This window comes from Phyllobates terribilis, unplaced genomic scaffold (assembly GCF_046119375.1).
Source record: "Phyllobates terribilis strain yellow unplaced genomic scaffold, ASM4611937v1 Scaffold_2__4_contigs__length_985480577, whole genome shotgun sequence".
NCBI lineage: Eukaryota > Metazoa > Chordata > Amphibia > Anura > Dendrobatidae > Phyllobates > Phyllobates terribilis.
Genome location: NW_027362762.1, coordinates 324439396 through 324569642, shown reverse-complemented (window position 1 = coordinate 324569642; position 130247 = coordinate 324439396). Strand labels below are relative to the sequence as shown.

At 44.0% G+C, this 130247-nt stretch overlaps 1 protein-coding gene across 2 annotated transcripts; it reads right to left on the bottom strand.

Moving 5' to 3' along the window:
* Positions 1-56676: 56676 nt before the first annotated feature.
* TFDP1 (transcription factor Dp-1) lies at positions 56677-129944 on the bottom strand. 2 transcript variants are annotated; one of them, XM_073664424.1, is made up of 12 exons: positions 129582-129944; positions 122291-122354; positions 110543-110609; positions 89915-90012; positions 80820-80941; positions 80032-80197; positions 78813-78959; positions 78031-78099; positions 71053-71204; positions 67740-67906; positions 63886-63967; positions 56677-57485 (listed from the first exon to the last, which is right to left on the bottom strand). In XM_073664424.1, exons 2-12 carry the CDS (start codon positions 122300-122302, stop codon positions 57344-57346), a joined length of 1224 nt encoding a protein of 407 aa, XP_073520525.1. In that variant the 5' UTR covers positions 122303-122354; positions 129582-129944; the 3' UTR covers positions 56677-57343. The 2 variants fall into 2 exon arrangements, with proteins under 2 accessions (XP_073520525.1, XP_073520524.1); XM_073664423.1 differs by having other exon boundaries at positions 129411-129943.
* Between the last annotated feature and the right edge of the window lie 303 nt (positions 129945-130247).

Genomic DNA, 130247 nt, shown 5'->3' with positions numbered 1-130247 from the left:
AACTCCAAGGTAGTGCCATGGAGGCCGATGAGACCCCCACATGAAAATCTATTTATGTTGAAATTCAGGGAGTTTGTCATATACCGCAACCAGATGTACACACAATATTGTGTTGTCTGGCTGTGGTACATATTCAACATTCTCACTATTTGGACTGGTAATGATGCCTTCCGACATGATTTCCTCGACTATACCAGTGCAGAACATCACACATAGAGCTTTACTGTGGTTTATTATTAAAAGGAACTTAGTTTCCTGGATACTTTAGTCTACGACAAGGAGGGCCTGCTGGTGACTGAACTTTTCTCTAAGCCAACAATTCACGATATACCCAAGAGTCAATTACAACGTATTAAGAGAAATGTTACAGATCCATGTATCAAAAATATGCATAGAAGCATTGACATGTCTGCCCCTGCATAGAAGGGACATCTGTACCAAATTTGCTAACCGTGATTTACTTCCAGGAGGTACTGAACTCGTCTCTGAAGTAGGTTATACAAAAAGGGACACAGTAAGGATATAGCTAATATTGCTAGAAAACATTGGCATATAATTAGGGATGCATATTAAGATATTGAAATTTGTAAGGAGTCACCTCTCAAGTAATATCGCCAACATAGATCAATTAAAGAAACATTGGATAGAGCTAACTAACTTGGGTAGAAAAAAATCATGCAGAGGTTCCTGACCAAAACTTAAATATGGCACTTCCTGTTGTAATTTCCATACAGAAGAAAATGTAGGATCAAGGGATATTTTACTTGTAATTCAGATTATGTTGTGCACTTGATAACCTGTCCATGTGGACTCCATCAAGATACGTGCCAACTATAATAATAATAATAAGCTTTATTTTTTTATACTTATCAGGAATAGTAGCGTTTTCGCTGCATTCTATTAAAACGCATGTGTTTAGTTAATATGCGGATTTACCGCATCTAATGACTGTATATCTGGGAAAATACGCAGCGAAGCCTAATGGCTCCGCTGCAGAAATTTACGGCTCGTAAAACCGCACCGCAGGTGTGTTTACGCTGCGTTAAAAAGAACTGCTGTTGCAAATTAGAATGCAGCATTTTAGACGCAGCGTATTTTCGTCCAAAAAGCTACTATTCCTGATCATGGGCACATACCCTTATGTGGGTGAAAAGACTCAAGAAATGAAAGCCCTCATAGGGCCACTTAAATCCACACTAGTATCTGGACTAAACATTTTGTGCTCAATCCATTATCTTTTAATTCAATCAACACATATATTTAATACCATAGGACAAATATTGACAACTAGGGGTTAATGTCTATTGGATTACCATTATAATGTTTTGCAATGATTTATCATGTAGTTTATGAGTGTGGTACTGAATGATCACATGACCAAGCTAGATGTATGAGGATTAGTGTCGAGCATTCTGATACTGAAATATCAGGTATCGGCCGATATTCGCGGTATCGGAATTCCGATACTTAATTCTGATACTTTTAGGATATCGGATACCGGAATCGGAAGTTCCCATAATGCAATGAGCCAGTTTCATTTTATTCAGCCAATGAGGATCCTAAGAAGTGTGGGCACATCCTGTTAGGCATGTAGGCATGTTAACTAATGGCATGGCTGTGATTGGCTGCTGAAATGATGTCATGATGCACTATAAAAGCCGCCGCCGCCATTTTGAGCTCACTCTGCTGTGAATTCAGTTAGGGATAGGACGCTGCTGTTCTGAGGGACAGTTTTAGCTACCTATTTGCTCTATTCTGCTTTACCCAAGCAACTTTATAAATCGCTGTGCCTTGCAGTGCTAGTGCACAGTTCTCTGTGCTGTTCACCGCTGTCTGCAAGGTTTCTGTGTGTGAGTGAAGCTCACGCTGTAGTGTGTGCTTCAGCCAAGTCTGGTTGTAGTGCGCTCAGCGTGCGTCACTGCCTCATACATTGTCCTTTTTTGCTAATTGATAATTTTTCCTGATTTCTCCTATTAGTGTGGTGGTTCCATCCGTATCCAGCTACATTGGTTCCAAACACACTATATAGGAGTAGATAGAGGAGCCTTTCTGCAGCCTTGTGCCCTACAGCCCCAGCCAGATTAGTATTAGCCTATTTTTTGCAGCCTCATCTATTGCATTGTAGGTTACCTTCCTGCATTGTAATAGCTACAAAAAATCATACTATCGGTATTACATCTTTGGGCACATCCAGTGTCTTTTTGTGACAAAAAAAACCCCTAAATAAAGTCCACCAAACACTCCACTTTACAGTTGTGTAGGCCACATTAGCTCATATTAAAGTCTAGTCCACACTTTATAAAATTAGAGTTTCTTATACCTGTTAGAAGCTGTTCAGGAATAAGCACACTAAGCCCTTAGTACTTTTCTGCCTATCGTTATCAGTCTACCAAGATGAAGAAGGCAGGGAGTAAGGCATGTGGTCGTGGAGTTTCTGCAGGGAGAGGACGTGAGGATTCTGTGCCTGCAGGGAGAGGACGTGGGGATTCTGTGCCTGCTGCAGGCACCAGTGACTCAGCATCCCCCAGTTTTACCAGAGAACAGTCCTTTATGCGCAGCTTTGTAGGAGCTAGCAGTAACCCCACTGCTGCAGGAGGACCAAATTGAAGCCGTTGTCGGATGGATGGCAGCTAACGCATCGACTTCAATTAGTTCCAGAACCTCTCAGGTCCTGAGCACTGAAGAGCACCCATCTGTCTCTTCACCACCTGCCAAATTGCCCAGGCAGTCAGAGAGCCCTGGACAGGAGCCATCTCTACTTCTGTTCTCTGAATCTCTTGGCTTGGAAAGAGGGGGCCAGCCAAGCAGAATTTGAGAATTTGAAGAAGAGGTAGTATGCAGTGATGCGCAACCGTTTTGTCTCTCTGAATCTGAAGAGGCGGGTGGGCCAGTGCCTATGGTCAGCAGCACACCTCAGTACACATCTGATGATGAGACTCAGGTGCCACTTTCTGGTGCGTACTGTGCTGTCGAGACCACCCAGGAGAAGCAGTTGTTTGAAGAGGGTGGTGTAGATGATGAGGTCCTTGACCCATCATGGCGTGAGGGACAGGAAGGTGGTGGGAGCAGCTCTGAGGAAGAGATTCCCCGAACGGCCCAAAAAGGAGTGAGAGGGAGGGGGCAGACTTGGTTGCCTGTAGCCTCCACTTCGGCACCCATTAGGAGCATGGCTCTTCCAAAATCCAAAGTGGGCGCTCCCAAGACTTGCAGTGCCTGGTCCTTTTATGACACAGTTGCAGATGACATTTGCTTTGTCAATCAGAAGGTGAAAAGAGGGAAAAGTGTCAGCAACCTCAATACCATAAATATGTGGAAACATGTGCGGACCAAGCACGTGGTGGAGTTACAAAAACACACTGAAGACCTAGGCCAACCTACAGCGCCACCTACCACCTCTTCAGCTCGTGTTGTAGCCTCTTCCTCCAGATCACACACAGCGGGTTCGGCTTCTTCACAGGATCGCCATGGAAGAACCTCTGGCACTGTTGTACAGAGACACAGTGTAATTCCACCCACAGCACCATGTTCCCTGTCATCCTCACACTCCCAGGCCAGTCTACAGCCATCGTTAGCACAGGCATGGGAGAAAAGGCGCCCATACTCGGCAAACCACCCCCGAGCACAGGCTCTGAATGCTGGCATTGCAAAACTACTGGCCCTTGAAATGCTATCATTCAGGCTGGTGGAGACTGACACCTTCCGTAACTTTATGGCATTGGCAGTCCGACAATACAACGTGCCCAGCCACTTTTATTTCAGCAGGCAAGCCGTCCCTGCCCTGCAACAGCATGTGGAGGGAAAAATTAAACATGCGCTACAAAACGCCGTCAGTAGCAAGGTCCACCTGACCACCGATGCGTGGACCAGTAAGCATGGACAGGAACGATACCTTTCCCTCACTGCCCATTGGGTAAATATTGTGGAGCCGGGTACAGTTCTTGAGAGTGGCGCTGTACATGTTCTGCCAACTCCAAGGATTGCAGGAATCCAGTCTGTACACATTGACTCCTCCTCATACTCCAGTTCCTCTGAATCAGCGCTGCAGGAGCCGTCACAGTCTACCTCCACATCGACCCGTGAACGGTTACCTGTTATGATGACCGATATGAGCACAGCCGTGGCCAAACGCCAACAGGCCGTATTAAAATTAATTTCTTTGGGGAATCTAAGCCACACAGAGCAGGAGCTCTGGAATGCCATCAAGCCACAGAGCGACGTGTGGCTTGTGCCAGCGAATCTCCAGCCAGGCATGGTAGTGTGTGACAATGGCAGAAATCTGGTGGCAGCTCTGGGCCTAGGCAACCTCACTCACATCCCATGTCTGGCACATGTGCTCAACTTGGTCGTGCAGAGTTTTTTGAGGGACTATCCGGATCTTGATGCACTGCTCCACAATGTCCGCATAGAGTGTGCTCACTTGCGGCGTTCCAGCAATGCAAGATTGCGCATTGCAGCTCTGCAGCGCCGATTACGTGTTCCGGAACATCGCATCATATGTGACCTACCCACCAGGTGGAATTCAACGTTACATATGTTGGAGAGGTTGTGTGAGCAGCAGGCAGCAGTAAGGAGTACCAGCTGCAGCAGGCGCAAACAAGTCACAGTGCTCACCGTTCACACTTCACCACCACTGAGTGGGCCTCTATAAAGGACATTTGCCACGTTTTGCGTGCCTTCGATTATTCCACGCGGATGGCGAGTGCAGATGATGCACTAGTCAGCATGACTATCCCCCTTATCTGCCTGCTTGAAAAAACACTGCAAGCACTAAGGTAGGAGGTTTTGGAAGAGGTGGAGGATGAGGAGTCACAAATGCCATCTGCTTCTGTACAGTTTGCGCAATGTGACTCCTCACAAAGGTCTAGGCAGGGGACACTTTGTGAGGAGGATGAGGAGGAGTCAATGGAGGAGGAAGACATCTGTCCAGAGGAGGGAGGTACACAATGCTCTAGTAGTCAGTATCTAGAGCGAGGGTGGGGTGATGCAGAGCAGGCAGAGATCACGCCTCAAGCAGGGGACAGCGTTTCTTGGCCAGTTGGCAGTCTGCAGCACATGGTTGATTTCATGCTGCAGTGCCTGAGAAACGACCGCCGCATCGCCCACATTCTCAACACGGCTGATTATTGGGTGTCCACCCTCCTAGATCCTCGCTACCGTGACAACTTACAATGCCTCATAACACCGTTGAACCGGGAGCGTAAAATGCGGGAGTACCAAGACGCACTGGTGCATTCCATCATGTTCTCCATTCCAACCGAGAGCAGTGCTGCTAGTGCTTTACAAAGCAGCTCAGTGCATCGAGGCAGTGGAGGAAGCTCTGCACAAAGAGGGAGCAGAAGCAGCGCCTCAGCACAAGGCAAGACCAGTATGGCCCAAATGAGGCAAAGTTTTGTGTCCCCGCCGCCACAAATGTCTACACCATCACAGAGGGCTCCAGTCAGCAGGAGGCAACGTTTCCGTCAGGTGATGACAGACTACATGTCTTGCCCTCTCAGTGTACTCCCAGACGGCTCTTCCCCCTTCAAGTTTTGGGTCTCTAAGCTGGATACATGGCCAGAGCTTAGCTAGCATGCATTGGAGGTGCTGGCTTGCCCTGCTGCTAGTGTATTATTGGAACGCGTCTTTAGTGCCGCAGGTGGTGTACTAACAGACCGTCGCATGCGCCTATCCTCCGATAACGTTGACCGGCTTACTTTTCTGAAAATGAACAAGGCCTGGATCTCGCATGAATTTGCCAGTCCTCTTCCAGAATAAATAATTGGTTGGCAACAGTATCCAGGTCTCCTGTTGTGTTCATGTTTCTACCACCTGAACTGTAATCCCTGAGCTCCAACACCCCCAGTTGCTGCTCAGAAGTGACGTCTGCATAGTCAACGCTTGCTGCCGTGTTATTGGGGTTCAGTAACGTCAGCTGATCCCCTGCTGTGTGTCCGGAAAATTCTCCTGCTCTGTCCACATTCTCACTACTACAGATTTTAAAGTTGCTCCAATTAGACCTCTGGCTCCTCTGTTTTCAGTATTTACCCTGGGCTCCAACACTGCTAGTTGCTGCTCAGAAGTGCCGTCTGCACAGTCAACACTTGCTGCCGTGTTATTGGGGTTCAGTAATGTCAGCTGTTCCCCAGCTGTGTGTACAGCAATTTCTCATGCTCTGTCCACATCCACTCTACTACTAATTTAAAACTTGCTCCAATTACACCTCTGGCTCCTCTGTTTTCAGTATTTACCCTGGGCTCCAACACCGCCAGTTGCCGCTCAGAAGTGCTGTCTGCACAGTCAACACTTGCTGCCGTGTTATTGGGGTTCAGTAACGTCAGCTGATCCCCAGCTGTGTGTCCGGCAAATTCTCCTGCTCTGTCCACATTCTCACTACTACAGATTTAAAACTTGCTCCAATTACACCTCTGGCTCCTCTCTGTTTTCAGTATTATCCCTGAGCTCCAACACCGCCAGTTGCCGCTCAGAAGTGCCGTCTGCACAGTCAACACTTGCTGCCGTATTATTGGGGTTCAGTAACGTCAGCTGATCCCCAGCTGTGTGTTCGGCAAATTCTCCTGCTCTGTCCACATTCTCACTACTACTACAGATTTAAAACTTGCTCCAATTACACCTCTGGCCCCTCTCTGTTTTCAGTATTATCCCTGAGCTCCAACACCGCCAGTTGCCGCTCAGAAGTGCCGTCTGCACAGTCAACACTTGCTACCGTGTTATTGGGGTTCAGTAACGTCAGCTGATCCCCAGCTGTTTGTCCGGCAAATTCTCCTGCTCTGTCCACATTCTCACTACTACTACAGATTTAAAACTTGCTCCAATTACACCTCTGGCTCCTCTCTGTTTTCAGTATTATCCCTGAGCTCCAACACCGCCAGTTGCTGCTCAAAAGTGCCATCTGCACAGTCAACACTTGCTGGCGTGTTATTGGGGTTCAGTAATGTCAGCTGATCCCCAGCTGTGTGTCCGGCAAATTCTCCTGCTCTGTCCACATTCTCACTACTACAGATTTAAAACTTGCTCCAATTACACCTCTGGCTCCTCTCTGTTTTCAGTATTATCCCTGAGCTCCAACACCGCCAGTTGCCGCTCAGAAGTGCCGTCTGCACAGTCAACACTTGCTGCCGTATTATTGGGGTTCAGTAACGTCAGCTGATCCCCAGCTGTGTGTTCGGCAAATTCTCCTGCTCTGTCCACATTCTCACTACTACTACAGATTTAAAACTTGCTCCAATTACACCTCTGGCCCCTCTCTGTTTTCAGTATTATCCCTGAGCTCCAACACCGCCAGTTGCCGCTCAGAAGTGCCGTCTGCACAGTCAACACTTGCTGCTGTGTTATTGGGGTTCAGTAACGTCAGCTGATCCCCAGCTGTGTGTCCGGCAAATTCTCCTGCTCTGTCCACATTCTCACTACTACTACAGATTTAAAACTTTCTCCAATTACACCTCTGGCTCCTCTCTGTTTTCAGTATTATCCCTGAGCTCCAACACCCCCTGTTGCCGCTCAGAAGTGCCGCCTGCACAGTCAACACTTGCTACCGTGTTATTGGGGTTCAGTAACGTCAGCTGATCCCCAGCTGTTTGTCCGGCAAATTCTCCTGCTCTGTCCACATTCTCACTACTACTACAGATTTAAAACTTGCTCCAATTACACCTCTGGCTCCTCTCTGTTTTCAGTATTATCCCTGAGCTCCAACACCGCCAGTTGCTGCTCAGAAGTGCCGTCTGCACAGTCAACACTTGCTGGCGTGTTATTGGGGTTCAGTAACGTCAGCTGATCCCCAGCTGTGTGTCCGGCAAATTCTCCTGCTCTGTCCACATTCTCACTACTACTACAGATTTAAAACTTGCTCCATTTACACCTCTGGCTCCTCTCTGTTTTCAGTATTATCCCGGAGCTCCAACACCGCCAGTTGCTGCTCAGAAATGCCGTCTGCACAGTCAACACTTGCTGCCGTGTTATTGGGGTTCAGTAACGTCAGCTGTGTCCGGCAAATTCTCCTGCTCTGTCCACATCCACTGTACTACAGATTTAAAACTTGCTCAAATTACACCTCTGGCTCCTCTCTGTTTTCAGTATTATCCCTGAGCTCCAACACCCACAGTTGCCGCTCAGAAGTGCCGCCTGCACAGTCAACACTTGCTACCGTGTTATTGGGGTTCAGTAACGTCAGCTGATCCCCAGCTGTGTGTCCGGCAAATTCTCCTGCTCTGTCCACATTCTCACTACTACTACACATTTAAAACTTGCTCCAATTACACCTCTGGCTCCTCTCTGTTTTCAGTATTATCCCTGAGCTCCAACACCGCCAGTTGCTGCTCAGAAGTGCCGTTTGCACAGTCAACACTTGCTGCCGTGTTATTGGGGTTCAGTAACGTCAGCTGATCCCCAGCTGTGTGTCCGGCAAATTCTCCTGCTCTGTCCACATTCTCACTACTACTACAGATTTAAAACTTGCTCCATTTACACCTCTGGCTCCTCTCTGTTTTCAGTATTATCCCTGAGCTCCAACACCGCCAGTTGCTGCTCAGAAATGCCGTCTGCACAGTCAACACTTGCTGCCGTGTTATTGGGGTTCAGTAACGTCAGCTGTGTCCGGCAAATTCTCCTGCTCTGTCCACATCCACTGTACTACAGATTTAAAACTTGCTCCACTTACACCTCTGGCTCCACTCTTTTTTCAGTATTTACCCAGGGTTACAGCCCCGCCAGCTGTTTCCCAGCAGTGTCTTTGGCACGTGTACTCCCTCCTGCCCAGCCTGGTTCCAGCACGCCAGCTGTTTCCGGGTAGTGTCAACGTCACTTTGCCTCCAATAAGTTGTCCTGTCGTGTTGCGGTCGGGTTAGCCGACTCTATGATTCCTGCAGCTTAGGTGACTCCTATGTGGGCTGCGGGAGCTGGCAATGAAGGCTGGTTCCATAGTGCCAATAGAACAAGCACCCCCTGTAGGACTGTGGGTTTCGGTAACTCAGGCCGGCTCGCGGCCTTGCAACTTTTTTTTTCATGGGTACCTTCTGATACCCATCCGAGTTCCAGTACCATCAGCTGGTTCTCGGCAGTGCCTTTGGCTTAGGTGCCTCCTTCTCGGTATCCAAGTTCCACCAACGTCTGCTGGTACTTGGTAGCGCTTTCTGGCACAGGTACCTCCTTCTTCGTAACCGAGTTCCAGTACCGTCAGCTGGTCCTCGGTAGTTCCATTGGCTCTTGTACCTTCTGCTACCCATCCGGGTTCCAGTACCGTCAGCTGATTCTCGGTAGTTTCATTGGCTCTAGTGCCTTCTGCTACCCATCCGGGTTCCAGTACCGTCAGCTGGTTCTCGGTAGTTCCATTTGCTCTTGTACCTTCTGCTACCCATCCGGGTTCCAGTACCGTCAGCTGGTTCTCGGCAGTGCCTTTGGCTTAGGTGCCTCCTTCTCGGTATCCAAGTTCCACCAACGTCTGCTGGTCCTTGGTAGTGCTTTCTGGCACAGGTACCTCCTGCTTAGTAACTGAGTTCCAGTACCGTCAGCTGGTCCTCGGTAGTTCCAGTGGCTCTTGTACATTCTGCTACCCATCCGGGTTCCAGTACCGTCAGCTGGTTCCCGGCAGTTCCTCAGCCTTCTTGTACCTTCTGCTACATTTCCAAGTTCAAACTTTTTGAAATGGTTCTTGGTAATCACTCTGGATCTCCCTGATGATGACCCTGAAGACAAGGACCCTGAAGACCACCCCGAAGAAGATGAGGACCCCGAAGATGATGACCCCGAAGACGAGGACCCTGAAGACCACCCCGAAGAAGATGAGGACCCCGAAGACGAGGACCCTGAAGACCACCCCGAAGAAGACGAGGACCCCGAAGATGACGACCCTGAAGACAACGACCCTGAAGACCACCCCGAAGAAGACGAGGACCCCGAAGATGACGACCCTGAAGACAAGGACCCTGATGACCACCCCGAAGAAGACTAGGACCACGAAGATGACGACCCTGAAGACCACCCCGAAGAAGACCAAGAAGATGACCCTGAAGAAGATGACCAAGAGGACAAAGAACAAGAAGACAACCACCAAGATACAGAAGAACAAGAGACAGAAAACCAAGAAGCAGAAGAACAAGAAGCTGCAGAACAAAAAGCGGAAGAACATTAAGCATAAGACTAAAAATCAGAGCAAAAGATCTTATCTAAATTATAAGCAGAAGAAGACTAAGCAGTGTATGGGGGTGAGTCCGTTCCTCCTCGTGGTGCCCCTGGAAAAGACCTGCTGCTGCAGGCCAAACTGAACGCGGACAAATCCTGTTGTAAATCTTTTGTGACAGGCAGAACGAAAGGTGTAATCTTCAAACTTTTATAGATAACAACTACAGGAATGCCTGTCACAAATAAGAATATGATGAAGAAGAAGAATATGAAGAAGATGAAGAAGTAGAATATGAAGAAGAATAGTTGAATAAGAAGAATATGAAGAATGTGAAAAAAAAAAGAATAATATGAAGAAGGTGAAGATGAAGAAGGTGAAGAAGAAGTTGATGAAAAAGATGCTGATGCTGAGGATGATGAAGGAGAAAGTGTGGGAGAAGTAAAAAAGAAGGTGAAGAGCATGGAAGTAGTGAAACATAAATATCAGACAAAATATAAAAAAGCTTAACATAGTCAATATTTTTGTAACTCAGAACGTCTTAAAAAAAAAATTAATTCCTGCTATTCCATTTGATTGGGCTAAACCTCTATGCCTTTATTGTCTCCCCCACCTTCCCCAATACATTCTACATTATTCTTAGTTGTTTTCCTTCATGTAGAATTAACCTACAAGGAAAGAAAGGGTTTATTTTCATTCCGATATTTGTGTCCCATTGACTTGCATTGGTTTCCGGTATCGGAATCGGCGATATCCGATATTTTTTGGGTATCGGTCCGATCCAATCCGATCCGATATTTCTTGATATCGGAAGGTATCGCTCAACACTAATGAGGATATATCTGCAGTTGAGCAATTATAATTGCTCTAGGTTGTGGATTTTATTATGTTTGGGTGTGATCATCTGATTGGTGATGGAATAGCCCCTGTGGATGTCCATCGGCATTGATTGAGCTGTTTTGATTGCTTTAGTCTGTGCGTGACATTGAAAACTGAAACTAGCTAAACAACAAGTAGAAAAATGAATAGCAGCACTCACCCAGTCCTTAGGCTAAAAAGTCCTTTATTTCATAATATTGCAAACACCCGTAAGAGCGTTTGTAATTCGTAAAACGGCCGTCGTCCTCCCGCATGTCTCCCCTGCACCTCAGATAGACTGCTGCACCTGATTGTCCAGAATATTAATAAAGGAAATAAAGGACTTTTTAGCCAAAGGACTTGGTGAGTGCTGCTATTCATTTTTCTACTTGTTGCATAGATGCCATACTTTAGCCTTTGCACCACCATTATTGTCTGTTACCACTGCTGGCGTTCAGCAATATAAATATCACACAGTGATTTTTAAATTCTCCTGTTGGATTGAAACTAGCTAAATCATTCTAAGCTCTATGTAGAAACTGGAGGTCAATTTTCCCTGTATGACTCATCAGTCACTGCAATAGTCCATGGCAGGGGGGATGGGCGGAGCAGTTGGGTCAGAAGTTGGAGAGGAATGATTTCTGCAGGGACAGGAAACTTCCTGTTTCTACATAGCGCACAGAAAAGAGAATAATGAGTTGGGTAGAAAGATAAAATGAGCAATTGTAAGTACACAGTGCAATATAATATGATGATTGCAATATATTAAGAGGATAAAAACTTTGATGGGAGGAGGAGTGCTTCTTTAGAAGGTATTTGAAAGGGCTATTTCTTTACTCAAAAGGTAAACTTGAGCATTTTTTATGAATACAATATCAAGAAAGAAAAATAGCAGTGTTCATATCTCCACCATATTAAATTAAGACCTATACACAAGACATAAGAACCGTAGTATCATAAAATATAACATTTATTGGTAGGATAAGATAACATCACATAAAATGTTTATGAAGGGAAAAGTGACACAAAAAGAGAGGGAGGCCAGGCTAGGGGGTATGAAGGTAAGCAAATTACAGGTGTGCCACAAAAATGCTGTCACATAATAAATAATAATCACCACTCGATTTGCAAATATAGAAATAGTAAGGTATATAAAGAAAGAGTATAAAGTGCTTTGTACAAAGTAAACTACTCCATACTACCTTAGATGTGAATCAATATATGGGTTAAAGTGCTATGGACATGACAACAGATGAAACAGTAGCATGCAATGTAAAATAGTAATGAATATTACTGACCCCCTGAGAGCTGGCCGGATCCAACGCGGGTTTCGCCACTGGCTTTGACGAGGTATAATGTTGGAATGTGGAGGTAAAGTATTTAAAAAGGATTAGGCCAATCAGAAACGTTCATAATGGGCAGTCAATTTGGAACATCTGTGAGTGTGCACATTTGCATGGAGCCATGCTGCAGTGAGCCGATCGTAACCTCCTCGGATGAGCCGCGTCTCCATGGAGCGCAGCACCTCCGTGGAAGGCGGCGTCGGCGTGCATGTCATGGTGGACCGCATATAGCGGAAGTGATGTAACAAACATATCCAGGGAGGAGAGATCAGTGTGCGTTCCACTGTGGAACGCAGAGGAAATAAAGCGTGTCCAGGGAAGGAGAAGTTAATGTGTGTTCCACTGTGGAACGCATGGAGAAAACCATGGGCAAAGATGTGAGTGCTACATGAGAAGAGAACCGCCGATCGTTGCCTCCTTGCCCGAGGAGGTAAAGATCGGCTCACTGCAGCATGGCGCCATGCAAATGTGCACACTCACAGATGTTCCAAATTGACTGCCCATTATGGACGTTTCTGATTGGCCTAATCCTTTTTAAATACTTCACCTCCACATTCCAACATTATATCCTCATCAAAGCCAGTGGCGAAACGCGCGTAGGATCCGGCCAGCATTCAGAGGGTCAGTAATATTCATCACTATTTTACATTGCATGCTACTGTTTCATCTGTTGTCATGTATGCCACACATCATCTACTATGTAATTATTTATTCTGACTATTTTTTGGGGTTGATAGAGACATCACTGCTGATGTCCATAGCACTTTAACCCATGTATTGATTCACATCTAAGGTAGTATGGAGTAGTGCACTAAGCACTTTATACTCTTTCTTTATGTACCTTACTATTTATATATTTGCAAATCGAGTGGTGATTATTATTTATGTGACAGCATTTTTGTGGCACACCTGTAATTTGCTTACCTTCATACCCCCTAGCCTGGCCTCCCTTTCTTTTTGTGTCACTTTTCCCTTTATAAACATTTTATGTGATTTTATCTTACCCTACCAATAAATGTTATATTTTATGATACTATGGTTCTTATGTCTTGTGTATAGGTCTTAATTGAGCATTTTTTATGTTTTAGGCCCTATAATTCTGAGCAGATCAACTGGGGGTTAGATTAGGAGACTGAATCACAGCTCCTGCCTGAGAGGTGGCATAGAGTGGAGCAGTGATGCAGTAGAAAGGCATAGGCAATCAAATCCATACTCCACTGTGTGTGCCCTCAGGTCTCCTCGGCTGCTCAAATCTTGGTGATCTCTACTCAGAATTAAAGAGCCTAAAACATATCCCAAAAGTTTACTTAACTTTTTAATACTATTCGCAACTCTGAGTTCTTATCAAAAGTTTAGATAGCAAACAGCTCCATTCACTGTGTAGCGGCCGCTGCAGAAAACTGCAGATTCGTTTGAATGGGAGCTATTCTGAAGTAGCTGGCAGTAATCAATATGCGCTAAACAGAGCTATGCTGTTCAGCTGTATTCAATGTTCACATCGGGTCACCAGAGTTATCAATGGAGGTGTCGGACACTCACCAATCTAAAGGATAGGTCATCAATACTTATTGTTCAAACAATCCCTTAAAACACTCGTACTTGAACACTGTCTAATGTGTGCAGACATGGGGAAAAGTTAGTCACTTTATTTAATCTTTTCCAAATATTATTAGATATGACTTGCACAATGCAAAGGTCTAAAGAGTAATCATTGCTTTTTTATTTTAATATATAAAATACTACATGTGAAAATAAAAACTTTGCAATGTACCTCATTAGAGAAATTAGCTTCTTTCTCCTCCTGGACTGATCATTCAATCTCAAAATATCTCAATTCACAGGTAAAAGAGTGAATGCAGGTTTTCCCATTAATGTTATAGGTGATGGTAGTTGGTGCTCACAAAGTTCTATGGAGAATTGCAACGGTTTCAATAGAACTTGCAGCAGAATGTCTGCGACTGCCTCTAGCTCCTCCTTCCCTTCTATAGAACTCTATAAGCACCAACTGTCACCTCCTATCTCGGTAATGGGAACGTCTGTCTTCACTGAATACAGAATTCCGAATGAAAGATGAATCAATTAGGTGAAAGAAGCAGATTTTTCTGATAAGAAAATTACAAAGTTGCTTATCTGCATATGTGCTATTGATTTCCAAGGAGGGGGATTTAAAATGATGGTTACTCTTGAAGAAAAGATCCTGCAGATTCTTATGTGGTTAGCCTCTGTCATATCACATTTGAATGTTTCACATCTTTACCAGGTATGGGCAAGTATACTTTTTTTTTTTTCACTAATTGACCAAGCACTTTTCCGGCTGAAGACTGCGCAGTGTTAAGCTTCATTCACATGTCCGTGTTGCACATACTGTACATGTTCGATCCGTTTTTTTCACAGATACAACGTACTCATTACAATCTATGGTGCTATTCAGAAGTCCATTTTTATTCATGGATCGTGTGACCTTTCAAAACTAACGGAGACATGTCTGATATTCGCCAGTATCACGGACGAATAGTGCCAACACAAGTCAATAGGTCCATTATAGAATACATAAAGCACACAGATGGCATCAGTCTACCATCCGTGTGCTGTTCGTATTTAACATTGCAAAGTATAGGAGAAGCTTTGTAATTCATTTCTTTATCCGTGAAAAACACTGATGACCACACTGATGGTAAAAACATGGATGACGTATGGATAACACTGATTTTTCATGTACGTGTTTAAACATATGTGTGAATGAGTCCTAAGGCTAGTGTCACACCTCCATGTTTCACGTGATGTATGGCCACGCTTCGGGTCTTGTGAGTCAAACTTGACAATTTCATATATGCTTAAAAAATATATGTGTGAAACCGACCTTAGCCACAGATGTGACGAGAGCCATATTAATTAACTGATATTCTTTTTGTCAGTCTCTTATTTTTTCTCCTTATTACTAGTTATTTCCTAGAAGGGTCTGTGTCTGACTGACAGAAAAGACATCCTATGAAACCTAGATTATTTAGCAGGGCCTCACCTGGTCTATCAGTAGGCTGCAATCCTAGTAAATCAGTAATCGGATCTTACATGACACACAGAGCGCAGTAATCCTATTACTATGTTTAGAGAACCTGCTCCTTACATGGGGCAAGGTTGATGCATTTGTAGCTGTGTAGGAAAAAATACACACCACAATCCATTTCACGTAATCTGTAGCTGACAACTCAGAATAAGACAGAACTGAACATTTCCAATTGTTGGCATACAATGTAATCTCGTCCTTTTGTTGCTTTGTGTCGAAGGCATACATTAGTCAGAACATTAAAACTGCCCAATACTTTGCAGCTTCAGCTCGCACCAACAAGTCAATTCTAGCCTGTCAAGACATGAAATCCACAAGACATCCGAACCTGTCCTGAGGTATCCAGCCCTAAGATGTTATCAGCAGTTCCTTTAAAGGTAACCTGACAGCTAAAACATGCTACTTGATGCACGAACAGCATGTACCAGGCACTGGCTTTGGGATTTAAGCCATATATGTTTCACTCTGAAACGCATACTTAAAAAGCCAGTTGGGGACCAGCCTGCATGGGTGACTAGTGAATAGGCTGGTCCCTGGCAGCTTTGCACCACAAGCTGCCAATGGCTGACAGGTCTGTCCCTATACACGTACCCTGGAATAGATCAGTCACTCAATGATAACGGGAGGGGAGAAGCCGCCGGGGACCAGCCTTCATGACTAGTCACTAGTGATGAGCGCAGGTGCTCGTTACTCGGGTATGCACCGAGTAACGCGGGTAATCGAGTGAGATGTTCACCTCCCGCAGCCACATGTTTCGTGGCTGTTCGACAGCCACAAAACAAGCAGAGATTGCCGTGTATATCCGGTACATACTCGAGCACCCTAGGCAAACTCTAGTAAGAAGCACTTGCACTCATCACTACTAGTCACCCATGCAGTTTAGTCTCCGGCTGGCATTTAAAGTATTTGTCTGAAAAGCAGCAAATTGTTTCAAACATATATTGCTGAAATCATACAGCCAGTGTCTGATACATGCTGGCTGATCCACATGTATCAGCTGTCAGTTCCCTTGAAATTCTGCAGATTGTGAGATAGAAAAAAAAAGTCAGGCGCTTTTATCACATGTTACAAAGAAGTGATTAAGATATGCAGATCAATAACTTAATCTCTGTCATGTTCTTAAAAATATTGATGACATTTTTTTACATTTTGGCAGGACACATTATGCTTCTAAAAGAGGCCAGTGCCTTTAGAAAAGGACGTTTTGGCTATCTAAAGAGTAACCGTCATTTTAATTCTTATTTCATAAATCAATCATACACGTGAAAATAAATCTGTAATATATATCAGAGAAATCTGTTCTCTTTACAGGACTGATCATTTTCAAAATTCTCAATTCCCAGGTAAAATCTGTATTCAGAGAAGACAGATTGTTATAGAGACTGAGTCAGCATTTTGGGCAATGTCTAGGAGGTACAGGAGGCTTTGGAAGGACATACAATTGAAGTGGCAGCCAACAGACACTGCTTTAGTAGTACACAAATGAAGTACGTAAAAGGGGAGAAGGGGGGGGCACCTGCTTGCTACTATTGCATAGGCACAAGATGGTGTATCTTGTGTGACTTCTGTTAGGGAGAGCTCTGGCACATTGATGACGGGCGGTGATAAAAAATGACTTATAAAAATGACTTTTATGATGACTTATATAAATCTTGGTGGCTTAGGGTCACACTGTTTCTATCTAAATAAACTGTAACCTATCTGCCTTCGACAACTTGGTCAAACTAAAGCAGGGTTCCCCAACTCCAGTCCTCGAGGCCCACCAACAGGCCATGTTTTCAGGATTTCCTTAGTATTACACATGTGATAATTCCATCACAAGTGCAATACTAAGGAAATCCTAAAACAATGGCCTGTTGGTGGGCCTCGAGGACTGGAGTTGGGGAACAATTAGCTAAAGCACCCATAATGGCTGCAAGAGCTACAGGAGGCGGTGGCAATGAAGGAAAATAAGAAGACACCTGACCTTGACCTGTTCCAACAAAGCCAGAAGAGCAAAATACCTGATACTGGTCAGGAATGGAGACTGAAATTTGTATTCTTGTTTTTGAGCATTCATTATTGTAATTATTCTTCAAACACTTTTTAAGGCTTTCTGCTCCTTAATGAAGACCTGTTACCAGGTCAGAAGTGACCAGTTTTTGCTCTTATTCTATTCCTTCTGCTTCACTGAGAATTCCATTTTGTTTTGTTTTTAAATCCACCATTGGCTACATTCCCGTAATGAGCTATTGTATTGTATTGTATTGTGCTATAAGTTTTTGATGTTGCAGATTTTTTGCATCATTTCCGCACCTGTTAAGAAAAATTACTTGCATTTTTTTGAATACATGAAGCGTAAAAAGCTCACCAAAAACTCATTGTGGGAACATAGCCATACGGTTCCAGAGATAGTCTTTAGGCCACGTGCACACATTCAGTATTTTACATCAGTATCTGTAAGCCAAGTGGGTCATAAATACAGAATTGGTGACGTGTTTCTATTATACTTTTCCTCTGATTGTTCCACTCCTGGTTTTGGCTTACAAATACTGATGAAAAATACTGATCAAATACTGAGCGTGTGAACGTGGCCTTACTAAGAGAGTTGTGCTCACAGGGTAATAATGCAAAACAGGCTCCAGGGAATCCTGCCAGACACACCCCCTTGGTAAAGATCATACAAATTAGCAGAAAATAAAAAGGACCATATCTCTGTCCGGAATCGTATGGCTGATTTTAAAAAAAATAGAATACTTGGGAGCAGCAGGAATAAAATGAGAGCAAAAATTGACAATCCCTGACAGACGCATTTAACATGCGACGGCAGGGGGGCGTGTCATTCCACCTGCCCATCGGCAGCAGTGACGTGATCATGGGGCGCCAAAGGGTTGTCATGACAGCCAGGGGTAGACCCCCCCGCCGGTCATTACGATCCTCCTGTGACAGCCAGCGTTTATAGGAGATCGTGATTTTCTCTATACATTCCAGTGCTGATGCAATGCTATGAGTAGCACAAGTGATCAGACGAGCGCAGCTTCATGTCCCCTAGTGGGACTAACAAGTACAGTAAAAAGTGAAAACAAAAGTTTTTAAAAAGAAACGGCGTAATGAGAAAAAAAATTGAGAAGACAGTATTCCATTCTTTGGCGATCAAAACATCGTATCTATCCCAAAATGGTATAAATAAAAATGTCAGCTCAGGATGCAAAACATAAGCCCTCACACAGCCCCAGATCTTGAAAAATAAAAACGTTATGGGTCACGGAAAATGACGACAAGGTTTCTGGGTTTTTATATTATATATTTTATAATTTCAGAATTGTTTTTTTCACCAGTTATAACAAAAAAAACAAAAAAAACTGTGCATGTTTGGTATCAGCATACTTGTACTGACCTGGAAAATTATATAGCCTGGTTAGTTTTACCATATAGTGGACATGGTAAAAACAAAACCCAAAAAACAAATTGTGAAATTGCAATTTTGTTGAGTGCATCACATGATAAAATTAATTGTGTCATTCAAAAGTACAACTTGTCCCACAATAAAACAAGCCCTCATACGGATATATTAACAAGAAAAAATAAAAATAAGAAGTTGTGGTTTTTTGAAGAAGGGGAGGAAAAAAAAAGAAAACAAAAATGGAAAATGGCCACGATGTGAAGGGGATAAGGTGGGTCTGGCTGCAGAAGTCACAATACAAACTGCATACATTATCACACGGATCATCGAAGTCTGATGGGACTGATATATTGGCTTTTATAAATCATGTCATGATAACTGTACAATTTAAAATTTTTTTTTTGAAAGTTTGAAACCAGGAAGAGCATGAAAGAACTCATCATGACTCAAAGTGTATTCAATCACTGCTCACCTAACCTGACAGCTGCAGCTTGTACTGAGCAGTGCGAGATTTCAACAACAGCAGGGAGGAAGGATTTTAAGGAGCTGTTAACTAGGTGTGGTGGAGTCATGAACACTTTGGCTACAAGTAGAGAATTTTTTTTTTTGACACATTCAAAAATTACATGTTTTTGAACAGAAACCACTGCAGGAAATGCACCATTTTTTAGAGCGTATTTAGTGGAGTTTTTCTTTTACTGAAGCGATTTTGCAGCATTTGAACCTCAAAGTGTTTAGTTTCCAGTAATTTCCATCAAGATCCACTTCAAAGAAGTTACAGTGGCTTGGGAAACTATTCACCCCCCTTGGCTTTTTACCTATTTTGTTACATTACAACCTGTGTTTAAATATTTTTGTAAACCGATTTGTATGTGATATATCAGCACTAATAGTCTAAGTTGGTGAAGTGAGAAAAATATAGGCATAAATTAAATTTATTGGATCAAATAACTAAAAATTGGCATGTGCATATTTATTCACCCCTTTTGCGATGAAACCCCTAAAAATTTTGGGTTTAGCAATTACCTTCATGAGTCAGGTGCTTAGTGAAAGGAAGTCCACTTGTGTGCAATCTGTCAGTATATACACAAGTCTTCTGAAATGCCACAGAGGCTGCAACACCATTAAGCAAGAGGCACCACTAGCCAAACAACACCAGGAAGACCAAGGAGATCTGCAAACAAGACAGGGACAAAGTTGTTGAGAAATACAAGCCATATATATATCCCAATCTCTGATGATCCCCCGGGCACTATCAAATCCATTATCATCAAATGGAAAGAACATGGTACCACAACAAACATGCCAAGAGAGGGCCGCCCACCAAAACTCTCAGCCCGGCAAGGAGAAAATTAATCAGAGAGGCAGCACAGGGACCAAAGGTAACCCTGAAGGAGCGGCAGAGTTCCCAAGCAGAGACTGGAATATCTGTCCATACGACCATAAGCTGTACACTCTGTAGAGGTGGCCTTTATGGGCAGAAAAAAGTCTTAACTTACACACAAAAATTGTAAGGCTCCTTTTGAGTTTGCCAAAAGACATGTGGGAGACTCCCCAAATGTATGGAGTAAGGTGCTGTGGTCAGAGGAGACCTAAATTGAACTTTTTGGCCACCAAGATAAACGCTGTGTCTGGTGCCAAACCAACACAGCCCAAGAAAACCATCAGGGGTAGGGAAAATGGTCCGAGTCGAGGGGAAGATGGATTGTGCGAAATACAGGGATATTCTTGAGCAAAGCCTGTTTCAGTCTGTCAGTGATTTGAGACTGAGACGGAGGTTCATCTTCCAACAAGATAATGACCCAAAACATACAGCTAAAGCAATACTCCAGTGGTTTAAGGGGAAACATGTACCGTTTTTTCGGACTATAAGATGCACCACAAATTTTGGGGTAGAAAATAGGAAAAAAAATATTTTTTATAAGATGGGGGTCCGTCTTCTAGTCTGAATAGGTATTTTACCTGGGGGTTGGTGGAGCGAGGGTCCCAGGAGGCAGAGTCCTTCAGGAAGCTGGCGGAAGTGGAGGAATGCTGCAGACCATGGGTGCGATAAGGCGGTGCCCCAGCAGCGGGAAGTTGCGGTGGTGGTGGAGCAGGATCGCAGGGCCCTCTGTTCCCTCCCTCAGGAACCTGGCGGCTGCAGCAGAAGAGGTGAGATGCTGGGGGCTGGGGCCGGCGTCAGGCTGAGAGCGACATGCGCTGCTGTTCAGTGGCGGCGGCCATCTTCCTGAAGCTGTGATCTACAGAAAAATGGCTGCCCGAGTTCCCAGGCGGCGCATGCGCCGACTCGGGCGCCAATTTTCTTAGGTATATACGAAGTTTTGTTCTGACCATTAAAACACAATTCTGCTGTTCTGACTTTGTCATTACAGCACTTACTGCTCAGGTTAACTTTATATTTTGATAAATCTGACTTTTACGGATGTTGAGACATCGTGTGTATCCTTTTATTTTTATTGGGAGTAAAGGGGTTTGTGATTCAAACTTAAATTTTTTCAGATTTTTAAAAACATTTTTTTTTCACTTTTCACTATAATTGTTAGTTCCCTTAGGGGACTTGGACCTGCAATCATCTGTGCTTTATAAAGCAATACAACTGTATTGCTGTGTATAGGAGAAAAAAATGAATATGTCTCCTATGAACCCTATCTCGAACCTGGCATTCACAGGAATCCAGTCATGACCGACACGGCCGTCATCAGACCCCGGGGATGTCATGACAACCTTTTAGAGCCCACTGGGCCACGGGCTGTTAAATGGACTGTATCAGCACAGGGTGACAGTTCAAACCAAGTACAGGTGTGTGGTGCACAGACTCGCTTTATTGCCACTATGAGATTGATAGCGACATATAATATCTTAACAGCGGCGGCCAGAGTTCCACTCTACACACGACTTTTAAAGGCAGTTGATGGCTGAATAACATAACCATCATTTGCTGACAAAGATGTGGGCTTTGTTCCTGAGCCTACATAAAGGTCAGGGAGCCGACATATGACGTAATGGTACAAAATATTGAAGTATTATCCCCTTGCGACATATGATGTAACAGAGGGCTTGTGTCACACAAGGTGTAGGAAAGACTTAGTGCAACACAATGAGAAGAGGGAAAGGGAGCCCAGACTCTAGGGAAAGGGGAGAATGGAGACCTCCTAGTTCAGTGATGGCGAACCTTTTACGGAGCGAATGCCCAAACTGCAATCCAAAACCAACTTATTTATCGCCAAGTGCCAACACGGCAAATTAACCTGACTACTGAGGTTTTAAAAAAAACAGCTCATACAGAGAGCAGACAAGGGTAGCATAGAGCAGCCATAGGAAGGAGCAGGTGAATGAGACTGCAGAAATAAAGTGCTTACCCCCATCTTGGTATATGCCCCAATCAATGTATATATGCTGCCTCCCCCCCACACCAATACATGTATATATGGCTGCCCTCCCCCCATTCCATGTATACATTATATATACTGTCCCACCATCCTGCTGGCACTGCTGTTGATTATATATATATATATATATATATATATATATATATATATATACATATACATATATACAGTACAGACCAAAAGTTTGGACACACCTTCTCATTTAAAGATTTTTCTATATTTTCATTACTTTGAAAATTGTACATTCACACTGAAGGCATCAAAACTATGAATTAACACATGTGGAATTATATACTTACCAAAAAAGTGTGAAACAACTGAAAATGTGTCTTATATTCTAGGTTCTTCAAAGTAGCCACCTTTTGCTTTGATGACTGTTTTGCACATTCTTAGCATTCTCTTGATGAGCTTCAAGAGGTAGTCACCAGAAATGGTTTTCACTTCACAGGTGTGCCCTGTCAGGTTTAATAAGTGTGATTTCTTGCCTTATAAATGGGGTTGGGACCATCAGTTGTGTTGTGCAGAAGTCAGGTGGATACACAGCTGATAGTCCTACTGAATAGACTGTTAGAATTTGTATTATGGCAACAAAAAAGCAGCTAAGTAAAGAAAAACAAGTGGCCATCATTACTTTAAGAAATGAAGGTCAGTCAGTGCGAAAAATTGGGAAAACTTTGAAAGTGTCCCCAAGTGCAGTTGCAAAAACCATCAAGCGCTACAAAGAAACTGGCTCACATGAGGACCGCCTCAGGAAAGGAAGACCAAGAGTCACCTCTGCTTCTGAGGATAAGTTTATCCGAGTCACCAGCCTCAGAAATCGCAGGTTAACAGCAGCTCAGATTAGAGACCAGGTCAATGCCACACAGAGTTCTAGCAGCAGACACATCTCTTCAACAACTGTTAAGAGGAGACTTTGTGCAGCAGGCCTTCATGATAAAATAGCTGCTAGGAAACCACTGCTAAGGACAGGCAACAAGCAGAAGAGACTTGTTTGGGCTAAAGAACACAAGGAATGGACATTAAACCAGTGGAAATCTCTGCTTTGGTCTGATGAGTCCAAATTTGAGATCTTTGGTTCCAACCACCGTGTCTTTGTGCGACGCAGAAAAGGTGAACGGATGGACTCTACATGCCTGGTTCCCACCGTGAAGCATGGAGGAGGAGGTGTGATGGTGTGGGGGTGCTTTGCTGGTGACACTGTTGGGGATTTATTCAAAATTGAAGGCATACTGAACCAGCATGGCTACCATAGCATCTTGCAGCGGCATGCTATTCCATCCGGTTTGCGTTTAGTTGGACCATCATTTAATTTTCAACAGGACAATGACCCCAAACACACCTCCAGGCTGTGCAAGGGCTATTTGACCAAGAAGGAGAGTGATGGGGTGCTACACCAGATGACCTGGCCTCCACAGTCACCAGACCTGAACCCAATCGAGATGGTTTGGGGTGAGCTGGAAAGCAAAGTGAAGGCAAAAGGGCCAACAAGTGATAAGCATCTCTGGGAACTCCTTCAAGATTGTTGGAAGACCATTTCCAGTGACTACCTCTTGAAGCTCATCAAGAGAATGCCAAGAGTGTGCAATGCAGTCATCAAAGCAAAAGGTGGCTACTTTGAAGAACCTAGAATATAAGACATATTTTCAGTTGTTTCTCACTTTTTTGTTAAGTATATAATTCCACGTGTTAATTCATAGTTTTGATGCCTTCAGTGTGAATGTACAATTTTCATAGTCATGAAAATACAGAAAAATCTTTAAATGAGGTGTGTCCAAACTTTTGGTCTGTACTGTATATATATATATACACTGTGTTCCAAATTATTATGCAAATAATATTTTCTCAGATTTTCCCAAATTACCTATATGAATTGCAGTCATTGTAGTTTTCCAGTCAAATAACTATTAAAGTACAATTGAAAGGTTTTTGTACAAACTGCCTATGATAACAGTATATTTTTAAAAAAATAAAAATCTCAAACTGCACTCAAAATGCATGTTCCAAATTATTATGCACAGCAGAGTTTTCAACCTTTTCATTTTAATAAAGAACAAAAAAATTGTCATTTTTGAAATTATAAGCATTAGCAGGTTATTACAAACTGAAATCAAACAGTTTTCAACTCAAAACTTTATTCTAGGTGATGTTACATTTGCACATAGGCCCGCTTGTTCGAAAGGAGCTTCTGAACTCTCTCGTCCATTGAATTTGTCAGGTTTTGGATGGTTTCTGCTTCAATTGTTTTGCATGAGGACAGAATACCCTCCCAGAGCTGTTGCTTAGATGTGAACTGTGATCTTGCTGCGGAATACACGGTTCTTCTTCTTGAACCATTGAAGGAAGTGCTGTTTGAGAAACTCAACATACATTATGGAGTTCATCTTTACCCCTTCAGGGATCCTAAAAGGGCCGACTATCTCTCTCCCCATGATTCCAGCCGAAAACATTACTCCACCTCTTCCTTGTTAGCGCCGTAGCCGTGTTTGCATGGGGTGTCCATCAACCAGCCATCCTCCACTCCATCCATCTGGACCACCGAGATCATTTCATGCATGATAATGCACCGTCTCATGCAGCACATAACACATCTGCATCTCTGGCTGCTATGGGCATAAAAGGGGACAAACTTATGGTGTGGCACCCATGCTCCCCTGACCTCAACCCCATTGAGAACCTCTGGAGCATCATCAAAAGGAGTGTCTATGATGGCGGGAGGCAGTTCACATATAAGCAACAGCTCTGGGAGGGTATTCTGTCATCATGCAAAACAATTAATGCAGAAACCATCCAAAACCTGACAAATTCAATGGACGAGAGAGTTCAGAAGCTCCTTTCGAACAAGGGGTCCTATGTGCAAATGTAACATCACCTAGAATAAAGTTTTGAGTTGAAAACTGTTTGATTTCAGTTTGTAATAACCTGCTAATGCTTATAATTTCAAAAATGACCATTTTTTTTGTTCTTTATTAAAATGAAAAGGTTGAAAACTCTGCTGTGCATAATAATTTGGAACATGCATTTTAAGTGCAGTTTGAGTTTTTTATTTTTTTTAAAATATACTGTTATCATAGGCAGTTTGTACAAAAACCTTTCAATTGTACTCTAATAGTTATTTGACTGGAAAATTACAATGACTGCAATTCATATAGGTAATTTGGGAAAATCTGAGAAAATATTATTTGCATAATAATTTGGAACACAGTGTATACACTGCTCAAAAAAATAAAGGGAACACTTAAACAACAGAATATAACTCCAAGTGAATCAAACTTCTGTGAAATCAAACTGTCCACTTAGGAAGCAACACTGATTGACAATCAATTTCACATGCTGTTGTGCAAATGGGATAGACAATAGATGGAAATTATTGGCAATTATCAAGACACCCTCAATAAAGGAGTGGTTCTGTAGGTGGGGACTACAGACCACATCTCAATACCAATGCTTTCTGCCTGATGTTTTGGTCACTTTTGAATGTTGGTTGTGCTTTCACACTCGTGGTAGCATGAGACGGACTCTACAACCCACAGAAGTTGCTCAGGTAGTGCAGCTCATCCAGGATGGCACATCAATGCTAGCTGTGGCAAGAAGGTATGCTGTGTCTGTCAGCGTAGTGTCCAGAGGCTGGATGCGCTACCAGGAGACAGGCCAGTACATCAGGAGACGTGGAGGGGGCCGTAGGAGGGCAAAAACCAAGCAGCAGGACCGCTACCTCTGCCTTTGTGCAAGGAGGAACAGGAGGAGCAATGCCAGAGCCCTGCAAAATGACCTCCAGCAGGCCACAAATGTGCATGTGTCTGCACAAACGGTTAGAAACTGACTCCATGAGGGTGGTATGAGGGCCCGACGTCCACAGATGGGGGTTGTGCTCACAGCCCAACACCGTGCAGGACGCTTGGCATTTGCCACAGAACACCAGGATTGGCAAAGTCGCCACTGGCGCCCTGTGCTCTTCACAGATGAAAGCAGGTTCACACTGAGCACATGTGACAGACGTGACAGAGTCTGGAGACGCCGTGGAGAGCGATCTGCTGCCTGCAACATCCTTTGCCGGTTTGGCAGTGGATCAGTAATTGTGTGGGGTGGCATTTCTTTGGAGGGCCACACAGCTCTCCATGTGCTCGCCAGATGTAGCCTGACTGCCATTAGGTACCGAGATGAGATCCTCAGACCCCTTGTGAGACCATATGCTGGTGCGTTTGGCCCTGGGTTCCTCTTAATGCAGGACAATGCCAGACCTCATGTGGCTGGAGTGTGTCAGCAGTTCCTGCAAGATGAAGGCATTGAAGCTATGGACTGGCCCGCCCGTTCCCCAGACCTGAATCCGATTGAGCACATCTGGGACATCATGTCTCGTTCCATCCACCAACGTCACATGTCACCACAGACTGTCCAGGAGTTGGCGGATGCTTTAGTACAGGTCTGGGAGGAGATCCCACAGAAGACCATCCGCAACCTCATCAGGAGCATGCCCAGGCGTTGTAGGGAGGTCATACAGGCACGTGTAGGCCACACACAATACTGAGCCTCATTTTGACTTGTTTTAAGAACATTACATCAAAGTTGGATCAGCCTGTAGTGTGTTTTTCCACTTTAATTTTGGGGGTGAGTCCAAATCCAGGCCTCCATTGGTTAATAAATTTGATTTCCATTGATGATTTTTGTGTGATTTTGTTGTCAGTACATTCAACTTTGTACAGAACAAAGTATTCAATGAGAATATTTCATTCAGATCTAGGATGTGTTATTTGAGTGTTCCCCTTATTTTTTTGAGAGATATATCTATCTATATATCTATCTGTATATCTATATCTATATATCTATATCTCAAAAAAACACTCCTACTCACCTTCCTTCCTCTCCCATGCCGCGGCCTCTCCAGTAACCGGCAGCTGACTCTAGCATCCTAGCGACAGGACGCATGACGTCACTACCATGCGCCCAGTCGCATGTACGCTGATGGCAGCTGCTGGCCTCTGACTGCCCAGAAGCGTGTATGGCAGTGCACGGGCTTGGCAACTCGTGCGCTGCAATACACTTCAGCTAGATGTGTGTCAGAGAACGCACATCTAGCTGAAGTGGGGACTGACATCGGCGGGCTCAGAGTCCTCACCTGTCGGGCCAGTCCAGGAGTGCTAGTACGGAGGCGATGACGCACGTGCCCTTAGGGAGGGGTCTGCGTGCACCCTCTGGCGCACGTGCCATAGGTTCGCCAGCACTGTCCTAGGTAGATCTAATCTCACCCTGTCTCCACTGACGTCCCTATATTGGTTCTTCACAAATCGCGGCACGCGTACCTCGCCCTGTCTTTCCCTGATGTTGAGCCCTGACTAGGGAAGGGAGGAGATGAGAGCTAGTCGATCCCCACTGACCACTGCAGACAACAAGGGGGGACAAACAAGGGAAAAATTGCTTAGCTTTAGCCTCCAGACAAATGCGCACACGTCCTCTAGCATGAGAGGTAGAAGTACTGCTCTTGCTAAAGCCTTCATAAGGGATAATGTGAATATCACCGGCACCTCCCTCTGGCACACAGCAGGTATTTATACACCCAGGTCAGGGTGTTAATTAGCCAGAGGAAGGTAGCCGCTGGGTCCTAGAGAGACAGCTTCAAGAAGATGTCTGTAATGCCAAACGAAGCGATCTCCTGCAACCAAATGTAGAGCGACTGTCACTTCTGACACACCCGTAATAGTACCCTCCCATCTACGAGTGGTCTCCGGCCACTCAGGACCAGGTTTCTCAAGATAAGAGGTGTGGAATGAATGAACGAACGAACCTGGGAGCGTTCACCTCTGATGCTGAAACCTACATCCTCTCCTCTGGGCCATAGCCCTTCCAGTGCACCAAGTATTGTAGGTAACAACGTTGGAGACGAGAATATAAAATCCTCGAAATCTGGAACTCCAGATTACTATCAGAAATTACTGGGGGCGGTGGTAGAGGTGATGGCTCAAGAGGTTCCACATACTTCTTGAGTAAGGACTTCTGGAACACGTTGTGAACCTTAAGGGCCTGAGGAAGTTCAAGAGGAAACGCTACTGGGTTAATGACGGCGGTTATTTTATAGGGACCAATAAACCTAGGTCCCAGCTTCCAAGAAGGAACTTTCAATCATATATTCCTGGTAGACAACCACACAGTCATTCACATTCAGGTCCGGACCTGGCAAGCGTTTTTTGTCAGCCATACGTTTATACCTGTCTCTTATGATCTTTAAATTACCCAGAACACCCCACCATACCGAGGATAGCGACCAAGCAAACCGTTCCTCCTCAGGAACTCCCGAAGCTCCTCCCCCACTAAAGGTACCAAATTGTGGTTGGTAACCATATGAACCGAAGAATGGTGACCTGCCAGTGGATTCTTGTCCATGATTATTAATGGCAAATTTTGCCAGCGGTATGAGATGCCCAATCCTCCTGATTTTCACAGAAAATACACCTGAGGTAGATCTCCAAATTCTGGTTGACACGCTCGGTCTGTCCATTCGACTGAGGGTGGAAGGCAATGAAAAAGGACAGCTGCACCCCCAGCCAAGAACAGAATGGCTTCCAGAACTTGGAAACAAACTGGGTCCCCCGATCTGACACCACATTGGAGGGAACCCCGTGAAGCTTCACGATCTCATTTATGAACACCTGAGCAAGTGTCTTGGCATTTGGAAGTGCAGGTAATGCGACGAAGTGAACCATTTTACTGAACCTATCTACTACCATCAAAACCAACGTTTTGCCTGCAGAAACCGGTAGGTCAGTAATAAAATCCATGGACAAGTGTGTCTGACGCGCCCCCTGAGCCTGTGTTGTGCAGGGAATACCCGGAGCCGGATCTCTTGTGGGATGCTGGGGGTTGTAGTCTCCGTGTGGCGGCGACCCGGTCCGTGCCCAGGGCGGTCAAACCAGTGGCAGTCTATTGGTATTGTAATTGTCCCACTACGCCACCCGTGGTTTGCGGTCAGTGGGGACCGCCGCTGCACTGCAGACCGCTGAGGCTGATGTTATATGCGCAGCCAGGAATGGGATGACTCCCCACGGTAGAAGTATTGCCTCAGGGCAGCTAGAGTGAATGTTGGGAGTGATGGTGTGAGCGTACCAGTCCTAATGGTGCTGGTGCGGCGATGAAACACAGAGACTTGTAATTGCATTGCAGTTTCCAATGCTTTACTCACAGTTGTTATTCTGGTCACTTGTGCACATGAGGGACAGCCTGAGCCGTGCTGAATTCACCAGGCAAGGGACTCGACCAACTCCCAGGCAATTCCAGAGCGTGGCACAGGGCTCCTTTCCTTTCCTTTCTCTGGCCGTCCCCACCAGTGACCCACCTTTGTCCAGCTCCCTCGGGCCTTCTCTTGGCGAAACCTATCTCCGGTTTCCCTGACCCTATGCGGTATGCTTTCCTGGTGGATGTAGTGAGGAGTCGCACCAAGATGTGGTAACAACCTCCGGTCTTTGGCTGAGGAATCTGTTGCCTCCACTAATTTGGGTTCCGGTACCCTGCTCTGCCAACCCTTCACCCTGTATCTCCTGGGCATATGGGGTTCCTTCTTTACTCGCGTCTCTGGGCCTTTCTCTGTGTTCCTTGCTTCCTTTCTCCTCTGTTCCAGTTCCTTTCTTACTTTCCTTTCCGCTCCTTCTCCTCTCTCTCTTTCTGCTGTTTCTGGCCTCCACTCCAGGCCTGCCTCTGGAGCTGGGCCCAGACTGAGCCACAGCTCCCTGTCAGCCCTCTCTGGCTGAACTCCTCTCTGAACTGGCTTGGACTGAACTCTGTCCTAAGATCGTGCCCACCTTATATACCTCCCTTATGTGTGAGCCCAGGTGACTAGCAACCAATGGGCTCCTACCTATGCCCAGAGACCCACCCCTATCTGCTCCTACACCACTGGGTGTACTTTCCCCTCCCCACTCCAGCCAGGGACAGATACTGTCGTGCCTGCACTTCTGTCTAGTGGGAGCACCGTTGACCTGTCCCTCGGAAATGGGGTGTGTGTGGTGCATGCAGCTTAATGAGCCCTAGTCCACACTCCATCCTTACCCGGGAGTGGAATACCACACCTCAGGTTCGAGGTGCAATACCCCTGTAGCAGCTGAGCGCTCGGGGTGCTACATTCCCCCCTGGTAAATCACAGCACGTCCTCGGGCTGGAAAAGAATAAAACAATTTAAAACATACAAATTTTTAGAATGCATTCGCATATAAGACATTAACTTTTCACCCATCCCTTTATGGGAGGTTTTCTTCTCTTTTTAACGTTACTGGTATAAAACATTTTACTAATGCCACCGGAACTCTTTTATAAAATACTATATAAAACTTTGGCATTATTATTTTAGCAGCATATTAAACTTTTCAATTTAAGACATTTTCAAGTAAAACATTTTCAAACAGATTCTTGAGCTCTGGCCGCTGTGCAACTTGCGACCAGGTGTTCACTTTCTCTTAAAGGTGCAATAGTCCATTTAATCTTGCGGTAGACGTTGCGGTTTTTGTATTAAACCAGTAGGGGGCGCTTTAAGAAGCGCAACTATTTACAAGGGGTTGGCAGCTCTCAGTCCTCGGCCAGTGGGGATAGGGGAATGGCTGCTCACAGTCCTCAGCCTGGTAAGGGATTAGGGGCAATTTTTAAACAGTCAACAGTTCACTATTTGTCCCAACGGGGACCACACTTTCACAAATGGCAACAGTTCTATTTTACCGTTTACTGGTAACTAGTGTTGAGCCACCCCCGTAGTGTTCGAGTTCGGTTCGGTTCGTCGAACACCCGTGTGTTCGCCGAACTGTTCGTCGAACTGTTCGTCGAACACCTTCGAACACCGTTAAAACCAATGGCAGGCAAACAAAAACACATAGAAACACATAGAAAACACCTTCAAAGGTGTCCAAAAGCTGACAAACTGCTCAGAAGACAGAACTAACACATGGAAAAGTGACAAGTACATATAGTCATGCGAAAAGAAAAGAGGTGGAGGAGTAAAAGGAGGGGGAGACACAGATATAGGCATGTCATGCCCTTCTAAAATCCAAAAAGTGAGAAGCCGACACGTTCAGTCCGCTCCTGCCCGTGCCACCTCCGCGTCGCCGGGTTTGTGCCAGAGCCGCGGTGAACCCTGACGGCCAGCCCCCCTCTCCCAATACTGGTGCCTGTCCGCTGGTGGGTCGAGCGAGCCCCCCTGTGGTGGAGGCAGCTCTAAGCTTTTTAATTTAAATTGTCTCTCTAATTTGAATGAATACACTTTAAATCCATTTACAAGGATCTATTGGAGGGCAAGTCTCATGCCAGCAGCCGCGTAATTCCAGCTCCAGTAGCGTCCACTAAAGCTGCTGCAGTTAAAAAGCTTTTATAAGGATCGAGCTCGGCTGTCCACCGCAAGGCATCCTACTGCCAGTCCCAGCCCCTATGCCTTGGGGTGCCTACTGATGCTCTTCACTGAGTATCCCATGGTCCCGAAGCATTTCCTTTGAAAAAATTAAGTGTCCAAACCACAGTTGGTGTAGCTTGCTTAACAGCCGGGATAATCCGCTGACTAGCAGACACTGCTACTAGGCACAAAGTATTTCCTGGGCTAGATGCAGTTAAAAATTTGTAATTAGATACTCTCGTTGGATGCTGAGAAAGCATTCCATAGAGTCTCCTGGCACGCCATATATGATTCTCTTGAAAAGCTTGGGGTAGGGGTCTAGGGGACCCTTTTATAGCCAAAATCACGGCCCTGTATCGCAATACGTCACCTAGGCTGAAGATAAATGGAACTGTAGCACCCTGAGGGCTCAGTTGCTACAGAGGTATTGCACCTCACCCAGAGGTGTGATATCTCACTCTCAGGTAAGGATGTAGTGTGGATCAGGACCCGACACCTGCATGCATTACACCACATTGCCGTGGGGCAGGGCGACCAATATGCCCCTGAGATGGGCACGCCAGTCCCTGTCCCTGGCTGGAGTGGGGGGAGGGAACACTGAGGAAGGGGAACCCTGTGGTGCAGGAGCAGGGAGGAAGCAGTTCCTGGGTGCATTGAGAAGGGAGTATAAAAGGTGGGCACCATCTTAGTTCAGTGCAGAGAAGTCTGAGCAGAAGTGGCAGGGAGCAGGGGCTCTGCATGAGCTCTGCTCCGGAGGCGGGCCTAGTAACAGAGGCCCAGGCCTGGAAGAGGGAGAAGGAAGGAAGAGGAGCGGAGAAGGCTCCAGGAACGAGGAACGAAGGGATCCCAGGGGTGCGGACGGGCGAGTCGCCGCCGCACGCCCGAATCCACCTGCGTGGAGGGGTCAGGCCAAAGGGGGAGACCGGTCCCCGAAACTAGTGGAGGCAGGAAACGACCCTCAGCTAGAAACAGGAGGCTGTGACATTTTATGTGGCGCAGCCCCTCGCTACACCCGCTAGGAAGGCACCACATAGGGTCAGGGAAACTGGCGCCAAGTTTACCAAGAGGAGGCCCGAGGCAGCCGGACAGAAGGGTTGGTAAGAAAGGCCAGACAAAGGACACACAAAGGGGGTCCTGTGAAGCGCTCCAAAGTTATCTGGGAGTTGTCTGAGCCCCTCACCTGGTGAGCACAGTACGACGTGGGCAGCCGTTACCTGCAGACGTGGTCTGGATAATAAGAACTGTGAGTAAAGGCCCTGGACTGCATCACTGACTCCGTGTCGTTACTGCTGCTGCCCTGCACCATCACCCCCATCCTCCGCATACACTGCCCTGAGGCTATACTCCTCCCGTGGGGAGTTATGCTACGCTCTGCTGCACCCACAACACCAGCCTCAGCGGTCTGCCCTGGAGCGGCGGTTCACTCTGACCGCAATCCACGGGTGGCGTAGTCGGACATTTAAACATCAAAACCACATAAATAGTTCCGCCACTGGTTTGACCGCCCTGAGCCACGGAACCGGGTCGCCGCCACGGAGACTACAACCACCAGCATCCACCAAAAAGGGTCCGGCTCCGGGTGTCCCAAGGCCCAGGGGGCGCGTCAGAACATTTTCATCACCTTTCACAATCACCAATGGGACAAGGCAGGGATGTTCTCTGTCCCCTCTCTTATACATCCTAGTGACGGAGCACCTGCTCTCATCAATTCGCCATAACCCCAATATTAGGTGGATTGAGGTGGGAGGCACCGAGTACAAGTGCTATCTATTTGCTGATGATGTCCTAGTATATATCACTCAATCACATATATCCATCCATGCTGTTATGGCTGAAATAGATCACTTTGTTACATGGTCAAATTTTAAAATCAATGCAGCGAAGTCTGAGGCCCTCGATGTCTCCCTCCCCAAATCCATATAGGATTCCATCCAGTCCAACTTTCCCTTTGCCTGGCCCTCACAGGGTATCAAATACTTAGGAATTCCTATTCATAGAGACCTCTCCCATCTATGTTATCTTAATTTTGGGCCCTTTATTGAACAACTCCATACAGACCACGGTTGGCAAGTTAGAACTGTAAGATTCACTACGTGAACCACTGGTGTTTTGTGGAAAAGCACATGTACACTGTGTTCCAAATTATTATGCAAAAAGTGTTTAGGAGTGATAAGGGAAGAATTTGTTTGTTTGTCAGTTAAACTCATTGATAGTGATGTGTGTCAGGGCTCTTTATATCACTGTAAGCAATTGCAGACACCTGTGCTAATTAGTTTGGCAGGTGTGTCCAATGAAAGGCAAGACTACTTAAGAAGGCTGTCTCACATTATTAAGCAGCCTACATTTTCTGCCAAAATGGGAAAGAAAAAGGATGTGTCGGCTGCTGAGAAGCAACAAATTGTGGAGTGTTTAGGTCAAGGCATGACTACAATCAACATTGTGCGATGATCAGGATGAAGTGTCTTGGCAATCAAGAAGTATGTAGCTGATTCACAGTACACACGTGTGCGTGCTGATAAGGGCAAATTGAGGACTCTTTCCTACAGGCAATTACGTCAGGTTGAAAGAGCAGCGGCAAAAAAGCCTTGTCATAGCAGCAGACAAGTTTTTGAAGCTGCTGGTGCCTCCAACGTCCCCCGAACAACAAGATGCAGGGTCCTTCAGAGGTTTGCAGCTGTGCATACGCCATCCTGTCGACCTCCTCTATCCACTTCACACAAGCAGAAACGGCTCCAGTGGGCCAAACATTACATGAAGACTGATTTCAAAACTGTTTTGTTCACGGATGAGTGCCGTGCAGCGCTCGATGGTCCAGATGGATGGAGTGGAGGATGGCTGGTTGATGGACACCCCACGCAAACACGGCTACAGCGCCAACAAGGAGGAGGTGGAGTAATGTTTTGGGCTGGAATCATGGGGAGAGAGATTGTCGGCCCCTTTAGGATCCCTGAAGGCGCTAAAGATGAACTCCATAATGTATGTGGATTTTCTCAAACAGCACTTCCTGCCATGGTTCAAGAAGAAGAACCGTGTATTTCACAGCAAGATCATTTTTTTGCATGATAATGCACCATCTCATGCTGCACATAAAACATCTGCATCTCTGGCTGATATGGGCATAAAAGGGGACAAACTTATGGTGTGACCCCCATGCTCCCCTGACCTCTACCCCATTCAGAACCTTTGGAGCATCATTAAAAGGAGTTTCTATGATGGCGGGAGGCAGTTCACATCTAAGCAACAGCTCTGGGAGGGTATTCTGTCCTCATGCAAAACAATTGAAGCAGAAACCATCCAAAACCTGACAAATTCAATGGACGAGAGAGTTCAGAAGCTCCTTTCGAACAAGGGGTCCTATGTGAAAATGTAACATCACCTAGAATAAAGTTTTGAGTTGAAAACTGTTTGATTTCAGTTTCTAACAACCTGCTAATGCTTATAATTTCAAAAATGACCATTTTTTTGGTCTTTATTAAAATGAAAAGGTTGATCGAAAAGTTTGGGGGATCTAAGAGTGTGGCAACCCAGTAGTCATGATTACTTCGAATACTGACAATATGAGGGTCATGCTGCAGGTAGTGCAGCAAGAAGGCACTTATGTGTCTTGCGCATCTCGGAGCCCCAAAATTATTTTCCGGGCTAGATGCAGCTAAAAATTATTATTAATTTTAAATCTGGTGAAGCTTTAGTATAGATGGCCTAATAGGATCAGTGCTGCACACTGCTACAAAGCCCAAATTATTTTCCAGTCAAGATACAGATAAACATGATTAGTAATTTTAAATCTGGTGGAGCTTATTATAGATGGCCTAATAGAATCAGTGCTGCACACTGCTACAAAGCCCAAATTATTTTCCAGCCAAGATACAGATAAACATGATTAGTAATTTGAAAGCTTAAAACGGTTGGTAGGGTGATTTTAACCAATCATCAAGCTTTTACTCTCCCCAGGATGACACAGGGGTAGAAAAGTTGTTTCGGATCCATGATTTGTTCATCTTTATGAACGTGAGTCTGTCTACATTATCAGTGGAGAGCCGCGTGCGCTTATCTGTCAGCACACCACCAGCAGCGCTGAACACACGTTCAGACAGAACGCTGGCTGCGGGGCATGACAAGATCTCCAAGGCGTAAGTGGCTAGCTCCGGCCATTTATCCAGATTGGAAGCCCAAAAAGAGCATGGGTCCAGTGACACAGTCATGGCTTCAATGTTTACTTGGAGATACTCCTGTACCATCGTCTCTAGGCGTTGACTATGTGTCAGACTTCTTGTCTCCTGTGGCCTTGCAAAGGATGGGCTAAAAAAGTGGTGAAATGATTCCGCAAAATTGATGTTACCAGCAGATACTGTGGTTCTGTTACGGTTTGAGTGCTGAACACTTGACGGTCCCACGGTTGGCAAGTTGGAACTGTGAGATTCACTACGTGCACCACTGGTATTTTGTGGAAAAGCACATGTAAGATTCTGCAACAGTCTCTGCTGATACTCCTGCATGCGTGCATCCCTTTCTATGGCAGGAATAATTTCTGCAAATTTACTTTTGTACCGGGGATCTAACAGTGTGGCAACCCAGTAGTCAGGATTATTTCTAATTCTCACAATTCGAGGGTCATGTTGCAGGTAGTGCAGCAAGAAGGCACTCATGTGTGTTGCGCATCCAGGAGCACCAAGTCCCTGTTGTGTTGGTGGCGAGGTAACAATCATGCTTCCTTCCTCTGTCCTCTCCCCCCAACCTCGCACAACAGAAATGTGATCAAGGTCTCCCTCATCTGATGAGTCTTCCATCAGTTCGTCCTCCACTTCTTCTTGGGCTCCTGCACCTTCCTCACTAGTTTGGCTGCTACCATGCGCCCTGGTAAAACCATCTCCCCCACCCTCACATGCCTGCGGCCTTGGTGCTGCCGACCGTCTGGACCTTGCAGATGTTAGCCCTTCCGCATACAACTCCTCCTCCTCTACTTTCTCCACCTCCTCTTGTGCCACCACCTGACTCCGAATTCTGTTTAACATGTGCTCCAGCATGTAAATCACCGGAATAGTCATGCTGATAATGGCATCGTCAGCACTAAACATCTTCGTCGCCATTTCAAAACTGTGCAGAAGGGTGCATAGGTCCCTGATCTGAGACCACTCCTCCAGCGTGATTTGCCCCACCTCTGGATCTCGTTGGCCCAGGCTATACGTCAGAACGTATTGCACCAGGGCTTGTCGGTGCTGCCACAGTCGCTGCAACATGTGCAGAGTTGAATTTCACCGAGTAGGCACATCGCATTTTAGCCGGTGAAGAGGCAGGCCCAACGACTTCTGTAGAGATGTAAGTCGCTGAGCTGCGGGATGCGAACGGCGGAAGTGAGCACACAGCGACCGTGCCCTCTGCAGAAGGCCATCTAGTCTGGGATAGTGGGCTAAAAATTGCTGGACAACCAGGTTCAACACGTGAGCCATACAAGGCACGTGTGTGACATTGCCCCGGCGAAGGGCCGCACCCAGGTTTGCAGCATTGTCGCACACGGCCTTCCCTGGTTTCAGGTCCAGTGGAGACAACCATTCATGAAATTGGTTCTCCAGAGCTGACCACAACTCGTCAGCTGTGTGACTCACATTTCCCAGACATTTCAATGTAAAAACCGCCTGATGACGTTGAGCCCTACTGCCAGCATAGTAAGGAGGTGTGCAGGATCCCTTCTGAGCAGTTAGAAAGCTTGTGGCATGACCAGACAGGCTTTGGGTGCAGGTGGAAGACCGAGAGGAGGTTGAGGAGGCAGAAGCAGTGGAGGAACTTTGACATAAAGAGGATTGACGCACAACTCGTGGGGACGGCAAGACTTGGACAGCAGCCCCTTGTCCTGCTGTCACCATAGTTACCCAGTGCCCAGTCAGCGACATGTAACGCCCCTGTCCATGCCTACTCGTCCAAGTGTCTGTGGTGAAATGCACCCTGTCACACACAGAGTTTCTCAAAGAAGCGGTGATGTTGTGTGCGACATGCTGGTGGAGCGCAGGCACACCTTTCTTTGAGAAGTAGTGCCGACTGGGCATCTGGTACTGGGGCACTGCGACGGACATAAGGTCTCGAAAATCCTCTGTGTCCACCAGGCGGAAAGGCAGCATTTCTGTAGCCAAGAGCTTGCAGATGGTGAAATTCAACCTCTTAGCTTTCTCATGGCTAGGAGGAAATGGTCTTTTACTTGTCCACATCTGAGGGACCGAGGGCTGGCTATTGTGCTTAGACGGGGTTGATAAGGGTGTCCCTGGCAAACTGCCAGTCTGTGAGGAAGATGCAGGCGGACATGTTAGGTTGCCTTGATCCAAAGGTGGTGCTATCGATGTCGGACAGCGCTCAACACCAGCTGGTGTTACCACCTCCAAAGAAAATGATGACCTGCCAATCACGCTGGCTGTTGCGGGTAAAGAGGTGGCAGGTCTGCGCCCCAAAACAGGTGTGACTGCTGTCCCCCCAGTCACAGAGGATGAAGAGGCCGCGGATGCACAAGATATGGCAGACGGTGGTTGGCCCGGCCGGCTAGGCCGCATTGTAGCACACTGAGCTTCCCACTGCAACTTATGCTTCATGTCCATGTGCCGGTTCATGCATGAAGTACTCAAACTATGTATTTTTTGGCCTCTACTTAGCTTTTGCTGACAAATGTTACAGATAATACGAGTTGGGTCATCTTTATCGATCTGAAAAAATGCCCAGGCTATGCAAGGCTTAGCACCCATGCGACCTGAAGAGCCACCACGACTTGTGGTGAGAGGCAGAGTTGTGTTTGAGGATGCAGTTGTTGACGTGCTTCCAGTACTACGTCTCTGTCCAGGAAGGCGCAACCTGACCTCGTCGTCACTAGCATCTTCCTCCACCTCCTCTGCTGACCTCATCTCTTGGCTGACTGTGGGTTGACAGTAAGTGGGATCTCCAACCTCATCATCATCACCCTGTGCGTTATCACACCCGTCGTCCTCAGAGCCAACCTGTTCCTGCCCTGACAAAAAACTAAAGTTGTCGCTCCAACCAGGTATTTGAGTCTTATCATCGTCTTCCTCATTGTCTCCACCAACAGGAGTTACAGTTTGGGAATGAGGGTCTACATTATGGTCAGAACCTTCTGCGTCTGGTCCTGGATCCAACTCATAAAGATTCTGGGCATCAGTGCAGATCATTTCCTCGTCTGGATTCACAGAAGCGCTGGAGTCGACCTCTGATTCCCAGGCTATAGTATGAGTAAACAGCTCTGCAGACTCAACCATCTGTTCTACCTCATACTCAGACGGGCAGCTGGAGATTTGGGAGCTGTGAGGAAGCAAGTGCGATTGGTGTGACACCTTTGAGGACTGGAGTAATTGTGATGTTGAAGTTGATGTGGAGGAGAGCCCACTTAAAGGAGCACTTGATATCCGTTGAAGCACCTGCTGTTTTTGTGCCTTATCTGGAATTTGTAGCGATTGGCGTGGCCGTAAGAAAGGGATCTTATCACATTGTCCGCTAAAAGAAGTAGACATTTTAGTTTGGCTGGAAGATGGTCTTTCTTCTGCAGATGTTACTGTTGCTTTAACACCTACCCCACGGACACAACCTTTTTTCCCCTTCCCAACACGCCTATTCCCCTTTCCACCAGCAGCAGGCCTTTTTCCACTCATTTTGGTGGTTAACTAATTCACAACTCTGGAGTTGTTTGCACAAAAAAACAATGGATGGGAACCGAGCAGAGCTGAGTGGCCAAACTGTGGTATTAGGCCAAAACTATTGGCTGGGTTAGATGCAGAAAAAAATTATATTCAATTTGCAACCTGATGGAGGTCAGGATAGATGGACTAAAAGAACAAGTCCCACACACAGCTAGAAGCCCAAATATTTTTTCAGAGGTAGATGCAGAAATTTTTTTTATTCAGTTTGCAACCTGATGGAGGTCTGTATAGATGGATTAATAGAACAAGTCCCACACACAGCTACAAGCCCAATATTTTTTCAGAGGTAGATGCAGAAAAAAAATATATTCAGTTTGCAACCTGATGGAGGTCTGTATAGATGGACTAATAGAGAAAGTCCCACACACTGCTAGAAGGCCAAATATTTTTTCAGAGCTAGATGCAGACAAAAAATTATTTTGAATTTGCAACCTGATGGAGGTCAGTATAGATGGACTAATAGAACAAGTCCCACACACTGCTAGAAGGCCAAATATTTTTTCAGAGCTAGATGCAGAAAAAAAATATATTCAGTTTGCAACCTGATGGAGGTCTGTATAGATGGATTAATAGAACAAGTCCCACACACAGCTAGAAGCCCAAATATTTTTTCAGAGGTAGATGCAGATAAAAATTATTTTTAATTTGCAACGCACATCTAGCTGAAGTGGGGACGGACATCGGCGGGCTCAGAGTCCTCACCTGTCGGGCCAGTCCAGGAGTGCTAGTACGGAGGCGATGACGCACGTGCCCTTAGGGAGGGGTCTGCGTGCACCCTCTGGCGCACGTGCCATAGGTTCGCCAGCACTGTCCTAGGTAGATCTAATCTCACCCTGTCTCCACTGACGTCCCTATATTGGTTCTTCACAAATCGCGGCACGCGTACCTCGCCCTGTCTTTCCCTGATGTTGAGCCCTGACTAGGGAAGGGAGGAGATGAGAGCTAGTCGATCCCCACTGACCACTGCAGACAACAAGGGGGGACAAACAAGGGAAAAATTGCTTAGCTTTAGCCTCCAGACAAATGCGCACACGTCCTCTAGCATGAGGTAGAAGTACTGCTCTTGCTAAAGCCTTCATAAGGGATAATGTGAATATCACCGGCACCTCCCTCTGGCACACAGCAGGTATTTATACACCCAGGTCAGGGTGTTAATTAGCCAGAGGAAGGTAGCCGCTGGGTCCTAGAGAGACAGCTTCAAGAAGATGTCTGTAATGCCAAACGAAGCGATCTCCAGCAACCAAATGTAGAGCGACTGTCACTTCTGACACACCCGTAATAGTACCCTCCCATCTACGAGTGGTCTCCGGCCACTCAGGACCAGGTTTCTCAAGATAAGAGGTGTGGAATGAATGAACGAACGAACCTGGGAGCGTTCACCTCTGATGCTGAAACCTACATCCTCTCCTCTGGGCCATAGCCCTTCCAGTGCACCAAGTATTGTAGGTAACAACGTTGGAGACGAGAATATAAAATCCTCGAAATCTGGAACTCCAGATTACTATCAGAAATTACTGGGGGCGGTGGTAGAGGTGATGGCTCAAGAGGTTCCACATACTTCTTGAGTAAGGACTTCTGGAACACGTTGTGAACCTTAAGGGCCTGAGGAAGTTCAAGAGGAAACGCTACTGGGTTAATGACGGCGGTTATTTTATAGGGACCAATAAACCTAGGTCCCAGCTTCCAAGAAGGAACTTTCAATCATATATTCCTGGTAGACAACCACACAGTCATTCACATTCAGGTCCGGACCTGGCAAGCGTTTTTTGTCAGCCATACGTTTATACCTGTCTCTTATGATCTTTAAATTACCCAGAACACCCCACCATACCGAGGATAGCGACCAAGCAAACCGTTCCTCCTCAGGAACTCCCGAAGCTCCTCCCCCACTAAAGGTACCAAATTGTGGTTGGTAACCATATGAACCGAAGAATGGTGACCTGCCAGTGGATTCTTGTCCATGATTATTAATGGCAAATTTTGCCAGCGGTATGAGATGCCCAATCCTCCTGATTTTCACAGAAAATACACCTGAGGTAGATCTCCAAATTCTGGTTGACACGCTCGGTCTGTCCATTCGACTGAGGGTGGAAGGCAATGAAAAAGGACAGCTGCACCCCCAGCCAAGAACAGAATGGCTTCCAGAACTTGGAAACAAACTGGGTCCCCCGATCTGACACCACATTGGAGGGAACCCCGTGAAGCTTCACGATCTCATTTATGAACACCTGAGCAAGTGTCTTGGCATTTGGAAGTGCAGGTAATGCGACGAAGTGAACCATTTTACTGAACCTATCTACTACCATCAAAACCAACGTTTTGCCTGCAGAAACCGGTAGGTCAGTAATAAAATCCATGGACAAGTGTGTCTGACGCGCCCCCTGAGCCTGTGTTGTGCAGGGAATACCCGGAGCCGGATCTCTTGTGGGATGCTGGGGGTTGTAGTCTCCGTGTGGCGGCGACCCGGTCCGTGCCCAGGGCGGTCAAACCAGTGGCAGTCTATTGGTATTGTAATTGTCCCACTACGCCACCCGTGGATTGCGGTCAGTGGGGACCGCCGCTGCACTGCAGACCGCTGAGGCTGATGTTATATGCGCAGCCAGGAATGGGATGACTCCCCACGGTAGAAGTATTGCCTCAGGGCAGCTAGAGTGAATGTTGGGAGTGATGGTGTGAGCGTACCAGTCCTAATGGTGCTGGTGCGGCGATGAAACACAGAGACTTGTAATTGCATTGCAGTTTCCAATGCTTTACTCACAGTTGTTATTCTGGTCACTTGTGCACATGAGGGACAGCCTGAGCCGTGCTGAATTCACCAGGCAAGGGACTCGACCAACTCCCAGGCAATTCCAGAGCGTGGCACAGGGCTCCTTTCCTTTCCTTTCTCTGGCCGTCCCCACCAGTGACCCACCTTTGTCCAGCTCCCTCGGGCCTTCTCTTGGCGAAACCTATCTCCGGTTTCCCTGACCCTATGCGGTATGCTTTCCTGGTGGATGTAGTGAGGGGTCGCACCAAGATGTGGTAACAACCTCCGGTCTTTGGCTGAGGAATCTGTTGCCTCCACTAATTTGGGTTCCGGTACCCTGCTCTGCCAACCCTTCACCCTGTATCTCCTGGGCATATGGGGTTCCTTCTTTACTCGCGTCTCTGGGCCTTTCTCTGTGTTCCTTGCTTCCTTTCTCCTCTGTTCCAGTTCCTTTCTTACTTTCCTTTCCGCTCCTTCTCCTCTCTCTCTTTCTGCTGTTTCTGGCCTCCACTCCAGGCCTGCCTCTGGAGCTGGGCCCAGACTGAGCCACAGCTCCCTGTCAGCCCTCTCTGGCTGAACTCCTCTCTGAACTGGCTTGGACTGAACTCTGTCCTAAGATCGTGCCCACCTTATATACCTCCCTTATGTGTGAGCCCAGGTGACTAGCAACCAATGGGCTCCTACCTATGCCCAGAGACCCACCCCTATCTGCTCCTACACCACTGGGTGTACTTTCCCCTCCCCACTCCAGCCAGGGACAGATACTGTCGTGCCTGCACTTCTGTCTAGTGGGAGCACCGTTGACCTGTCCCTCGGAAATGGGGTGTGTGTGGTGCATGCAGCTTAATGAGCCCTAGTCCACACTCCATCCTTACCCGGGAGTGGAATACCACACCTCAGGTTCGAGGTGCAATACCCCTGTAGCAGCTGAGCGCTCGGGGTGCTACATTCCCCCCTGGTAAATCACAGCACGTCCTCGGGCTGGAAAAGAATAAAACAATTTAAAACATACAAATTTTTAGAATGCATTCGCATATAAGACATTAACTTTTCACCCATCCCTTTATGGGAGGTTTTCTTCTCTTTTTAACGTTACTGGTATAAAACATTTTACTAATGCCACCGGAACTCTTTTATAAAATACTATATAAAACTTTGGCATTATTATTTTAGCAGCATATTAAACTTTTCAATTTAAGACATTTTCAAGTAAAACATTTTCAAACAGATTCTTGAGCTCTGGCCGCTGTGCAACTTGCGACCAGGTGTTCACTTTCTCTTAAAGGTGCAATAGTCCATTTAATCTTGCGGTAGACGTTGCGGTTTTTGTATAAAACCAGTAGGGGGCGCTTTAAGAAGCGCAACTATTTACAAGGGGTTGGCAGCTCTCAGTCCTCGGCCAGTGGGGATAGGGGAATGGCTGCTCACAGTCCTCAGCCTGGTAAGGGATTAGGGGCAATTTTTAAACAGTCAACAGTTCACTATTTGTCCCAACGGGGACCACACTTTCACAAATGGCAACAGTTCCATTTTACCGTTTACTGGTAACTAGTGTTGAGCCACCCCCGTAGTGTTCGAGTTCGGTTCGGTTCGTCGAACACCCGTGTGTTCGCCGAACTGTTCGTCGAACACCTTCGAACACCGTTAAAACCAATGGCAGGCAAACAAAAACACATAGAAACACATAGAAAACACCTTCAAAGGTGTCCAAAAGCTGACAAACTGCTCAGAAGACAGAACTAACACATGGAAAAGTGACAAGTACATATAGTCATGCGAAAAGAAAAGAGGTGGAGGAGTAAAAGGAGGGGGAGACACAGATATAGGCATGTCATGCCCTTCTAAAATCCAAAAAGTGAGAAGCCGACACGTTCAGTCCGCTCCTGCCCGTGCCACCTCCGCGTCGCCGGGTTTGTGCCAGAGCCGCGGTGAACCCTGACGGCCAGCCCCCCTCTCCCAATACTGGTGCCTGTCCGCTGGTGGGTCGAGCGAGCCCCCCTGTGGTGGAGGCAGCTCTAAGCTTTTTAATTTAAATTGTCTCTCTAATTTGAATGAATACACTTTAAATCCATTTACAAGGATCTATTGGAGGGCAAGTCTCATGCCAGCAGCCGCGTAATTCCAGCTCCAGTAGCGTCCACTAAAGCTGCTGCAGTTAAAAAGCTTTTATAAGGATCGAGCTCGGCTGTCCACCGCAAGGCATCCTACTGCCAGTCCCAGCCCCTATGCCTTGGGGTGCCTCCTGATGCTCTTCACTGAGTATCCCGTGGTCCCGAAGCATTTCCTTTGAAAAAATTAAGTGTCCAAACTACAGTTGGTGTAGCTTGCTTAACAGCCGGGATAATCCGCTGACTAGCAGACACTGCTACTAGGCACAAAGTATTTCCTGGGCTAGATGCAGTTAAAAATTTGTAATTAGATACTCTCGTTGGATGCTGAGAAAGCATTCCATAGAGTCTCCTGGCACGCCATATATGATTCTCTTGAAAAGCTTGGGGTAGGGGTCTAGGGGACCCTTTTATAGCCAAAATCACGGCCCTGTATTGCAATACGTCACCTAGGCTGAAGATAAATGGAACTGTAGCACCCTGAGGGCTCAGTTGCTACAGAGGTATTGCACCTCACCCAGAGGTGTGATATCTCACTCTCAGGTAAGGATGTAGTGTGGATCAGGACCCGACACCTGCATGCATTACACCACATTGCCGTGGGGCAGGGCGACCAATATGCCCCTGAGATGGGCACGCCAGTCCCTGTCCCTGGCTGGAGTGGGGGGAGGGAACACTGAGGAAGGGGAACCCTGTAGTGCAGGAGCAGGGAGGAAGCAGTTCCTGGGTGCATTGAGAAGGGAGTATAAAAGGTGGGCACCATCTTAGTTCAGTGCAGAGAAGTCTGAGCAGAAGTGGCAGGGAGCAGGGGCTCTGCATGAGCTCTGCTCCGGAGGCGGGCCTAGTAACAGAGGCCCAGGCCTGGAAGAGGGAGAAGGAAGGAAGAGGAGCGGAGAAGGCTCCAGGAACGAGGAACGAAGGGATCCCAGGGGTGCGGACGGGCGAGTCGCCGCCGCACGCCCGAATCCACCTGCGTGGAGGGGTCAGGCCAAAGGGGGAGACCGGTCCCCGAAACTAGTGGAGGCAGGAAACGACCCTCAGCTAGAAACAGGAGGCTGTGACATTTTATGTGGCGCAGCCCCTCGCTACACCCGCTAGGAAGGCACCACATAGGGTCAGGGAAACTGGCGCCAAGTTTACCAAGAGGAGGCCCGAGGCAGCCGGACAGAAGGGTTGGTAAGAAAGGCCAGACAAAGGACACACAAAGGGGGTCCTGTGAAGCGCTCCAAAGTTATCTGGGAGTTGTCTGAGCCCCTCACCTGGTGAGCACAGTACGACGTGGGCAGCCGTTACCTGCAGACGTGGTCTGGATAATAAGAACTGTGAGTAAAGGCCCTGGACTGCATCACTGACTCCGTGTCGTTACTGCTGCTGCCCTGCACCATCACCCCCATCCTCCGCATACACTGCCCTGAGGCTATACTCCTCCCGTGGGGAGTTATGCTACGCTCTGCTGCACCCACAACACCAGCCTCAGCGGTCTGCCCTGGAGCGGCGGTTCACTCTGACCACAATCCACGGGTGGCGTAGTCGGACATTTAAACATCAAAACCACATAAATAGTTCCGCCACTGGTTTGACCGCCCTGAGCCACGGAACCGGGTCGCCGCCACGGAGACTACAACCACCAGCATCCACCAAAAAGGGTCCGGCTCCGGGTGTCCCAAGGCCCAGGGGGCACGTCAGAACATTTTCATCACCTTTCACAATCACCAATGGGACAAGGCAGGGATGTTCTCTGTCCCCTCTCTTATACATCCTAGTGACGGAGCACCTGCTCTCATCAATTCGCCATAACCCCAATATTAGGTGGATTGAGGTGGGAGGCACCGAGTACAAGTGCTCTCTATTTGCTGATGATGTCCTAGTATATATCACTCAATCACATATATCCATCCATGCTGTTATGGCTGAAATAGATCACTTTGTTACATGGTCAAATTTTAAAATCAATGCAGCGAAGTCTGAGGCCCTCGATGTCTCCCTCCCCAAATCCATATAGGATTCCATCCAGTCCAACTTTCCCTTTGCCTGGCCCTCACAGGGTATCAAATACTTACATCTATTTTATCTTAATTTTGGGCCCTTTATTGAACAACTCCATACAGACCACGGTTGGCAAGTTAGAACTGTAAGATTCACTACGTGAACCACTGGTGTTTTGTGGAAAAGCACATGTACACTGTGTTCCAAATTATTATGCAAAAAGTGTTTAGGAGTGATAAGGGAAGAATTTGTTTGTTTGTCAGTTAAACTCATTGATGGTGATGTGTGTCAGGGCTCTTTATATCACTGTAAGCAATTGCAGACACCTGTGCTAATTAGTTTGGCAGGTGTGTCCAATGAAAGGCAAGACTACTTAAGAAGGCTGTCTCACATTATTAAGCAGCCTACATTTTCTGCCAAAATGGGAAAGAAAAAGGATGTGTCGGCTGCTGAGAAGCAACAAATTGTGGAGTGTTTAGGTCAAGGCATGACTACAATCAACATTGTGCGATGATCAGGATGAAGTGTCTTGGCAATCAAGAAGTATGTAGCTGATTCACAGTACACACGTGTGCGTGCTGATAAGGGCAAATTGAGGACTCTTTCCTACAGGCAATTACGTCAGGTTGAAAGAGCAGCGGCAAAAAAGCCTTGTCATAGCAGCAGACAAGTTTTTGAAGCTGCTGGTGCCTCCAACGTCCCCCGAACAACAAGATGCAGGGTCCTTCAGAGGTTTGCAGCTGTGCATACGCCATCCTGTCGACCTCCTCTATCCACTTCACACAAGCAGAAACGGCTCCAGTGGGCCAAACATTACCTGAAGACTGATTTCAAAACTGTTTTGTTCACGGATGAGTGCCGTGCAGCGCTCGATGGTCCAGATGGATGGAGTGGAGGATGGCTGGTTGATGGACACCCCACGCAAACACGGCTACAGCGCCAACAAGGAGGAGGTGGAGTAATTTTTTGGGCTGGAATCATGGGGAGAGAGATTGTCGGCCCCTTTAGGATCCCTGAAGGCGCTAAAGATGAACTCCATAATGTATGTGGATTTTCTCAAACAGCACTTCCTGCCATGGTTCAAGAAGAAGAACCGTGTATTTCACAGCAAGATCATTTTTTTGCATGATAATGCACCATCTCATGCTGCACATAAAACATCTGCATCTCTGGCTGATATGGGCATAAAAGGGGACAAACTTATGGTGTGACCCCCATGCTCCCCTGACCTCTACCCCATTCAGAACCTTTGGAGCATCATTAAAAGGAGTTTCTATGATGGCGGGAGGCAGTTCACATCTAAGCAACAGCTCTGGGAGGGTATTCTGTCCTCATGCAAAACAATTGAAGCAGAAACCATCCAAAACCTGACAAATTCAATGGACGAGAGAGTTCAGAAGCTCCTTTCGAACAAGGGGTCCTATGTGAAAATGTAACATCACCTAGAATAAAGTTTTGAGTTGAAAACTGTTTGATTTCAGTTTCTAACAACCTGCTAATGCTTATAATTTCAAAAATGACCATTTTTTTGGTCTTTATTAAAATGAAAAGGTTGATCGAAAAGTTTGGGGGATCTAAGAGTGTGGCAACCCAGTAGTCATGATTACTTCGAATACTGACAATATGAGGGTCATGCTGCAGGTAGTGCAGCAAGAAGGCACTTATGTGTCTTGCGCATCTCGGAGCCCCAAAATTATTTTCCGGGCTAGATGCAGCTAAAAATTATTTTTAATTTTAAATCTGGTGAAGCTTTAGTATAGATGGCCTAATAGGATCAGTGCTGCACACTGCTACAAAGCCCAAATTATTTTCCAGTCAAGATACAGATAAACATGATTAGTAATTTGAAAGCTTAAAACGGTTGGTAGGGTGATTTTAACCAATCATCAAGCTTTTACTCTCCCCAGGATGACACAGGGGTAGAAAAGTCGTTTCGGATCCATGATTTGTTCATCTTTATGAACGTGAGTCTGTCTACATTATCAGTGGAGAGCCGCGTGCGCTTATCTGTCAGCACACCACCAGCAGCGCTGAACACACGTTCAGACAGAACGCTGGCTGCGGGGCATGACAAGATCTCCAAGGCGTAAGTGGCTAGCTCCGGCCATTTATCCAGATTGGAAGCCCAAAAAGAGCAAGGGTCCAGTGACACAGTCGTGGCTTCAATGTTTACTTGGAGATACTCCTGTACCATCGTCTCTAGGCGTTGACTATGTGTCAGACTTCTTGTCTCCTGTGGCCTTGCAAAGGATGGGCTAAAAAAGTGGTGAAATGATTCCGCAAAATTGATGTTACCAGCAGATACTGTGGTTCTGTTACGGTTTGAGTGCTGAACACTTGACGGTCCCACGGTTGGCAAGTTGGAACTGTGAGATTCACTACGTGCACCACTGGTATTTTGTGGAAAAGCACATGTAAGATTCTGCAACAGTCTCTGCTGATACTCCTGCATGCGTGCATCCCTTTCTATGGCAGGAATAATTTCTGCAAATTTACTTTTGTACCGGGGATCTAACAGTGTGGCAACCCAGTAGTCAGGATTATTTCTAATTCTCACAATTCGAGGGTCATGTTGCAGGTAGTGCAGCAAGAAGGCACTCATGTGTGTTGCGCATCCAGGAGCACCAAGTCCCTGTTGTGTTGGTGGCGAGGTAACAATCATGCTTCCTTCCTCTGTCCTCTCCCCCCAACCTCGCACAACAGAAATGTGATCAAGGTCTCCCTCATCTGATGAGTCTTCCATCAGTTCGTCCTCCACTTCTTCCTGGGCTCCTGCACCTTCCTCACTAGTTTGGCTGCTACCATGCGCCCTGGTAAAACCATCTCCCCCACCCTCACATGCCTGCGGCCTTGGTGCTGCCGACCGTCTGGACCTTGCAGATGTTAGCCCTTCCGCATACAACTCCTCCTCCTCTACTTTCTCCACCTCCTCTTGTGCCACCACCTGACTCCGAATTCTGTTTAACATGTGCTCCAGCATGTAAATCACCGGAATAGTCATGCTGATAATGGCATCGTCAGCACTAAACATCTTCGTCGCCATTTCAAAACTGTGCAGAAGGGTGCATAGGTCCCTGATCTGAGACCACTCCTCCAGCGTGATTTGCCCCACCTCTGGATCTCGTTGGCCCAGGCTATACGTCAGAACGTATTGCACCAGGGCTTGTTGGTGCTGCCACAGTCGCTGCAACATGTGCAGAGTTGAATTTCACCGGGTAGGCACATCGCATTTTAGCCGGTGAAGAGGCAGGCCCAACGACTTCTGTAGAGATGTAAGTCGCTGAGCTGCGGGATGCGAACGGCGGAAGTGAGCACACAGCGACCGTGCCCTCTGCAGAAGGCCATCTAGTCTGGGATAGTGGGCTAAAAATTGCTGGACAACCAGGTTCAACACGTGAGCCATACAAGGCACGTGTGTGACATTGCCCCGGCGAAGGGCCGCACCCAGGTTTGCAGCATTGTCGCACACGGCCTTCCCTGGTTTCAGGTCCAGTGGAGACAACCATTCATGAAATTGGTTCTCCAGAGCTGACCACAACTCGTCAGCTGTGTGACTCACATTTCCCAGACATTTCAATGTAAAAACCGCCTGATGACGTTGAGCCCTACTGCCAGCATAGTAAGGAGGTGTGCAGGATCCCTTCTGAGCAGTTAGAAAGCTTGTGGCATGACCAGACAGGCTTTGGGTGCAGGTGGAAGACCGAGAGGAGGTTGAGGAGGCAGAAGCAGTGGAGGAACTTTGACATAAAGAGGATTGACGCACAACTCGTGGGGACGGCAAGACTTGGACAGCAGCCCCTTGTCCTGCTGTCACCATAGTTACCCAGTGCCCAGTCAGAGACATGTAACGCCCCTGTCCATGCCTACTCGTCCAAGTGTCTGTGGTGAAATGCACCCTGTCACACACAGAGTTTCTCAAAGAAGCGGTGATGTTGTGTGCGACATGCTGGTGGAGCGCAGGCACACCTTTCTTTGAGAAGTAGTGCCGACTGGGCATCTGGTACTGGGGCACTGCGACGGACATAAGGTCTCGAAAATCCTCTGTGTCCACCAGGCGGAAAGGCAGCATTTCTGTAGCCAAGAGCTTGCAGATGGTGAAATTCAACCTCTTAGCTTTCTCATGGCTAGGAGGAAATGGTCTTTTACTTGTCCACATCTGAGGGACCGAGGGCTGGCTATTGTGCTTAGACGGGGTTGATAAGGGTGTCCCTGGCAAACTGCCAGTCTGTGAGGAAGATGCAGGCGGACATGTTAGGTTGCCTTGATCCAAAGGTGGTGCTATCGATGTCGGACAGCGCTCAACACCAGCTGGTGTTACCACCTCCAAAGAAAATGATGACCTGCCAATCACGCTGGCTGTTGCGGGTAAAGAGGTAGCAGGTCTGCGCCCCAAAACAGGTGTGACTGCTGTCCCCCCAGTCACAGAGGATGAAGAGGCCGCGGATGCACAAGATATGGCAGACGGTGGTTGGCCCGGCCGGCTAGGCCGCATTGTAGCACACTGAGCTTCCCACTGCAACTTATGCTTCATGTCCATGTGCCGGTTCATGCATGAAGTACTCAAACTATGTATTTTTTGGCCTCTACTTAGCTTTTGCTGACAAATGTTACAGATAACACGAGTTGGGTCATCTTTATCGATCTGAAAAAATGCCCAGGCTATGCAAGGCTTAGCACCCATGCGACCTGAAGAGCCACCACGACTTGTGGTGAGAGGCAGAGTTGTGTTTGAGGATGCAGTTGTTGACGTGCTTCCAGTACTACGTCTCTGTCCAGGAAGGCGCAACCTGACCTCGTCGTCACTAGCATCTTCCTCCACCTCCTCTGCTGACCTCATCTCTTGGCTGACTGTGGGTTGACAGTAAGTGGGATCTCCAACCTCATCATCATCACCCTGTGCGTTATCACACCCGTCGTCCTCAGAGCCAACCTGTTCCTGCCCTGACAAAAAACTAAAGTTGTCGCTCCAACCAGGTATTTGAGTCTTATCATCGTCTTCCTCATTGTCTCCACCAACAGGAGTTACAGTTTGGGAATGAGGGTCTACATTATGGTCAGAACCTTCTGCGTCTGGTCCTGGATCCAACTCATAAAGATTCTGGGCATCAGTGCAGATCATTTCCTCGTCTGGATTCACAGAAGCGCTGGAGTCGACCTCTGATTCCCAGGCTATAGTATGAGTAAACAGCTCTGCAGACTCAACCATCTGTTCTACCTCATACTCAGACGGGCAGCTGGAGATTTGGGAGCTGTGAGGAAGCAAGTGCGATTGGTGTGACACCTTTGAGGACTGGAGTAATTGTGATGTTGAAGTTGATGTGGAGGAGAGCCCACTTAAAGGAGCACTTGATATCCGTTGAAGCACCTGCTGTTTTTGTGCCTCATCTGGAATTTGTAGCGATTGGCGTGGCCGTAAGAAAGGGATCTTATCACATTGTCCGCTAAAAGAAGTAGACATTTTAGTTTGGCTGGAAGATGGTCTTTCTTCCGCAGATGTTACTGTTGCTTTAACACCTACCCCACGGACACAACCTTTTTTCCCCTTCCCAACACGCCTATTCCCCTTTCCACCAGCAGCAGGCCTTTTTCCACTCATTTTGGTGGTTAACTAATTCACAACTCTGGAGTTGTTTGCACAAAAAAACAATGGATGGGAACCGAGCAGAGCTGAGTGGCCAAACTGTGGTATTAGGCCAAAACTATTGGCTGGGTTAGATGCAGAAAAAAATTATATTCAATTTGCAACCTGATGGAGTTCAGGATAGATGGACTAATAGAACAAGTCCCACACACAGCTAGAAGCCCAAATATTTTTTCAGAGGTACTGTAGATGCAGATAAAAATTATTTTTAATTTGCAACCTGATGGAGGTCAGTATAGATGGACTAATAGACCAAGTCCCACACACCGCTAGAAGCCCAAATATTTTTTCAGAGCTAGATGCAGAAAAAAATTATATTCAATTTGCAACCTGCTGGAGGTCAGTATAGAAGGACTAATAGAACAAGTCCCACACACTGCTAGAAGCCCAAATATTTTTTCAGAGCTAAATGAAGAAAAAAATTATTTTTAATTTGCAACCTGATGGAGGTCAGTATAGATGGACTAATAGACCAAGTCCCACACACTGCTAGAAGCCCAAATATTTTTTCAGAGCTAGATGCAGAAAAAAATTATTTTTAATTTGCAACCTGATGGAGGTCAGTATAGATCGACTAATAGACCAAGTCCCACACACCGCTAGAAGCCCAAATATTTTTTCAGAGCTAGATGCAGAAAAAAATTATTTTTAATTTGCAACCTGATGGAGGTCAGTATAGATGGACTAATAGACCAAGTCCCACACACTGCTAGAAGCCCAAATATTTTTTCAGAGCTAGATGCAGAAAAAAATTATTTTTAATTTGCAACCTGATGGAGGTCAGTATAGATGGACTAATAGACCAAGTCCCACACACCGCTAGAAGCCCAACTATTTTTTCAGAGCTAGATGCAGAAAAAAATTATATTCAGTTTGCAACCTGATGGAGGTCAGTATAGATGGACTAATAGAATGATGCTATGCCCAAAAGATTTTACTTCACTAGGTGCAGTAAAAAAATTGGTATTCTATACACAGGTGTTATATCTTGCAACACAGATGGGCTACTCCACTGACTAACACACTCTGCAATAGGCCAAAAAGGATTAGCTTTGCTAGATTCAGCCAAATGCTGTGAAAAAAAACTTGCACAGCACTGGCACAGACCTGCCTGGCAAAAACTGATAGGAACTCATGTAACCTAGTCCTGAAAAGGACTCCAATTACAATTAGTCTTTACTCCCACAATCTATCTATTTAAGAGCACAGACCTGCCTGATAAAAGTCGTAGGAAATGCTGTAACCTAGTCCTTAAAAGGACTGCAATCACAACTATTCCCTACTCCCAAGCTATCTGTATATTTGTGCGAAAATTGGCTTGAAATTAACAAGGTATAGCGCACACAGCAACGGCGGTGCCGTCTAACAAGCAGCTGCAGCAGTGAGAAAATGGTGGTGACGGGGAAAATGGCTTGGTCTTATAGGGCAAGGACATGTGACATACACTGCCAATGACACATGCCCTTGCTTGTGTGAAAAAAAGCACTTCGCTCCGTGTGTGCGCTGCTGATAGGCTGACAGATTGCACCTCCCCACTGCAAATGCGGGAAAGAGAAAAAAAAATGGAGATCTTCATTGTTCCTGCAGAGATCCATCCCCTGCCCCTCCCCCCACCCCGCTGTACACTCAAACTGCGTATTAACATTAATTTTCATCATTACTGAGAAAAAATCCAGTTATGATTTTGGTGCACGAACAGTTATCGAACATAACCTCGAACAGCCAAATTTTTCTCAAATTGTTCGTGTTCGCCGAACGGCTCGAACACCGCCCAAAACAGCTCGAATTTGAGATTGGCGAACAGTTCGAGTAGAACAACGCTCATCTCTAATTATTTCACAATGAACCGACCCCACCCTCAGTTTTACATTATGTACAATCTGAGTAAATGCTTTCTGTGCAAGTGGCGCTGAGTCGATGGCGAAGATGGAAATAGGCTTCGCTAAAGTACAGCAAGCAAGACCACAAACTCAGCATCAACCATGCAGACTCCAGCTCCACTGTCAACAAGCACAGAATTTTTTTTTTGTTTTGCTCTCTAGCACCACCTCTGCTGCCAAGACAAACCGGGAACTTCAGGTTGGCAACAAATGCACCCCTTGTTTATCTAACTCCAGACTACCAAGAGTTAATAGAGTCTCCTTTTGTTTAGGAATTGAAGGACAGGTCCCAACAAAATGTCCCTTTTTTCCCCACAAAAAAAAAAAACCATATGACTATTTTTTTCTTGCAAATCTCTGGGGAGATGTATGATGCAGAGACACACCCTAACTGCATAGGTTCCTCCACCTCCCCCAGTACTGGTTCACCCCCAGACCACTCCCCGGGCAGAGGTACACAACCCCGACAAGAAGGCCCCGGAGGTCTAACCAGTCTATCCCGAAGGCATCTATGAAGACGTATGGCCAACGACATGGCAGCCTCCAAGGACTGAGAGGTTTCATATACTGCCAAAGCATCTTTCAACCTTTCAGTAAGCCCCTCACAAAATTGACTTCTAAAGGCTGAGTGATTCCATTTGGAATCCGTTGCCCATCTACAGAATTCCGAACTGTACGTCTCCACTGATCTATTCCCCTGCTGAAGGCGACGTATGGCTAAGCAGTAATGTACAGCCACATATGGGGCATTTCTACTTTCCGCAGAAATTGTGGGACAAATTTGGTGCCATTTTTACCCATTTCCCAGTGTGAAAATGTAAAATCTGGAGCTAAAAATGTAATTATTTCTTCACTGCCCAATGGTATAAAATTCTGTGTTACACCTATGGTGTCAATATGATCACTGCACCCCTAGATGAATTCATTGAGAGGTGTAGTTTGTAAAATTGGGTCACTTATAGGTGGTTAGGCTCATCTGACACCTCAGGGGCTCTGCCAATGTGACATGGCACCCTCAAACCAGTCCGGCAAAATCTGAACTCCAATATGGCGCTTCTTCCCTTCGGAGCTTTGCACTATGCCTCAAAAGTAGTTTTCGACCACATATGGGGGGGTATCGACGTACTCAGCAGATATTGCATAACACATATTGGGGTCCATTTTCTCCTTTTACCCTTGTGAAAATGTAATTTTGGGCTAAAAAAATATTCTTGCAGGAAAAAATAGATTTTTTTTATTTTTACAGCTAAATGTTATAAACTTCTGTGAAGTACCTGGGGTCAAAGTGCTAACCACACATCTAGAGAAGTTCCCTGAGGGGTCTAGTTTCCAGAATGGTGACACTTGTGGGGTTTTTTTCCCCCATTTTTTAGGCATGCCAGGGGCTCTCCAAAGAGACATGGCGTCTAATTATTCCAGCAAATTTTACATTCAAAAAGTCAAATGGCGCTCCTTCACTTCCAAGCCCTGCTGTGCACCTAAACAGTAGTTTTCCTCCAAATATTTGGTATCTGCATACTCCGGAGAAATTGCCAAATAAAATTTTATGGTGAAGTTTTTCCTGTTACCCTAATGAAAATGCAAAATTTGGGGTTTTAAAAAGAAAAAAAAAAATCGTGGAAAAATGTAATTTCTTTATTTTTACGGCTCAGTTATAAACTTCTGTTTAGCACCTGGGATGTCAAAGTGCTAACCACACATCTAGATCTAGATATGTTCGCAGAGAGGTCTAGTTTCCAAAATGGAGTCACTTGTATGGGAGTTTCCACTGTATAGGCACATTAGTAGCCCTCCAAAGGCAACATGGCGTCCATTAATTATGCCAGCAATTTTTACATTCAAAAAGTCAAATGGCGCTTGTTCCCTTCAGAGCCCTGCCGTGCGCCCAAACAGTGGTTTTCCCCAACATATTGGGTATCGGTGTGCTCAGGAAAAGTTTCACAACAAATTTTAGGGTCCATTTTCTCCTGTTACCCTTATGAAAGTAGAAAAAAATGGGTCTAAAGTAAAGTTTGAGTGAAAAAAAAGTTTTATTTTTTTCCTTCCACATGCCATTAATTCCTGTGAAGCACCTGAAGGGTTAATAAACTTCTTGAATGTGATTTTCAGTACCTTGAGGGTGCAGTTTTTAGAATGGTGTCACTGTTGGGTATTTTCTGTCATATAGGCCCCTCAAAGTCACTTCAAATGTGGTGTTCCCTAAAAAAAAAAAGTTTGTAAATTTTGTTGTAAGCCCTTATAACTTGCTAACAAAAAAAATTATGTTACCAAAAATTGTGATGTAAAGTAGACATGTGAGAAATGATATTTATTAACTATTTTGTGTGACATGACTGATTTAAGGGCATAAAGATTAAAAGTTTGAAAAGTGCTAAATTTTCACAATTTACGCCAAATTTCTGATTTTTCACAAATAAAAGCAAGTCATATCAAATAAGTTTTACCACCATCATGAAGAATATGTCACGACAAAAAAATTCAGAATCTGTGGGATCCGTTGAAGCGTTCCAGAGTAATTACCTCAAAGTGACACTGGTCAGAATTCAAAAAAATTGGCCTTGTTAGGAAGGTGAAAACAGGCTTCAGAGTGAAGGGGTTAAGAATAACCAGACTGCAGATTTTTACACTTAAGGCATCAGTATGACAGCGCCATTATGCCCATACCTTTAGCTTAACATGAATAATCCTGATGACAGGTTCTCTAAGTTGCAAACATGTTTTTAGCAAATTTCTTTGAAATTAAAAAGCAACTTTTAATGCCCATGCACTTTTTTTTATTAATAAAACTAACAGTGCCAAGTTAAACAAATCATTTATAAGTCTCTGTATAGTTAATAAAATTACATAAGTATTTATGTTCCAATAAAAAGATTCAGCAGGCAGCTGAAAGCATTTGTGCAGTTAACCATTTCATGAATTTATCTGAAACTACTACAGCTTGCCTTGGAATTCATCATATAAAATATGAACTGCTAAACACGATTCACAAATCCAGAAGAGCAAGGGGGAGAAAAAAAAAAAAAAGCTTAAAACACTAATTTTAACATAATAGATTACAATGCATGTTTAGGAAACCAATACAAAACATTCGCTTCAGAACACATTAAAATGATAATTAGGTAATATATATATATATATATATCTATAAAAAAAAAAATCAAAAAAGTTTACCTGGAAGAATTCAGGCAAATTATACTATAAGCAATATTTATAATTATATACTGTATATAGCAAGCTTCAGGACATTTCACACAGCTGCACCAGCATTGCAGAAGAATCCTTTGCCAGAAAATGTATGTCGTTGTCCTCCAAAACATATACAATAGAAAGCATAAAAATGGCTATAGTTCAAATTATGTGAATTTCATCTGCAAATTGAAAAAAAATAAGTCTCTTTGGAAGTTGCATGATTTCACAAAACCATACTTTACCCCACATTATTGAACTGAATAAATGCCAAATCTGAACATTGTGTTTCATTTCTTTACACATATGCAGGACATTTTATTCTGTATTTAAAGGGACAATACATCAGTAATGAAAATTATGTAATATTAAGGGGCAAAAAGAAAAAAAAACATTTAGAATAAAAATAAATGTATCCAAACAGTCACTGCACAAAAATGGAAATAGGAAAAATTACCTAGGTTAGAAAAACCTTTGCTTTGTTACAATAAATTCCTTTTGCAATTTTTTTTCTCAGCAGTGATGTTAAACAAGAGGAAAAGAAACACACAACAAAGTTCTTGTAGCTTTTTTTTTTCTCTTTTCTAATGAATACATTTCACATCAGTCATCATCATCATTCTCAAAGTCATCATCGTCTTCATCTTCCTCCTCTCCAACATAAGAGACCGGTGTCTCCACCCTGGAGCTGCTGTACTGTGACCCATTGGAACTGGTTGCAAGCATCCCATCTGTGGTCAAGTCGCTGCAAAACAAAGTATCGTATGCAAACAAATATTATTAACAACATGATGTGTTAAAGGGAATCTGTCAGAAGGACCAACCCTTCCAAGCCATCTATATAGTCACGTAGGTCTTAAAAAGTTGAATAAAATGATACCTTGATATCTGCGATCCGATATCTTATTCCAGGAAAATCCACATTTTTCTTATTTATATGTAAATTAGCTGTTAAGATCTATGGGCGGGACATAGATCTCCCTGAGAATCTGCCTCCAGAGCTTATTTTTAATAAAATGGGGGCGTTACCAGTGAGATGCATGCAGATCAAGAGAGCAAACTGTCATTAAATGTCTCACACTGGTAAGCTCTAGAGGCAAATTTTCAGGGCGATCAATGTCTGGCACATATATGTAAATGAGCTTTTAAGATCTAAGAAAAATGTGTATTTCTCTGGAATAAAACATCAGATTGCAGATATTTATTACATTTTTGGTTACCTACATGCCCATGTAGACTGCTAAGGAGGGTTGATCCTATGGACAGATGCCCTTTAAAATATGCTTCTACATCATAAAATTATCCTGTGGAACTGAAGTTTTCTGAGATTTTAGGGGAGATTAAGATAGTTTTATATGCCAGTCTTGGGTTGAATTCACATGACTGTGGGTCATGGTTCGTGCACACACACAGTGATTTCAGGATGACCTGTCAGTCCCCCATCCCTAACTAATCAACCTCAGGTATATATGACACTGTTGAGTTTAAGTCAGGAAATCTGTGGGTAGGGTCCAGAAATCATTGTCCACACACAGTCTGAGAAACACACATGAGAATACAGCCCGTGATGATGAAAATGGTACCAGATCTCCCAGTATATATTCTGATTTATTAAAAAATATACCATTTGTGCTGAGGTAAGCAGAGGCTGCTCACACTGCTTTCTAGCCTCACTATCTGATCTAATACTGGAGATACCAGGTGTGCTGAGGTAAGCAGAGGCTGCTCACACCAGGGCTGTGGAGTCTGAGTGGAGTACGACTCAATTTCCATGACTCAGACTCCCTCATACATGGCTCATGTTTAAGTGATAAATTTACTGTAGCACAGATTCATCTCAGCTAAAAGTCTAGACCCTTAGATCAGGAATAGGACAGACATTTATAGTTCATTTCATAACTTTCCCAAATTCCTATAAAAAAATATTCCCCACAAACTGCATTGAACTACTGTAACCAATTTATTATATATTTCAGGAGTTGGAGTCGGTCCATTTTATACCGACTCAACCAAAATGGACACAGACTCCACAGCCCTGGCTCACACTGCTGTCCACCCTGTCTATCTGATCTCATGCTGGAGATACCAGGATGCTGAAGTAAGTAGAGACTGCTCACTCTCCTGTGTACCATGTCTATCTGAACTCATGCTGGAGATACCAGGGATACTGAAGTAAGAAGAGGCTGCTCACACTGCTGTCCACCCTGTCTATCTGATCTCATGCTGGAGATACCAGGATGCTGAAGTAAGTAGAGACTGCTCACTCTCCTGTGTACCATGTCTATCTGAACTCATGCTGGAGATACCAGGGATGCTGAAGTAAGAAGAGGCTGCTCACACTGCTGTCTAGCCTCTCTATCTGGTCTAATACTGGAGATACCAGGGAGTGCCGAGGTAAGAAGAGGCCAATAACACGGCTGTCCAGCCTATCTGATCTAATACTGGAGATATCAGTGGCGACGAGGCAAAAAGAGGCAAATAACACTGCTGTCCACCAGTCTATGATCTAATAATGGAGATACCAGGGGTGTCAAGATAAGAAAAGGCTGCCGTCTACCTCATCTAAAACTGTAGATACCAGGAGTGTGGAGGTAAGAAATGGCTGTTCACACTGCATTCCACCCTGCCTGTCTGAATGCAGAGAAGCTGCTGTGACCAGGAGATAACCTATACCATGAATGTCATCACCAGGTCACAGCAGTCACTCAACACTCAGAAAGACACAGTGGACCTCAGTGTGAGCAGCCTCATTTTACCTCAGCACCCCTGACATCTCCAGTATTAGAGCAGTAAGGACAGAATGTACAGCAGTGTGTGCACCATCTTCTCAATACTTGGAGATACCAGATATTCTGAAGTAAGGAAAGTGGAGTCATGGAGACAATCGGTGTCCATTTTGTACCGATATAAGACCAATAAATCAAAGGCCCCCCTATGTACCAGACATAAATCCTACATAATAAAAATAGGAGTATACAGCCAAATAAAGGTAAAATATAACAAATTTTAATGAGCGTCCTCTTTGCTCTCCTGGCCACGCCATGGATCACATAGTAGTGGGTTGGCAGAAGTGACGCCTGACCGTGGACTTCCGGTTGGCGGGGGATGGTTATGCGGGCGTCACCGCTTTGAATCTACTTAAAGGGCATAAATAGTCACAGACACCACTCAAACGCTACCCCTCTGAGGCAGCTACAAACAAATGCGCGTTAGGGGCACTCTGTGGATCACTTGTCCTGACCTTGGATAACCATAAATAATTTGATGGATATCTATGTACTTGAACCAGCACATATACTGTTTTATTAGGTATTTCCTATTTATGTGTATGGCAGGGTTTCTTTTGGTTTAAATCCTATGACAGGATGACAAGCATCTGTTATTTGTATTGGTGATGGTGTGACATTCGGGCACTATAATACAGTGGAACTATTCAGTATTTATATGATACATATTTTTCTGATGCCCTGTTGTGTATACCCGCTGTCTCTATGACATATCCATAGTCACCCGCTGCAATAAGTATATAGTGCATGTGATTCTCCAGATGTGTGTACTTACCTGATGCTAAACTCGTGATACCAGTACATATGCCCCCTAGGTCAGGTCTATATTCTTGGTACAACCTTTGTTGTTTTTTATATATCATTATTTCTGCTCAATAAAATGTGTTATATTTTACCTTTATTTGGCTGTATACTTTTATTTTTCTATGTAGGATTGGTGTCCATTTTGGTGGAGTCGGTTTAAAATGGACTGACTCCTAAAATATATAATAAATTGGGTACAGTAGTACAATGCAGGATGTGGTGCAAATATTTTCATAAGAATTTGGGAAAGTTGTGAAATGTCCTATAAATGTCTGTTCTGTTCCTGATCTTGGCTTTTAGTGGAGATGAATCTGTGCTGCACTTTATGTACACGCTCAGTAGTGAGGCCGTGCTGTGGAGTCGGAAGTCAGGGAAATTGAGGAGTCAGAGGTTTGGCTTACTGACTCCACAGCCCTGCAAATATTAGATCAGAAAATCATGGTAAACAGCAGTGGAAAAGTAGTATGAGCAACCTCTTTTTACACATGAAGGGAGGGAGCAGCTTCTTTGTGCACATGCTCACAGGTACCTGTCCTGGTACTATCAAAATTCTAGTATAATTATGGCTAGTGTAACAAAGCATAGGACATTTTAATTCAAATCAAAATGACTATAAATTGCTAATTAAAAAGGTAGTTAAAATTACATTTCGTTTAGTTGTTCATTTTTAACTTTTAAATTCCGGGAGAACCTACAAAATAAATTTGATAGGACAATGTTGGCCAAAAACTGGATCTCCAATGACTGCCCTGTACAACAACTTTCCATGGTTGCATTCAGTTTTGCTGAATAAAAGGGTATTCTTGTGTTATTATATTGCTTCAGTTAGACAGCATAAAAATAAGCAAGTTGGCAACTGACTTACATTTTCTATCTGCTGTCAATAAGAGCTTTTATCTTACACAGTGTACAGTGGTTTCAGTGAGCCTGGTCAAGTATGTTCAGTAGTTACATTCTAGGAAAGGAGTATTCCCAACTCCAAGCTCCTATCCAATATGTAATAAGTGTAACTACACTGTGTTCCAAATTAAAATGCAAAAAGTGTTTCGGAGTGATAAGGTAAGAATTTTTTTGTTTGTCAGTTAAACTCATTGATGGTGATGTGTGTCAGGGCTCTTTATATCACTGTAAGCAACTGCAGACACCTGTGCTAATTAGTTTGGCAGGTGTGTCCAATGAAAGGCAAGACTACTTAAGAAGGCTGTCCCACATTAATAAGCAGCCTACATTTTATGCCAAAATGGGAAAGAAAAAGGATGTATCAGCTGCTGAGAAGCAACAAATTGTGGAGTGTTTAGGTCAAGGCCTGACTACAATCAACATTGCCAAGACACTTCATCCTGATCATCGCACAATCAAGAAGTATGTAGCCGATTCACAGTACACACGTGTGCGTGCTGATAAGGGAAAATTTAGGACTCTTTCCTACAGGCAATTGCGTCAGGTTAAAAGAGCAGCGGCAAAAAAGCCTCGTCATAGCAGCAGACAAGTTTTTGAAGCTGCTGGTGCCTCCAACATCCCCCGAACAAGATGCAGAGTCCTTCAGTGGTTTGCAGCTGTGCGTAAGCCATCCTGTTGACCTCCTCTATCCACTGTACACAAGCAGAAATGGCTCCAGTGGGCCAAACAATACATGAAGACTAACTTCAAAACTGTTTTGTTCACCGATGAGTGCCGTGCAACGCTCGATGGTCCAGATGGATGGAGTGGAGGATGGCTGGTTGATGGACACCCCATGCAAACACGGCTACGGCGCCAACAAGGAGGAGGTGGAGTAATGTTTTGGGCTGGAATCATGGGGAGAGAGATTGTGGGCCCCTTTAGGATCCCTGAAGGGGTAAAGATGAACTCCATAATGTATGTTGAGTTTCTCAAACAGCACTTCCTTCAATGGTTCAAGAAGAAGAACCGTGTATTCCGCAGCAAGATCATTTTCATGCATGATAATGCACCGTCTCATGCAGCACATAACACATCTGCATCTCTGGCTGCTATGGGCATAAAAGGGGACAAACTTATGGTGTGGCCCCCATGCTCTCCTGACCTCAACCCCATTGAGAACCTCTGGAGCATCATAAAAAGGAGTGTCTATGATGGCGGGAGGCAGTTCACATCTAAGCAACAGCTCTGGGAGGGTATTCTGTCCTCATGCGAAACAATTGCAGCAGAAACCATCCTCAACCTGACAAATTCAATGAAGAGAGAGTGTTCAGAAGCTCCTTTCGAACAAGCGGTCCTATGTGCAAATGTAACATCACCTAGAATAAAGTTTTGAGTTGAAAACTGTTTGATTTCAGTTTGTAATAACCTGCTAATGCTTATAATTTCAAAAATGACCATTTTTGTGTTCTTTATTAAAATGAAAAGGTTGAAAACTCTGCTGTGCATAATAATTTGGAACATGCATTTTGAGTGCAGTTTGAGTGTTTTATTTTTTTAAAAATATATTGTTATCATAGGCAGTTTGTACAAAAACCTTTCAATTGTACTCTAATAGTTATTTGACTGGAAAATTACAATGACTGCAATTCATATAGGTAATTTGGGAATATCTGAGAAAATATTACTTGCATAATAATTTGGAACACCGTGTATATTAGCAAATGCCTCCAACTAGAAATGTAGTATAGTTCTTCTGATTTGCATGTGCAGGGCATTGCAGTAGCTTATGTATGCATGGTTACGACCACTCATATTGACAGTTAGTTGATAGTGGTCTTAACCATGGATACCAAAGCTACTGCAACACCCCTACATGGGGTAAGCGACATAGCCTTTAAGAAGAACTATACTACATTTGTAATTGGAGGTATTTGCTATTATTACTACACATTGGGATAGGATCTTGGAGATAGTAATACCCCTTTAACTCCTAACATAGAAACCAACATTGATTTCTATGAAGCAGCTAGATGCTCACCTATTCTTTCAGCTCCTGACATGAGCAGTTTCTAGAGCAGTTCTTATAATCATGGCTCTAACTTTCCTGAGCCATTTGCTTGTTCAAATGCAAGGTTATCTCTAAATACAAATATTGTATTGTAGCATGTATACTCTCGTTTCCTTCCCTGCCCAGGAGATGTGGTATTATCAAACCATGTTCCTGCACAGTCAGACACATTTATAAGATCTCAGCACAGAAACTTTAAAAAAAAAAAAAAAAAAAAACACATCCAATCGTGAAACGTATTATTCAAAGATCTATTGATTAAATAGTTGATTAAAATTAACTTTATTCATGGGAAAACCCCTTTAAGTCCATACAATGGAGTAACATTTTCTGCTGTGGAGTTCCGCAATATCTTCATTTACTGCACTGTGAAAATAAATTTTCCCACGAACAGGAACATGATGGGGATATAAATTAGCTGGATCACTAAGATATCATGAAGGAGGTGGTGCAAAGTTTTTACAAAGTTACCCACCTTGCAATTTAGATCATCAAAAGGAGGACAAGCACAAAGAACCAGCCACTACCATAATTTGTGGACATGACTAGATCAAGAATGTCCATTGGCCATAAGGGAAGCATTTCTGTAAATTTAAGCTTTTTACCTGGCAGAAAACCTTCGACCATTTGACACTGAACCCGAAGTAGACGACACATACACACTACTGATGGATCCCTGAGCCATTTCTAAAAAAATAAAGGGAGGAAAAACAATCTTGGAAATTATATACTGAATTACCACACACTTTCAACTGCTTAATAAGTAATACAATTTTGCAATCAGTCTACTTGACCATTTATAGTTAAGCTATGTTGCCTGGAAGAAGGTGATTTTTATGTAACTGTGCCAAATGCTGCTATTCTGTTGGAATAAAAATCATGGGAGAATAAGCAAATACATGTGGATTAACCAGTAATACCGTGGTCTGCCTTCCTTCCTTGAGCTTTAAAAAGATAAATTGCGAGTGACCCCCAAAAAATAAACTACATTTTTACAAGTGAATGTTTTAGTCATGTGTGAGTTCTTGTTAAAATGGGTGCATGATTTTGCAGCTGTCTTCTCAATCATTTAAAGAAGCACTCCCATTAACTTTTTTTCCCTTAAACCTGTATATGTAGTGTAGTGTCATTGCGTTAATATATTCACCTATCGCCATCTTCTCCAGTATACAATGCCGCTTCAGTCCTTCTTGGTGACGTCACCAATTTTTAGACTCTCCGGGTCACGCTGTGCTCTGTGTGACCCCTGAAGTGGTTTTTACAAAGTAAGTCTATGGAGCCTCCGGACAATGCTCCATAGGCTTACACTGCTAAAAAAAAAAAAAAGAAAAAAAAGAAGACTACTTCTGGCTCACACAGTGAGATCCAGAGTCTGAATTCTCATCACGTGACTAAGAAGAGGAAAGGAACAGCGCTGGATACCAGAGGAGACGGCTAAGTAGGTAAGTATATTAACACGCTGACACTACAGTACATAGACATATATACAGGTTTAATGGGGGAAAAAGTTAATGGGGTGCCTTTTTACAACACCCCTGAATAATGATTACACAGATAGGGGCTTCTTTTCACTGCACAATCTGCAGCATTAAAAGGGAATCAGTAAGCAGGATCAACCCTTCTAAGCCATACACCATGGATAAAAAAAGAAAAAAAGTCTACACATTAGTTAAAATGTCAGGTTTGTGTCATGTAAAAAAAAAGAAAAAAATTACTATGAGGAATCCTTTCAGAACTTTTTCCACCTTTGTGCCCATATTCTGTAAAACTGAATTAAGCAAACTGAAGTCTTTTTCGAGTGGAAAAGAAAAACAAAGCACTAAAATAATGCGGTTGTACAAGTATGAACACCCTCTCATAATTGCATATGTGGTTGTGTTCAGAATTAGCCACTCACATTTAAACTCATGTTAAATAGTCAGTATACAGCTGTCATCATTTACAGCGATTCTGACAGTTGAAAAAAAAAATTACATTTTGAAATTTGATCCAACGTTTTGTCTTATTACAGAAATATGTACGTTTTTATTAATATTTAAAATTAGCTGTTCAGGACTATGGGCCGGAAACTGATGTTTCACGTTTGAGACATACACTGCTCAAAAAAATAAAGGGAACACTTAAACAACAGAATATAACTCCAAGTAAATCAAACTTCTGTGAAATCAAACTGTCCACTTAGGAAGCAGCACTGATTGACAATCAATTTCACATGCTGTTGTGCAAATTGAATAGACCATAGATGGAAATTATTGGCAATTATCAAGACACCCTCAATAAAGGAGTGGTTCTGCAGGTGAGGACCACAGACCACATCTCAGTACCAATGCTTTCTGGCTGATGTTTTGGTCACTTTTGAATTATGGTTGTGCTTTCACACTCGTGGTAGCATGAGACGGACTCTACAACCCACAGAAGTTGCTCAGGTAGTGCAGCTCATCCAGGATTGCACATCAATGCGAGCTGTGGCAAGAAGGTTTCCTGTGTCTGTCAACGTAGTGTTCAGAGGCTGGAGGCGCTACCAGGAGACAGGCCAGTACACCAGGAGACGTGGAGGGGGCCGTAGGAGGGCAACAACCCAGCAGCAGGGCCGCTACCTCCGCCTTTGTGCAAAGTCAACAGGAGGAGCACTGCCAGAGCCCTGCAAAATAACCTCCAGCAGGCCACAAATGTGCAGGTGTCTGCACAAACGGTTAGAAACCGACTCCATGAGGGTGGTATGAGGGCCCGACCTCCGCAGATAGGGGTTGTGCTCACAGCCCAACACCGTGCAGGACGTTTGGCATTTGCCACAGAACACCAGAATTGGCAAAGTCTCCACTGGCACCCTGTGCTCTTCACAGATGAAAGCAGGTTCACACTGAGCACATGTGACAGACGTGACAGAGTCTGGAGAAGGCGTGGAGAACGATCTGCAGCCTGCAACATCCTTCAGCATGACTGGTTTGGAAGTAGGTCAGTAATGGTGTGGGGTGGCATTTCTTTGGAGGGCCGCACAGCCCTCCATGTGCTCGCCAGAGGGAGCCTGACTGCCATTAGGTACAGAGAGGAGATCCTCAGACCCCTTGTGAGATCATATGTTGGTGCGGTTGGCCCTGGGTTCCTCCTAATGCAGGACAATGCCAGACCTCATGTGGCTGGAGTGTGTCAGCAGTTCCTGCAAGATTAAGGCATTGAAGCTATGGACTGGCCCGCCCGTTCCCCAGACCTAAATCCGATTGAGCACATCTGGGACATCATGTCTCGCTCCATCCACCAACGTCACGTTGCACCAGACTGTCCAGGAGTTGGCGGACAGTCCAGGTCTGGGAGGAGATCCCACAGGAGACCATCCGCAACCTCATCAGGAGCATGCCCAGGCGTTGTAGGGAGGTCATACAGGCACGTGGAGGCCACACACAATACTCAGCCTCATTTTGACTTGTTTTAAGAACATTACATCTAAGTTGGATCAGCCTGTAGTGTGTTTTTCCACTTTAATTTTGGGGGTGACTCCAAAACCAGGCCTCCATTGGTTAATAAATTTGATTTCCATTGATGATTTTTGTGTGATTTTGTTGTCAGCACATTCAACTTTGTACAGAACAAAGCATTCAATGAGAATATTTCATTCATTCAGATCTAGGATGTGTTATTTGAGTGTTCCCTTTATTTTTTTGAGCAGTGTATAATGACTGACAGTCTGCTCTCCTGATCTAACTGCAGAACTGTGTGTGATTACAACTAACATTACTTCAGCTTCCATCTTACAGAGCCATTGTGGTGAGAAGGACCGTACAGCAGAGCTGAGCTTTGTCTCATTACAAACATCTGCATATGTATCTCTTCTCTCATAGTACTGTCAGTTTAGTAGTACTGTCCCTCCCCACACACTGCCGAAAGAAAGCTTGTTAGGCCATGTTCAGTATTTTACATCAGTATTTGTAAATCAAAACTAGGAGTGGACGAAAAATGCAGAAGTGGTACACATGTTTCTATCATGCTTCCTCTGATTGTTCCACTCCGGATTTTGGCTTACAAGCACTGATGTAAAATACTGACTAAATACTGAACCTGTGAACGTGGCCTTAGTTGTAATCAGGCAAAGCTCTGCAGCAGACCTGACAGGGCTATGAGAGGAGGGCTAGAGCTACAGATGTGTTTGTAATGAGAGACAGCTCAACTCTGCTGTACTGATCAACCACAAAATGTAGACCACAAATCACACCTACAGAATCAGACTGCCTTCAAAATTATATGAGCACGTGAACTGGTTTACACCCCTGAATTTAAAGATATGCTGAACCAGGCACACACTCATCGTGGCTGGAAGAGGAATCATGGTGAGTAGCATAGGGTTAGGCAGAGTTAGAATAGGAATGGCAAAGATAGTTATGGTAGGTATGCTTGCATCTGCCACTTTTTAAGTTGTGAGGGAAAAATACCTTTAACATCTGAAGCCGTAATAGCAGGTTCTTACCTGTAACATATGGTTCTAGAGCCTTTGGTACTAAACTCCTTGCAGTCTTTAGATCTTCTGCTGAACAACTACCAGACTCCAACCCACATGCCATTCCCATTCTCTTTAGTACTTCTATATCATCATGTATTTCAAACGTGTTGTCAAAGTTAAAAAGATATTCAAATCTGAAATGTGAAAGCAATAAAAGCTGTATGAAAGTTGATTGGTTTCTTTATATATAGAATAAAACGTTAAAAAATATATATTAACATGTCTTGAATTGTTTTGATTTTGGCTTCCAATGCAGAGTTCACGAGCTGCACGACCATATGTAGGGGGCAAATAAGTGCACAAGTTTGCAGGTAGGTATCATCTCAATGTTATCAAATAGGATTACAAATAAGCGACAGTATATGCTGACAAGAAAGGGATGAGAACAAGCACATTGTCAGTGTGTGCACGCCCTCATCTCTTTCCTGTGTATAGTGGCCACATGCAGCTTTGTAATCCTGTGTGTAGTGAGCGAATGCTACACAGGAGAGGGTGGATGAGAACTCGGCCTGTGTACACACTGACACTGTATGCAGGCGCTTGGCCACTGCATTGTCAGTATGTCCAAGCCTGGGGACTTAATATCAGGATGTGCTCAAAAGCAGAAGAGCGCTGTTAATCACCATGAGGGAAGGGGCGGAATATTGTAATTGATAGGGCAGTAAGGTGCACCAAGACCTTGGCCACACCAAGGGTGCACTGAGGCCCCTTCATTTGCATATGTAATAAAAAGTTTTTTTTTTTCTTTAAAACACATTTACTAAAATCTAGAATACCAGTATGATTTTTATAGGGGTTAAGTCTGCCATTTAAAAGTGTTTATAAGAGGCCAATTCTACATCTGTTTTTTTATTTTTTGTGGGGGTTTTAGATAAATATTGTACATTACAATGCCACTTACCGTATTTTTCGGACTATAAGACGCACCCCGAATTTTGGGGTGGAAAATAGAAAAAAAACATTTTTTTTTTATAACATGGGGGTCCAGCTTATAGTCTGAATAAGTAAGGTACGGTGGAGAGAGGGTCACAGGAGGCAGGGTCCCTCAGGAAGCAAGAAGCCGGTGCTCCAGCAGCAGGAAGTTGAGGTGGTGCAGGATCGCAGGGCCCTTCATTCCCTCCCTCAGAAACCCGGCGGCTGCAGCAGAAGAGGTGAGATGCTGTGGAGCTTGTGCCTGGCTGGGGTCTCGGGCTGGTGCCAGGCTGTGAGCGGCCTGCGCAGCTTTCCGGTGTGCATGGCCATCTTCCTAGAGCTGTGATCTACAGGAAAATGGCCACCGGAGCTCCCAGTCTGAGCATGGGCCAGCTCTGGCGGCTATCTTCCTATAGATCACATCCTCATGAAGATGGCCGTGCACACCGGAAAGCTGCGCAGGCTGCTCTGCTTCGCCACCCGACACCACTCACAGCCCAACACTGGCCTCAGCCCCAGCAGCTCTGCCTCACCTCCTTCTGCTGATGCCGCTACCACCACTGCGTTCCTGAAGGAGGGAGGGCCCTGCGATCCCGCTCCACCACCACCGCAAGTAACGTTCGGACCAGAAGACGCACCCTTCATTTTCCTCCCAAATTTGGGGGGAAAAAAGTGCGTCTTATGGTCCGAAAAATAAGGTACTTATCTGAACACTAAACACACAGAGCAGTTTTTACCAAGACATTAGTAGTATGGGTTAATACATGAAAATTTTTTCCCCCACTGTCTAAGTGTAAAGACACACACAGCGATCACAATTTGTTTCTCTACCCTGATTCCACAAATGGAGAAATTTCTCCACTGTGGATTTTATCACAAGTTTTTTTTTTTTTTTTTTTTACTTACACAAGAGTGCAAGATGAGGTTTGGTAAAAAATGCCGCTTTGTCTCCAGTTTCTGGCACTTCCCATCAAAGGTATGGTTAAGGGCTCATTCAAGCCAGTTTTTTTTTCACCATATGACAAAAACTGGCCAAGTTTTATCAGTTTTTTTCATATGACAAAAAAAAAAAAAGTTTTTAAACCTTCTTGTATCTAACAGCTAAAATCAGACCAAACTTGGACGCCATTTGAGTGTCATCTGATTTTTCATGAGAACCTTAGACTTGCATTGCCAATTTTGATCCCAATATCTGACATGTCTCCACGATTTTACGTGTATCTCTCGGTCTGTGAAAAGCTCCATTCACTATCATAGGTACAAGTGCTGACAGTGAAAGTCATGGATAGCACTCTTTTGCAAATTATGAATGAATGAGCCCTCACATTAACTAAAACCTTTCCATATTTAATCTTTAACCCCTTACCGACAGGCCATATGCCGGCTCATTCCTCGCACGACAGCTGACTTAAACAGCCATCATGTGCTTCTAACAGCCGCGGTGGAGCTCCGCCAACAGTTAACCTGTTAAATCTCAGAGTCAATCTCTGACAGCGACATTTAACAAGCACGGACAGGGGCATGTATCGTTTCAAGTTCCCACTGGCGCCCCACAATCACGCGGATGACTGCGTCGATTGGTTGTCATACTAGATGAGGTTCTGCTGAAGACCCCCGTGTCGGTCATTACGAGCCTCCTATATCTACCCCCAAATGGTATCAGTAAAAACGTCAGTTGAGGGCACAAAAAATAAGCCGACACAGCCCCATACCCCAAAACATGAAAACGTATTGGGTCTCGGAAAATGGTGACAAAAGCTATTTTTTTTCTCTTACAACTTTAAAAAAACAAACAAACAAAAAAAAAAACTAAAAATGTTTGGCATCTGCATACTTGGACAGTCCCGGAGAACCATATTTGCCAGGTCAGTTTTACCATATATTCAACATGGTAAATAAAAAAAAAATCCCAAAAAAAAAAATTGTGAAATTGCACTTTTTTGCAATTTCAACACACTTGGAATTTTCTTCCCGGTTTTCCAGTACACCATGTGGTAGATTGAATGATGTCATCTAAAAGTTCAACTCATCCAGCAAAAAAACAATCCCTCATATGGCTATATTGACGGAAAAATAAAAAAAGTTATGGCTCTTAGAAGAATGGGAAAAAAAAAAACAATGGATATGGCCAAAGCGGTTGGGTTTTTGACTGCTGGAATATCAAATCAATTCCAAGAATGGGGCTTTTCCATAATAACAGAGCGCCGATGCATGTTTACCCTGTGGTCCACTCGGATGGGGCATTTCAGTGGGCTCTTAGTGGTCAGATCTTTGTATAGTTTATCATTTTAAGTGTTGGGACAACCATTTAAGAGTTTGTGTACCTATAACCGACATGCACATGGGCGCTTTTTTTTTTTTTACTTACTTATCATTAGAAATACTACAATCAATCACAGTCTTCTTGCTGGTGTTCACTATGATGAAAGGTAAATGTATAACCGAATTGGCAGGAGGAGATCTGTTCGCTTGCTGCTCTGCCTGACGATTTCTTTGAACTAGGTTTTTAAAGGCAATTTGCTGAAACACAAAACAGAACACATTCACTAAATGATTATGGTGTTTTCTCTAGAAAATGTGGATAACTCAGACATTCTGTTTAGAACAAAAGAAAAATTCTGCTCTTGAACAATTATGAATATGCCAGTTTTCCATTCCAAGGCAACATAAAAAGTTGTGTAACTGGTTGGCTTTACTCATCTTGTATACTTTTTAGTTATAGTAGTTTTTCTGGCCGTTTAGACTAAGGACAGTGTTGTGGGAGCTCATGAGACCAGATGAATTCATTATTATGTTTTAATACTCAAGTATCAAATGCAGGAGCTGGTCCCAAGTACAGAAGAAACATTTCAATCCATTTTAGCTTTCTCTATGTATATTACTCTTGATTTTTGCTTACAAAAGTTGAAAATGCAGGGATGAAAAACCCTTCTATACATCTGCATGGGGATATGTATTGCTTTCAGCCAGACAGAGAAAATGACTGCAATCTGCTGTATGTGAACAAACCAAAAAAACTGAGGTCACATGATCGCAGAACGAAGGCAAAAACAAGCACCTGCCAAAGAAAATCTATCCAAAAATCAACGCAGCAAAGAAACTACAAAATACTCAATTGTGAACATTTCTTAAAAAGATGAAATTGTACTATAAACTATGAATTTCATTTTGCCCTCTAATGCCTCATTCAGACATCCATGTTGCACGTACGTGTTGTATCCGTTTTTTTTCCCACAGATTGAACATGTACCCATTATATTATTCCCGGGTCTGTTTTTTCACACAGATTAATGATATTTTTTTTCTACCACTAAATTAAAAAACTAGACAAGTTTGGAATTGCTGCAATCGTACTGATGAGGATCACCATGCCAGATCATTTTTACCACACATTGTGCGCTGTTAAAAGAGTTCCCAAAAAACAATGAGAATTGTGGCTTTTTTTTTTTTTTCATAATTTCACCAAAGTTGTATTCCCCCCTTCCCCAATACATTTTGTGGTAAAATAAACTGTCATTCAAAAGTACAATTCGTCCCAGAAAAAACAGCTTCCGCTTCCATCTCTCATGCAGCCAGTGTTGCAATACAGCAGAGGTGTAGCAAATGTGTTTGTAAGGAGACAAAGCTCAGTTCTACTGCTCTATGTTCATTACATGTCTCACACTGGTAATTCCCCCTTTCATATAAAATAAGCTCTGGAGGTAGATTCTCATGCAGATTAGTATCCTGCCCGTAGATCTTAAATGGACGGTCAGCACAGAATGATTATTCAAACCAAGTACAGGTGCTCTGTGCATCATGGTGTGGCCAAACACTTGCATACACCTTCCCACCTGCTTGTCTTCCATCTACCTCCATCCTTCTCTGGCCTTATGAAGCCAGAGCCATCAAAGAAAAGGGGAGAGGTGGAGTTTGAGGGAAAACAAGCAGGTGATAAAGTGTATTTAAATGTTTAAATGATTGGCCTTGCCATGATGCACAGAGCGCCTGTACCTTGTCAGCACAGAATGACTGTTCAATTTGAGTCGCTTTAACTGCTCACTGACAAAAAAAAACTTGGATTTATCTGGAATAAGACATCAGATCGCTGATAAAGGTATTATTTTATTCAGCCTCTTATGACCTACATGCCCATATAAAACTGCATAGGAGGGTTGATCCTACTGATAAATTCCATTTAATATTTAAATAAGCAGTTCCAGGCTATGGGCAGGACTGAGATCTCTCTGAGAACCTGCCTCCAGGGCTTAATTTAAATGAAAGAGGGCATTACTAGTGTGAGACACGTAATTACTGACCGCTTACTCTCCTGAACTCCCTGTACAGCTGGGTCTAACTGAAGCACAGCCACAAGCTGATCATCAGAGGTCTCAGATGGCAGACATGGGGTCTTCAGATGGCTCCAATTTCTATGGCAAATCATCTGCATCATGCGATTGCATTGCGTAGATTGCAGGAGGGCATTAGAAGTGTCGGCTGCCATCATGAAGCCATAATATACAGTACAGACCAAAAGTTTGGACACACCTCATTTAAAGATTTTTCTGTATTTTCTTGATATGAAAATTGTACATTCACACTGAAGGCATCAAAACTATGAATTAACACATGTGGAAATATATACTTAATAAAAAAGTGTGAAACAACTGAAAATATGTCTTATATTCTAGGTTCTTCAAAGTAGCCACCTTTTGCTTTGATGACTGCTTTGCACACTCTTGGCATTCTCTTGATGAGCTTCAAGAGGTAGTCACCGGAAATGGTCTTCCAACAATCTTGAAGGAGTTCCCAGAGATGCTTAGCACTTGTTGGCCCTTTTGCCTTCACTCTGCGGTCCAGCTCACCCCAAACCATCTCGATTGGGTTCAGGTCTGGTGACTGTGGAGGCCAGGTCATCTGGCGTAGCACCCCATCACTCTTCTTCTTAGTCAAATAGCCCTTACACAGCCTGGTGGTGTGTTTGGGGTCATTGTCCTGTTGAAAAATAAATGATGGTCCAACTAAACGCAAACCGGATGGAATAGCATGCCGCTGCCAGATGCTGTGGTAGCCATGCTGGTTCAGTATGCCTTCAATTTTGAATAAATCCCCAACAGTGTCACCAGCAAAGCACCCCCACACCATCACACCTCCTCCTCCATGCTTCACGGTGGGAACCAGGCATGTAGAGTCCATCCGTTCACCTTTTCTGCGTCGCATAAAGACACGGTGGTTGGAACCAAAGATCTCAAATTTGGACTCATCAGACCAAAGCACAGATTTCCACTGGTCTAATATCCATTCCTTGTGTTCTTTAGCCCAAACAAGTCTCTTCTGCTTGTTGCCTGTCCTTAGCAGTGGTTTCCTAGCAGCTATTTTACCATGAAGGCCTGCTGCACAAAGTCTCCTCTTAACAGTTGTTGTAGAGATGTGTCTGCTGCTAGAACTCTGTGTGGCACAAACCTGGTCTCTAATCTGAGCTGCTGTTAACCTGCGATTTCTGAGGCTGGTGACTCGGATAAACTTATCCTCAGAAGCAGAGGTGACTCTTGGTCTTCCTTTCCTGGGGCGGTCCTCATGTGAGCCAGTTTCTTTGTAGCGCTTGATGGTTTTTGCAACTGCACTTTGGGACACTTTCAAAGTTTGCCCAATTTTTCGGACTGACTGACCTTCATTTCTTAAAGTAATGATGGCCACTCATTTTTCTTTACTTAGAATTTGTATTATGGCAAGAAAAAAAGCAGCTAACAGTCTATTCAGTAGGACTATCAGCTGTGTATCCACCAGACTTCTGCACAACACAACTGATGGTCCCAACCCCATTTATAAGGCAAGAAATTCCACTTATTAAACCTGACAGGGCACACCTGAAGTGAAAACCATTTCCGATGACTACCTCTTGAAGCTCATCAAGAGAATGCCAAGAGTGTGCAAAGCAGTCATCAAAGCAAAAGGTGGCTACTTTGAAGAACCTAGAATATAAGACATATTTTCAGTTGTTTCACACTTATTTGTTAAGTATATAATTCCACATGTGTTAATTCATAGTTTTGATGCCTTCAGTGTGAATGTACAATTTTCATAGTCATGAAAATACAGAAAAATCTTTAAATGAGAAGGTTTGTCCAAACTTTTGGTCTGTACTGTATATGCAAAAATAGAGGGTATACATATAATTTTTTGGAGAAAAGGAGAGTGGTTTAAAAAAAAATCATTCTATATGTACATATTCTTTTGAGAAAGGCTCACTGTTGCAGCCAAAATGCCATTCACTTTGGACATGGAATAAACACTGTTTGCCTATGTATCCAGGTAGTGCTCTCACTTTTTTTATTACTTGCAATTTTTTTTTCCAACACTTCACTATATACATATGTATGCCCCTATATTTTGTATTGCTGCGTAATTGCCTTTATTAATACATTTAAATACAGAGCTCATATAGTGAAAGCTGAGAAAAAAAATGAAAACTCCAGAAATTTTATTTTTCTATCACCACAATGCACCAAAAAAGTGATAGATATATCTATATAGATATCTATATATAGCGCTACTTTTGTAATGCACACTACATTTTGTTTACCTTTTTTCTTGAAAAAAAATAAATAATTTTTTTTTATATAATATATATATACACATACATAATTTTTTTTTTTTTTTTCAACAAAAAAGATGAACAAAACGTAGTGTGCATTACAAAAGTAGTATCAATAAAACAACGTCAGCTCAACATGCAAAAAACAAGCCCGCTAACAGGGCCATCGATGGAAAATTAAAGTTATGGGCCTTGGAAAATTGCAACAGACATCCCTAAAATATAAATAAAAAAAATCTATGCACGCTTGATATTGCTGTAATTGCACTTACCGGGAAAATAATGTTGCGTGTTTTTTTTTTTTTATTTACAGCACAATTAAAAGCGGGAAAACCAAAATTTCATTTAAAAAGTTTTGGAATTGTGTCCCCCCCCCCCCCTAATTTCATGGTAAAATGAATGATAGCATTAAAATCTACAACTCTACCAGCAAAAGCAAGCCCTCATATGGCCAAGTCAATGGAAAAATAAATTTATGGTTATAAAGTAGGGGGTAAACTTAAAAACTAAAGCGTACAAAAAAAATTGTTTAAATCTTAATGGGGTAGTCCAATCTGAAGAAAAGTCCGCAGTCTTTTGGTGACTTATAATAGTCTGCTTTCCCCATGTGGGTAAAAGGTCATATGACCACATGTATGCGATTTGTATATTTTGCGGTCACGTTCCGATTAGAGGACTCCTTCACTTCTCTCAGTTCTCTTCTATGGAGACAAGCCAGGTGAGACTAGAAGGCATGTGACCACAAATATGCAAATCATATGTGAAGATCACGTGACCTTCCACCCACATGGTGAATACAGGGGAATTGTGACTGTGTGCATCATGCACACTGTCATGATTTGGCAGTCAGCAATCAGTTTGACTGCAGGCTTTTCTTCTGGGGCTTGACAACCCCTTTAGGGAATGTGCAAATACTGCAAAGAAAAAAAACATATGAACATATTCACAGCAACATCAAAAAGACTTGCATGTGTTCAGTCCTTTGTAACTTCTTTTAAACCCTTCAGGCATCTAAAGTTGTGAAACAGCTGAAAGAAATGGCCACCACCATCATATATGGGAAAAAGAAGGCCAATGCTATACCACAAAAGCCCTCAGAAACTATGCTTCAGGAAAAAACTTTGCTTCCTATAGCAAAAAATATATGGGTAATGCTGTGTACACATGCCCTTCACCAGTTCAAGTTATGTCATTTTTCTTTATTCCTGAACAGGCAATTTTTATTTTTGTTTTTTATTTTAAATGCAGTTTTAAGAGCTCTAAATAATAAAAAAAAAATCTTGTTCGGATATTCAAAAGTTTGGATCTTTTCTGATACATGGAACGTAAATTTTCATATTTTCATTTTATTTTTTTGCCGATATTGGGCAATTCAGAGGAAAAAAAAAAGAAAAAAAAGGAAGAAGCATATATTTTTTTTTCTTTTACAACCACTAGATTACATTTAAAATTTTGTTCACCTAGCTATCCATAACAATTTTTATGTATCAGACACTTTTTCAAACAAGTAACAGCAAATCAGACTAGCAGCAACTTCACCACCCCAAGACTTGTGCTTTCCCCAACCTCTATAAAGGTCATGCAAGACCTTTGGGGGAAGCATTAAAACATTTTTTTTTTAATAAATATCCGATTTCCTCTTTAACTGGGCCAAGTATATTAGCAAATCCATATTACTTCTTGCACTGCAGAGCTGACATGAGTTTGTTAAGTGCTGGGTTCAGAGAAGGAAGCACTGAAAGCGCTTCCTATACTGTATACACAGCACTTGTTCAGCACTGTGTATACAGCAATCAGGAAGGCAGGGATGATAAATAAGAAAATGTTTTTTCTATGGGGAGTCTGGATGTGTCAGCCAGCTCCCCACCACCTACTTGCCATGGGATGGTGCGTTTTGAATGATTTAGACAATTTGGACCAGTGCCACTGTTGAACCGCTGGTCTGAACTGCATGCGCTCCAATGCTGTAAGCAGAACCAGCTTTGCCTCTGCAGCGCCGGAGTACAATGGTAGGCAAGCTTGTCAGATACAAAGATTTAGCCATCTATTGAATACAACTTGTAACCGTGCGCTTCTCCCCATGAGACCGGCTACAGCTGAGAATGCCATCTCAGCAGTGCCTAACCTACAAAGCTAGCAGTTAACAATAGAATTAAAAAATCCCTGTTTTTCAGATCAGAGAGGATTTTTAACAAGTAAAGTGCAAAGTTGCACATTTTTACAAACGCTTTCAAATCTTAACCATTTATGTTGAGAAAAGCCCTTCATAGCCAGGCCCATTATTCTGGACTAAGCAGGGACAGTGGGCAGTCCTAATAAATGATTGACCGCTATCTTTGTATGCACATGTATAAAAGGAAGGCTGTCAATCAATGAATAGTAGCACCCATTGACTGCTAAGTGCAGAATGAGCAGGGATTTCAATTAATAAAATATACAGTTATGATGAATCTCTCTCGCAAACCTATTATAATATTTGCTCAGCTCCTGCTACTGTATAACTTGCTGCTTATAGCATTTCCAGGCTAACCGGTTCCTAAGGAATGGGGGGGCTTACTTTAATAGTATCACTGAAAATGTTGCATGTAAACAACTCTGGGAGAATTTCACACAGTAATCAATAAAATCACTGCTTACATTTATTCCAACCCTGCACGGAAATAAAAGCTCAATACTGTCTGGTTCTGATGGGCACTGGCACCACTTCGTTAAAGCAGGCAATTCATATATATAAGGCTAAATGTACAAAAATGCCAACCAAGCCGAGATTACCTGTAGTATAAGTTCCTGGAGCTGGGACTGCTTTTGTTTTATTCTTTCGAGACGTCTTTGTCTTTCAACCTAGAAAAAGAAAAATTCTTTTAAGTGGCTTATCGGCCAAGATTCAACAAACACCGGTACTATCCAATGAAGAAATCACTCAAAAAGCCATGTCCACCTCTGATCACCATTTTACACTATACATTTAAGATTAAACTATATAAAAGTGGATTGACCTTGAGTATTTTGTGCAATGTTTTTTTTTTTTTTTTTAAAGGAGTCCAATACCATCCAAGTTCAGTTATCAGCTGTATGCCTGAGCCAGACAACTGATGAGATAATTGTGCACCATATCCCCGGTCTAGTGTATATAGATAGACAGACATATTGGACAGGGCCTGCTTACACCAGGTTTTAAACTGGTTTGTACCTGCATGCACTGTATTTTTTGAAGCGACTGCTTGTACTGCAGTATTTCTACCATTATTAATCAGTAATAAAGGGAGAAATGGTCAATCTGTTTGCTGAATACTTCTTCCCCCTCCTTGTCTACTGATGACTGCACAATAGATGGGAGGAGGCTTTCACAGATACTATGCTAATAGCAGGTATATTCATGATCTTATATATGTTAACTAAACTAAGAAAAATATTGCGGGAGAGAAACTGCGAGCAGTCAATCTCTGCATGTGTCACAGCTAACAGCCATGACACTGACAGCCGCGGCGACAGTAAAAGAAATGCCGATGGACAAACCAAAATTAAGGAGTAAAATAAAAATGAAACACACATACCTCTAAATTTTGACATTCCTGAGCAGAGTTTGTAGGTAAACCAATCCACTTTATTTCCTTTTTTTCTTTAGAAATAATGTTCATAGCCATGAGCACATTTAAGGCATCATAAACTCGACGTCTTATGTTCTTCTGGTCATATGCTTGCTGTAAATGAGAAGGTTTACAATATGGCACATATCCCAAAGTATACCAAAGAAAAAGGGCATGCCATATGTAAATTATGGCAAGGCAAGTATTTAGATTTTTCTGGAAAAACCCGAGCAGGTCTTTAACTTTACATTAAAGCCAAGTTCAGATGGGCGTATTTCAAGGACCGTAACCAGGGTAAATTATCTTCCCTATACAACTTCAGCTTACCATATACAGATTAAGGCCATGTTCCCATGTAGTGTAAATGCGGAGTTTTTCTAAAAATGTGCTGCATTAAACAGTTCAAGCACAGTGGATGTGATGCCATGAAAACTCATACCAAGTGTTGTGCGGTGTGCTTTTTGATGGGAAGGGTTAGAAGCAAGACCCACAGAAATCCTACATTTATCACTTCTTCAAAGGAGAAGTGATATATATTAGGGGCAAAACAACTTTCACTTGTGAGTTTTCCATTTGGAACAGACAGCAAGCGCATGGTCCATTGTAGGTGAATGGATTATAAAGTGGCCTAATCACTTGCCCTAAATGCAGAATGCCAGTTAATTTGGTGCCATCTTTGGCAGTCTCAAAGGCAATGGAATGAAGAGGAAGTGCATGCTCAAGCACAGCAACATGCAACACAAGGGACACAAATGGATCCCATCAATTTACCAGTTATAGCTTATCTAAAGGATTGGACAACATTGGTAAACAAAAGATTCTTTATAGCCGGAATTCCTAATTAAAAATCATTCAGTTGCACCAGCACATCTGAGAGTTACAGCCTGATCAGAGAAAAAATGACACCAAGAAATTGAGAGTTCATTTTTAACTGCATAATGGTTCTGTTGAGGATCAATCACTATATGCTACGGATATAAAAATCTGCAGTGCATGTCAATTCCTAAAAAAAAAAAATATTTCAGATGTATGAATGAGATTTTTGAATCTGCACTGTAAACAGCATCACACATCTATCGTGTGAACAGGCCCTCACATAAGGTTTCCTAGATGTTACGGCACTAATGACCATGCAGCACTGGCAGAGTCTGTTGCGTCAAAATCTCAAGTTGAATGGTCAACTTACCGATTCATTTGGTGATATGTGGTTATCAGCTGAACTAAATTCTGCTACCAGTTCATCAGCCACCTCATTGTAAGAAGTTGTGCCTTTTTTCTGTACTTTTTCACAAACCTTCATCGAAAAGTGACGTAAGCCTTTGCCATTTTTCTCTCCTTTTTTATTCCTTTTCCTATGTATAAAAACAGAAAAATTAAAGACTACCGTATTTATTTTTACACATTGTATTAGGCAGAGGTTCTGAAAACTCAGATGTAGAGATAGTTAATCAGTGGTGTATCCAATGCCCCATAAGTTGCATCTCATACACTTTTGATGTGATTGATGGCCCATGCATGCAGAAGGGAAGCTATTTCTTTGAACAAGGAAGATACAGGACGTTTATCAGATGAGAAAAGGATGGAGAGGTAAAACCTAACTATTCTTATTCCCGCTTCAAACTAAAGACAACGAGGCTGCCACTGAAGACATTCCCGAGAAGTGTGATGTCAGGAGACAGTCTGCAGGTTGAGTACTTTTGATGAACCCATAAGACCTAATCTATCACTAAAATGTAAACTTCTGGTGGAGGAAGGAAAGGGTAACAATGAAATCCTTTGGCAGAGCATTGCAATGGCTGATTTACCAGCTGATGTTCACGTAATTAGGTCCTACAGCAATATAAATCAACACACACAAAACCCCTCATTTTACATTATGCATCCATTTCAAATTCACAACTGCAAGGAAATTCAGGTTTTCCTAATCCACAAATAGGTAAACTTACTAGGACATGCTGACAGCAGTTAGCTTACCCAGCAGACCAGGGAGAGGAGTCTGTAACTTGGTTCTGGGAAACAAAGTGCGTGTTGGGGGTATGAGGACTTCCTAATAAAATTGTACTTGGTGTGGACTGTCTTTGCGGTGTGGTAATAACCTGTGATTGAAAGAGAACGTATGGAAAATGTTATTATATAACAAAACATGCCAGGCAATGAGTATTCACCCATATGTTTAAATAACACTGGTATATGTTGATGGCTCTTGTACAAAATACAAGGTGGTCCCTTTATTTCATACAAGCCCCAAATAGCTAACACAACTAATTTATGGGAGGTAAAGAAAGTTCTGACCAACATGTCAACGGGCCATGAAAATCCATTGTACCAAGTTTTCATCGGTCAGTGAAGCAGTTTAATTCCCCAGCTTTAACTCCTATTCACAAACAAAATTACTTTTACTACATACAAGCAGTTGTTGCACAGAGACTGTCCTGAAAGGCAGAGGAATTGTGCTTAAAATAGATATTGCCATATGGGCATTTCATACCATGCATGCCCGCTTTGCTAAGCAGAGGCTCCATCTCTGGCTTAGATTTTATCTGCACAGACCCTGAACTATAAGGGTATGTGCACACGCTGAGTATTTTGTATGAAGAAATTTCTGCATCTCTTGGCAGGAAAACGCAGCCTCGAAAAATGTACATTTTGCCGTGTTTTTTCAGTACATTGAATGGGTGAAAAGAGCAGGTAGAACAAGTACAGAGCATGGACATGCCGCAGATTATTTTCTGCACCAAATGTACAAGTCAAAAACACTCAACGTGTGCATGACACTTCAGGTTTCTCATTCACTTTGCTGGCATCTTGTTTTGCTAGCAAATCTTCACGGCAAAAACGCACCAAATCTGCAACGTGTGCACACAGCCTAACAGGAAAATTCACAGACCATAGTAGACAGCAGATAAACTTTATTCATGCAGCCAATAAGCCAAAAGGGCAAAAATTACTGTTTGACAGCCTAATATTGCAGCTAGTAGCCAATGCTGCAAGCTAATGAACATTTAGGCTATGTGCCCACGATGCAGAAATGAAGCAGAAAATTTCTGCAGCATTTCTGCATCTCCCTGGCAGAAAAAACGCATGCAGATTGTACATGCGTTTTTCCTGCCAAATACATGGGGATGTGAAGCGTTCTTCACATGCGGGTTGACAAGCGCTTTCCACGCGATTTTAGCATCACTTGGAAAGTGCTTGACAACTAGGTCACACTATATAAATCCATGCAAACGGCATGGATTTATATAGTGTGACCTTAAAGAATGGTAAAAAATAAATAAAAAAATAATCTATACTTGCCTTCTGATGGCCCCCGCAGTCTTGCTGCGCTCCTGTTCTGGCTGCCAGCTGATCGCGGAGCCCTGTACTGAAGGGCCTGCGGTCACATGACTGACGTCACCGCAGGTCCTACAGTCCAACGCGATGTGCCGGCAAAAGAGGAGAAGCATTGTGCGGGCCGCCAGAAGGTGAATATAATCTTTATTTTATTCTTTTTTTCACAGGTACAATGGTACCCAGGTCTGGAGGAGAGTCTTCTCTCCTCCAGACCTGGGTACCATCCGCACATAGAAACGCATATAATCTGTGTGTACAAATGTACTGACGCGGATATTATGCGTCTCAATGCAAGTCAATGGCGGCACTTCCGCAAAATTAATGAACATGCTGCGGATTTTTGAGCGCAGCATAAACGCTTCGGAAAAATCTGCAGCGTGGGCATTGACATTGCGGAATGCCATTGAGGACCATGGGGGGCGGATTACCAAGCGTTTTTGAAGCGTTTACGCTGCGGAAATTCCGCAGCATAAACGCTTGAAAAAAGCATCGTGGGCACACAGCCTTAGGCCGCATTCACACGTTTAGTATTTAGTCAGTATTTTGCATCAGTATTTGTAGTCGAAAACCTAGAGTGGGTGAAAAATGCAGAAGTGGTGATGTGTTTCTATTAGGCTAAGTGCCCACGATGCAGAAATGCTGCATATTTTTTCTGCTTCTCCCTGGCAGGAAAAACGCATGCGGATTTTACATGCGCTTTTCCCGCCAGGTAGAAGCGTTTGTCAAGCGTTCTTCACATGCATTTCCGCATGCGGGTTATCAAGCACTTTTCCAAGCGATTTTAGCATCACTTGGAAAGTGCTTGACAACTTGGTCACACTATATAAATCCATGCAACCGGCATGGATTTATAGTAGTGTGACCAAGTTAGTTATATATAAAAAAAAAAAAATGAATAAGAATGGTGAAAAATAAACATTATACTCGCCTTCTGATGGCCCCCAGTCTCCTTCTCCGATGCGTCCGGTCTCCCCGATGTCTCACGGTGGTGTGAAGGACCTGCGATGACGTCATTGAGTCATGTGACAGGTCACGCGACAGCCAGAGTCAGCGGTCGCGTGACCTGTCACATTACACAATGACGTCATGTCAGGTCTTCACACCACTGAGCCGCCCAACACACCGCACGCATCGCTATGGAGACCGGGGGCCATCGGAAGGTAAGTATAATCTTTATTTTTTATTTTAAATTCTTTTTTTTTACAGTTTCTATGGTACCCAGGTCTGGATGAGAGTCTCTTCTCCAGACCTGGGTACCATCCGCACATTGAATCGCTTCATATCCGCGTGTGGACATGTAGTGATGCGGATATCAATCGTTTCAATGAAAGTCAATGGCGGCAATTACGCTGGGTGTCCGCAAAATTAATGGACATGCTGCGTATTTTTCCGCAATGATAATCCGCAGTGGAAATTTCCGCAGCATGTGCACAGCACATGTGGATTATCATTGGGGACCATGGGGCACGTATTACCAAGCGTTTTCGCAGCGGAAATTCCGCGGCAAAAACGCTTGAAAAACGCATAGTGGGCAGACAGCCTTATACTTTTCCGCTGACTGTTCCACTCCTGGTTTTGGCTTACAGATACTTATGTAAAATACTGACCAAATGCTGACCGTGTGAACGTGGCCTTAGAATTGCAGGTGGTAGAAAGAACTTTTGGTTATCCAGGACAATATGCAGTACAATGTATACATAATGAAACTTCCAGGGCTATAGAACAATACAATGATCACAGCTATAAACAGCACAATGTAACAAAATACAGGGCTTGTGCTTCATTAGATTATAATGGGTTCACAGGTTAACAAAATGCATGATCTAGGTATACATATAGGTACAAGTTCAGAAAAATCTTAATGAAAAGGAGAGTGGAACAACTAATGAATAACTCAGCCATGCTTCTCAGCATCCAAGGAAAGGTGTCATGTGGGAGGTATTCAGCTGTAGACTTGCTCACGCCGATAATATAACTAAAATTTTGCATTTACTCTGATACACACAGAATTAATTTTCTAGATACCACTGTCATCAACAAAACCAAGGGAGAATTTATCTATTGATCAAAAGAAAAAAATAGGAATAATCACTTTGCTTGATTCAGCTGCCATACTAAAGCTACGAAACAATTTATTGAAATTTTCCAATTCAACAGAGTAGCCAACATTGTAACAAATGCACAAACACTCCAGAGACTGTAGGAGGAAACTGAACAGAAATTCAGGGAGAGATGCCATCACAAAAAAAGTAATACAACAATGCAAGAAAGCACAAGCCACCAGCAGAGACAGGAACCCAAGGACGAGCATTTCCTTCATACATTCATACTATCCATTCAGGTACGGGATCCATAAGAGTATCTAGAAACAAATGGTTCATTCTAAAGTTGGGCTATCAGTGGAGTTTTGACAACCTTTCCTCCTGTGTTTTAAGCGCCCCCTTCCTACCTCAACCTTAGGGACAAACAGGTACAGGTTGATGTTGGTTTGACACAATCCAATTAAACAATTTCTCAGTACCCAAAAGAAAGGCACATTTCCTCAACTCAATTTTCTACAATGCAATATTGTACTTAAGGGAAATAAGAACTTCCACCTTCAGACAGGGCAAGGCATTCCTGTAAGTCTAATTCACCCAAGGTTCTTCATTTGCTGTCTACCCAGTTTAATGTCCTTGTGGTCCTATTTTTCATTCCCTTTTATCTCAGTCATTATCCTTCACTTTGTTCTGTATTTAATTGGCTTTCATGTACATTCACTTGGCCCATATAGTCCAGTGCTTATATACATCTTCTTTCTCCTCTATAGCTGTTTAATATTATACTTCACACAGAAGGGAAGTGGAGTCGAAGTCCATATAAAATGGACCGACTCTGAAAATATATAGCAAATTGGGTTCAGTAGTTCAATGCAGTATGCGCTATACATTTTTTCATAAGAATTTGGGAAAGTTATGAAATGTCCTATAAATGTCTGTTCTGTTCCTGATCTAAGGATCTCAGCTTTTGGTTGAGATGAATCTGTGCTGCACTTTATATACATGCTCAGTAGTGCCCAGTGCTGTGGAGTCGGAGTCAGAGAAATTGAGGAGTCAGGCTATGTGCCCATTGTGGGCACACAGCCTCAGAGTTTTGGCTTACCGACTACACAGCCCTGTCACACACAGCGCCATTTCTTGGTGTTGCCTGTGGTTCTCCCCATAGGCGGTACTATATTATTCCACAAATACTTCAGAGACGCGGTACTTGTGGTTTATACTGCAATTTCGCACTGTACTTTCCATTTGCCACTGACTTATTTATTTTTTTAAAACTTGTACCTGTATATACCAAGATCATGCATTTTGTTACCCAGTGAAAACATTACATTCTATTGAAACACGAGACAATTTTTTGTTACACAGTGCTATTATAGCTGCGAGCATTGGTGTTATATTGAGCTCAATACAAGTTGTGTGTACATAAATATATATTACCCTGGGAAAGTCATTATATATACTGCACTATATTTTATGTCTTTTCAATATCCTGTATTTGTTTTTCTTTCCTTTATTCTCCTGTGTAACATTTTACATATATTTCAGTTTCTGATGATGCAAAGGCTGTAAGGTTTTATTATAAAGCTCAGTTTTCATTTTATAAAAGGAGTGCCAAGTTCTTTGTACTACTTGATTTTGGAGTGCCATGCATCCTCCAGTCTCGTTAGAATTACAAACTTATTTTGCAGAAAAAATAACATCTTAAAAGCCCATTAAAGCCTTTAGTTCCAGTTTAAGATCAATTACTGCAGAAAAGATATAATGGAGGATATACATCTCATTCATGATATAGAATAAATTCTGTGATGCCTTGGGATGTGTCAGCAGTGCGCACCCTGTACACCAATATCAATTGGACCGCAGCTCAGTGTGTTAAAAGTCTAAGCAAAGCTTCCAACCCCTTGATCAGTTTCACTGGAAAAACCCAGCTTCTTCAGGGACCATGTTGGTTCAACAAACTTTAAGACCTTTGTTTGGTGACATTATTGACTGGTCTGGAATATGCATCAATCCTATTGTGTTCACAAGTGCACACCCATTATATTGATGGACACTAAGCACATCACATTTTCACACAAGTTCTAAAAGTAGATAAAAGAAAACCAAATAAAAGAAATGTCTCAAAAATATTAGATTGTAATTTTTTATTGAAGAAACTGATCCATTGTCCCATGTCTGTTAGGCTATATGCCCAAGTTCAGGCTATTGCAGCACTTTGGACGCAGCGTATTTTCATTGCGTCCAAAGTGCTGGGTCCAATCACGCAGGCAAATCCGCATGTGATCACTGAACACATACGGAGTAACCGCACCCTATACATTCTATTGTGGAAATTTTTGTTGTGGAGACCAGGGTCTCTGCAATAGAAATTGACATACCGTGGCTCGTAAAGCCGCGCCGCCGGTGAGTTTACGCGGTGTCAAGTAGAAGCACAGTAAGCATGGGATTTCTATAAATCCCATCCACTGTGTTTCTACTGTACAACGCAGCATTTTGGATGCAGCGCAAGTGATTTGCTAATCCTAAAGGTTTTGCCAGACACAGACATATTGGATCATTTTAGCCTTATATTTTTGACTTGTTTGTGTCTTTATTTTTAGGACTCACGTGTAAATTTGAAGTTTAGATGAAATGTATGCAGACAAAAAAATTCTTATAGAGTAATGGTCGTTTTAATTTATATTTCCTAAATCAATAGTACATATGAAATTAAGCAACTTCTCAGAGAAACCTGCTTACTTCTCTGCCAAAATTGATCAGTCATTAAAATTCTTAACTCTGAGGTAAAATCTGTACTCCGTGAAGACAGACTTACCATTACTGAGAGAATCTCATCAGTAGCAGCTGCCATCTCCTATCTAGATAGGAGGAAGGATCTATGTCTCTAGAGCCTCCCGTCTACACAGAATCTCATCAGTAGCAGCTGCCATCTCCTATCTAGATAGGAGGGAGGATCTCTGTCTCTAGAGCCTCCCGTCTACACAGAATCTCATCAGTAGCAGCTGCCATCTCCTATCTAGATAGGAGGGAGGATCTCTGTCTCTAGAGCCTCTCGTCTACATAGAATCTCATCAGTAGCAGCTGCCATCTCCTATCTAGATAGGAGGGAGGATCTCTGTCTCTAAAGCCTCCCGTCTACATAGAATGTCATCAGTAGCAGCTGCCATCTCCTATCTAGATAGGAGGGAGGATCTCTGTCTCTAGAGCCTCTCGTCTACATAGAATCTCATCAGTAGCAGCTGCCATCTCCTATCTAGATAGGAGGGAGGATCTCTGTCTCTAGCTCCTCCTGTCAACATAGGTGGTGGCAGGTGCTAGTGATAAGATTCCTTCTCAGTAATGGGAAAGTCTGTCTTCACCGAGTACAGATTTTACCTCAGAGTTAAGAATTTTGATAATGACTGATCAATTTTGGCAGAAAAAAAAAGCGGATTTCTCTGATAAGATCTATTATAAAGTTGCTTATTTCCATGTGTACTATTGATTTATTAAATAAAAATTAAAATGACTTGCGCTTTAAATGGTTTACAAACTTCAAGCACTATTGTATAACTCTCTGCCAATCCTAACGCATGCACTTTCATTAATGGTTGATACTGTCACACTGTCCAGAGACTGAGGCCCCAATTCATCAAGACATCAGTCATAAAAGCTGTGAAGAGTCGCAAAATTTTTTACACAATGCAGACTGGCCCAACAATTTTGTGATACTTGTCACTTTCACTCCAATTTGAAGCAATTACATCAAAATGGGCAGACCGGGAGGGGATCCAGTAGTGGGCACACCCACCTAATGAATTCAAACGTAGGATTGGCCCATATTCCAGTCCGGTCAATAAAGTCACCAAACTGGCTTCACGAGGTCTTGAACCAACATCCCTGGTGTCACAGCCCTATAAGAAGTTTCTTATAGGAAGAAGCCCTCTTAAGAGGTTTGGTCTTTCCAGTGAAATATATTGGGGAAAAGGGCGGGAGGAGCTTTGTTTCAAATTTTAATACATTGAGCCTCGATCCAATTGTTACTAATGTACAGGGTGAACATGCAGACATCATAACAGGATACATTTAACAAACAAGAAGGATATCCTCTATTGTATCTTATGTTCACTAACTGATCTTAAGTCAATTAAAGCCTGCAGGTCATGTTTAAGATGTGTGTCATCTGTAAAGTGTAAAGAAGCACTCCTCCCAAAATTTTTATCCTCTGAATATATTGCAGTCATCATATTATACAGCACTGTGTACTTACAATTGCTCATTTTGCCCTTATACCCAGCTAATTCTTCTCTTTTCCATTAGGTCTATGACATCACGGGATTAAAAACTGACTAACTGAATCCTTCTAAAGTCTGTATAGAAACAGGAGGTCAGGTTTGCCTGCGTGAGTCATAAGTCACTACAAAAGTCAAGTTTTAGAGGAATGATTTCTGCAGGGACAAGAAACTTTGTTTCTAAATAGAGAAGAGAAGAGTTAGCTGGATAGAAAGGCAAAATGAGCAATTGCTATATAATTTTATGACTGCAATATATTAAGAGGATCAAAACTTTGATGGGAGGAGGAGTGCTTCTTTAATTCAGATTGTAATCTTATATTCGATAGTTCAGAGCAAGCTCACGTATGTAAGCGGATGATGACATAGCGCAAATTAATTTTGTCACCACTTCAACCATGTACTCTTGCACTGTATGCACATTTGAATATGCTGTGCAGTAAGAACATGTGCAAATATTGAGCGTCAGACCACATGGAAGATGCAAAGTAGAAGGCTAACCACAGCACTCTATAAGGACTTCCAGGAACCAGGTCATCATACCCACACAGATACAGCATCCCAAACTCCAAGGAGCTCACTTGGATAAATTTATCATCAGTAGAACAGAAGGACAGCATCCAAACTTGAGTTAAGTAAAAAAATCTTTTTATTCTGTTAAATACAGTGCAACGTTTATACAATACCAGTCTGTATCATGCTTGATTAAGACTGGTACTGTCGAAAAGTTGCACTGTATTTGGCAGAATGAAAAGATTTTTTTACTTCACTCAAGTTTGGATGCTGTCCTTCTGTTCAATATATGGAAGATGCAGTCATGTAACATGGATGTGAAACAACAGGACAAAGTCATAACTTCGATACAGTTCACATTCGACCCTTCAACTACTATAAGCTCCCCTGTGTAATCAATCACATAGCTTAAATTCAAGACTTGCAATATACAATGCATGTTAAACATCAGAGTAAGAACAGATTTACATACAAAACAGGCTTTAAAATGGCCATGACTGATCGATAATGTACAGAGTAATCAAGAACAAGATTAATATAGAAGACAAGACAATATCAGGAGTTATTTTAAGCTAGTTATCCCCTGTCCCCTTCCGCAACTGGATAAATGCACTACTTACCATGACCCTATTACTGTAGTTGCTGAGAGAGGATTTTTTTATTATTATCTGCTTTAAGTCCAGGTGACCTCGCTCAATGTTAGCAGCACAAAACCAGGTTATCGAAGCACACAGATCCATAGAGTACAGTAGTTAGTGCATATGTCATGTTAATAGGCAGCCGGGAGATAAACCAACAAGATTTGCAGTGAACACATTTACTATACATGTATAATAAAGTACGACAAACAAATATGCTACACTTAACACTTTCATCTTCATAAAATATTCACACTAAAAGAAAAATTGCTTACCACTTGTTGAGAAATATTAACATTGGACTGTCCAAATGTTTTGGGCAATAGCTGTTTTCCGACAGAAGATGGATGAACAGCCAACAACGACACTACACCTACAAATTAACCAAAAATAATGACTGCAGGTGACCTAATAGCAACTCATTACAGTAGGAATTTATTTATAATTGGATTTCAAAATGAAAAAAAAATTTAAACGGATCGCCCAAGACTACAATATCCTTGTGATAGGTCAAATTTCAGATCTGTAGGGAACCAACAACCGGCCCACCCAGCAAATCCCACCGAAACAGCACAGTTCTGTACACTGTGTAGTGGCCGTTCTAAGGTATGGCAGCTCAGCTCGTATTCCCTTCGATAGAAGCAAATTTCCAGTAGTGGAGAACGGCCACTACACATCGCATGAAGCTGTGCTGTCCCAGCTCTGTAAATGGTTTACATTCAGCCGCCGCTAGAGCTGAAAACAGCTCATTGGCATAGATGCCAGACCCCCTATTGACCTGAACATAATAGGCTACCCTAAGGATCAATCATCAAAATTTAATTAGTGGACAGCCCCTTTAAAGCTCTAGACTCAGTTTTGTATTGTACATACAGACATCATCAGTGAAGAAAGTGACCAGTTGTAGCAGTCATATAGGCATGATTAGCATTTCAGAAGTACGATTACCAGAACAGTGGGAGTCTAGCCCAGGTGAATACAATTTTGCTATTTTATCAAAGTCCCAGCTTTGAGGCCAGTTAAACAAACAAAAATAAAATCCTTGGACAACTCTTAAAATTAATTTGCCCTGGCCCAATGCCTGTGAAAACTTTTATTTTTTTTTTCTTTTAACTTCAACTTGCTCGACTATTCTCTGCACAGACTGCAATATTCGCTTAAGAAATCATTTATATAAAAATGTGAATATATTTATTCTATACCACACAAAGCAAGTCAGTATACCCATACATACACAAATCGTTAGATTACTGATTACACCAAGGAAATGATTTAAATTAACACTAGGACTACTGGACTCGTGACCCCGCCTAGAACTACTGAAAGGAGTCATTTTGACTCCTTGCTTGTTTTCGTTTATTTTTAGAGTTTCATTTGTGGTTATTTATTAATAATTATATTTTTTGTAATGTATTATTATTGTGAGATCCAACAGTAATGCTTTTGATTGTTTTTTTTCTGCTTTTCTTATTTTTCTACAGAAAATAACAATAATTATAATAGACGTTTTTCAAACATTTTTTTTTATTCAAGTGCACACATATAAACAACAACTGAAGAACAAAAAGCAGAGAAAATGTAGGTGGAGGAGCATAAAAATGAAAATATGGCGCAGAATTCACCTTCTAAACATTTGGTGTTTCGCATTTTAGGCATTGCCTTTGATTTATGGCAGTACATTGCCCACACAAAGACTTACCACAAGTCTTACAATTTCCGACAGATCTATTTTTCTTGCACTTTTCTTTGATCTGGCAAAATTTTGTTTGAACCATCACTTCTGAGCATGTAGAAACTTGGGACGTGGAACCCTTTTCCCTATCTGTGACATAAGGACCACTCAACTCTCTCACAAGCGTTTGCAAAAATGCCTTGCGTGACATTTTTTGGTGGGTAATCTCCTTGAATATTATCCATGCATTTATACCCGCAAAGTCTAAGGCATTTTCAAATGCATGAACAGGCCATCTCCTTGTGCATGTTCGTGTGGTATATTTTCGTGCCATCTGATCCACTACATCTACTCCATATTTTGTTTCATTGTAAAACTTTACCGTTTCTGGAGTTTTTTTAGCGGAATCAGACGCAACAACAACATCTGGATGGACGGAACTCAAAATGACAACATTTTTGTTGGGCTTTCCTTGATATACTGTAAGTGTAAAATTGTCTTCATTTCTAAACACTTTAGTGTTGTACAATTCCTCTTTCATGGATTTTATTTCTTTAGGCACTTCTCGCCTTATCTTGTTCAGTGTTCCCACGATGGTTGTTCCTTTGCTTTTTAGCTGTTTAGCTAATTTTACTAAAGTAAAATAATTATCGGTTGTAACATTGCGACCTTTTTTCAAAAACGGGTCCAATAACTTCATTACCACATGGTCAGCTAAACGGTCCTCAGCACGGCGTGTGTCATCTTTGCCTAGATAAGGGAAGCCATTTGCCAGATATTTGCTCCTCTTATCAACAGCTAGCCAATATTTGTGGCCATATTTATCTGGTTTGGAAGGCATGTACTGCGTGAATGGACACCTAGTTTTGCTTGGGAAAAGTTGCTCATCCACCGTTATGTATGGGCCAGGTTTGTAACACGCAATACAATTTTCAATAAACCTGTCCCACACAGTAGAAAATAGAGCAAACTTGTCCGTTTGCAGTCTCTCCGATCGAGTAGATTTCTCATCAAATCTGAGAAACCTCATAATTTCAACAAAGCGGTCCCTAGACATTGTCGCTTTGCAAAACGGTATTCCCCAGTCATTACACCAAATACTGCTAATCGAGTGACGGTTCGTGCCAGATATTCCACGAGCATAGAATATCGCAATGAATGCATCTAGCTCCTCATCAGATAGAGTTTGTTCAGCATTACACAGTAATACAAGCAGGTAAAACACAAGGAAAATGTGAAAAGTTGACATGTAAATTGAACTACATCTATATGAACATCAGGGTAAATAAGACAGTGAAAAAATTATGCACAAAACTTTATAGCAACATTTAGTGACAAAAGGACCTCAAAATATAGTAGGGAGTCAAAATGACTCCCTTCAGTAGTTCTTGGTAAATTTTGAAAAAAATGCGCAAATTTTTCACCAAAATTATTTATTCTCACAAAATCTTTTTTCACATCATATTTGAGGAAAAGTCACCGAGTTTCAAGCCGGAATTCTGAAAAATGTAGTCACAGAAGAGAAATAAAAAATGAAAGGAGTCAAAATGACTCCATCAGTAGTTCTAGTGTTAATGATCACATAGGATTGATATTTATATTAAAGTGAATGTCACCACATTTGACATAACTAAACTATTAATATGGACATACAGGCTACAGAATGTTAAAAAAAAGTCCTACATGTATGCCTGATATCAGATGCCTAGCTGTTGAGAAAATCTTAGATACTTACTGGGATTTTACAGAATCAACAGAGAGGATATGCCCATCCAGGACAGGAAACCCACTGAAATAAAAAGGGCGGCACCTCTCCTCCACATCAGTTGGTTGACAGAGCATGAGAGGACCTCCAATCATTAGTATAACCATCCATCTTAGACAGAGACCACCGCTTGTAGAACCCTACTACCAAAGGTTGCATCAGTTTTGGAGGATAAGTCCAGCCTCTAGAGTGTATAGAAGGTTGAAGGAGAGGACCAAGTTGCTGCCTAACGTATCTGGTTGAATTATACCTCCACCTGATGCGGAGGAGAGGTGCTGCCCTTTTATTTCAGTGGGTTTTCTGACCTGGATGGGCCGATCCTCTCAGGTGGTGAGGTCATGGGTGAAGGGAAAATCATCATTTATCACTTTATATTAATTACCTCTTACAGGCTCTGGAGCACATGGTGCCTAGAAGATAACGCTGCCTCCAGAGATTATGTTACATGAAGGGGGAGTTACCAGTGTGATGGCCGCTCTCTGCTCTCCTGATCTCACTGCAGAGCTGTGTGTGATTTATACCCGACACATCTGCAGGTTTCTCTCAGCTTCCATCTCACAGACAGGGTTGCAATATTATTACAATACAGCAGAGCTGAGAGGAGCAAAAAATGTGTTTGCAAGAAGACAAATTTCTCCTGTTCTGAGTTAGTTACTTGTCTCACACTGGCAACTCCCCCTCCATGTAACATAAGCTCAGGAGGCAGAGTTATCTTCCAGGCAGCGTCCTCCCCAGAGCCTGGAAGAGGTCATTTATATGAAGTGACAAAAGATGAATTATCCACAACAAGGAATCGGATATGAGACATACAGACATCACTTTTCAGCAGTCTATAACCTGTATGCCCATATTAATAGTTTAGATAGGTCAAATGTGGTGGCAGAGTCCCTTTAAAACACAGCGGCCTGCACATGCATGTGATGGCAGACAGCTCCACTGTGTGGACAGATTTATCACTCTTCGTTATCCATTACAATAGGATCTATGCTTTAAAGGAAACGGTCAGGTCAGTTTCGGAGATGCAAGTAATGTGTGCCCGAAATAGGGCCTGCTGAATTTTTCTGTACATGTAATTTTTATTGTTGTATTCACTTTTGTCCTCTATAATTTTATGAAGCTAGCAGGTGCGGCAGCTCTAAGTAGTTTGCTCGCTATGTCACGTGCTTCCTAGTCCTTCCTCCCTTTTCTAATGAATCACCCATAATTGATCCTCCAAATAGGTCACACAGTCCTCAGTGTGTCTAGTTTTCCAAAATCTCAAGCATGCATAGTTACAGAGAGGGCAGAGCATGCACTGAATTATGTTTTCCACCAAAGTACTCACACTATGTCCTGGCACAGCGCCGGCATGTTGTACTCCCAATTTGTAGGAGCACGTGAGGACAGAGCACACTGCGCCTACAAATTGGGGGTATAATATGCAGGCGATGCACCAGCATAAAGTATGAGCGCTCCAGCGGGGAAAAAAAAAGTCACAAAGCACATGCTCTGACATCACTAAAAGCACCCTCGAGATTTTGGAAAACTAGACACCAACAAGGACAGCATAGCAGGTTGGGACGACTAAGTATGGGAGTAGATGGTGATGCATCTTGGTGATTCATTAAAACATGGAGGGCTAAGGCTGTGCGCGCCCGTGTAGCAGATTTGATGCAGAACGTTTTTGCCTCTCTCTCTGGCAGAAAAAAAATGCATGCAGATTTAAATGCGTTTTTTCTGCCAGAGAAGCGTTTTCGCATGCATTTTTTCAAGCACTTTTCCAAGCGATTTTGAGCATCACTTGGAAAAGTGCTTGACAAGTTGGTCACAATATACATCCATGCAACTGGCATGGATTTATATCGTGTGACCAACTTAGATGCTTTAAATGCTGCATCTATAGTCGCGTGACCATCAGCTGACTAAATGACGTCACTGCAGGTCCTGCCAGTACACCGCAGGACGTCGAGAGTGGATCGCTGCCGCCAGGCGGGAGGAGACCGGAGAGGTGACTATACAAGTTTTTTTATTTTTAACTTTTTTATTTCTTTTTTTTCACTGCGTGGTAGCCAGGATGAAGAGGAGCTGTAGTCTCCTCTTCATCGCGGGTACCACACGCACCGCGATTACGCCGCAAATTCGCGGCCATTGAGTTTAATTGAAACGCAGCAAATCCACATATACCTGCGGGTTTGCTGCGTTTCAATGTTCCTCAATGGCCGCAAATTTGCGGAGTAATCGCGCTAGAAATGTTCATGCTGCGTTTTGCAACGCAATGCGAATTCGGCGAGCTAATTAGCGCATCATGGGCACAGCACATCCGAATTCACTTTGCTTTGCATAGCAGATGGTTTTAAAAACGTTTTTGCGGCCGTAGAAACGCCGCAAAAACGCTACGTGGGCACATGGCCTAAGGCACACAGAACATAACTGACTACTTAGTGCCATGGCGAGCGCTAGTCACAGAAGTTATAGCGGACAAAACTGCATGAGTACAACAATAAAAATTACATGTACAAAAAAAAAAAAAAACACAAACAAACTTGGCAAGCCCTATTTCAGGAATACATTACATGCATCACTGAGAATGACCTGAGATTCCCTCTATATATGCAGGGCTTCAATACCTGTAACGTAGTACACAAAAACAAAAAATTAGCATAGCTGTGGTATCGTGTTCACAATTTCCCGATAGCAAGATTTTTACAATTGTCTCAAATTGCTCTGGATTCGAATACAGAATATGAAGACAAGTTCTGTGCCAAAAGCCACATCAATACTGTGAATATAAAAGTGTGTGTGTGTGTGTGTGTGTGTGTGTGTGTGTGTGTGTGTGTGTGTGTGTGTGTGTTCTCTTTTCTACTGTGCTTTAGGGGGAAGAAAATAAGTGAGAAGGATTTTAAAATGAATCTGTCAGCAGGTTTTTGCTACCTAATGTAGGCAAAGAGACCCTGAATCCAACTATGTATCACTTAGTTTAATGGGTGCAGCAGTTGTGACAGAGTTTTTAGATTTAGCAATGAAGCAGAGCTGAAAGCACTAATCCAGCCCACACCAGGCTCTGTATATACAATGGCTTTAGACCTGGAGCTGCTTATCACATGAGGGGGTAGAGTCGGACTTGTGCTAATGTGCTGCTGTATCCTACCAATGATAACAGGGCCGGGTCCATGTTTTTGTGGGCGAAAGTCTCAGTGGGCCCCTTTAACATATACCACGATTCATGATGCACAGATAAGGCAGAGAAATATATATATATATATATATATATATATATATATATATATATAGTACAATGCTAAAGATTTCACTTCTTACATTACATGAGTGATATCTATCGTAAATTCTACAATAGCTCAGAAACTGGCCCCTATAAAATGCCCCATGCAGTGTGTCACTCCCCCCCATATAATGCCTGATGCAGTATGTCACTCCACCCCCCCATATAATGCCCCATGCAGTATGTCACTCCACCCCCCCATATAATGCCCCATGCAGTATGTCACTCCACCCCTCCCATATAATGCCCCATGCAGTATGTCACTCCACCCCTCCCATATAATTCCCCATGCAGTATGTCACTCCCCCCCCCCCCCCATATAATGCCCCATGCAGGATGTCACACCACCCCCCCTCCCTTATAATGCCCCATGCCTCCATACCTTAAACAAAAAAATAAAAAAAAATCAAATACTCACCTCACTTCTCACCTGCTGCCGCAGCTCTGGACTCCTCAGCGTCGCTGGCATCTTCCCGCTCTGCACTGTGATGGCTAAGGAGAGAGCGCGGTGTAAAGACGTCACCGCACCCTCTGACCTGAGACGTCACAGTGCAGCAGCCGCAGAGGAGACAGGACCTGCTGCGGAGGCATGGGGAGAGGTAAGTATTGTACCGGGACCCTGAGCAAGCAGGGGGGGAGGGAGCGGGCGCCGACACCGCTCTCCTTTCCCATAGAGCGCCGGGATGCCAGACGGTGAGTGGGCCTCCCCGCCTGCTGACGCTGGCCCTGAATGATAAGCTCCTGGTGCTAAAACAATCATTGCAAGTAAACAAAAACAGGGAGGCTAAGGATTGTGTGTTTTAACCCCTACCGCATGTGATCTTCAGATTACATAGCAAAAACCTGCTGACAAATTCCCTTTAAATAACTTTAAAAAAAGAAAAAAGTCGGTCTGAGGGTAATGAGCTGTGTGTATTTTATCCCATTAAAACACAACTCTTGTAAATGTTAAACATTGGTCACTTGTTGTGTAGTCCATCTTCATATCATGTATCAATAATTTGAGCTGTCCTGGGTGTTTTTTACACAAGGCATCCTTAAAAAACCATAGCAAAAGACAATTTAGAGGCGATTATGCCATTAACTTCACAGGCCAGAGATGAACTAAACAAATGCATATCTAAATCAGTGGAATCTGAGGTAAAAAATATAAAAAAAAATATAATCTGTGTAAGAACCTGGTTGTTGCTTGGCACTAGGACAGACAACGTCACCTTATTAAAAAGAAATGTTTTAATGTGAAACAGTAGTAAAATGCTACTAATATAACCAGAGAACTAAATTAGGTTAATTATCAAATCCCAATCCTTTTGTCTAGGGAGGGAATCACTATAGCAGAAAAGGGACTGCTGCCTCGTTACAGACAGAAACCTGTCTTAGGCTGAGTTCACACGATGCGTTTTTCATGCGTTTCCGCGGCGTTTTTGCAGTTGCAGAAACGCCGCGGAAACGCATGAAAAACGCATGGTAGAAGGGCAGCAATGTTCCCCAATGGAAATCCGCATGTGCTGTGCCCATGATGCGGATTTTTCCGCAGCGTAAACGCTGCGGTCAAATATCCGCAGCATGTCAATTAATTTTGCGGAAACGCTGCTCTTTTGCCGCCATTGACTTGCATTAGACCGCATGGAATCCGCATCACTGTATATGTTGATGCGCTTTTCATGCGGTCTAATGTGCGGATGGTACCCGGGTGTGGATGAGAGGACTCTCATCCAGACCCAGGTACCATTAAAAAAAAAAGAATAAAATAAAAAATATATATATTCTCACCTTCTGACGGCCCGCGCTGCGTCCTCCTGGCTTCCCGGGCACTTCGCGGTTGAATGAAGAAGGACCTTCGCTGACACAGAGTCATGTGACGGGTCACGTGACGCTGACGTCGGAAGGTCCTAAAGTCTTCACTGCCGGCAGCCGGGACCGATGAAGCAGGACACCGGGGGCCATCAGAGGGTAAAGTATAGATTTATTTTTTATTTTTTGACATTCACACACTATATAAATCCATGCCGGTTGCATGGATTTATATAGTGTAAAGTTGACAAGCACTTTCCAAGTGATGCTAAAATCGCTTGGGAAGCGCTTGTCAACCCGCATGCGGAAATGAAAGTGAAGACCGCTTCATTTCCGCATGTCCCTGGCAGGAAACCGCATGTACAATCCGCATGCGTTTTTTCCTGCCAGAGAGATGCAGAAACGCTCAGGAAAAAATCCTGAGCATTTCTGCATCGTGTGCACATACCCTTAGGCTATGTGCCCACGATGCAGAAATGCTCCAGATTTTTTCTTGGAGTGTTTCTGCATCTCCCTGGCAGAAAAAAAGCATGCGGATTGTACATGCGGTTTCCTGCCAGGGACATGCGGATGTGAAGCGTTCTTCACATGCATTTCCGCATGCAGATTGTACATGCGGATTGTACATGCGGATTGTACATGCGTTTTCCTGCCAGGGACATGCGGATGTGAAGCGTTCTTCACATGCATTTCCGCATGCAGATTGTACATGCGGATTGTACATGCGTTTTTCCTGCCAGGGACATGCGGATGTGAAGCGTTCTTCACTGGCATTTCCGCATGCGGGTTGACAAGCGCTTTCCAAGCGATTTTAGCATCACTTGGAAAGTGCTTGACAACTTGGTCACACTATATAAATCCATGGAAACGGCATTGATTTATATACTGTGACCTTAAAGAATGGTAAAAAATAAATATATACTTACCATCTGATGGACCCCGGAGTCTTTATTCGATCCGTCCTGGCTTGCCGGCAGCTCGCGGGTACACTGAAGGACCTGCCAACGTCAGCGGTCGCGTGACCCGTCACATGACAATGACGTCAGCGCAGGTCCTTCAGTCCACCGCGATCTGCCGGCAAGTGAAGATAAAAGACACCGCGGACCATCAGAAGGTAAATATAATATTTATTTTATTCTTTTTTACAGGTTCTATGGTACCCGGGTGCGGAGGAGAGTCTCCTCTTCTCCAAACCCGGGTACCATCCGCACATTGAAACGCATGGATTCCGCATGTGCACATGTAGTGATGCGTAATCCATGCGTTCCAATGCAAGTCAATGGCGCCGAAAATGCAGCGCTTCCGCAAAATAATTGGTAGTGGTGCGTTTTTTTCCGCAATGATAACCCGCAGCGGAAATTTACGCATCATGTGCACAGCACATGCGGATTATCATTGGGGAACATGGCAGACCTTCTACCAAGCGTTTCTGCAGTGGAAATGCGTAAAAAACGCATTGTGGGCACACAGTCTTACAATGTTAAGACAGGAGCCTGCGAGTATGTAGGAAGCACATCCCTCTCCTCGTGTAGGAAGATGTACATCCAAGGTATATTCTGATCTACTACTGGAGATACCAGGGGTTCAGAGGTAAGCAGAGGCTGCTCGCTCTCCTGTCCACCATGTCTATCTGATCTAATACTGGAGATACCAGGGGTACAGAGGCTGCTCGCTCTCCTGTCTACTTATGAAAACGAGACTCCATAGGATTCAATGGTCGTTGTAGGACATTTCACTATTGGATCACCGTCAGAACTTCCTCTATTTTTGATAACCAGGCAAGATAAGGCAGACAGCCGGCTGCTTTACTTGCACTTATTAAAAATAAGGGGGAACCCCACATTTTTTTTTTTATTATTTATTTTTTACATACTGCGCCGGCCAATCACAGCCATGCCAATACTTGTACTTGCACTGCAGATTTCAACAAGCTTTGTTTGAGCTGCCGAACCTGAACATGCTGCGAGAAGTCACTAGGTGTCCGGTACAGACCGCAAACTTTACCGTTCGGGTTCGCCCATCACTAGTTACGAGCTGTAAATGCTGATGTCAATGATTGAAATTGGCATCTAAAAGGTACCGGTGAGTTTAAAAAGGTGAAGTCGCCTAAAGTAAAAGCCAGTGGTATTTTTCCTGAGGCAACTCTAATGGCAATTTTGCTGTAGTTTTAGCAGCGACTCTGCAGCCCACGTCTTTGCTTTAAACTTTGAAGTATATAGAACAGATAGCTTCCAAACAAGGCTGTCCAAAGAATGAACACATTTCTTTTCATTGATTGAAAGTTTCCAAACTCTGAAGGGGTTAAAAGAACATAAGACAGAACTATCCCCATTTTTTCAGATATATTCCACCTGAAAGAGACATGTGCACATACCTTAACAGGTTAACAGCAGCTGAGCTCCACCTGCAGCTGTTAAGAGGCAGATAATGGCTGAACAGCCATCATCTCTCAGTAATACTGGGACTCTTCTCCTAAACCTGCTCCATACATGTGTGGTGCTCATCACTAAGGGAGTGACAAGTATCACTTATTAAAGTGTCCCTAATGTGGCCATCTTTCAAGCAAAAGTTGGGTCGAGATGTCCTGACATGGGAGAGCAGGATCCTATAACCATATGCAAGCCATATCACTATCCGCTGCAACATTCTTTACCAAGCCATTAATGAACGGTAACCCCTCTAATGATGTTCATGTTAGGCAACAGCCTATTAAAAGCATTAGCACTGGAAGCGTGCAGGGTCAGATCTTGCTCATCAACAGCAAGGAGGGACAAAAGGGTTGTGGAATCCCGCTCTGATTGACAGAATCTCACAACATGGAAGTTAATAGATTAATAGATGTTATTTAGAAAATTCATCAGTCTGAAGCTGCACATTCTTTTCTTAAAGAAGTTGTACAGTACTTTATAATACCCCCCCAATGTATCCCCCCGGGGCCCGAGACTTTTTGTAATTACCTTACTTGGCTGATAATGCCTGTGAGCGGCGCCATCACAGGCATCACGTGACACCGCGCTGACGTCACAAGTGAGGCGTGACTCAGCGTTGGGGTCCCCGCGGTGGCTGCTGGGTTGTGGGCGGGGTTACGGCCTCGTCACACCCAGCATCCATTGTGCACTTTCCCAAGGAATGGGGAGAGACAGAGGGCGGAAGACAAACTGAACGCAGAAGACAAAAGACCCCCGGCTGCTGCCAGCACTTGTTGTGACATCAGCAGATGTCAGAGCCGGCTGCAGTCGGGGGTCACGTGATGCCTGTGAGCGGCCAGTGATAGCGCCGCTCACAGGCATTATCTGCAACATAGGGCAATTACAAAAATCCTTAGGGGCCCCGGGGGGATACATTTGGGGGGGGGGGTAATATAAAGTACTGGACAACCCCTTTAATCCCTTAATGACCTTGGGTCTTTCTGTTTTTGTGTTTCCATTTTTTGCTTTTTCTTCCCAGAGAGAACTTTTTTAATTTTCGTTCAATATGGCCGTGTGAGGGCTTATTTTTTGCGGGACGAGTTTTACTTTTAAGCGTTATCACTGGTTTTACCATATCGTGTGCTGGAAAAAGGGAAAAAAATTCCAAGTGTGGTGAAATTGCAAAAAAAATGCAATTCCACAGTTGTTTTTTGGGTCCTTTTTTTACCACGTTCACTGATTGCTAAAACTGACCTGCCATTATTATTCTCCAGGTCATTATGACTTCGTAGACACCAAACATGTATAGGTTCTTTTTTATTTAAGTGGTGAAAAAAAAATCCAAAGTTTGGTAAAAAAAATTTGTTGCGCGCCGGGCTGTCGTTTTTATTGATACCATTTTGGGGTAGATCCGATGTTTTGATCGCCCGTTGTTGCAGCGACCAAAAAAACGTAATTCTGCCGTTCATAATTTTTTTTCTCGTTACGCCGTTTACCGATCGGATTAATTCTTCTTTTATATTGATAGATCGGGCGATTCTGAACGCAGCGATACCAAATGTGTATGTGTTTTTTTTTTTTAATTATTTTATTTTGAATGGGGCGAAAGGGGGGTGATTTAAACTTAGATTTTTTAAAAACATTTTTTTTTACACTTTCTGCTTGCTTCAATAGTCTCCATAGGAGACTAGAAGCAGCAGTTGTCTGATTGCTTCTACTGCATACAGGCGATGAGCAGATCGTCTGTATGCAGCAGAAATGCTCACTTACTATGAGCGCTGACCATTAGGTGGCGCTCATAGCAATTGAGACATGACAACAACAAGCGTCTGCTGCAGACCCTGGGTTGTCATGCCCACCCATTGGTGACCCGCGATCACGTGACGGGGTCACCGATGGGTGGGGCTTCAGAAGCGCGAGTTAAATGCAGCTGTCAAAGATTGACAGCGACATTTAACTGGTTAACAGCTGTGGGTGGATCGCGATTCCACCCGCGGCTGTCGCGGGCACATGTCAGCTGTAATAATCAGCTGATATGTGCCCGGTTCAGTGCAGGCTCAGCGCCGGAGCCACCACTGAACCAGCCTTTCCGACCTGGTGCGTACTATTACTGACCAGGTCGGAAAGGGGTTAAATAATGGCAGCCCCAGAATGGCAAGAGGTATTCTATAAATCTTTCAGACACATCACAACCATGGAACAAATCAAAGGACAATAACATTTCTTTACTTCATAATATGTGAGGCAGTCCATCTATTTACTGCTACTATTTACTCCTACACTGTTCTTTAGCTGGCCATACATATTCATGTCAGCAGAACCTTCCATTTAAGGCTATGCTCACACATGTTGGGTCTTTCAGTGTCACAAATTTACAGCAAAACCCAACTCTGGCAGGAAATCAGATGCGTCAAAAATGCAGGTTTTGCTGCGTTTTGTGTTAGTTTTTTTCACTGTCCTTCTGTCTCTATTTATGCATGTACATAAAGTTCTGTGAAAAAAAGAGCCCCATTCTATTTTGCCATCAAAAAACGCTGAAAAAACACTGATGCAAATTTTGATGCGTTTTTTTCCCACCACCCATTACTTCCTATGGGTGAAAAAACGCTGAAAAAAACACTGAAAGAAGTGACATGCTCTATTTTCCAAAAACCCAATCAAGGCTCAAAATACACAACAAAAAAAACAAGGTGGGAACAGAGAATTATGGTGCCTCAGACTTTGCTGGTACTGCAAAACTCAGCTGAAAATTTGCATAAAAATCTGCAGAAAAAAACGCTGAAAATCCCAATGTGTGAACATACCTCACATGGGAACCAAAGGTTCCGTCAATAAATGTTAGGCTAAGCTTTAGCACCAGGGGCTTCAATGTCTTTTCCCCATTGAAAACACATGTATGCCTAGTATAACCAAACATGCATGTGTATGGGGAGAGAGAGAGCTGTGTGAATGAGATTCAGCCATTGGCTTCTTCATTTGTCTAGAATTGTGTATTAATGCGACTTCAGATTTGGTCTTAAACCAACCCAGAGACCAGAAGTTTTTAAATTATTTCAATAGGGCATTAAAGAGGGATCAAAAACTTCAGACTCATTTCAATGTGTGTACATGTAAATTTGTAATATACTGTGGGAGGTAAGAGGATCTTTCAGCAATATATAATTCACAGATGGTGGTCTGTTTGGCAAATGCCCCTTACATCTGTAACAAATTTTCCAGAACCAGATTGAAGCGAAAAAGAAAGGACAGGTTTGAGGAATATAATATATATATATATATATATATATATATATATACACATATATATATATATATATATATATATATATATATATATATATATATATATATATATATATATATATATATATACACACAAAATATTATAGATCTCTATCTCTCACATGATAACCTGTGTTTTAATCATTTTAATCCTGTGCTCTTCTTAGCAGTGACTGACAGCCATCTCTATATGCTCTATTATACAAAGAAAGCTGTCAGTCGCCATCGCTGACTGGTCCGAAAATGTCAGAAATATAGAGGTTTAAAATGACAGAAGTTGTCCTGAATCTTTCTTCACAATTTTTTTTATAAATTGTATATACACACACACACACACACACACACATATATATACATACACACACACACAGGGTGGTCTAAAAGTAGGTGGCCAGAAAATAATTTTTATTTTGATTTATATATAAAATTATATTTACTAACACAAGCATAACATTGACAATTAAATTTTATTCTGAACAATAATACAAAAGCCCTTAAATTTTATCAGCGCAGGTGCTCAAACTGTTTTCCATTACAATTTGCACAGCTTTGAAGTCACCTCTTACGCTTTGACAAACCTTTTTGCACAAGTCTCTGTGGGTATTAATTTCTTGAAATGCATCTCTTATGTAATTTTTCAAATCACTGACACTTTTTGGTTTTCGACTATAAACTTTGTCCTTGAGTCCCAAAAGAAAAAATGCATTGGGGTCAAGTCTGGTGAACGTGCCGGACAATCAAGTGGGCCTCTTCGGCCAATCCATTTATTAAGAAATGTTTCATCAAGATACTCACGGACCACTCTTGAATAATGTGGAGGGGCTCCATCTTGTTGGAAATAAAGGTCATTTGAATTAGGCTGTTGCTGTAACTGGGGAACAACTTGATTCATTAGAATTTTGAGATACTTATCTCCTGTGACTGTTCCATCAAAAAATATTGGTCCTAAAACACCAAAACTTGAAATACCGCCCCAAACATTGTCACGAGGCTCATTTAGTTGTTGCTCTAATGTTAAATGCATGTTCTCATTATACCAGTAAATACAATTATGTCTGTTAATATGGCCGGATAATTTGAAAGAAGCTTCATCACTCCACATAATGTTATCTAAAATTACTGGATTTTGTTTGATAAATCCCCCCCCTTCATAACCTTATTACACTTTCTGTCCACCTACTTTTGGACCACCCTGTATGTAAATATATAATATATATATGTATTATACATTATATTATACAAGGTATTATATAGGAAAAGGTCCCACTCCAATGAGCACTTCATCGAATTCAAACAGTCCCTCACTACCTTCAAGTCCACACTCACTGCAGCAAAACAAACATGCTTCACATCTCTCATATCCTCCCTGTCTCACAACCCCAAACAACTATTCAACACCTTCAATTCTCTCCTCCGTCCCCCAGTGCCTCCTCCCTCTCCTCTTATTTCAGCCGAAGACTTAGCCTCATTCTTCAAGCAGAAGATTGACATCATCAGACAAAGCTTTTGCCTAAAGCCTCCACAGCCCCTCCCCACACCTACTCAACCCTCCTCCTCCAAAACCACCTTCTCCACCATTACGGAAGATCAACTTTCCTCTTTACTCTCCAAATCACACCTCACCACCTGTAAACTTGACCCAATCCCGTCCCACCTCATCCCAAACCTTACCACTATCTTCATCCCACCCCTAGCCCACCTCTTCAACCTGTCACTAACAACTGGTGTCTTCCCCTCATGCTTCAAACATGCCTCAATCACACCCATCCTCAAAAAGCCCTCCCTTGACTCATCCTCTCTGACTAGCTATCGCCCCATATCACTTCTCCCCTATGTCTCAAAACTACTGGAACACCACGTCCATTCTGAGCTGTCCTCCCACCTCTCCTCCTGCTCCCTCTTTGACAGCCTACCATCTGGTTTCCGACCGCACCATTCTACTGAAACTGCACTGACTAAAGTCACCAACGACCTACTAACTGCCAAATCCAAGCGACACTACTCTGTCCTCCTCCTCCTAGACCTGTCATCTGCCTTTGACACAGTGGACCATTCCCTCTTACTACAGACTCTCTCATCTATCGGCATCACAGACTTGGCCCTATCCTGGATCTCCTCATACCTAACAGACAGGACATTCAGTGTCTCCCACTCATACATCACCTCCTCATCTCGCCCCCTATCTGTCGGTGTCCCCCAATGTTCAATTCTAGGACCCCTACTCTTCTCCATCTATACCTTAGGCCTGGGACAGCTCAGAGTCTCATGGCTTTCATTATCACCTCTATGCGGATGACACACAGGTCTACCTCTCTGGACCCGGTATAACCTCCTTACTAACCAAAATCCCACAATGTATATCTGCTATTTCATCCTTCTTCTCTGCTAGATTTCTAAAACTTAACATGGACAAAACAGAAATCATCTTTCAGCCATCTCATTCAACCCCTCCAACTGACCTATTTATCAACATCAATGGCTGCCCACTCTCCCCAGTCCCTCAAGCTCGCTGGCTTGGGGTAACCCTGGACTCTGAACTCTCCTTCAAACCACATAGCCAAGTCCTTTCCACTTCCTGCAATTCAAAAATATCTCCCGGATCCGCACATTCCTCAACCATGAATCTTCAAAAACACTAGTGCACGCCCTCATCATCTCCCGCCTCGACTACTGCAACCTCCTGCTCTGTGGCCTCCCTGCCAACACTCTCGCACCCCTCCAATCTATCCTAAACTCTGCTGCCCGACTAACCCACCAGTCCCCTCGCTATTCCCTGGCCTCTCCTCTCTGTCAATCTCTTCACTGGCTCCCCATTGCTCAGAGACTCCAGTTCAAAACCTTAACCATGGCATACAAAGCCATTCACAAACTGTCTCCTCCATATATCTCTGACCTAGTCTACCGTTACATACCCGAATGCAACCTCCGATCCTCACAAGATCTCCTTTACTCCCCTCTTATCTCCTCCTTCCACAATAGCATACAGAATTTCTCCCGTGCTTCCCTCCTACTCTGGAACACTCTACCCTAACACATCAGACTCTCGTCGACCGCGGAAACCTTCAAAAGGAGCCTGAAGACCCACCTCTTACGACAAGCCTACAACCTGCAGTAACCACCGCTCCGCCATACCGCTGTATACGACCAGCTCTACCCTCACCTATTGTATCCTCACCCATCCCTTGAAGATGGTGAGCTCTCGCGGGCAGGGTCCTCGCTCCTTCTGTACCAGTCGCTGTCACATTGTGTTCAAGATTATTTTAATTGTTTTTGCTATGTAAACCCCTTTTTCACATGTGAAGCGCCATGGAATAATATATATTTATTACACACACATATACATACACACTGCTTAAACAATAAAGGGAACACTTAAACAACAGAATATGACTCCAAGTGAATCAAACTGTCCACTTAAGGAAGCAACACTGATTGACAATCAATTTCACATGCTGTAGACAATAGATGGAAATTTTTGGCAATTATCAAGACACACTCAATAAAGGAGTGGTCCTGCAGGTGGGGACCACAAACCACATCTCAGTACCAATGCTTTCTGGCTGAGGTTTGGTCACTTTTGAATGTTGGTTGTGCTTTCACACTTATGGTAAAATGAGACGGACTCTACAACCCACAGAAGTTGCTCAGGTAGTGCAACTCATCCAGGATGGCACATCAATGCGAGCTGTGGCGAGAAGGTTTGCTGTGTCTGTCAGCGTAGTGTCCAGAGGCTGGAGGCGCTACCAGGAGACAGGCCAGTACACCAGGAGACGTGGAGGGGGCCGTAGGAGGGCAACAACCAAGCAGCAGGACCGCTACCTCCGCCTTTGTGCAAAGTCAACAGGAGGAGCACTGCCAGAGCCCTGCAAAATAACCTCCAGCAGGCCACAAATGTGCATGTGTCTGCACAAACGGTTAGAAACCGACTCCATGAGGGTGGTATGAGGGCCCGACTTCCACAGATGGCGGTTGTGCTCACAGCCCAACACCGTGCAGGACGCTTGCCATTTGCCACAGAACACCAGGATTAGCAAAGTCGCCACTGGCACCCTATGATCATCACAGATGAAAGCAGGTTCACACGGAGCACATGTGACAGACGTGACAGGACAGAGTCTGTAGACGCTGTGGAGAGCTATCTGCTGCCTGCAACATCCTTCAGCATGACCGGTTTGGCAGTGGGTCAGTAATGGTGTGGGGTGGCATTTCTCTGAAGGGCCTTGGGTTCCTCCTAATGCAGGACAATGCCAGACCTCATGTGGCTGGAGTGTGTCAGCAGTTCCTGCAAGATGAAGGCATTGAAGCTATGGACTAGCCCGCCCATTCCCCAGACCTGAATCCGATTGAGCACATCTGGGACAGCATGTTTCACTCCATCAACCAATGTAACGTTGCATCACAGACTGTCCAAGAGTTGGTGGATGCTTTAGTCCAGGTCTGGGAGGAGATCCCACAGGAGACCATCCGCAACCTCATCAGGTGCATGTCCAGGCGTTGTAGGGAGATCATACAGGCACATGGAGGCCACACACAATACTGAGCCTCATTTGGACTTGTTTTAAGGACATTACATCAAAGTTGGATCAGCCTGTAGTGTGTTTTTCCACTTTAATTTTGGAGGTAACTCCAAATCCAGACCTCCATTGGTTAATAAATTTGATTTCCATTGACGATTTGTGTGTGTTTTTGTTGTCAGCACATTCAACTTTGTACAGAACAAAGTATTCAATGAGAATATTTCATTCATTCAGATCTAGGATGTGTTAGAGTGTTCCCTTTATTTTTTTGAGCAGTGTGTGTGTGAGATAGATAGATAGATAGATAGATAGATAGATAGATAGATAGATAGATAGATAGATAGATAGATAGATAGATAGAGCCCCCTTGAACTTTCCTACCTTTTGCCACATTTCTGGCTTCAAGCAAAGATTTAAAATTCTAGTTTTTTTGGGAAGGATCAACAAGTGGGACACAATCGTGAAGTGGAACAAAATTTATTGGCTATTTTAAACTTTAACAAATTAAAAACTGAAAAGTGGGGGGAGCAATATTATTGGGCCCCCTTGAGTTAATACTTTGTAGCGCCACCTTTTGCTGCGATTACAGCTGCAAGTTGCTTGGGGCATGTCTCTATCAGTTTTGCACATCGAGAGGCTGAAATTCTTGCCCATTGTTCCTTGCAAAACAGCTCGAGCTCATTGAGGTTGGATGGAGGGCGTTTGTGAACAGCAGTTTTCAGCTCTTTCCACAGATTCTCGATTGGATTCAGGTCTGGGCTTTGACTTGGCCATTCTAACACCTGGATACGTTTATTTTTGAACCATTCCATTGTACATTTTGCTTTATGTTTGGGATCATTGTCTTGTTGGAAGATAAATCTCCGTCCCAGTCTCAGGTCTTTTGCAGACTCCAACAGGTTTGCTTCCAGAATGGTCCTGTATTTGGCTCCATCCATCTTCCAATCAATTTTAACCATCTTCCCTGTCCCTGCTGAAGAAAAGCAGCCCCAAAACCATGATGCTGCCACCACCATGTTTGACAGTGGGGATGGTGTTTTGAGGGTGATGAGCTGTGTTGCTTTTACGCCAAACATATCCTTTTGCATTGTGGCCAAAAAGTTCGATTTTGGTTTCATCTGACCAGAGCACCTTATTCCACATGTTTGGTGTGTCTCCCAGGTGGCTTGTGGCAAACTTCAAAGGAGACCTTTTATGGATATCTTTGAGAAATGGCCTTCTTCTTGCCACTCTTCCATAAAGGCCAGATTTGTGCAGTGTACGACTGATTGTTGTCCTATGGACAGACTCTCCCACCTCAGCTGTAGATCTCTGCAGTTCATCCAGAGTGATCATGGGCCTTTTGGCTGCATCTCTGATCAGTCTTCTCCTTGTTCGAGATGAAAGTTTAGAGGGATGGCCGGGTCTTGTAGATTTGCAGTGGTCTGATACTCCTTCCATTACAATATGATCGCTTGCACAGTGCTCGTTGAGATGTTTAAAACTTGGGAAATCTTTTTGTATCCAAATCCGGCTTTAAACTTCGCCACAACAGTATCTCGGACCTGCCTGGTGTGTTCCTTGGTCTTCATGATGCTCTCTGCACTTGAAACGGAACCCTGAGACTATCACAGAGCAGGTGCATTTATACGGAGACTTGATTACACACAGGTGGATTCTATTTATCATTACCAGTCATTTAGGACAACATTGGATCCTTCAGAGATCCTCACTGAACTTCTGGAGTGAGTTTGCTGCACTGAAAGTAAAGGGGTCGAATAATATTGCACGCCCCACTTTTCAGTTTTTAATTTGTTAAAAAAGTATAAAATATCCAATAAATTTCACGATTGTGTCCCACTTGCTGTTGATTCTTCCCCAAAAAATTAGAATTGTATATCTTTATGTTTGAAGCCAGAAATGTGGCAAAAGGTAGGAAAGTACAAGGGGGCAAAATACTTCTGAAATGCATAAATAAATATATATATATATATATATATATATATATATATATATATATATATATATATATATATATATAAAAATTTCTATCCAGCTGGCACTGCTACAACATGACTGTAGGTTGAACTGATTTTTTTATGGTGACAGGTTCCCTTTAAATATTAATTTGTCAGTGACTGTATTCATTTTACATGGAGAGAAAAAGCAAAACACATTTTCCAAAAAAGTCACAATAGCAACAGTTTAGAAAACTTTAATATCCCACCTTTTCCTGGACTAAGATTCTGATCTACAAAAACTTTCAGCTCTCCATTTGCTTCAATTAATCCAGCCTAAAAGAAAAACAAAAAAAACAAACAATTATCAAAAATGAAATAACATGCAACAAAATAGAAAATAGAAAGTTGAAATGATTGGTCTCATCCAAGACATTTGAGGCTGAACTCATGGATATTTTATAAATATGTCTTACTGGTAGGAGTGGTGCCTGTGACATCCAATGCTGGCACAAATCATCAGGTCCCTCTCTCTATAATTATCAGTCTGGAGCAGACAATCACTACATATAGACCATAGTGGGATGGAGCACGACATGACAAACTAAATCAATGGCCCGGATGAAATGCAAGGATGAGCCCCGGCCTTCAGAAGGAGACACTCCATTTGCAGCTGCTCTCCACTGATGCTAATAGATGAAGGGTGACAAACACTGGAAAACATGTTGCATTTTAGCCTTCTACAACAATTTCATATAATTTTCGGGAAAGTGCTCTACAATCTGTAGCAAATCTCTAAAAAGTCTAAATACACTTTTTGATTTGTGGCAGGTTTTCAAAATGCTACATTCCCTGGGTATCACGTTATAGGATATAACAAAACAGAAAAAAAGAAAGAAAATACCATAAGATAAAGACCACCACAAAAAAAATTACTATATAAAAACATAAAATTTAAGGTTATTGCCGCACATGCTCTGCGTCATATCCAGAGGTTGCCTTTTCAACGTAGACGTATGTATAAGTGCTGCCAGCATTGCTGCAGAGGTTAAAGGGGTGGTGGGGGTCAGCCTGTCAGTGCTCAGACCATGCTCCGCACACTGCAGCAAATTTGTATACATGGCTGTCATCCAAGAAGGAAGCCTCTTCTAAAGATAATGCACAAGAAAGCCCACAAACACTTTGCTTTAGTCAAGCAGACTAAGGACACTGCTTACCGGAACCATGTGCTGTGGTCCGACGAGACCAAGATACACTTATTTGGCTCTGATGGTGTCAAGAGTGTGTGACAGCAACCAGGTGAGGAGTACAAAGACAACTGTGCCTTGCCTACAGTCAAGCATGGTGGGAGGGGGGGTGTACTAGTATGGAGATGCATCAGTGCTGCCGGCTGTGGGGAGCTACAGTTCCTTGAGGAAAACATGAATGCCATCATGTAGTGACATACTGAAGCAGAGCATGATCCCCTCCCTTTCTGAAACTCGGCTGCAGGTTAGTATTCCAACATGATAACGACGCCAACCACACCTCCAAGACGACTACTGCCTTGCTAAAGAAATTGAGGGTAAAGCTGCTAGACTGGGCAGGTCTCCAGACCTAAACCTTATTAAGCATCTGTGGGGCATCCTCAAATGGAAGGTACAGAAGGTCTCTAAAATCCACCAGCTCCATGATGTCATCAGAGAGGAGTGGAAGAGAATTCCTGTGAAACTCTAGTGAACTCCATGCCCAAGAGAGTTAAAGCAGTGCTTGAAAATAATGGTGGCCACACAAAATTTTGACACTTGGGGCACGATTTTCACTTAGGGGTGTACTCACTTTTGTGGTCAGCGGTTTAGACATTGATGGCTGTGTGTTGAGTTATTTAGAGGGCAAATTTACACCGTTAAACACGATGTACACTGACTACTTTACATTGTATCAAAGTGTCATATCTTCATTGTTGTCCCATGAAAAGATATATTTACAAAAATGTGAAGGGTGTTACTCACTTTTGTGAATATATATATATATATATATATATTAACATTTACAAGTTGTGTTATGTTTTACAGCTTAGACACATGACAGGAAGGCAATTGTGAAACTTTGCAGCTTTCAAGAGATGCCTGTCGATAGTCACCTAAGGGGGTTATAGAGTTCCCAATAAACAAAGAACTTCCCTCTTTTCCCTTGCAATCCAGTGAAGATACTCTGGTGGACCTCATGGTTTACAATAGGGCAAAATGTAGCCAATTAGAAGCCACAACCAACAGTCAAGTACTGTACTCGCTGTGATCAGCGCCTAGAGATAGCTCATGATACCAGTTGTATGGCATGTGAGCGCAATGTCCTCCGACTGGTTGTGGTGGTAACGTACTGTTAACTTGCAAACAGAGCACCACTGGAGATGAATTGATGGGAGTAAGCAGATTTGAGAATTATTTATTTTAATTAACATTTATAACTTTTTTTTTTTTTTCTTTTTACACACAATGGATAACCCTTTTTCAGCTGATAACAGAGCGTAGCACTCATGCTTTTAAATTCTGATGAATTAGCACGAATTTTTAAAAAAATGTATTACTAGTCTTTTGAGCATCATCCTATTAAAAAAGTAACACAAAGTATGACTCTTTGCTCGTTTCTATACTAGGTGGAAATGCAGAGATCTGCAGACTTTAACGGCAAACCACTTGAGAAAACAAGGATCTCTTTCTTTCCTCTGTGAGCAAATAGTTTGGAACCCCCTACATCAATAAAATATACTTCTGGGAGCCATTGTTTCACCACAAAATGCCCAAAGATTTTTCTAATTTCTCAGTAAATATACAGTTGTGCTCAAAAGTTTACATACCCTGGCAGAATTTTTCCTTTCTTGGCCTTGTTTCAGAGAATATGAATCATAACAAAAAAAAATTTCTCCACTCATGGTTATTGGTTGGGTGAAGCCATTCAATGTCAAACTACTGTGTTTTCTCTTTTCATATCTTAATGACAACCAAAAACATCCAAATGACCCTAATCAAAAGTTCACATACCCCAGTTCTTAATACCGTGTATTGCCCCCTCTAACATCAATGACAGCTTGAAGTCTTTTGTGGTAGTTGTGGATGAGGTTCTTTATTTTCTCAGATAGTAAAGCTGCCCATTCTTTTTGGCAAAAAGCCTCCAGTTCCTGTAAATTCCTGGGCTGCCTAGCATGAACTGCACGCTTGAGATCTCCCCAGAGTGGCTCAATGATATTGAGGTCAGGAGACTGAGATGGCCACTCCAGAACCTTCACTTTGTTCTGCTGTAGCCAATGACAAGTCGACTTGGCCTTGTGTTGTGGATCGTTGTCATGTTGGAATGTCCAACTACGTCCCAAGCGCAGCTTTGGAACTGATGAGTGCAAATTTACCTCCAGTATTTGCTGATAATGCGCTGCATTCATCTTTCCTTCAACTTTTACCAAGTTTCCTGTGCCTTTGTTGCTCACACATCCCCAAAACATCAGCGATCTACCTCCGTACTTTACTGTAAGAATGGTGTTCCTTTCATCATAGGCCTTGTTGACCTCTCTCCAAATGTAAGGGTTATGGTTGTGGCCAAAAAGTTCTATTTGGTCTCATCACTTCAAATTACCTTGTACCAGAAGTTTTGAGGCTCGTCTCTGTGCTGTTTGGCGTATTGTAGACGAGATACTTTGTGGCATTTGCGCAGTAATGGCTTTCTTCTGGCAACTCAACCATGCAGCCCATTTCTCTTTAAGTGCCTCCTTATTGAGCATTATGAAACAGCCACACTGCTAGTTTTCAGAGAGTCGTGAATTTCAGCTGATGTTATTTGTGGGTTTTTCTTTGCATCCCGAACACTTTTCCTGGCAGTTGTGGCCAAAAGTTTTGTTGGTCTACCTGATCGTGGTTTGGTTTTTACAGAGCCCCTGATTTTCCATTTGTTAATCATAGTTTGAACGCTGCTGACTGGCATTATCAATTCCTTGGATATTTTTTTGTATCCCTTCCCTGTGTTATACAGTTCAACTACCTTTTCCCATAGATCCATTGAAAATTCTTTTGGTTTCCCCATGACCCATGATACCGACTGGATACAAGCCGTCATTGACCCCAATACAAACATTGCCACTCTCAATGTTGGATTCTCCTGGTGTCTGAAAATTGAGATCTTGGTTCTGAGAGCTGTTTGATGCTCCAACGGAAGAAAGAACGTTTGTTTGTTGGAGTCCAGCAGGACACCAAGGAATTTCCTCCTCGACGAAGGAAGGAGTTCTCATTTTTTGAGGTTCGGAATCGAGCCTAATGAGCGAAGAGTTTCTAAGGTTATGGAAACATGAATATTGAGGGTCACCACCGAAGGGGCGACAATCAACATGTCGTTCAGGTATGGAATTATGCAGACATCTTATTTTTGGATGAGAAAATGACTTCTGTCATAATCTTCATAAACACCCAGGGTGCTGAAGAGATGCCGAATGGCAGTACATTGTACTGGTAGTGTTTTGCCATGTTGTCACCGGAGATTGCAAAGCACAGGAACTTCCTGTGGGACGGATGAATCGGCACATGGTAGTATCCATCTTTTAAGTCTATGGTTGCCATGACGTAGTCTTTCCCTATTAAGGGAATAGTTGATCTTATAGACTCCGTCTGTATTTGATGTGATTGTTCAGGTACTTCAGGTTGATTATGATGTGAGGGGTCCCTGACGGTTTCCGTATTAGGAATATTTTTGAGTAGTGACCCATCCCCCTCCCAGCCGGGGGGGAATGGAGATATTACTCCGGATTCCAGGTGGTCTTGTAGACCGACTGATAACAGTTCCCGAGCTCCTTGAGAAGGAAGGGACGTGACCTGAGGGGGACGACTCTCCAACTCCAATAGAAGATCCTCTTTGATTATGGTATTGAGGATCCACTGGCAGGAAGATATTGCCTGCCACTGGGGAAAGAAATCCAAGAGAAGGCCCCCTACACGGACCAAGTCATTGCTTGTCCTGCTGCTGGTGTTGTTGTTGTGGTACAAGGATGTTACGGCCCTTGCCGCCTTTAGGATAGCTCCAGCACCCAGATTTTCCCTTTCCCTTATACTGTGTGGGGTGACTCTGGGAAGGTCGAAAGGAACGTTTCTTAGTTTGTCTCTGTTCAGGAAGGGTTTTCTTCCTGTCCGAGGCCTTTTCAAGGATATCATTCAGGGCTGGCCCGAATACATATTTCCATTGAAAGGGAATGGAGCAGAGTTTAACCTTAGAGGTGACATCCTCACTCCATGTTTTGAGCCACAGCGCATGGCGAGCAGTATTGGATAAAACAGCTGACTCAGCCGAGGCGTCAGCTAAGAAGCCCGTGGCTTTTTGAAGGAGAGGAATGGAGTCTAGCAGGTCTGCCCTGGACGTGCCCTGAGACAGATGTTCCTCCAGTTGGGCCAGCCACTTGAAGAGGGATCTGGCCACGCAAGTTGATGAGATATTGACCTTGAGAGAGGCAGAAGAGGTTTCCCATGATTTGAGGACGCTTTCCATTTTCCAGTCCAATGGGTCCTTCAATTGGGATGAGTCCTCAAAGGGAAGTGAGGTTTTCCTCACTAGCCTTGCCACCTGGAGGTCCACCATAGGGAAGTCCCACTCAAATTCTTCACCTTCCAGCGGAAATCTATGCTTTTATTCCGAAGGGGTGGTGAGATGGTTTTCCGGGATTTCCCATTCCTGTCGGATGAGATCTCTAATGACCTCATGAACTGGAAAACCAGTCTGCTTTTTTGATCTAAGGCCTCTAAACATCTCATCCTGAACGGAACAGCTGACCTCAACTTCCTACAGCCCCATAGTGCCTCTCACGGAGTCCAGTAATTCCTCTAAATTGTCCGAGGAAAAATAATATCTTCCAATTTCTACCTTTTTGGCAGGCCCTAAGGATACTATTTCATCAAAATCATCAGAGGCGGAGCTACTAGCATCAATAGAGACCACATCTGAGTCTAACTCCTGAATCTTCCTCTTCTTAGGGGGAGAGGGCCTAGAGGAGGAGTAGACAGGTAGGGCAGCAATAGATGCTTGGACCTCATGTCTAACTACCTGGACCTCATGCTTAACAAGTGATCTAAGCTCCTCGATTAACGAGGGGTTTTCTTTATTTTATCCGTACAGGGTCGGCACAACTTCTTATAGGATGAGGACAATTTTTTTAGCACAGATGCCACATCTACGAGGCTGGTCTTTATCCTTCTTAGAAGCGGGCGCCTTGTCTTCCTAAGAGGGGAAGAGAAGAGATACCCATGTAACTAGAAGGAGGGGAAACCTAGTGTCATCTAAAAGAGAGACAGATAACCCCATAGTGACCCACCCCGATACTACTCACTGTAGCCGGAGGCGTGCTGGGCTCTGCAGATGCAGGAATACTGGATCTGTCACCTTCCATGGTGGAGATAGCCTTACCTTTGGCGTTTTCAGGTGGGTTTTTATGTAAAAAACAGAGCCCCCCCCCCAGCAAGGAACCTCAGTCCCCTCCCCCTTCCGGTCACGAGAGGGTCAATACGGATCGATATTGGCCTTGCGACATGCTCAAACATCATGCACTCCAGCGTGGAACACATAGTCCGGAAGAGACCAGGACCTGCGATGACGTCACTTCCGGTGCGCGCGCGCCCAGACCGCCGGAGGAAGGAGGAGATGCCGGAGAGCTGGAACAAGCCTCCGGCATGAAAATCACCGTAAATCACCGTGCTAGCTTTAACTTCTATGGGGCGCAGGAAGCCAGGATGGTCCCAATGGGAGGTGCATGGAGGGAGGAGGGAGCGCCCCGACCAACCGCTGCCCGGCAAGTATATTTAATACAATGCTGCCCTGCCGGCCTGAAAGCACTGCAGGACCTCTCCATGCCCCAAGGGGGACAGGAAAACATTGGGGATTGACGGTGGGGAGGGGCTTTTAACCTCTCTATGTTCCTGTCCCCCAATAGGGCGTGGACAACATCTCCAATGCTGTCGAGGAAGGCGTATTGAGAAAGGAAAAATTCTGCCCGGGTATGTAAATTTTTGAGCACAACTGTAATAAAAACATTCAGTATTTGTTCTAATCTTGCCCCATCTACTGTCACAAAGGTAAATATGGGCTACTGTAGTGACTGAAAGGGATCTAAATTTCCAATATCTAAAGGAGCTGTCCGGCCTTGTGACAATGATGAGCTCTCTCTAAGATATGTCATCAACATCAGACCACTGGAATTGACACCCTGCACCATCATGATCAGCTGCTTTTAGCTCCAGCCATGTGTTAAAAGGGAACCAGTCACCAGGAAAAATGCTATTAAGCTGCGGGTTAATAGCGTTATTAACCTCCAAGCGCCCACACTTAGCCGAACGCTGCAGGGAGAAAATTAACTTTATTGCCCCAGGCAGCATTCGGGTCTCAGTCACAGGGGTGGTGTCAGCGTGGCTGTAACCGGGCCCCCAGTCCTGACTGACAGCAGGCCCAGACTGACTGCTGGCCCCAATGGAAAGCTGCTGTCAGTCAGGGCCGGGGGCATGGTTACAGCATCCCTCGTGACTCAAACACTGCCGGGGGGAATAAAGTTAATTTTCTCCCTACAACATTCGGCTACGTTCGTGTGCAGGGCAGGTTAATAACGCTATTAACCTGCAGATTAACCCCATATCTGTAGGTTAATAGCGTTGTTTTTGGTAAACTGTTGCCTTTAAAAGTAATGCATAAAAGTATGTTACAGTGCCGTTCACTGTGTAGTGGTTGTTGCCGAGAACTGCAGATCAGCTCTTATTCGATAGGCGCTGAGCTGCAGTTCTCGGCAGGGGCCACTGCATAGTGAAAGGAGCCATGCTCTTCAGAAGTTACTGGAGGTGAAAACAGCTAAGCTGTCAGAACCCCATCAATTTAATATTGAAGACCTGTCCTAACAATAGGTGAACAGTATCAAAAGGTTTAACACTCATTTAATGACCTATTCCTATATTCAGTGGGTACGGAAAGTATTCAGACCCCTTTAAATTTTTCACTGTTTCATTGCAGCCATTTGGTAAATTCTAAAAAGTTCATTTTTTTTCTCATTAACCCCTTAAGGAGCAGAGCTTTTTCCGTTTTTGCGTTTTCGTTTTTTGCTCCCCTTCTTCCAGAGCCATAGCGTTTTTATTTTTTGGTCAATATGGCCATGTGAGGGCTTATTTTTGCGGAACGAGTTGTACTTTTCAACGCCATCACTGGTTTTACCATATTGTGTACTGGAAAACGGGAAAATTGCAAAAACAGTGCAATACCACAATTGTTTTTTATTTATTTTTTTACCACGTTCACTGAATGCTAAAACTGATCTGCCATTCTTATTCTCCAGGTCATTACGAGTTCGTAGACACCAAACATGTATAGGTTCTTTTATATTTAAGTGGTGAAAAAAAATTCCAAAATTTGGTTAAAAAAAAAAAATAGAGCCATTTTCTAAGACCTGTAGCGTCTCCATTTTTCGGGATCTGGGGCTGGGTGAGGGCTTATTTTTAGCACGCCGGACTGATGTTTTTATTGATAACATTTTGGGGTAGATCTGATGTTTTGATCGCCCGTTATTGCATTTTATTGCAATTTTGCGTCGACCAAAAAACGTAATTCTGGCGTTTAGAATTTTTTTCTCGTTACGCCGTTTATCGTTCGGATTAATTCTTTTTTATATTGATAGATCGGGCGATTCTGAACGCGGCGATACCAAATATGTGTATGTAGGTTTTTTTTTTATAGATTTTATTTTGAATGGGGTGAATTAAACTTTTTTTTATATTTTTAAGATTTTTTTTTTTTTTTTTTACTTTTTGCATGCTTCAATAGTCTCCATAGAAGACTAGAAGCAGCAATTGTCCGATAGTCTCTGCTACATACAGGGGATCAGCAGATCCCCTGCATATAGCAGAATTGGTCCTGTGCTATGAGCGCCGACCACTAGGTGGTGCTCATAGCGACCAGATCATGACAACCACAGGCGTCTGCTGCAGACCCTGGGTTGTCATGCCCACCCATCGGTGACCCGCGATCACGTGACGGGGGTCGCCGGTGGGCGGGGCTTAGGACGCGCTTCCCGGAAGCGCGCGTTAAATGCCGCTGTCGGAGATTGACAGCGGCATTTAACAAGTTAACAGCCACGGGTGGATCGTGATTCCACCCGCGGCTGTTGCGGGCACATGTCAGCTGTAAGAATCAGCTCACATATGCTCGGTTCAGTGCGGGCTCACCGCCAAAGCCCTCACTGAACCGGGGGAGGAGCCCTATGACGTACTAAGACGTCATAGGTTCCAAACTGGTTAAAAGTACACTCTGCACACCATCTTGACTGAAAAAAAACAAATGTAGAAATTTTTGCAAATGTATTAAAAAAGAAAAACTCAAATATCACTTGGTCATAAGTATTAAGACCCTTTGGTCAGACACTCATATTTAAGTCACATGCTGTCCATTTCCTTGTGATACTCCTTGAGATGGTTCTACTTCTTCATTCGAGTCCAGCTGTGTTTAGTTAAACTGATAGGACTTGATTTGGAAAGGCACACACCTGTCTATATAACACCTCACAGCTCACAGTGTATGTCAGACCAAATGAGAATCATGAGCTCAAAAGAAACAGCCCAAGGAGCTCAGAGACAGAATTGTGGCAAGGCACAGATCTGGCCAAGGTTACAAAATAATTTCTGCATTACTCAAGGTTCCTAAGAGCACAGTGAGCTTCATAATCCTTAAATGGAAGAAGTTTGGGACCACCAGAAGTCTTCCTAGACCTGGCCGTCCAGCCAAACTGAGCAATCATGGGAGAGGAGAATCGTGGCTGAGCTCCAGAGATGCAGTAGGGAGATAGTTGGCTTTGTGGAACTTTCTCCCATCACTGCAGCCCTTCACCAGTTGGGCCTTTATGGCAGAATGGCCCGATGGAAGCCTCTCCTCAGTGCAAGACATATGAAAGCCCGCATAGAGTTTGCTCAAAAACACATGAAGGACTCCCAGACTATGAGAGAAGATTCTCTGGACTGATGTGATGAAGATAAAACTTTTTTGGTGATAATTCTAAGCGGTAAGTGTGGAGAAAACCAGGCACTGCTCATCATCTGCCCAATACAATCCCAACAGTGAAACATGGTGGTGGCAGCAACATGCTATGGTTTTTTTTTTCAACAGCAGGGACAGGATGACTGGTTGCAATTGAAGGAAACATGAATGCGGCCAAGTACAGAGATCCTCAATGAAAACCTCTTCCAGAGTGCTCTGGACCCCAAACTTGGCAAGAATACCTTCCAACAAGACAATGACCCTAAGCACACAGCTAAAATAACAAAAGAGTGGCTTCAGAACAACTCTGTTACCATTCTTGACTGGCCCAGCCAGAGCCCTGACCTAAACCCAATTGAGCATCTCTGGAGAGACCTGAAAATGGCTGTCCACCAACGTTCACCATCCAACCTGATGGAACTGGAGAGGATCTGCAAGGAAGAATGGCAGAGGATCCCCAAATCCAGGTGTGAAAAACTTGTTGCATCATTCCCAAGAAAACTCATGGCTGTACTAGCTCAAAAGGATGCTTCTACTCAATACTGAGCAAAGGGTCTGAATACTTATGACCAGGTGATATTTCAGTTTTTCTTTTTTAATAAATTTGCAAAAAGTTCTACATTTCTGTTTTTTTCTGTCAAGATGGGGTGCAGAGTACTTTAATGAGAAAAAAAAAAGAACTTTTTAGAATTTACCAAATGGCTGCAATGAAAGAGTGAAAAATTTAAAGGGGTCTGAATACTTTCCGTACCCACTGTACAAGTCATCACTTGCACATCATTTTGCAGGAAAGCCTTGTGTGGCAACCACTGGAACTTGCACACTATTCCAGCAATATTCAATCAATTGTTTTAGTTAAAACCCTATTTTACAAACATAAAAATAGACATTTAAAAAACTTTTACCCCTAAAAGACCCAGCTTTTTTTTTGTTTTAGTGGTTTTATTTTTCCTCCCCTTCTTCAAAGAGCCAAGCATTTTTTTTCTTTTTTCTGTTGACATAGCCGTGAGGGCTTATATTTTGTGGGACGAGTAGTAGTTTTGAGTGACACTACTTTACCATGTAATGGACTGAAAGAAATTTGAACAAAAATTTTCAAGTGAGAAATTAAAACAAAACACAAATCAGCCAATGTTTACTGTATTTTTTTCTTTTATGGCGTTATGTGCGGCAAAAATTACATGGCAGTATGACTCTCCATGTCCGTACCATTACAGCAGTATCAAACTTTTAACGTTTTTTTGTTTTTGTTGCTTTTTTCTGAGACTCAAAACTATATTTTTCCATTGATGGACCTGTGAAGGCTGGCTTTTGTGGTGTTGAGCTGCAGTTTTTGAGGGTACCATTTTTGGAGTACGTATGAATGACGTTTAGATCGTTTTTTGTTGTCTTTTGTGGTGGGAGGAGGGAGGGGCACAAAAAAAAAAAAAAAGGCATTTATGGAATTTTTGGTTTTTTTAATCCATGGCTTCATTTACCTTATGGGTTAACATTATATTTTAGATTGGAGTTTTACGGGCGCAGCAACAAAAGAAGTTATAAAGGGATATTTCCAGTCTTCAAATATGAAGTCCTGTAATTATAAAGTTGGGCATCCACAAATCAGACTTGTCTTTCCAGCACATACTAATCCCATTGAGCATCTGTGGTATCTTGGGAAATGGAAGGTCACCATCTTGAGCGCAAACTAGAGAATCTAAATGCAACAAAATTCTGGTGTAAACTGCACAAAAAAAAAAACCCAAAAAACTGTTTCATGACTTACACCATATTTATTATGTGTTTACACACTATTTGGACTTTGTCCGAAATGGTCATGGTTTATCAGAAAAATGGGTGTAAGCCTGGGAATTTTTCCAAAATGTGCCCAGAGACAAAGTGGACCCATCACCTCCTGGGAAACTTCATACAGTAAAAAAAAAAAAAAAAAAAAAAGTAAAAAAACACAAACATCTCATATACTTTGGAAAAGGAAAATATTTCCTATTTTGGCAATTAAAGGTACTTACATCTTTTGCCATGTTACCAAATATGCAGAATTAAATAAGCAGGATTGCCACCCAGTTGAATAGTCTGAAAAAAAAAATAGAAATTAACATAATTGGTCAAGAAAAAAAAAGAAAATCAAGTCAATCTACTTAAAGCTAAAGAAGAGAGAGGCCAGCCAGGAAAAAAGTATTCACAAGTCCCCAAAAAGGTCCTTGTTGCAGCCTGTCTCCTGATGTGTTTCTTAGAGCTCGCTGATGTCCCATTTCTATTATGCCACCTAAAAATGTTATTAATAAATGTACAACTGGGTCTTACAATTCCCCTTGTCAAATGAGCGCATCCCTACTCAGTCCGACACACTTGAGCACCTGGTAACATCCAGATATTAATTTATACATTTCTATGAAGGATAACAGGAGCAGCAAAATGTAGAGTTAAAGAAAATCTGTGAGTACCATAATGAAGGAGCAGAGACCCAGATTCCAGGGATGTCAGTCACTGGGCTGTGTTTTGCCGTTACTTAAAAACGCCCATCCCTTAGGCTGTGTGTCCACTATGCATTTTTTAAGCGTTTCCACAGCGGCAATTGCGCTGCAGAAACGCTTAAAAAACGCTTGGTAGAAGGCCTGCCATGTTACCCAATGATAATCCGCATGTGCTGTGCACATGCTGCGGATTATCATTGCGGAAAAATCCGCAGCACTACCAATTATTTTGCGGAATCGCGGCGTTTTCGCTGCCATTGACTTGCATTGAATCGCATGATATCCGCATCACTGCATCTGCACATGCGGATATCATGCGGTTCAATGTGCGGATGGTACCCGGGTTTGGAGAAGAGGAGACTCATCCAGACCTGGGTACCATAGAACCTGTAAAAAAAAGTGAATAAAATAAAAAATATACATTATACTTACCTTCTGATGGCCCCCGGTCTCCATAGCGATCCGTCCTGGCTTGCCGGTAGTTCGCAATAATCTAAAAGCACCTGCGGTGACGTCATTTAGTCATGTGACGAGTCATGCGACCGCAGAAGTCAGGGGTCGTGTGACCCGTCACATGACTAAATGATGTCACCGCAGGTCCTTTTAGACTATCTCGAGCTGCCGACAAGCCAGTATGGATCGCTATGGACACAAGGGGCCATCAGAAGGCATGTATATTTATTTTTTACCATTCTTTTACGGTCACACAATATAAATCCATGCCGGTTGCATGGACTTATACAGTGTGACCAAGTTGTCAAGCACTTTCCAAGTGATGCTAAAATCGATTGGAAAGCGCTTGTCAACCCGCATGCGGAAATGCATGTGAAGAACGCTTCACTTCCACTTGTCTCTGGCCGGAAAACCACATATAAAATCCGCATGTACAATCCGCATGCGTTTTTTCTGCCAGGGAGATGCAGAAACGCTCAGGAAAAATCCAGAGCATTTCAGCATCGTGGGCACATAGCCTTAACCATAACTGAACTGCTAACTACAGACCTGTTTCCAATCTTCCCTTTATCTCTTAACTCCTGGAACGCCTGGTCCATTCCTGTCTAATCCGCTATCTCTCAGATAACTCTCTTCTTGACCCTTTACAATCCGGTTTCCGCTTCTCACACTCTACTGAAACTGCCCTCACTAAAATCTCTAATGATCTACTAACAGCTAAATCGAATGGTCACTACTCCCTGCAGCATTTGACACTGTGGATCACCAGCTCCTCCTCACGACCTCAAGGATACCCCTCTCTTTTGGTTCTCCTCCTACCTTTCCGACAGTTTCTTCACTTTATCTTATGCTGGCTCCTCTTCGCCCTACAGTCGGGGATCCTCAAGGATCAGTCCCAAGCCCCCTCAGTTTCTCCTTATGTACTGTTCCTACTGGATTCCCCAGAAGATTTGGTTTTCAGTACCATGTATGCTCTTGACACTCTCACCCACAAAGCTCTCCACAGTTCATCACACTACATATCCTCGCTCGTCTCAGTCTACCACCCTACTCGTGCCCTTCGTTCTGCTAATGACCGAAGACTAACAGCCTCAATAATTCGAACTGCCCACTCCCATCTCCAAGACTTTGCGTTTGCTGCGACAATTTTTTGGAATACACTAGACAATTTGATTAATTCCCAATACCCACAAGCATGGCCTAAACATTTCTTTAGACTGACCATTTGCCTCACCTCACTTACCTAACTATCCCCGTTTTGCCCATACAAAATTTTCTTCAAAATCAGGACCCTCATGGCATCTGTTCACACCCCCTCCTTGCACTTAATAGCCCTTTGTGTCTGTACTTGTACACATACTGGCTGGTGACTGGTTCATGCAGTGTTATGTGAATACCCGAGTTATTATACTGATGGCTGGACCATACAATACAAGCACTTTTTACCATTCATCTTTCATGTCTCCCCTATTTCCTTATAGATTATAAACTTGCAAGCAGGACCCTCACTCAATCACTACAGGACTAGATGTCACGTGCCTTCTAGTCCAACCCAGCTGCCTGTCACTATACAATGTACACAAAGCTATGGTGTGGGTGTTTTTATACACATTAATAAGTGCGCTCTGCTCAATCTGCTGCAGAGAAAACTGCACCCTTCAAAACTGCTGCACCTAATACTTTAAGTCATACATCACTGGAATCTGAGTCTTTGTCCCTACCTCATGTGCCATCAGATTACAAAACTGTTGTTTCATTGACAATATATTTATTCATTCAAACTGGTCGGTTGATACCTTCTTCTGCTCAGATATAATGGGAATGCTGCAGCTGATAGACTGTGATTGGCTGCAGCTCTCATGTGATGTTCCCACCGAATACTGACCCCAAACAGACCAGAGAAAAACTGCAGGGCTGCGTATGGAAGGGTAGCGCCAGTCCAGGTGGTATCATTTTTTATTTTCACCTCCATGAGCCCATAAACATGGGGTTACTCAGTAGTGGAAAAGCCCTTTAAAAGGTGCAATTAACATTTTCCAAGTTTAAAAGCAACGGTAGGAAACAAGTCTGGAAGAGCAGGAGGTCTGGATGCTCTGACATCTATACAAAACCAGATACCTCTTGCAAAGCTCCACTGCAGAAGAGGCTTTCATCATTATGTGGTTGTTTAAGTAACTGGACCATCTGTTTTCCTGCCATCACTTAAACTTCCGGCGGAACACACAGTCAGCTGTGTAATGAAGGCAATTTATTCCTAACGCTTATTTAGTATCCACCATTGATGTATTCCATACATTCGTCTCCATTTCCATAGGTATTAATCTACTTTACCTACTGTAGACACAAATGCACCGACTCAAAACATTTCATAAGTTGAAGAATTTTTTTGAAATATTAAAAGCGGCAGAAAGCACAAAATCAAACTCTCGTCAAATATGTCACCAAGTCAAATAAGATTTTAGCACCCTGGTCCTGTAAGGCCAGGCACCGAGACGGCATGTTGCCCTCATATTTACCTTGTGCTCATGAGGGTTTCCTGCTCACACATTACAAAACACAATGTCTAGGAAAGCCATCAGCACTAAATCGAGAGAGAGAGAGGGATAGGCAGCTGATTCCCTAGATGTTATGAGAAAAGTTTAGAATCACAACATGCCCTGTATAGTGTGGATCTGCAGTAATGACAACTATCTCCAGCAGCACAGGATGGCCAGACCGAGGGTCCTGCAAACAGATCAGGAATAGATCAGTAATCAAACTAAACTTTTCATAGAGTGAGAAGTAAAAAACCCATGGTGCCAGATAGCATTTGTTGCAGCTTTCAAGGAGCACTATTAGCCAGGGCTGTGAAGTCGGTGCCCATTTTAGTGGGAGTCGGTATAAAATGGACCGACTCCAACTCCTAAAATATATAATAAATTGGGTACAGTTGTTCAATGCAATTTGTTTTTTCATAAGAATTTGGGAGAGTTATGAAATGTCCTATAAATGTCTGTCCTATTCCTGATCTAAGGGTCTAGACTTTTAGCTGAGATTAATCTGTGCTACAGTAAATTTATCACTTAAACATGAGCCATGTATGAGGGAGTCGTGGAAATTGAGGAGTTGGGAGTCGGAGGTTTGGCTTACCGACTCCACAGCCCTACTATTAAGCTTTACGAAGCTTATTTTTATCTCCTACTGCCAAAATAAAAAAAATAAAATGGCCCCTGGAACAGTTCAATTGTTTACTAAAATGCAGAGAAATTTGTTAGCTACTGGGATCCTTGTTCAGGCTGCACCCTCATTATACTAATAGTGGCAGGAAGGACACTGGGCAATATCAGAGAAGGAAGAGATACTAAAGAGCATTCATATTAGTGGAGATGCACTCTAAGACATTGCTTGCCGTAAGGCAGGGATGTCAAACTCAAATACACAGGGGGCCAAAATAAAAAACTTGGACAAAGCCGCGGGCCTCACAGGCGCCCCCTGCCCCATACAGTAACGTGGGCCTCACACAGGCGCCCCCCGCCCCATACAGTATCGTGGGCCTCACACAGGCGCCCCCCCGCCCCATATAGTAACGTGGGCCTCACACAGGCGCCCCCCCGCCCCATATAGTAACGTGGGCCTCACACAGGCGCCCCCCCGCCCCATATAGTAACGTGGGCCTCACACAGGCGCCCCCCCGCCCCATATAGTAACGTGGGCCTCACACAGGCGCCCCCCGCCCCATACAGTATCGTGGGCCTCACACAGGCGCCCCCCCGCCCCATACAGTATCGTGGGCCTCACACAGGCGCCCCCAGCCCCATACAGTAACGTGGGCCTCACAGGCGCCCCCCGCCCCATACAGTAACGTGGGCCTCACAGGCGCCCCCCGCCACATACAGTAACGTGGGCCTCTCACAGGCGCCCCCCCGCCCCATACAGTAACGTGGGCCTCACACAGGCGCCCCCCGCCCCATACAGTATCGTGGGCCTCACACAGGCGGCGCCCGCCCCATACAGTATCGTGGGCCTCACAGGCGGCGCCCGCCCCATACAGTATCGTGGGCCTCACACAGGCGGCGCCCGCCCCATACAGTATCGTGGGCCTCACACAGGCGGCGCCCGCCCCATACAGTATCGTGGGCCTCACACAGGCGGCGCCCGCCCCATACAGTATCGTGGGCTTCACACAGGCGGCACCCGCCCCATACAGTATCGTGGGCCTCACACAGGCGGCGCCCGCCCCATACAGTATCGTGGGCCTCACACAGGCGGCGCCAGCCCCATACAGTATCGTGGGCCTCACACAGGCGGCGCCCGCCCCATACAGTATCGTGGGCCTCACACAGGCGGCGCCCGCCCTATACAGTATCGCAGGCCTCACACAGGCAGCGCCCGCCCCATACAGTATCGTGGGCCTCACACAGGCGGCGCCCGCCCCATACAGTATCGTGGGCCCACATAGGAGTGGTGGTTCTGGCGGCGTCGTCCAAATAAAACCACTCTGCAGGCCAGATTTGACCATGTATGCCATAATGCGAGGCTGATCTCACCAGGGAGGTGTGCAGCCCCCTGGTTGTTGGTGCCGCTTGAGAGTCAGGATTCATAGAAGTGATCATCTCCTGCAGTTTATTCAATGGCTGCAGCATTTACTGGGATTTCTATTTTACTTCATGCTGATTGTGTTAAGAATAATTCCCCCTCCCCTCCCCGGGTCCAACGCAGGGTCTCTGCCGCTGATCTGGCGATTGCTTGCCAGATGTAGGAATCGTCACATCAGGAGCCCCGCAGCCAATCAATCGGCCCAGCGGATTATGCTATCTGAGCTCATCGAATGGCTGGAGCCAATAGGCAAATCAGTAGCAGAAACCCAGTGCAGGACACGGGGAGAAGGAGTAGCTTAATTTTTTTTTTTTAACATTCTGATCTGGTGGTTTATTTATTAAAAAAAAAAAAAAAAGGGTGGAAATTGAGAATGGTATTTTAACTCCAGAATGAACTGTTACTAAAGAAGGTGATGGCCCAACATCATCTTGGTCAGTCTGGTTGAGGCCCCAGTAGAAAAAGGGAAGACAATTCATGCCGCCTACAACAATCCACCCACTGAGATCTTCACATGCACTAGGCCTAAAGTTAAACAGCAGACCACTGACTGTGTACAGCCATGAGGGTGAACACATACACAACATGGGGTGAAGGATACATGACCATAAAGATGGGACACAGCTGCCCACCTTATAATACGTGCCATAATCCACCATACAACATGCCTGTTCATCCGTGGCACCCTGTCAGTCTGACCCCCTCATGCCCTGGTACAGTCACCTCCAGATCATTGGTTACACAGCACTGGGGTCACCTGGGGTCAGAGAATTGTGTATCTGCTTTGTTCCCCTCCCATTTATCCTCTTCCAAAATAAGTTGAGGGCAGCTCTTGCAGCGAAGGGAGGGATAGACCCCCTCATGTGCCCCACACACTGCTGGAGGAGGATGGGGACCGCCTCATGTGCCCCACACACTGCTGGAGGAGGATGGGGGCCTGCTCAGACCCCCCCCCCACCATGTGCCCCACACGCTGCTGGAGGATGGGGGCCCGCTCAGACCCCCCCCCACCATGTGCCCTACACACTGCTGGAGGAGGATGGGGACCGCCTCTGACCCCCTCATGTGCCCCACACACTGCTGGAGGATGGGGACCGCCTCTGACCCCCTCATGTGCCCCACACACTGCTGGAGGAGGATGGGGAGAGCCTCAGACCCCCACACACTGCTGGAGGAAGATGGGGACCTCCTCAGACCCCCTCATGTGCCCCACACACTGCTGGAGGAGGATGGGGACCTCCTCAGACCCCCTCATGTGCCCCACACACTGCTGGAGGAGGATGGGGGCCGCCTCGGACCCCCTCATGTGCCCCACACACTGCTGGAGGAGGATGGGGGCCGCCTCGGACCCCCTCATGTGCCCCACACACTGCTGGAGGAGGATGGGGGCCGCCTCGGACCCCTCCGTTCCTCCATGGATGCAGGAGGTAGAGTAGGACGTGTCTCCAGCAGCCAGGCCGCCACCGCTCCCTGCTACTAGGCCCATGCCGCCGGCCTATACCCCTGGCGGGAAGACTCGGGCCCGCTCCCCTCCCGGTGGGGGACACAGGCGGCCATGTTAGCAGTGCCCGGCGGTGGAGTAGGCCGCACACAGCGTGCACTGCACATAGCCAGGACTAGCGCTCACCGTGTCCCGAGCTCAGCGCCTCATGCAGGACACCCGCTCCTGGTCAGCGCTCCGGGCCGTCAGCAGAGGGAGCAGGACGGTTCATGTGAGTGAGGGAGGCGGAGGAGGGCCAGCAGCTGCCGTGCACGCAGCACACAACACGGCGGCGCTGACTGCGGCCTAGGCCCGTACCGGAGATGCCCTGTGGGAGGCTGTCACGGGAAGCCGGGTGCGGGATCGGGCGGCAGCAGGGGATGCAGCATCCTCAGTGGCCCCTACTTGTCAGCACAGCCGGCGCGGGCCCTCTCCACACTGGCCACGCGCGGTATCCGCGCTCCCCGCTGCTCTCCCTTGTCGGCCCGGCTGCTAAGTGCTCGGACCCGGTGACGGTCTCGCCGTATGCCCGCGCACTGCCGCCTTCCTCCCAGACCCGTCTTCTCTTCCTCCTCTCGCTGTATCCTCCCTTCCCGTCACCTCAAACAAAAAACCGAGCTTGGCGGCGTCTGGCCGACCTGCACAGTGATTGGCTGGAAAGGGTCTCACGTCAGGAAACATAACCCCGCCCCACGCCGGCTCCGGTGCGCAGTTCTCCATTCTGTTTGGGTGGAATTGCCGCGAGTGAGTGACGTCACGAGGTGTTCAGAGACCTGGCGCGCTGATTGGCCATCCTGGGCGTCAATGAGGAAGAAGGAGTGTTTATGGGAACTCGTGCACAGGTCCGTGACGTCATCAACTGCCTGAAATATTTCTGTTGCTCTGGTCCAGCTGCTCCTGTGTACTGCTCACCTGCCGGAAGAGCAGCCCCGGCACTGCACCCTCACTGCTGTACAGCCGGCCCTGCACACAGCCACTGCAGGC

What these genes read in the sequence shown, in the direction of transcription:
- TFDP1 (XM_073664424.1), bottom strand. An exon ending in TCCTCTCCCTGGTCTGCTGG is followed by an intron (nt 80,198 to 80,819) that starts GTAAGCTAACTG and finishes TTTTATACATAG; the next exon opens with GAAAAGGAATAAAAAAGGAG. An exon ending in TCTAGAACCATATGTTACAG is followed by an intron (nt 63,968 to 67,739) that starts GTAAGAACCTGC and finishes TTATTTTTTTAG; the next exon opens with AAATGGCTCAGGGATCCATC.